Source organism: Neodiprion pinetum, chromosome 3, assembly GCF_021155775.2.
Source record: "Neodiprion pinetum isolate iyNeoPine1 chromosome 3, iyNeoPine1.2, whole genome shotgun sequence".
Classification (NCBI taxonomy): Eukaryota; Metazoa; Arthropoda; class Insecta; order Hymenoptera; family Diprionidae; genus Neodiprion; species Neodiprion pinetum.
The window spans coordinates 34543365-34652534 of record NC_060234.1 but is presented as its reverse complement, the minus strand read 5'-3'; the positions used below and the strand labels follow the sequence as shown (position 1 = coordinate 34652534).

The 109170-nt window shown below is 40.0% G+C and overlaps 2 protein-coding genes across 4 annotated transcripts; one reads left to right on the top strand and one right to left on the bottom strand.

Annotated features, from left to right (window-relative positions):
- The first annotated feature begins 27271 nt into the window (after positions 1 to 27271).
- LOC124214119 (uncharacterized) lies at positions 27272 to 73570 on the top strand. Its single transcript, XM_046616153.2, has 3 exons — positions 27272 to 27897; positions 66097 to 66268; positions 70128 to 73570. Exons 2-3 carry the CDS (start codon positions 66117 to 66119, stop codon positions 72580 to 72582), a joined length of 2607 nt encoding a protein of 868 aa, XP_046472109.1. The 5' UTR covers positions 27272 to 27897; positions 66097 to 66116; the 3' UTR covers positions 72583 to 73570.
- A 15851-nt stretch (positions 73571 to 89421) lies between these two features.
- On the bottom strand, positions 89422 to 108739 carry LOC124215051 (hexuronate transporter). 3 transcript variants are annotated; one of them, XM_046617945.2, is made up of 12 exons: positions 108652 to 108739; positions 107764 to 107946; positions 106766 to 106877; positions 96874 to 96985; positions 96527 to 96650; positions 95643 to 95795; positions 94882 to 94992; positions 93563 to 93725; positions 91537 to 91735; positions 91110 to 91388; positions 90828 to 91025; positions 89422 to 89962 (listed from the first exon to the last, which is right to left on the bottom strand). In XM_046617945.2, exons 4-12 carry the CDS (start codon positions 96977 to 96979, stop codon positions 89781 to 89783), a joined length of 1515 nt encoding a protein of 504 aa, XP_046473901.1. In that variant the 5' UTR covers positions 96980 to 96985; positions 106766 to 106877; positions 107764 to 107946; positions 108652 to 108739; the 3' UTR covers positions 89422 to 89780. The 3 variants fall into 3 exon arrangements, with proteins under 3 accessions (XP_046473901.1, XP_046473899.2, XP_046473900.1); XM_046617943.2 differs by lacking the exons at positions 106766 to 106877; positions 107764 to 107946 and having other exon boundaries at positions 108652 to 108687; XM_046617944.2 differs by lacking the exons at positions 106766 to 106877; positions 107764 to 107946; positions 108652 to 108739 and adding an exon at positions 103720 to 103960.
- Between the last annotated feature and the right edge of the window lie 431 nt (positions 108740 to 109170).

Sequence of the window (109170 nt, the reverse complement as noted above, 5' to 3'; positions counted from 1 at the left end):
CCCACCCACGGTACGTAATGATACCGAAATACCTCCGCCTACTTAGGCTTTCCTATTATGTTTTCGTGGTATTGAGAATACTAACCCACAGCACACGAACAGTTATAATCATTTCTTTGAAACGTGACAAAACACACACGCGTGCCGACGATAATAAATCGCCATAAGAACTCGTGCTTTACGGCGATTAATGCTTAAGTTTCGCCCATTAAACGATCGCCTCAGCGGTTGGACTGCGCTTCGCGTTAAAATAACGAAGTACCTGCGAAGAAGAAATTTACTCGAAGGGGTCACTGGATCGTGAATCAGCCACGCCCCCCGCAGATATTGGGGATGAAACCAATCGATACGGAGAGTTTGAACTTTAATCATTCCAGGCAAACAATAACATGCCGTATGTTTGTTCCAAAACAATCACTCGACCATTACTGCTGAATTTATGTACGTTGCAGGGTATTGCAAGACTTTGTTGGCGCCAAACGGAACGCCGATTGACGTCATTCGACGTTTCGCGCGAAGCTTATAGGTCGAAAAAACGTTCAATTGTTGACGGAAGCATCGAAATTAGCAGGTTCGATGCGAAACGAACGACGAAGCTTTTCCTCGTCTCCTCGTACGTCTTTGACAAAAAGGCCGCAATCTGTACGACAATCAGTCTTAGACACGCACATCACAATCCTAAGTGCTAAGTCCAATCTCCAATTTTTTAGCTAACTTACGTACGTTTCCGAACATAAAGCAATAATTAACACGCGATATGACTCGTTTAGTCAGTGTGGTCGTTTGTGCCAGCCACGATACTATCGATGTCTTAAAACTCATGATTATAAGTCAATTATTAATTAAATACGCGAGCCTCTGTGATCGGGTCGAATAGTCCGTACAGGTATCAAAGTTCCTTTGGACTTGACGTTTTTTTCAAACTGTGCTGTAGGAAGAATCATTGTACACATCGTCGACGTAGAAGCTGATAAAGGTCATGTTCAAAATATGTGATTGATTCTTGTCGAATCTCCTCCAGTCTCCGAGCCGATTTACAACAGTTGACTTTCGTGAACTTTTGCCAATATGTTTCGCAATGTCGCACATGGTGCGGGGAGTCGAAGCGTAGGAGTCTAGGATTTCGTGATATGTAACTAATCACCTTGAACGAACAAGCAACTCGAAGTGGAGTCCACCGCCGGATTTAACAGTAATATGCAACAGTCCCTGAGTAGGGTTTTATAAGGTATGTAAGTGCTGAAGTAAGCTACGTGCGTACGTACCCTCCGTTAGTGTACGCGTTGCTTTCGCCTTTACGAACGCGGTGTTTACAAATAATTTCAATTGTAACAATATCCAGTTATTGTTACAGCGAAATTACTATACACGAAGCAGAACGAGGCCGTGGAGTATCCAAATTCTTACTACGATAGGATTACTCTTCCACCACAGAATCAAGTTGCAAGTTACGTAACGTGCATTTTTATACAAGATCTAATGGAGCACTACCGAAATTATTGCGAAGTGTGGTGGATGCAATTTTGTGTCAAAATGGCAGCCAGCATCGTTAATATTTTCACGGTCGTTAATGGTCGAGTAATTGAGTATCTCTTACCGGTAGGCTAGAACTGCACTAGATTCAGAGAAATCGTTTTATTGCTAGGATTTTGCCTTTGCACGGATCTAAAATTTGCAAGAATCGATGGATTATACGCTGACGCGAATGAGAATGTCCGCGCAGGTATTTCCGATATTCACGCGCTAGGAATTCAAATAAATATAATTGATATACTTTCAATAGACCGGGAAATTTATGTAAGAAACGGGTTATCGGAACGCATATTTATCTCCCAGTTTGCAGGTATGTACACATTACTCCATGCCACGTACGAACTCGAGTTACTGGGATCTTGCAACGCACGAAACGCGATGACGAAGGAGTTTAGAAAAAAAAGAGGCACACGGTAAATATATATCGTATTTCATATTCGAGCCTGAAGGAACTGGATGACTTGACGAAAAGACTATTCTATATAATAAGCATGACAATTAATTCGTATCTGCATGTCAAACAACTTTTTGTCGACGCATGATATTAGGAGGATATACCGCATGGTAATAGTTTCGCGATCCGTTCTTGGGAATGGTTTTTCCCCGCGTGTTTTTTTTTTTTTTGTTCCACCGTAACTATAATTGCGAGAGATCTCCAGAGTATCGCACGAACCACATGCAAAGTGAACGTTGTCACAGGTGATCGAAAAACAATGATTCGGAAAATCGTATCGGGCATTAAAATCAGTCCGACTGTCGATACGGCATGCAAAGTCACGCTCTAATAAGTCGTAGTCGGTAAACACATCTCACAATCCTCCGGGATGTTCTAATTGGAACAATGTAACTATTGTTTTTCATCAGTTTACCGAATTCATGTAACGGTGCTTTAGAATGACTCATCGTCAACCGAAAATGCAATAAAATGTTCAATCTCGTGACGTGCTTGCGCGTCGCAATGACTAAATTCCAATTACTGCAGTGGCTCAAATCTGTCACAGAGAAAATCTCGCGACAAATTTTTTACCCCAGATTTTCCTCGAAGTCTCAATTAACCGGCTAGACGGCTGAGGATCAGTGATCTCGGTGAAAAACCAACCTCCACAAATATTACCCAGTATCGGAGCTCGAAGAATTTCTCTTCCTCTGTACCTTGGCGCGGTGTCAAACTATAAATTCACATTCTGTGGCGTATTCCCTAATTTTTTTCGCCGAGCAATCGCGTTTCTATTAGCTTTAATTTACTGATGAAACAATCTTCGGTTTTTGTGTCGAACTTCGTGTTATTAATCTCAAAATTGGTATATACATTTTTATCGTCACAAATTGCAGCGGGTATTCGAATCTTGCTTGCATGAGTATCGTTGAAATAACAAGGTTCTTCATTTCCTCAGTGAAAAAAAAAAATCAAACTCCAAAAAGAAAATAGCTTGTCGTTAGTCATTATTAGTTGTGTACCTTGAAATTTCTATTCGCGTGTCAGCGTCGTTAATGAACACTCGGTATAGCTTCTCTTGAATTTCATGAGAATTTCTATGGAAGTATTCTATGCCAGTTACGGCAGTGTTATTACACTGATGATGGAATGGGAGGTCAAAAATACAAGCCCAAAAATGAAGCGGCAGGTTATATTCAGACATCACGTTCCCTAATAAATTTGCACTCGGTCGTTGAAGGTACGCCGAAACCTATTTTGTATCCCCTGACAATCTGAGCACACCCAATAATTAACGTAACAAGCTCAGAATTCTCCAATCGACAATTATAAAACGAAAATCGTAACCCATTTTTAGCATTTTCGTCGGCGAAAAAATACTGTCTCATTATACTTCAAAATATGATCTAATTTTAACCGCTCTAAATCCGCTCTGCATTATCTGTCGTTGTTCCCAAAACTTTACGGGCCAAATCCCTGATAAATTCGCAACCCTTATAATCGACGATTTGAACCCGAGATTTCCCTTAATCCGTGTGATGAATTTGATCCAAACATGAACCCCGGTCCCTCGACTCGTTATTCGAGGTCTAATCGTAAATCGCATGTGGGTATAGTGTTCTCGATCGATCGGCTCCGATCGATTCAGCTCCGTGAAAATAACGAGCGCGAATCAACTGCCGGAGCTTTTCCTCCGCACGACGTGTCTCCTCTTCAGTCACGATACGCTGCTTTTGGACATCCGTGTGTGTCGCACAACCCATTTACTACTAGTTTACTTGTCAGAGGTTAAAACAAAAATGGCTAATATTGACGTAATATTTATGCGAGGATGGCTCCTCCGATCGCTTGATTGATACGAGCATGCAAATTCAGACCCGATCAGCGACGAGTATTGAATAGGCATCGACACGTCTGCACGGGAAACGCTTCAATATCCATGGAGTGTCAATCGATGCGATTGACGTCAGACACGCCGCTTACAATCACGACATTTTTGCAATTGAAACGACAAGGCCCTGCGCTTATGTTTCGATTTTTCTACCCACACCGGGTCACGTTTCAATTCCCTCGTGTTCACCGCTTAAAATATCAGTCAATTACCTGTTTAGATCCGCTCGTTAATTCGTAGCAGGCGTGTTTCTTCGAGAAGTTTTCGGTGCGGCATTTCGGTTGGTCCTCAGCCGGGAATTGTGGAATAGACGGTTTCGATCGGCGGATATAAGCATATAATTAGTAAATTGGTACGTAGGTATTTATATAAACGTATAACGTAGTCATCAGACAGGCGCCTTTTCATTTTGTTCCGGGTTGACTTCGAGCCCGCATCTCGTACATGCTTTGCTCGCATTACCTGTGTTTGTAGGCTTTGATTTTTACTGTGGCTTGTATTGTTGTCTCGCTATGTTTTTCTTTTCTTCTTTGTTCTATCGATGATCTGTACGGTCGGTATCGCGGTGGTTTATTTATTCTTCGGAAATAGCCGTGGGCAGCACTTGAAATGCGAGCAATCGTAGGAAAAAAAAAGAAAAACTAAAAGAATCGTATAACCGCGATTCATTAGTCCAGAGAGCCCTTTAATTTCTACTTACGTGTCAGACGGTTCACAATCAAAATACGAGAGAAACCATCCTGTCTAGAAACTTCCGTTTCAATTAATGAAACGGTAAGCGTGAGCAAAACGCATTATGTCGTAAGCGGGTTAAATAAATAATTTTATTACTTATCAAAACAAACTCCAGCAACTGTTTCCAGGAATTTACATTACTTGAGTCAATGATGTTTTAATTTTAAATTCCCAGAATATGCGGGAAATGCACGATTGTGAAAAAACGTGAAATGAATGTATCAATTTTACATATTTAATTTCACCTCAGAGCTCGCAATCGGCATGCATTGTTAAAAGCAATTCGAAACTTGTGACACGTAATAATATACGCGCATTCTTGTACAGCGTACCTATCGATATTGCGATTGCACCAATTCTCTAAAGCTAGCATGAATTACCCGATTCTAACACAGTTGTTTGAAATATGAGGACCGCAGCATCTGAGTCTATCATATTTTATCCGACTAGGGCGCTGAAAGGCGTTCGGTAAATTTGTATAAATTGTAAAAACAACAAGTTTTCATCATCCTGATGTAACACCTGTGAGTCAATTTTCTTAATCCGCCTTCCGACGGCGGAATAATAATAATTCAAGAGACGTAATCCTGAAATATCCTTTGTAGAATGAATTTACAAGCGTGTGTAAGAATCGTGATGTTATACAAGCGTTGACCGAGGTAACTTTGTTTATTTATCGTTTGATATACTTGAATCGGCTGGCGCCATCCGGTGCGTCACATCTTCAAAATCTCAATACGTACATACAAAGAACCTCGTGAAATATTCAAGACACAAACCATCAAATGGTTGAGTTGGTGTGAGAATAGACTCGGGAATCAATATCGATCGATGCCGCTTTTTTATCTCAGTCATCAATCATATTTACACAACTATCGTGTCGGTTATGGGCAAATCCCGATTGATGCTTCATGCATGTTTCAAGATTTCTGCGTACGTACGCAGAGTGACATTTAGGGGTTGGTTGTAGAAATGTGGTATTTTCCTTTTCCCCAGACGCGATTTCGCCATCTACCTGCAATTTCCGGGAGTGACAAATTGCCGGAAATTCTGGTGTGGAGCACTCACGACCCTCATGAGGGTGTTAAAAATTCATTACCACTCGAATCGAAGAATCGTGCCATTTCCCCTGATTCGTTGGCGTGTACCTAATAGGCTAATTCGTAAATATAACGACGAGCATGGATTTGCGAATTTCGATACTTTTGTAAGTACTGCTGGGAGATCTGTGAAAGAGATAACACGATTCACGTTGTAACACCTCCCGTCAGAACTTACGTTTACTCGAATGCTACAACGAACTTTAATTAAAGCCAGTTTCACCGTTCGTTACCTTTAGTCAATGAACAGAATCCACTCGCGTAAAAGTGCCTGCCACTCACAATCAGCAGAAGTGGAGTTTATACACTCGGCCAATTTCGTTGTCTTCTTTTTCTTTGCCTCGTGTGCAAACCGTGCGTACTTTTACATTCTGCATGCGGGGCATAATTTTTGGAATCGTCAAAGTCGCAGATGTATACATAAAAATGTATAGAAATTGCATTTTTTCACAATCACCAACATGTCAAAAGTTTTTTCAATATCTGATCTCTCTTTCGAGTTATATATTTATTTGAAGAGTCGAAGAATGAAATCATTCGAAAATTTATAACTCAAGAACGATGAGAGCTGAAGCTTCCGCGAAAAAATTTTGAATGGTCTCCACGATAGATGGGGAAAGAATGAGATTAGTTAAAAAAAAATGAACATTAAAATATTATCTGATTTCATAAATAATTCCTCATGCAAGTTTGAATCGGTGGGTGTCGATGACAGCTTTGTTCTCTTTCTTTTTCTTTCTTCCGAATGTTTACGCGTCGTTTTTCGCTTCGGTTTCACCTGCTTCGGCAGTCAGAATCAGTCGACCCTGGTAGCACTTTGTTCCCCGCATTATCGACCGCTTCCTTGACGAAATAATTAATTTGCGATAGATGCCTTGTATAACGGCATCATACAATATCATTTTGGCAAACCTGTGACTCATAATCAGTGTTTAGTTTCTCTGGGAGATTTTCGATACAGGCAACGTCGCTGTCTTATATTTCCGGAAACGCAATCTCAGGGGCGCTGAAATAATATGGATCGAGTGGATTAAAAACGATCGAAACTTGTGAAGTTTATTTGGCTCGATCTCTTCGAAAAGAGTTAAAAAAAAAAAAAATTCGCTAATTGCCGTCGTTTTGTCAATTTTCGAACTAGTTTAAATATTTATCTTTAATGTTTGTTCAATTGAAAGCCAATCGAGAGCGCAAATATTTGGAGCAAGTAATTAACTGAATATTTTTGCACACTCTTGTCCGTGGCAAAGAACGTCTGCGAAAAGACTTGGATACTTGTTGTGAGCTTGTAACCCGACCAAAGCAAGTTCATGGGCGTTAAAACGTTAGGCTGTATAATTTACGTCTTGTACAAGCTGAATTGTGTGAAATATTTTTTCTCCTTATTATCAATTGACAATCTTGTCCCAAATGGATGCAGTTCGAGGCTTCGGACCTCCCGTTCAAAATTCATCAATTTTCGTCGAATTCGGATCTGCGTAATACGACGTGACAGATATACCAACGACAAGTCGTAAGTATACGAATCGCAGATTTTGATAGGGCGTTGCTTAATCGCTTCGACGAAGCGGAAAAACTGATCTCCGCAATCCCTGCAGAGATACAACGGCTGTTGTTCTAGTTGATGGCCAGCATTGCTGATTGTCAGAGCTGACCCACGCGTGACCTCGGCTTAGATTCTACAGTATGCGCTAAACATCGCGGGCGATATTTGCCGTTGATTAAGGCAGGTATGGGTAATTGAATTGATTTCCTCTCGCCTGCAGGACTTCAAGGTAGCGACGTGCGTCCGTATTATCATAATATGCCCGCGTGGCGTTCGTCTGCCGATGCAGAAACGCGTGACGTTATTTATTGATCGTTAGTTACAGCCAAGATGGCAAATGCGTTGGACATCGAATATGCTAATTTCCCAGCCTCCTTTGCAGCCTCGCAAGTTACACATCCGACGGATCCTCGCCGTAAACGTGGTGACGGACGAGGATGACGTTCGACGAGGAAGAAACAAGCTCCGCGACACAGAAGAGGAACAATCGTTATTATTGCATGTCACCGTGGTATAAACGAGCCGCAGTAAAATCACTCTGCTTTTCGACACTTCAGGGTTCACTTTCCAGGAATTGAAGGTATCCGGGTAGTTTACCTTCTTTTTTCAAGGATACATACAGCAGGAACTTGTTCCTTTTGTCCAATTTTCATATTGCCACACACTTACCGCGATAGTCTCACGAAATTGAACACGGCAATGCGCATGCGCATGCGAAAAATTGTGTGCTTGCATTGGTATAGATTCGACTATAATTTGCGCTGATTTTTTCGTCTGCTTGACTCAGGTTTGCCAACTCATTCGCCGTCAGACGCTGTCTATCAAAATTCGCAGGCGTCTCGAGGTTGTGTTGCGTCGACAATTTGACGCAGCCAAAATCAACATAACCTCGAAACGAATACGCGTATCGACGGTTCACGTCGGGGCCCAACAAGACAGAGTTGGCCAGCCTGTTTAAACAAATGAAAAACTTGGCGCATGCACACTCGTGTGTTTAGTTTCTTGAGTAGTCTTCAATGTTCGAACCAAGGAATATTTACGGCTGAGCTGAAGTAGCGAGCGTGAGAGCTTTGGGCTGAAAATTGGTTGGCACTCGTGTGTGTTCGAAATCTCGGGGTCACAACCGATGTCAACGACTCGCGATTGCAACGGATGGCTGCACCAGTCAAATCTCTTCTCAGCGTATGAATTAAGAGGGCGTCAGCCTTCTTACGACAGTTGAGAGGGTGGCTCAATTAAACCGTATTCATGAGAACATTGCCGAGTTCCAAGAGCGCCGTCTACCTCCTTAGAAGCGACGCAAGCTCATTCCATTTTACAACCAGGCGGTGCAGAAGCTCAAATCGTCAGTTATATTATACCGTCGCGTCGGTGTGAAACGCTATCAAAACTGATGTCGGGAACCGACAGCCAACCAGCAGCGTCGCAAAAGCAAGAGGTATCGAAGATGTATATCGGTGGCAGCAAAAACGGAAATTGTTCTTAGCAGGCTTGCTCGTTTATGTACTTTGTGCAACAAACTTTCCACCGGAGTGTTTCAACGCTCGTTCAATTGGAATCCTCGCTCGTTTCAGGAATCCATTATTCTGCTTCGAGATTGGTTTTAGCCGAGGTCAGTAGATTGTCTGAACGTTGTGTATTATTTTCAGAAAACTATACACCATGCATTCATAGGACATGTAGTATTTATGCTGTAATATACAGTTGCGTAAATTACAGTAATTTCATCTATTTTTAAACAGTGTTTGCGAATTTTCATTCTTTGAATAGGTCCGTTCTTTGACGGTGACGCTCTTTGTGACGACATTTGAATCTTTCTGCTCACCAATTATTGAAACACGCTCCTTTTGTGCCGGAAATTGAAGCGATTTCGGGCTTTGCTACGTACAGCGATAATTGCAAGCGTATTTGAATTTTAGTTGTAACGTTGTAACGCTCTAACAACAATTTCCAACTTACGTAGGTATTCGATGAATTAGTTTGCCGATACAACAACTAACCATCTCATTTCTGCAATTAGCATAAATCGAACGAAGTTACAGACCTTTGTTTAGCCGATACAAGGAAAACAATCAGGTTTCCAATTCTCTGCGTTGTTCTTGTCGCGTGGTATCCATAATCAGAGTCAATAAGAATATTGGAAGATGTTAATTCGTTGGTAAATATGTACACGATACACCAATCACGTGCACGTTTGCCAAGTAAATATTAACCGATTTTCTTAGAATCTCGATACTCCGCGGTGCCGCATTGACGTTTGTCCGTTCTTAGCCACGATGGACATTGTTTACTGGCAGTAATAAATCTATACGTAACGATGAGGACAAATTGGCAATTTTGCGATGTACAAAGTTCACCTCTCAGCCTCGTTGAGACTAGTCGATCATTTACCGCCGCAGACAAAAAGTCCCCCAACATATTCACTTACGTCCCTTCTATTGAAGATAATTATGGTCGAATATGTAATTTACTAACTTGTAATTAAAATCATGGACCGAAAGACGCGCGGGTTCTTAATTGCGAGACGAAGGTAATTCTCGGATTAAATTAGCCGAGGGATTCTCGAGCAGCTGCAAAACTTATAATTTAATGCGCCTTTTGCTATTCGATTGAAAAACGGACAATTGTTGTAATTCACGTGCTAATTTCATTACTGTAGCTTCACCCCCCAATACGTCAGGTTTAATTAAATTCCTCTGGTGAAAATATCAGCTCTCGTCAGTCCGAGGCTGCATCCACTTTACAGGGCCATCCGTTTCTCATTGTTAGTTAGCCCAATTTAAAAATTCTAGAAACTTTTACGCTATGATAATGCCGGCTGTCGTCTCATTCTACGCGTTCTAATTTAAATTGTCAAAGTTTTTGAATAAACAATGCCCGTGGAATTGATCGATGAGCGAATTGACCTGCTTGGTCAATGTCGCGTTTTAGATGTTGCTCAATATATTGACAAGAATATTTATTCGAATTTGTCTTTAAGGAACAACGATATTTGACTCTATAAACGTTTATCGTCAAACAGTTTTAACTATGATTTTATATCGTGACCGATTATGTCTGAAGTCTATACATCTGTATATAAGTGAAAAAAATTGACCAAAATCATGGTCATAAAAACGAACGAAATTTTTTCGACAATTTTAACATCTACCATCATTATGTTGAGTGAGATAAACATTATACAACTGCAATTAAAAATGACCTCTAAAATAATTTAACCGTCGATAAGAAGAAAAGAAAGAAAAACACGATTTGGGTAATAAAATACGTGAGAATCTAGAATTACATTTTTTTATGATCAGATATTTCTGCTATTTATACGTGTATGAGTTATTGTTACTTTTTTATCCCGTGGCTGGATATTTTTAAGCGCACATCATACATGCGAAAGTAGTATTCGTCACCTCGAAATTGGCCCGTGAAGATGTCTGTTGCGCTCAATCCTCACATTGTGATACGAATTATTCAATGTAATTACGCGCTGATGCAACTGACTCGGCCTTGAGAAACACGAAGATCGAGGCGAACTGAGCTTATCAGTAAGCGAAATGTCGTCATCGTCATCATCATTATCATCGACTTTTCTTTACGGTTTCCGGCTCTTTTGTAAAATTATGGATATTCAGCAGTGATCGTAAAAGTCTTGTATACCTGAAACTCTTCCGCGTGTGTGTTCAATACTTGTTTTGTCACATTCCCACATTAAACACTCTGCATTCCTCAAATATAACCTTTCTATGTATGCAGTGTTACTAGCTGCACATGCACAAGTAACACACGCATTATAATTTCCTGATCGGGAAAACTTTTCCTGCTTTGCATGAGTTGAATTTTTCGTAATCGTTTAAAAACATTCTCAGAAGTGATATTAATACGAGGCAAACATACGCATACCAAACGCATGTTCACGCGTAAAAGGACACGAATTTCGAACGCTGTATCAATCCTGTTTTGCATTCAGTTTGTTACAACTACTGGCTTTGAAACACTCATTCCGGTTTAATGTGCATTGCGTCTGTTACGTTTAATCTCATGGCGGCAGGTTCGTAGAATCGAAGCAAGTAGGTATACCTAATGTGATATTGCGAACAGCTTGAAAAGCATTTCACGTTGTCCGAAGCGTGTTACAAAGTAATTGCGCGAAATTACGCTGCTGTTTCAGTATCGCATATCTCGGGTATATCTGTTGAAGACCTCGCTGCCCGATGATAATTTATTTCAACTCTGTTGCGATTGAGGCAGGTATAAAATAAAGCGGAGTCTTTCTCGTGACAAGGCCGTGCGCATGCCATCGCTTTGACATATTTATGATATTTTAATTGATTGATTCTATTCGCACTTGGGATAATTAATTGCTCTTGCGAAATTGCTCGATCGAGTATCACGGTTATGCAAATGCGTATCGATAACGGAAAGAGACATGGTGGGTATTACAGTAAATGTCGATATATCCGTCTCCAATAATGCTCGAGATTTTAATCGGCGGCTTGGTTGAACACAATCTCTACCACATGCCGGATCGTAACTTTGCTCTCGCTGTTTTACAGCTATTGTGTACAGTTCGGGATGACAAACAGGATCCAAGTAGAGTCAGAATCCATGCAGTTTGAATAACCCGCAAGACTCTGTGACATCAGCCTGCTCACTGACCAAAAATGATTACTGACAAACGACTATTCGTAGATATAAATTATTGGGTCTGCTCTTAGTCGCTGGACTCCGCTTAGCAGCACAGGAGTTGTAGACCTCTGTCTGTTTCAGGGTTCAGTTCATTTTATGTACTGTATATCGGCCAGAAGTAGTTCAATGAGGAGAAAAAAGTCCCGTAGGTTTACTTCAAGTAAAACGAAAAAAGAAGTATCGTAAAAATTTCGCTTACTCTATCGCCGAGTATTGTGAATTTTTACGGAGAATGGAGGCTTCATAATCTGAGTAAATTTCTCTATCAAAGTGAAAATGTTTGCAATTGCAAATCGCATCATTATTATGGCCATTGTCGTTCACCTCCGCATCGACATGATCGGTCGGCTCGAAGAATATATTCCGCAATAAGAAATAATCGTAATTCTGGAATACTTATCCTTTTATCGCTGCTGCAGCTTTGCTCGATCGTGGTTTTATCGCCAGTCATTTTACTTCATTCGAATGCTATTCTTCCCTCTACAGGGGAAAGTTTATTTATGTGACGTAACGTTTATCTGGCCACATCCAGGCAAGATGGGATCAGTAAAAAGATCGTCCCACCTTGGATATTGCCGAATCCAGGTATACAGTTTGATTGGAATTGCGACGAAAATTTATTGGAACGAATTTTTGACAAGCATGGACTATCGGTATTTATACATGGGAAATTAATGTGGAACATGATTATTACCGATTTTTAAAATCGTGTAAATCCAACATCTCAATGCTAGGCTGGAGATTTGTTGGCCAATTGTAAGACGAACGCGACAAATTCGTGTGTCGAGCCAAAAACGGACGGAATGTTTCGGATGTTTCGGAATTCTTGGAATGCGATTGTAATCGAATGGGCGATCAAAAATGCCCGAAGCTTGTCTTATGGAAACGCAACAGCTCGTCAATATCTCCACCTCTGTTTCCGTTTGCTTCACTCCATTTGAAAGATAGAAATGAAGAAAGAAAAAAACGTCAGCATTGAGCAGACACGGTTTAACAATCTCGTTTTACTGCCTTCTTGTGTGTGATTTGGCATTTACAAAATGGTGATACATTTTATTTATCAGTTACAGCGTACAGTTTATTTTGCACTCAGTGTTTCCTTGACGGTATTTTTCGAATTCCTACTGCAACAATACGTACATTCGCTAATCGGGTAAGTGGAAAGCTACACCAGGCATATAATTAACGACTGTTATATAGCTTTATATCTCACGTCGCGATTCACCCATACACAGGCCGTATTTTCCCAACACCTAGAATCTGGTGGTTTTAGATCGGCTGCCTGGGCCTCGGGGAAGCATAATTATAAGAACTGTGGAACATTTGTGGAACCAATGACCTGAAAAACATTGCTACACAGTAATTCTAGAATTTTTCGTAGTCGTGTAGGTTCGTTCTGAGCAGTGTCGGATCGTAAACCTTTCGGAAACGTATGAATTCGAATCGAGGGCAGATTGTTCGAAAAATTATTAACGCTCTGAATCTCGTCACGTATCTTGAAGCAGAGGAAATTTCTCGAACAACATCGAAAGGTTGAGTGGAATATATGTGTGGAAATGTAATTAAAGAATTGTCAGAATCACTGTAATAAAAAAGGGGCTGTCGATTTACAAATATTTATATACCCACATCTGCCTCTGAAGTATGTGTAACGTGTGATATGTCGTCGGTGTTTTTTTCCTCGTGTAATTAATTTGAACTGATACAACGAGGTCAAGTGCCACAAGATTAATTGTCAGGGCGATAAATATGTGATATTACGCTAAGAATCGATTATTCGGTACTAGGAAGCGAGTGAATGGGATGTTGGTAAGGGTTTAGAAACGGGTGTTGTTGAATTGCTTTTATCACTAGCGATCTTCCCGTGAAAACAGATTAACAACGGGTCTTGAATTACTCTCTTGTATCGAATCACGACCGCAGTATCAAAGTGGCACGTGTATATGACACCGGACCAATTGTGTGGCAATTTTATGAATAATTCTGTCTGTGTAGGCCGAAAGGTCTTGCAATTTATAAGGCGGTGCCGTCTGACGATAAGAATCCGACGGGATTGAGATATCGTTCCCCGACTCGAGTCTTTTCTGAATTAGGATCACAAGCCACGTAGTAAATGTAGTTCTCTTTTCCTGAATTATCGACGTCACCGTGCAGAAGAATGGGGGAAATGTATCTGAAGTTCAAGTGATGAATTAGTTTTTTTTCCCTCTACCCAATGAGTTGAAATAATTGATGCAAATTTTGATCGATTGGCCCTGATATCGAAGTATATTTTAGTGTTGAAGTCTATTAGAACGTGGAATGTATACTTTTTGAATTCATGCATATCGCTGAACAATAGATGAACTTATCGTTAGCAGCCAGGATTCCGTGCGTCATTGCAATGCGGAGTCCATTCAAGCTATGCTTCTCGAGTGATTTATATTCAGTTAACACATACGTGAAATGGAATTTGTTTATCGAGCTTGTTTGAAGAACGCACTTTATTGATGTTTTTAGTTAGCGACGTAATTGGGCTGCTTTGAAATTCACACGTACGGTATCGAGTTCTCCGGTTGACCGAAGCAGGTGGGTTGAATGAATGGGCCAATGTCAAACCGATCTGTATTCCTATCCATCAGAATCAAAGATATTCAAATCGACTATTTTCAATACTCAAGTTAATTAAGAATAGACGGTGACGAGTTCTACCAGTTATGCCATTTTTACCAAATTCACATGCGACGTGATTATTCGTTTCCGTAAAATCGTACTCTCGTAGAGTCAGCTTATTTACCACGATTTGTCGCTTGAAACTCACTTGAAATTCCTCGGGATGATGAGCGAGTATATTTATTCTTTGCGCTTTGCTTGTCGGTTACATACAATCGGTTGATGTCATTGACGCCGTTTACGCCCAAGAGACGTTCAGTGTTTCCTCAACAATCAATAAATTAAGTGCTTGAAGATTGATGAATCTCCGTTGAAAAAAAAATAACCCGTCCGTCTCCGTTATGATCCTCGAAATGTAATTGTGCAAATTCTTATAGGACACTTTCGCGCACAATCAGTCAATTAATGTGGACCCCGTTTCTTAGAGGATGTCGTCATCCGTAAGATTTGGGAATCGGTAGGTAGGAAAGGCTTCTTTCTCTGCTAAAACATCTCATTATTATACACTTGAATTTATCCTACGTCTGTCTTGTTTAATTTCATTTCTGCCGATGACTCTGCAGGTGAGAATCACTCTACGCACGATCGCGAAATCGCGAAAGGTGTGCGTGAGTCTGGACACACTTTAGTATTCAGGCAATACGCATAACCTAGTGGCCTAAAAATTTGGACACATATATAGATATGCATAAGCGTTACTCGCACATTCGTTTGGATTAGTTTGGTTCAAGTTCCGCAACAACGTTATGGCAGGGTTGCGAAAATTTGGTGTATTTTACCTTTGAATAAATTTTTAATAATAACGAAGCGCAACAAACGGCTGCCGCATGTAGGACAAGAAAATCTCACGATCGAATGCCAGCACGCGCTGTTTGTACGTAAAACTTTCACGCTATGCCCAAAACGCGTTAAAACCTATTCAAACTAACGCAGTTTATGCGTAATCTGGCCAAGCCGAAACGTGAAACCTGACTTTTTCTATTCATAGTCACGGTTATGTTATAAAATTATCCAAGGCTCGTAAAGTTTAATAGAATTGTAACGTTCGGGACGAGGAAATTTTCGAATGTAATTTTAATTTCAACTCCCGACTAATTATACCAAGATGCAAGGATTCTGTTTGTACTCAAGCGAGCGGTTTTATATTCCTTCTTCACTCTGAATCAAGTTCCCCTGTATAAGGAGTTGTCCGCTTCAGGATTCCGCCTCAAAGACTCGCGCGCGAGATAATCTGAAATTAAGTCGAACTGTTTAATCGAATATTACCATCGCGAGCGTTTCACTCCGGGCGATATCAGCTTCGATCAGTGAATGCATAATTCCGAAGAATCTTTATCTTCGTTTAATTTTCTTTCTCTATACAGCTCTCGACGTTGTGCTTCTGGTCGTCCCGCGTGGGCCGTAATCCGAGAGCTTCGTGTCCTTAGTTAATGAAGGCGATAAAGAAAACAAAAAATTCTCATACAGTAATATCAAGTAATTTTAACGAGTACCCGTCGAGCGATAGCTCGATTAATTCATGCCATAAAGAATAATTAGGTATAAAAGAAAAAGACGTATCGAGTCTGTAATCAACCTTCGTCCCTGCCCCGATGCAACTGATTCAAACGATCTTTAGCAGCTTCGACTTAAACTTCAACTTGATGATAAAACCCTGACCAAATTAGAGCAGTGCGTGCAACCGTGTGAGCGGTTTCGAAAAGGAAAGTGATTAGGAAAGAGAAATCGCAAATGTTCATCCGTTCGTGTTTACGGAGGATGCAGACTCCCCTCAAAGCGCCTCGAGCCTTCCACACTTTCGATCACTTCCAGTTCTCACAGTCTCGCTCCGGGACATCGACCATCCTCGAGTTCTTTGTCTCTGAGCCGGTTTTCGACCCCCAAACGTATAGGATTCTGGACCGCTGTTCAGATTTCCCTCGTCCTGTTCCGTGCATTGTCATTTTCTTTAGGGGCAGGCCAAGTTCAGTCCGCTTGGCTTGACCCTCGTGAGAACCGACACCAACCTTTTCAGTGCAATCGGACAATGATCAGAATTCTCGTGGGACGACAGGCTGCTTTTAGAGCGATCGATCGATGTTTCGACGGTCAAATACTGGGTGATTATTGCTGATTATTGCGCAGTCGCCGTACTTGTTTTCCAAAATCGAAGGACTTGATCGATTTCGTAATCACTGTGTAATGTTCAGACCCAACGTAATGTCGGTCTACGATGACATTGGTGATAAACCGAATAAGGGATCACAACCTTAAAGCTTTGTACGGAACTAGGTTAAATGCATACTGCGGTGATACGAATACACACTGCGGAACGGATCTTGAAATAAAAAAGTGTCCGTTCTACCTGCCCACTGGACTTTCGGAGGGACTGGCTAGATGGAATGTGGGCAAGTCTGCTCTATGGTTACACGCGTGCATGTTCTTTTATTTATTTCAATTTTTATCCAACGGACTGAACTTCAAAACCCAGTGGTAATTGTGAATTGAGAGCAGCGATGCGCTGCGCGAACCTCGGGAGGGATATTTATAGAGCTTGGCTGGTGTAATAAGCGTTGCCTATAGAGTGGAATGAGCTCTATATTCGGTAAAACTAGTCTGACAATACTTAGCCGTTTTATTCGTAGCGTATGGTATGATAATTTACAACGGCTAATTATTTTCTCTTCTTTTCCTCTCCTTCCTTTCCTTCTTTCAAGGCTTTTGTAGTTATACGTATAATATACAGCTTGACTAATTATTCTTTGAACGATTGAAATTTAACAGAGCACGCGATTCTCTATATTTGTACAAATTAATTCAACGCGATGATCATTACATAAATCCTATGTCGTCTTACAGACTTAAGATCGTGAGCTATTTTACATAACTTATTATCAACACCCGCAACGATAGTCGCTTTGCTAAGTAATTACCGGTGCAACTATTTTTATGCAAAATGAATCTATTAATATCTTGAATTCCGTCTGTAAAACTGTAGAAAAAAAAAAAAAAGAAACTTTCGTGTTAAAACCAAGATTATGATATTCCAATTTAAGCGATAAAACAAAACAAAGGTAATTGGTAATTGTAATCTTGTCTGAACTTGATTAATTGTCGATGAAATAATCGATCGAGCAGCGTAATCACGGCACTCCTAATCACCGGCGATTTCAGCGAGTCCGATTTTGTGAAATTACAATTTTCGCAATGGAAAGAATATCAATCAGACCCCGAACTCGTGGATTGGCTCGAGGTGTGTTCAATGGCGCGTTATTGATCGCACCTCCAAATAAGGTTTATGTTTATGGCGAGTACAAAGACGTAGGTACGTGGAACTGACTGTATGGAAGAGATACGTTTAATCGAGTGGAACGTATTTAAGTACAGATGGACATGGCACACGGCTCGAGAGGTTTGACAAGCAAGCTTACTTTACACTCACTCGCCAAGAATTTGTCGACCGTTTCGTCGGCGGCGGCTTGATTCCGTTCCTGACAACGACAATTGATGCTTAATCATCTGGACGTATGTTGCCGGAATTAGTTTGTTAAGAGTGATTAACGTCGTTTTTTTCTTCACAGCCGAGATAACGTCAGCGTGGATGTAATTCCTGGAAATCATTCCATTATCTGCCCAAACGTTGATCGCGGTGATTCCGTCATGTCATTGTTCACTCTTATCTCCCGTTTCGGCGTTCCTGGACATCAATCAGGTACTACCAAAGATTCTCAGAATTCATCTTTCACCGTTCCTCCGCACTCACATTAACAATATTTTTTCCGTCTTTGGCGGACGGTGTTTACGGTCAACGATGGTCAGCTACTGGTTCTTTCCTCTCTCCTCGAAACCTCAAGGCTGGACCGTTTGGGGTAGGGACATGGCAGCGCCAAGACGAGGAGTCAAAGTGTGACCGAATGTACACAAGACCGTAAATTTCGTCGCTTCTGGAGCACCGGCGACGTTCGAGCAAACATCGGACTCACCGGAGAAGAAAGACTAGACTGTATATTTAAGGGTCAAAGAAAGGTGACCCAAGGTCTCTCTGCACCTTACACGTCTTTCCACCCGACAGCTCGAGACTAACTAACCAACCGACTAACTAAGTAAATCTAAACTGTCTGCACAGTGTTCACCACTGTTATCTAAGGGGGTAGTTTTTCGACGAGACTGAATTTGCTACACCTGATTTATCAAGCTGAAAATCTATCGAGACGTCTACCATCTCATCCGAGGTAGAGAAAAAAAAATAAAAAATTGGGCTGCATAAAAAACACGTCGATATTTCTTGTTACTGTACTGACAATGAATTTCGTCCCGTCCGCGTCGCCGACTTGACGAAGGAATTAACACGCAAAGTCCCAGCCGGTATATCGATAAATATCAACCCGCGGTACCTAAGGGTGTTCATCCTGATGGTGAATCGCGACAAGCATTTTTCCCAATGGTACGAAAAACGAGAGGATGTACTTCATTGGCAGAGACCGTCAAATTAATTGCTGGACAACGTGGTTGGTGCCTATAAAGCAAGCCCAGGGTAACGCCAAGATTCTTCTTTCGTTATTACCAACTGGAATAGAAATTTTTATACGGCTTTGCGGTGCCGCACGTCGTGTCTACTTTATTCCTACTAGGCTTCTGAAGCGCGAGCGATGGATTTACGAACAGATCTTGATTTTTTCTCGCAAATTTGCGGGTGATCGTGATTCAGGAGAATTTTTCCTCGGGTCACAGGCGTATGTAAGAGCGCTTCACTGCAGTGCAGTCCGAACCTCGGACAGTCGAATAATTCATTCTAATCCAGTATTACCGCTTAATCTTCTTCTCGTATCATACCGGATGGGAATTACTCTCACGCGACTCGGCCTATCGGCATGAATACATTTTACTTGGTTGCGGAGAACCGTGTCGAACATCGCCAAATCCGTTTTATAAATATTCAATACGAAGTTTAATCAACGCTCCACCGTCCTGGGAAATACGGACGGAACGTGCAACGTCAATGTACGTGGAAATTGCTTCGAAAGCTCGTGGAATATGTATTAGATAGTTGTTACATGTGGTTTTCTCTGTATTCGTTTACTCAGAGAAAAAAAATAATGAAAATAGGTAAAAATAAGGAACAATAGGAAAATAGAAACGAGCTTTAAGAATAGCATCGACCTGGATTGTTATTTCCAAAAGTTTCGAAACTGTGTTTGCAAACCGGCGTGACATCGGTGGACAATTATCATAAAGGGACTATTTGTAGCCGGCCATTTATAGTGCACGGGATTGTTAACACCTGTACTCTCTAACAGATGTTAATCGTCTATTACAGTTTGAATAACGTCACTGCGAGTCGCCGCTGCAACTTTACTAGCGTAAACAAGCCAGAGGTGAATTTTCTGCGGGAAAACAAATTCGCAAGTCAATTATTTTATCCCCGGTAAAACTGAACCATTCGATAATAACAATACGTGTAATTAGTCAAACCGGAACGTTCCATTTTTCGTCATTAATCGATTAACGGGACCGAGAAGCAGAAGACTGAAAAACACGAGATCACTGTGATCAGGAACGAATTCGTCCTCGAAAAATAGACGAGAATTATGAGATCCGAACAATGGTGTTGACAATAACGAACAGAAAACAAAGAACGAAACTGGCCAAATACGTAAAACGATTAAAGAAGTGTTCGTCGACTGGTTTCACTGTGAATCCCAGGGATACCGTGTCATTTATTGTTCCCAAGATCTTGTCTTGAGGTCAAATCTGTTAGTCGACAAACAATACACGAGGTCCAGCCTGCGGAAATTAAGCCGATCCAGGGCAAATTGAGCGAGAAATAATCACGAACGTGTACGCATGTTACGTACTTACGAAAACGCCGTACGTACGGCCTGTGGATGCAGTAATAAGCTATGTTTAGATCTTCCGTAAGCATAATAGAGAAAGGCTGTTGGAAAGATGTGAGTACAAATTAACCGATCTTAGTATGCGTTATGGTATTTATATACCCATGAATATAAGTTGGGTTCATTTTTCGCGAGGGTTCGTTATCGATCGTCAGAGTAAATGGTTGCAAAAATGGTTTCTTAAGGCGAGAAGCTGACGTTGGCTAGAGAATTTTCATTTATTTATTTTTTATTAAAGCAGATACTACACGATCATGAATAGCTTACGAAAATAGTGACAAGTTTAATTTGTTTCTTTGTTTTTTGTTGATTAACGTATGTACGGGCTCTTGTGGAATAAAAAAAAATCGCAAAACGACGAATGAGACACGAAGGTCAGTTTAATGTTCAAGTTGCGCACGATATCAAGACTGCGTAAATAAATAATCAAAATGAAGAATAACAATGACAATGGGTAGAAGCGGCTTGATTTTAGTTCGCAGAAAACCTGTTACATGCGTGTTCCTTTTCGCTTCCTGCAACAAATACTTGGTCAGTCTTACCTCGTAACTTGCCGTATTCGCATTCCGGTTTATACATCTTCTCTCACTGCCAGTGCTACGACTTACCGCAATATAATCCAGATTCAAACACGTCGGAGATGCGGAAAATTTTCTATCTGCACGTTTATAGTTTCGTGACGCCAAATTGTCGATAAAAGAAAAAGAAAAAAAAGAAAAGAAAGAAAGAAAATATCCCGATCCATGGCTAAAGTTGATACATATGTTGATCAGGTATCCAACCGTATCACCGAGTCCAGAAAGTTCCTCGAAAGTTATACATATACCCACGGAAACAATACCAGTGAGAACATTGCCCCTCACCTGTGCTGATTTAACTTTAAATTAATCAATGAGAATCAGTGAGTTACACGAGCTGTGCATCAGAAATTGTACCATACGTATGTGTAGTTGCATAAGAAATCCCTATGCCGAATGAGGGCCGAAGCTGTTGAATGATTGGAAAGGTTTAATAAATGGGAGCAATGCTTGTAATACGACGCATTAAACATTGCCCAACTTTGGCGACTCGGCGTAGTAAATTTACTTGGAATTTGTATTTATTGTTAACATTGAAGAAAGTTGTCGAACTTTGCTCGCTGAAATGAAAAGCATCGCTCGATCGGGCGTTGATACTTGACAGGATTAGACGGCCACCTTGGGATCTGGCGGATCGCTTCAATTCGTTGCGTTGTTGCAAAACGAGTCAGGTCCTCATTTGTCGTTCGATTATACATATGTATTGAAATTTATCGGGAAGATTCTGACCTATATTGTACACGCGATATCGGTACAAAAAGTGTGGCAAGACATTTTACGATATCGTTGACCCCGTTGCATCAGCGAACGACTTCATGTTCCAAACATATATCTCATGAGAATGAGGGTATCGTATATGTAGTGTACGCGCATGTGTATTTTACATTGTTTACGACTATATCCGTATTTGTATGTCACACGCATACGCAGCCTACAACGTCAAACGGTCAATGTTTGCTCCTATCGTGATTAAATGGGCATTTGTCAATCTCCACTATTGATATCAGAATTTTTCATGACTTGGGTAAACTGTCGATGCGGTTATCTCTGATCTCGGACGCGTTTTTACTTTATCTATCTACCTACGTAAATTCTCCAGGAACGAGTCGCCGAAAGAGAAAGGTTTCCGTTTCACCAAGATCGTGATAACTGAACTCGCGATCGGTTTATGGGATCAGTTTTTGAACTGATGTTTTAATATTTGTCTCGATTGTTTTTCGTTTTTTTTTTTTGTGTGATTCAAGACCGCGTACAGCGATATTTACGTAAACCAGTGTCAAGTGACGTTAATCCGTTATTTTCTTTCCATAACAGAACGATTATAGACCGATACTGAAAGAAACAGTCTCCATGTAGAAACGTTTGGTACAACTTCAACAAGTAATTGATTTGAATTAAGTATATATGAAGAAAAAAAATTCGATACCACTACGAAATATTTTTAACTGGCCTACATAACTTGCAAGACTTCTCAGCATGTGCTTTCACTGATACATGTATGATTGATCTTCTCTAACAAAGATTTCGCCATTCCAATGACGTATGATGCCGATCGTGTTGGTTTGATAGAAAAAATGACGAAACATTTTAATTCACAGATGTTATTGTTAAATGGAGCAAATCTTATTTATCTGCACTTTGCGAAAACTATATCGGCCCATTCTCGGTAGACGAACATGATGTTTATTGGGTATATGGATAAGCGGTCAATTACGGACAAAATTTTAACCGCGAATTAATGATATTGATACAATGTTGCGGGACGTTGTATTTGTTCGTTATATTTCAATAATAGTATAACAAATATTGGGAGTAGAGGCAGAACCGTATGAAATTCCGGTGAGTTGACACTGCAAATATTCATTTGAAAAACTTCCTCGCTCAGGAAACACGTGATTCGCGTATGATTTTGAATACATTAAATCCTTCCTGCAGCATATTATATATATATATATATATATATATATATATATATATATATATATATATATACGAGTCGAGAGTGTCGATTTGCGGAATATTCGATGCATAGAATATTCATTGAAAATTGAAGAATTTCTTTGACTGTGGAACACGTGACGTGATTTCTTTCAGTTTCTACTTTTTCAATTTATTTGGTTACCGAGTGCGATTTGTTGATTTTTTTTTCCTCCCTCTTTTCGCACACGATGGCGTAACTGCTCTGACACGTTAGAGTTCAACGTCCCTGAACCGCGAGACCCTTCCACAGCCGATATTTTTCTTATTTGTAACTTTCGCACGATTTCACACCTAACGAGATGATGAAGAGACGGCGGCCAATTTCCCGAGACGTCTCATACCGAACGATAAATCCTGAGAGATTTTTCCAGGCTTAGTCGCGAGCCGAGGATGCTATCGATCGAACAGAGTCGATGACCTTCGCGGCAGGCTCCCGCAATCACCGAAAACCCACGTTTCGATGGGGTTCAAGGTCCCCTAGGATACCTAACGCGCGGCTTGGAGATATATGAAGTCTGGTTCCGAAACCGGAAATTGTTTTCTACTCGATTACAAGGGTAATGTGAAAAAAAAAAAAAAAAAAACTCGATTCCTCCGCAGGTTTTGGCCGCCGTGCGAATCACGGAATAGGAAGAATCATTTCGACGTGACGATGCGTGGCCAGTCGAATAACGAGATGTTGATTCCTTGATAGTCCGAATCATCTCTCACAGAAGGTGGTCAAATGTTATGTGTGCGAAATTCATCTTACAAGTCATGATTCCCTTAAACGAACAGTGTTCTGATTGACTTGACACGTGCTGTACACCGTTGTTCGAACATGAATGGATTTTTATGCTTCGTAGCCTCCAATTTTCTGAATTTAATACAACGCCGTGTGAAGATCGTTTTTTTTTTCTTATTCCATCGGTCGTTGGCGGTACAAATTGGAAGACTCGTCCATGTGTAGAAAAGTATAATAATACAATGTAAGGCGTTGCCCTAGGCGCCGTCTCTCCGCAAAATTGAATTACGCCCTTTCACCACTACGGTCCTTAACTATAGCTTTGTACGTTTTAATACCATTACTTGACGTGGTTGAAAAAGCACGAAATCAACAAGTTGACGATGTCTTGAATCAGCCTTGCTAGAGGAAAGAATAAAATCAATTTTTAGGCATCCAGTTGGGATTCTCTTCTGTGCGCTATTCGACGTCGACGGATCAGCTGTTGCGTACAATATCTAATAATAAACCAATCACGAATAAGTTTCACCGAATTGCAGGCCAGAGCGAATTGTACTTACAAACATGGCTATTGTTTGCCAAGATGTCGAAAATAGTTGGTCTTTCTTGGGTCTGTGTACCTTAACACTTACCGAAATGAATGACTGTTTTCAGGGACGTGGCTGACTGACAAAGAGATACAATTTGTGGTATTTGATGAGCTGCGTACACATTTTCTGTACATATATGTGTGCATGTGTACGTTTTCTGCAGGTATATGCTATATAAGGTAATACAGCGGCTTGCGCATGAGAATGAGATTTGCAAAAGAAGATTAAGTCGTTGTTACTTGTCAAGTGATTAGTACGACTTCTGACGCATTGTAAGTAAAGCCTCGTGTTTGTCACAAGACCGTATCGTTGTAACTAGACTCACGTGCCTCGATCTCGGCTCACATGACCAACGGTTTGCTAACATTTGTATTGAGTGGTGTTATTTTCACACAAAACACGGCATCTCGGGTTACGATCCGTTCCTTTTCTCGTACCGGCTCTCCCAGAATCGAGAAATCGATGCCTTCTTTGACACGCAAGTGGCAAATAGCCGATGAATGGAACCGCCTTTACCGAACCTCTATTAGCACCCACCTTCCAATCGGAAGAGTAATTTGCCCCCCAAGGAGCGACGAACGTTTCGTTTCTACACAAGCTTCTCGTTTCTACGCACTTACGCTCAATTTATACGAACGCAGAGCTGATTCTTGGAAATCTTGACTCTGGATAAAATCACCGAGGACTGTCGTGTGCTTTTCCCTGATCGTACCCTGCACGGATCGGAAGGTTCGTTCTGCGCTTCGTTAGCTGCGGTACGCCGACGCCAATTCGAAAAGATTTCCGATAGTTCTCTGTCGAGAGTAAGACTTGATGGTACAAGGTAATATAATCAAAGTGTAGGGAAACCCAGAGAGCTTTCTCCGAAGGAGAAGTCACTCTTGAAACTGACCTCTTGCTAATTCTGCAAATTAACCGTTTGCCTCGAGTAGGTATAATATCCGAGACGATCTCGTGGAATAAATTTAATGTTCATGATGAACTCCCATTAATTAAAACTGAAATACCGAGATCTGAAACTGTAACTGATTACTCCGGGTGTAAAACCAATCGGTAACTTTAGTCGTCCGTTAATAAATAAATATGCAACGTTCTCTATGGATATTTTTAAAGAATATTAAACGACCGAATTATGCCGCTTAATCACTGCGTGCATTATTGCACCTTGGACGGTTACGCCGCCGTCCTTAATCGATTTTACCGATAAAATCACAGCAAATATTCCGATTACAGAGCTCGAGGAAAACTACCGCATTCTGTGTGGGATGGGAAAAACCTCGCGGCATGTCAACTGGCACAAAGTCATGGGAACTATGGTCATTTTACCGATGAGTCTCTGCCCGCGGAGTAAATGTTTACTACGATATTAGTATTTAAACGAAATCAAGGTTGTCTGGGTCTAAAAGTGGGGAAGGATCGATGCTGCATAATTTCTCATAGGAACTTTCAAGTTTCTCTCTACGCATATGTAGACGCATATGCATGTTATTATACGGTTCGCAGGATAGGTCGATGACGTAATCATGTCACTAAACGTTCGCAGCCGATGATTGAATATCGAACGAGCAGAATTCATTCGCACGGAGTGAACTTGCTGAACCCAAACACTGCCGCTTTCGAATTACATATAGAAGCATCTGAGTCACGGGATTCTGACGTTTTCGTCGATCATTCTGGTGATTTTCCATCCCGTGAACAGATTTTACGGATTCATTAGCGCGAAAGTTGCAACAGCTACGAATTAGTAACTTGCCGAATCGAAAAAAAATAAAAATTATTCTCAACCGAATATGTAGATACTCTTACGTTCGTGACACAAGGGGAACTTTGAAATTTCGAATTCATAGGGTTAGACCAAATGCAAATGAACCGGGTTAGTTGAGGCATTGTTGATTTATTAGTACCCAAGTTTGAATTCAGTATCTTTTTTTACTTTTAAGACCACTTTTGATAATACTGTCAAAGTTGTTAAGCCAAGCAGATGTTTTAAAGGCATTAATTTCATAAAAATATGAATATGCCGGGTTTCATTCGACGATAAAATTAAACTCAAATTTTGTTACATTGTTTTGGCACATTGTTAGTACGAACTTGAATGTAAACATGTAATGTCAAAATGTAGTTAGGTTGTTCTAGGTATGTTATATTCCACGCCAACGCGACAAATGATTTTTCCTCGCCATTTTTGATTGTGCCCATAATTTTTTATACGATTGTCCCAACTCTAATTGAAAATAACACTCCTGAATTATACCAGATTTTTCTATTTATGAATTGTTTTTCTATAATTAGTCGAATAAATATTTAAAAAAAAGTGTTTTCAGTTTCCGATTCAGCCTAAAATAATCCTCTCTGATCGAAGAATTTTTAAGAATTTTTTTCGAAAATTTCACAAATGGCGTTCCGTTACGACTGCAAACAATTATTAAAAAATAAAAGTTTGAGATAAAACTGTGAAATAATTCAGGAGTATTATTTAGAGCTGGGACAATCGTATAAAAAATTATGATCAAAATGAAAAACGGTGAGGGGCAATAATTCGTCGAGTTGGCGTGGAATACTTCAAATGTATACATATATAGTAAAAGTGTACGTACGTACATAAGATTATCAAAAATGCCAAAATCTATATTACAGTATTCCAAAGTATACAGGATGGTCAATGTTTATCCTTTTTTTGCACGGTATTCTCCTTAACTCCGACTTCCCGTACTTTGAGATTCCATGAAACTGACATACGCGTCTTGAAAATTTCCATTCTCCGGCCTTAGTAGATTTTTTTGCGAACCTCCGTCGGCGAGGGGGGAGGGAGGACGTCGCGTGGACGAGTCCCATTGAGAATATTATCGCCTATGAAAAGACGGCGAAGAGGAGGATGCGAGATAAATGTAATAGGCACACGGCGTGCATCGAGGTCTTCTGCTCTCGGCGGCGGGTTGCGGAGAAGGGGGAATCCCGAGCCGGCTCGCCGAGTCGAGTCTCCCAAGTCGAATTCAGTTCCCAGAGAGACGCGAACCGAGTAGCTCGACGGAGCGTCGATCAGTCGCTGCAGTGTACACGCTTATAGGCAGCAGAGGGTGAGCGAGACGCGGTGACAAAAAGCGCTGGAATATATATCCGCAGGAATAAATTTTAAGCGAATATTGTCACTCGCCGGTGGTTAACGGTCGACGAGATAAGTGTCGTAGAATTTTTATCGCAAGGGCGGAACTATGGGAGAATACATCGTTGCGAGTGCGACGATTCGGACGATAATTGGAGAATATTTATATCCGGGTAATTGAATAATAATCCGTTAGTCTCGTCTTCGGAGCGAGAAACTAAGCCCACGCTTAACGCAAGAGGGAAATAGAGACAGAAAAAGAGAGTTTAGTGATTCCGTGGCTGGCAGCGCCGACGGTCCTCGAAAAGACAAGAGAGCATCGCCTTTCGTTCGTTGGTAGTTTCACAGGATACGCGGAGGCGCGCAATTATTACCATTTTAGGCGAAATGTCGGGTGTACTTGATTCGCCAGTTTCGATATAGTGGGTGCTTGATCGATCCACGCTGTGGTTCAGCGGTTCCTGGGAATACCTGTGACGGTGAGTTGAACAAACTGCATACAAACGTTTCTTTCTTTCAGCTGAGGCTTAGAGCCACCGTCGGCGATCGTATCTTGTTTCCGTGTTGCGCCTGCAAACGCGCAATCCGATCGACGACAGGGACTCGGCACAGCTGATCGCGATACACGGTAATACGGTACATTCGAACTTGCGACTGAAATTGATTTTCAAGTCACCGGAGCAACGTTGGCTCACTTTTTTTTTTTTTTTTAACGACGATCGTTAACGTTGGTACTAATGATATCCACCTCGTTCAGCTTCACGACGGTTTTTTGTTTTTTGCTGTTTACCGTTTGCCGGGTGCATCATGGGAATGAGGAAACAGGTACGCCCTGAAGTTGGGAACGGTACCAGTAAAAGAACCGCGGGCGCTAAGTGGCGCTCACTAATTGCCTTTTAGACTTGGGCGTGAACTGTGATTACATAGTACACGAGTACATATATATGCTTGGGAAATTTAGAGACCTGCGGGAGTCTGGTGCATGGGTGGCTTTATTCAACGCAAATAATACCGAGTGGTGTGTTTACTCGGAGGGAAAATATACACACTGTAATATACGAACGGTATATGCGTGTCTGCATAACAGAGCACCAATGGACGTATATTAATTGCATCTGCCGCGCGTGCCGTGGTGTAAAAACTTTTCGGAGAGAGTAGATGCAATTTATCCTGCTGCACGTGCATGTTGATGCACGAGTAATTTTTATTTGTGTGTGTGATTTTGTAACAGAGAAGGAGGAGGAGGAGGAAGAACCCGGTTACACACGTTAAATACGTTACACGAATATTTACATCTTCGGTACGTCGGTACAGTTGATAGAACACAGCGTAACCAAAGCGACGAAGCGGCGCATCGTCGTAAATATTTTATTCTCTTCCTTCTCTTTATCTCGCTTTCCCTTCCATTACCGCTGCACATGCACGAGTTATTTCGACGACGGTAATTCAGCTCCTTCACGTTGCTGCCCCTGATCTATCCGTCAACGTTAACGCGGTTCCCTCCCACAGCGAGACGGACCTGCAGCTGGGGTTCAAAACTCCGGGATGCACGCCATCCGACGATCTTTCCGCTCCGAGTTGTTTCGAACCAAAACTCGTCGCATAGCTCATTGCCAGTCGCTATGTCATTACAAGAAAGAACACCTGAAATTGAAGTTGTTAGGAAGCCCAATTTTCTTTTTCGAGTCCTTGGGAGGGGATTTTCGATTAGGTTTAGGAAAATATCGAGCGTAGTCAAAAAATTGTCACAATCAAAGTTGCAGAGTGTTAAATTTCCTACAAGTTTAGTAATTCCCGTTCTTAGTCAAATGTTGAAAATACCAGAGTTATTTGACAGAAACAAATTCTCCTATAAATTCAAGATGGCGGCCGAAGCTACTGTGGGATACTGGTTGAAATTCTAAATTTAAATTACCGATGACCCCCCTCCTGGATTACAAAAATTAAATAACTGTATCGAAAAATTGAAATTTCAAGTATACATTTCGGCTGGACTAGGATAATCGCGTCTCATATTCATTCTTGTCTTGGCAGGTCTTTGCTATTTCGTAATATGTACGTACCTACATACGTATAACTTTCCTCGTCGCTCGACGGGCTAACTATGTTATACGGGGTTTACTTTCGGTTTGGGTTCTTGGCTAGGTTGATGAAATGGAAGCCTGGTGGGTGGAAATTTTTCAATAATTTCTCGTTGCGTTTCTTCCCTTCTCTTCTCTTCGCTTCTTTTCCTCGCTTCTCTTTCTTTTCGTTCTGTTTTTCACTCCACTGGTGTTGGATGTAGGTATGTATTCTTTCCGTACATGCACGGGGATTGGGTGAAAGCAGCGGCGTTGCGTGCGTGTGCAGTAACGCTAAACCAAACGTGACACGAATAATTATCAATGATATAATATTATACCGTTGAATCGATATGGACATCCACTGTATACATGTAGCAGTTGATTGCGATTTACGAGACTTTTTTTTTAGCGCGAAATATGCTGAAACAAGCGCTGTTCTTTGTCAAATTTTAGAAAACCTAATCCAGTACATCCCGAAAAACTGATGAGATTTATCGCCTTGGCACAATTTTTTTTTGGGGGAATAAAAGATTCTTTGAAGGAATTTGAAATTGTTATTCATGATAACAATTATCGGTTTGAGGGGGGAAAAAACCCGTTACAGCAACTTGAGGAATTAGAAAATTCATTGTTAGTATAGTATCGTATATAGGTATAAAAGTATAGTATAAAAATATACCTTGACGGTGAGCAAAACAAAGGTGAAATAATCGCTCGATAAATGCATTGTTCTTTACGGTCGAGCGTGCTAAAAAATTCGCAGACATATTTATTATTAGCACTCGTAATCCGCGGCGACTAGGAGTTTGAGTTTGACTGTTAACTTCGTGTCATCTAGACGATAAGACCGGAAAGCGAAGAAGCTGATTTTTATTACTCACGGTGGGTGCGTGTATCGTAAAAACGTGAAAATAGCGGCTATAATAATATCTTGCACTTTTTTATTTTTATTTTTTTAATCCTGTTTATAAGGTAAAATAATAACAATAATAACACACAATCTCGGGTAGATCCACGTAGATATTATCTGATACATAAATGTCTATTTTGTTCGTATCTAATAACTCCACTAGAAATATATCTCAGTTTTATATACTCGAATCTGCCTATTTGAATAACAAATATGTAGATAAGTGGTTGTAAAAAAAACTTTTGGATTCGGCAAGAAGAGAAGCAGCAGCAGCGGTACCAGACATGAAGTAGACGAATGAATGAATGAATGAATGATGAATGAGTGATCCACGCGGGCGCGAAGCGTTCGAATAAGCGCGCAATTCACTGTGAAAAAGATTGTTCGACGTCGTCTGCATGCCGCGCGAAATTGTGTCCAGACCGCTCGAAAATATTTACTTACGAACATTATTTACCTACCAAAACGTGCTTTATTTTTTTTTTTTCTCTCATTTATAATTATTCTCTTTTTCGTCTCGTACACGTTATTTCGGCTCAATAGATTTTTTATTTTTTTTTTTTTGCAATCAAACGAACATGAATTATGCGGTAACGGTCGTTAACTCATTACAGATTACGCACACATCGTAGGGATAATATCAACATCTGTTCTCTTCTTCTCTACATGTATAAAAATCAATGTCCTTCTGCCCGTCTAGACGCGTCTGTCCGTAAGTTCGCTTATAAATCCAAAACTACCGAACCGATTTTTTTTTTTTTTTCTGTGAATACTCCAAGGTCTGGCCAGATCTTAGGTTATATTTCGTTACAACCAGATTAATGGATTTGGCGTCATACCGCACTTCTCCGAACAGATAGAGGAAAGTTACGTCGAAGACTTTTCAAGCTCTCGACGAGTTCTACGAAAAAAGTTCTTTAATGCATACGGCTATGTCTAATACTCTTGCCAGAATCATATCATGCATATTGAGAAACGTGAAACAAATTCCCTTCAGCTGGATGAAAATGAAAAAGCACATGTCTAATTAATTAACGGCCTGGTTTGGCTTTGCGTAATTCAATTCCCGCGACTCATTAACTTAAATATTCTACAGACTACCCTGTGTAATATTACAATTTACAACAGCGAATGCCTTCTGCATACGCGACGAACCGTTTATTCCACTGATGTGAATTACGTAGAGAGAGCTACGCGGTTCGTAGCTATAACAATATAATATATACGGGTTAAGCGGAAAGTCAACTAACCCAGATTATACACCACCATGGCGGTGATGCTGATGCTGCAGCATTACGTCCGTATAATAATAGGAGAGGGGCGTCTCTGGTCGTCGTTCCTGGCACATGCCCTGCGGTGACAGGAAAATTTCGTTTCCTCTATTCGAACGGTGCTCTTTATATCTATACCGGGAAAAGAGATCTCTCCGGTTATCTCATCTTATCGCAAATATTGTTTTGAAGAGTTAATGATGTGTTGCGTACGTACGTTTTTAGTAATAAATATGGTTCTCGGCCGCGACTGTCACGAGCGCGTCAATTTCGTTGGATCATGTATCGCGCCACTCGTGCAGTCAATTTGTTTACTTTTTTAAACATACGTTATCATATGTTTTCGACAAAAGTGTTTTCATCGAATTATACCTGTACGCATGTATGTACGCGTGCCATGTACAAATGAAGTTATTTTATTCAAGATTTTTGCATTGTATTTTTTTTTGTCCGGGATATTTCGTGGATGTTAATAAGTGAGTGTATGTAAGTTTGAAATGATTTGTCTTAGCCCATTTTACCGCGTGGAAAAAATCACTCCTGTATAGTTTTGTACAGGCTACCGTCCGTTAAATTATTTATTGCCGCCACGACGCTCGAGTCGTGACATCGCGGTACAAGCGATGCTTTCTACACCTATGCAGACCAAGAGTGTGAAAAGATAGCTTCTATATTAGGCTCAGACAGGTCAAGTTTTCGCTCAAGAAGCTGATCCTCAGTCGCGTGGGTGGATATCGCGGGTAAAAAAAAACCGAAAAAAGTACGGAGGGAACAGAAACGAAGAGCAAGAAAACAAAAATAACCGGTTTAGAGATCTTGAGCTTGATAGTTTACGTAATTTCTTGGATGAAAATCAGGGTCAATGATTCGTGCGTATATTTATCATACCTGCAAAGCTTAATATCGACCTGTGCACCTCATCGTCAATTACTTTATATATTTTACTCTACAGAGGTTTTTTTTCTCCTCTTGGATCGAAAGGGTTTCTTCACTTTCCAATACACAAAATGCTTTTGTTCGGAATTCATTTTTAAGGGTGAAAGAATTTGGCGATAGTACCGCGTTATTATTACACTCAAGTATACGGATAATACGCGACATTAGTGCGAGACAAAGAATCAACGATGGCTCCCTTTTGCATCCTACTATCAATGTAATAAGAATATACGGTAACGTCTGCCAGGAATGGCGTATAGTCACATCCGGAATACCGAAAAGGGGTCATTTTCTTGACCCCTTGAACGTCGCGGCGCTCTCTGACAATGAACGCAGACACAGTTTTGAAATTCCACGCTCTAAATGTACAGTGTAAGTGCCTGCTCGAAGCGCCGCCGGCAGGAAACGAGATACCCATTCCTTTTAACGTGCGATGCGATAACGGTAAAGGGTATTTTACTCTGGATTTCAGTCTAACCTATCTGAAATATTTTTCTATTTTATCGGAATTGTGTTATGCCCACATGTACAACCTAGTGTTTTACAGGGGAAAGTAGTCGGAGTTGCAAAAAGCGTACAACATACGTTTGCTTGTAATCGAACGGTAAAATCGTGCAACTTGTATCTAGCAAGCAATTTTCAGTTATTCAATCAGGTACCTACGGTAGATTGTAAAAGTGCCGAAGTCGTCTATAATGAATGAGCTACATATAATCGAAACTCGACTTAATTTTCAACGAGTTATATTCTCCGAGAAATGAAACGAGTTTGAAGATGTTTTTCCACTTGACTTCCGCTTTGAAGAAACTCAGTTCCTAGATCGGAGAAACAAAGTGTGATCGACGCCAGAAAAAATATACACCAATTTGTAAAAATAATACGTTTACACACGGTAGAGATTTTGACGGTTCATTTATTCGTACCGGGATATAATTTCATTGCAAGTAGTTTTTAACCGTATTGCAAGTCATTTTCTTCCCGCTTCTTGTGGTTCGCATATCCTCGATTTCATCGGCATATTTTATCTCTACGACGTATACCTACGTACCGCTGTAGTTGAAAGTGAAAGGAGTCGACTTATGAAATGTTTAGAAGTTATACCCGGTACGTATATTGTGGCGGCGTGTAATCGAGGTGGGGTAAATTAAATTGTCGTGTTTGTTTCAGTAAACAATTTTCCAGTAGTGACTACTTCTCGTTCATTTTCTCCGTGTAACTAATTACGAGTCAATTATGTCACATGTGTGAGTAGTTGAAAACAATCGTGAATCAGAAAGTATATCGTGTTGTTCGGAAATGTCCACGAACACCTCCGCGGATCGATTGTATCTGAAAATCTTTGTTACGCTTTGTGGATTTTCTTCCGAGTCATTCATAAACGGAACGGTCAAACAACGAGATAGGAAAATGATCGAGGAACGTTGTTTATCGATGACGAGTTCTCGATTATACTTACCGTGTTTATTTATGCTTTAGAAGGCAAAGGTCGCGATGAATTTTCAACTCGAGTAAATTCCGTAGTCTCGATATCACGTGTGTTGCAGCTGTAGGTATCTAGTGATTTATAACCCCGAGATCGTGTCGATGATTCGAGTTTAGAGTTGAAATAATGATGATTTATTGCGTGGAATATTATCGACGCGTTATATTTGATATCACGCTTGCCTTACTTCCATGATACCGTGTACTTTTTCGTTCTATTAGAGTCGACGAAGTGTATATACGATATACATGTGTATAAAGAAGCTACGAAAAATTTGAATTATAATCGAGAAACTGCAGCGCCTACGAATTGTATTTATAAGTCGCTAACGTGTGCAGCATGCTCGATGCAAGTTGAGCTGAATCACGACACAACTTACTATTTATTGATATAATTATACACACGCAGGTAGAAACAGTATGCAAATATTACGCCACGCGCAGATAAGAATCTCGCACGAATTTGTCGCAAATTAAATGGGTAAACGTGCCGGTTTGAACGCGAATTGAAAATTTGTTGTTGTGATGTTTTATTTGTAATGTAAATGTTGCGGTGTTTGATGATCGCCCGTGGGTTAATAATTCGTACAACAGATTTTTTATGCCTATTTTAAGCCGAGCTTGTGTAATCCCGTACGTCTGGGGAAATTGTTACTCCTTGGTAAATTCCGTTATGTTAACAAGAGAATCGGAAATACAATATAAATATATCTATACACGTATCTTCCACATATGTTCGAGCTTGATGTACGGTTAAGATGACACGAGTAAGTACGAGTGTGTGTCAGATATATCAGTTTTTTTTTCTTGTTTTTTTTTTATAACACAGTTAAGATAACGACGAGAATAGAAAATGGATTGCACATTCAAGGGGGGTCTTGATACGAGTTCAAATAAACAAAAAATTACGGCGATAAGTGGCACAGAGAGCTGGAGGAAGGGGAAGAAGAAGATGAAATAAAAAACATTTTCTCTCGCGCAACATTCGCTCGAATGCCATAATATTATTAACCTCTGACCCGCGGCTGACGGTCATATTATATTTCTGCAATAATTTCTGCCAATTCTCTCTTATCCGTTGTTGTTTTTCCCACTATTTATTTATTCATTTAAATGCATTTATTTGTTGATTCGTTTCGAAGCAACGAGATGATATTTGTCTTTTTCGCAGTCATAATTTTGTATAATAACATTTATTTACTTCTGCGTTTACCTTACAATACTTTTTTAAATATACTCGGCGTGTCACGCCTCTCACTTTATTACATGCTTATTAATTTATACAAAAGGCATGGTACGGTAAAACGCGGTCTGCATATAATGCAAATAACACATGAACGTATGTAAAATAAGTGAAATGTTATCAGAGAAGTGAACTTTTAAACTGGCGCCAGTGTATATTAGTGACTGGCGCGACTTGACATTAGATCTCGCATTATATCTGTCCATACAATACAACATCTGAGTACACAATTATATGATGATACTGTATTGTATTAAAAAAGAAATAAATTGGCCAGGTTAAATAATACAATTCTCGTTTTCGCACCGCTGCGGCGATTAAAGTATGTGTATTTGGCACAAATTCGTGCAGTATTTAAAACGTGACGACGATAAATTTTTATAACCCTAAGGAGGCCGCGACCGTGATGATGATGATGATGATGATCTTGCGTTTATTCTCAGTGTCATCGTTCCTCGATATTATACGAAATGTATCGATTCGCTCGAAAGCATGGCACAGCCGATTAATCACCCTTCACCCACCTTGCTATGATCGATCGCAAATTACAGGCATCAATTTATTATTACATTTAATTATCAACTGTCGATATATGCTGCTATAATCATCATCGCGGTAAACGAACGGTGTTGTAACTGCAGTTATCAATATTTATCGCGAATTATCCTTTACAATTGAACGGGCAGATCGAACGAGGTGAGTAAAAATCGTACCCCGAGAATCACGTATCTTTGTAAATTTTTACAAACCGTTGTTATTACGTAGATAAAAAAAATTGAATCCGATTTTGTCTTAATTCTTCGGTCCAGCAGAAAGTAAATCACCGTGAATAAACTGAATTCTCAATCACTTCCTTCTAAATCCTAATTTTAAATTACTGCTGACGAAGTAGAGGAATTGTTGCAAAAAACAATATGCAACAATCGTTGGGTAGCGATTAAAAAACCTTGTTCTACCGCACCCTGTTATCCAGTGGACATTGACGTTGCTCATTACACATGCGGTATTCTTCCGTCAAAGTTGCTAAATTTGCCAAGTTGACTTGTTTTCCACGTCGATCATCCGCAGGTCGTGTTCCGTGACGTGAATGTAAGTTGGCGCATTAAAAAACGCTGGAAAGTGCATTATAATACATAGTTGACGCATGTGTGTATAAATAAAGCGTATTATATAAACATTCATTCATGCGCATCGGGTTGAAAAACTTCCTGCACAAATTTTCGGCTGTAATATAAACCTTGAAAACTGTTCGGTCGGAAAGTAGAGAGAGATTTATACTCGGACGAAATTTTACAACCTCATTTCATATTACGGTAACAATTTATCACTGAATGAAACTCGGGAAAAATTCATGTAACACGACGTTTATGCCCTCTGTGCATATTTATTTAAACATCAACGTTTGGCGCGCAGCGCGTGCATTTATTTGTAACACATTGCCCAATTTTAGAAGGAACGTAACGTCGTCTATTGGCTCACGTGAACTGAAAATATTTTGTCGTTTAAATCACGTTATTTTCTTTTTTCAATCTACGGAGGAGGAACGGGAGTCTAAATCCTGCAGTAGCTTCGGCCGGAATCCTGAATCTAAGTTGGAATTTATTTCGTCAAATAACTCGGCGACTTTCAAATTTTTACCAAAAATGGTCATACAAATAAACTCCTAGGAAATTCAATTCTCTACGACTTTGGTCACGACAATTTTGGCACGCAACGACTGAGCCGAGCCGCATTGTCCGGATATCCCGCTTTGCAGCAGCTCGAAAAGCTGCAAGGATTAGGCGTGCTTCTCCGGCACCATAGCGCGTTTTCACTCGCTCGTCGTTCGGCCCATCAACCGTCTATTTTTAACGACACCAGTTCTCCGCCCCTCCACCCCACACCGATAACCCCATCAACCAAGTTTACGCGCTTGTGGGGCCCATGGTTACAATTGTCCCCGCTTTTAATACGCTCGTGTTCGTTTCCCGAGGGCGAAATCGAGTCGACTTCACCGCGACGTCGTAAAGCCGCTGATTGCGAGTGTCTTGATCTCTGCACGCCTCGGGACTCGATTGATTCGGGCTGTCTACGGTAGCAGGCAGACCTCGGTTTTCCTCTGCACGTGCGTAATGATCTGAGGTCGCGCCCACTGAGAATAAGGTAAAAATAATCGATGCGTCCGAAAAAACTATCGAACACGACTCGATTGAATCGGTAAAAATTAATCGGTTCTTCGATTATTTCGTATCTATTTTTTATTTTAAAATTTCGTAAATTTCAGTATCTACTTTTAACGGTGGACATTTTTTTTGATCATAGACAGTTTCAGTCAAGATATTTTTCAATTTCAGGTGAAAATATTCATTTATCTTTCGCTTATTATATGAAATAGGTACTTAGCGAGTAAGATACTTTAATCACATAAATTGTTATTGCATTGCGTTGTTCATGGGATTAAAAACAAATAACGATTACGGAGGAAAAATAATCGATTCAATCGAAAATCAATTTTTTCTTGGTCATTCTTAAACGTTAACGTAACATAATTAAAAAAAATAATTATTGCGCAATTTTCGAATGGACTTGAAGGAGTTGGCTTTTCCAAATAAGAGTATGTCTTGTTTAAATCATTGTTTACCAAACTTCAGACATCGCTAAAGGTGCGAAGTAACGACTTTTCCAAATCATGCATCGTTACAGTAACGAATTACCAACTTCATCCTCGTGCGCGATGTGTGTCGTCATATGCCGAGGAAAGTTTTCATCGACTTTATATTTTTACGCTTGTCGCTGAAAATACTGATGTAGCTGTACATGGTTGTACATGTTCGTATCGTAACCCCCCGCTGCTTATCTACATTCTCAACGGGCAATAAACCTGCGCGATCGTATTATCTTTTTTCAATTCCAGTCAAAAGTCCGAGAGATATGACGGTGATGGTATATGTTACATATATTCAAGCTGTCGCGGAAAACATGTATAATGCCATCCACTTCAGTTTACGTTTTACGATATATCTGCAGATTGGAAATTGACACTTCGATCCAGATAACGCGTTATTTTTTTTTACAAATTCTGTCTCGGTTCTTTCATATTTTTTACTTTTCTTCGTTTTCCCTGTTTTTTTTTTTTTTTTTTTTCCAATTGGCGTTTTTACAGCCCGTTCGTCAGCGCAGGTTTTGTGCTGTTTTTTTCTTCTATCCTCCATGTCCATTTTTGGTACTATCATACGGAGCGTGAATTTATTACACCGGTTATTTTATAGTTTAAAGGTCGGAGAAGAAGAGACGTAAATACTGCCGCTACATCTAAGTATATTACCTAACAATCGAAATGTGGATTCTATTACACAACGATCGTACTGTTCTTGGAATTTATCGGTCTATAAAGAATCCCACCAAAACCGACTTTGTTTTGTGCCTTTCGATTAGTGAAAAAACACTGCGCATGTATTGTTTAAAAGTTTACTTTGCTCTGCGGGGGCCTTTTTTTATACACGTACGTTCGACGGCCGTCAGAAGTTTCCGTATTGCGTATCATACGTATAGGCTAACTATATACGTACACAAGTATATTATATATGTATAAATGGAAAAATAGCTCACCAGAATAAGATATTTAAACGGTCATTAACAGACTAGGTGTAGTTTACTGAAAGAGTAATGCCTCGAGGTGGTGTTCACATTAAATTGAATGATCCCAAGTAATGGATGAACAATGGTTCTTTTCACCGTTATTTTTCCTTCAATTCCTTAAATTTCAAAATTTCAAAATCAGTCAAAAAAAAAGCACTCATTCTCGTTTTTATTACAGAGTAAAATCGTTCGCATTCCCGGAAATTTGTAGTCTACGAATGATGGTCGAAAAGGATGTTAAAAACTGGATTTGATCCTTGCGGTTAATTAATTAACATCTTGGAGTTTGCATCCGGAATTATTTTCTTGCTCTTGAACGGCTCGATCAACTATTTCTATTATTTATGCAACATCAAGTTCCTCGTAAGAGACAAGGACGTTGCATAATAATGTATTCCAAATTCCAGATCGAGGATTTAATGGACTCAATCAAGACCGTGAGCTGCTCATTGATTTGTAACAAGAAATTTTCCAAATCACAAGTTCGTAATGATCTTAGTTATCTGTGTTACTAATGTGCGTAATATAGGTGAAAAGGATTTTTCCGATGTATTATTGTCTTTCTTTTTTATCATCGGTTCCGGGTATTCCTCGAACATCGATATTTTGTTACATGATCGAAGAATTACGCGTTTCTGCATTAGAGGAAAATCCGGTTCGGTCAAATTCTTGAAAACCATTTTCCTCGGCTCTCTTAGTTAATATAAAAAAATTGATCCAAACGCATCACTCGATCATCGCGTGTCCGTTAAGCTAGTGATAAATTTTTAATTAATTACCCAACAGTGCGGTATTCAATCCTCGGTATGAATACTTGCTGGTCTAATTACAAGGAAATTACTGCATCAAATGGAGGGCACATCGACGAGTTGTACATACTATACCGTATACAGCTGTATATATCGGCCCCAAAACGTTTTCAGATAAAATTTATAGCCGCGATCGCGTCGTTCGTATAAATTAAACCCAAATGTTTACAGTATTCATGAAACATCGGCGATGTACGAATATTATATAATATACGATATACGAATACCGGCGAACCAGTCTCGACGAATTTTATGCACAAGTCGTACGTGGATTACGAAATTATACGTCTGTTGACGGTACTAAAAATTATGTAATTAGAAATCTGCTGGACTTCCTCGTCTGACGTCTGTCCGCAGAATCGCGTGCTGGTAATCCAGATTCTCACTGTATCTCGAACCAGAAACCGGGATGTCTTCGACTCTGGATAGCGATCGGATAAGATAAGGCAAAGATTAGCCAGGACCCGGGATCAAGATAAAATCTCAATCCACCTTTCGAAGGTATCGCTTGATCCTGGAGCAAGCAAGCAACCCCGGCAAACGGTCGTTGGTTTTTTCTCTCTCACGATCAGTGGAACGAAATCGCCGTTTCCCCGACGATTTTCCAGGCCTGAAAGGCAGTGTGACTAGTCAGTCAAGGCCACGTGGTCCTGCAAGGGACACTGTATCGATTTTCCCGCTGCACCAGCCCGGATTCCCACAGGACGCAGGGTGCATTCAATAACGCTTGCGTACAGTATGGTTAAAAATCTGCGAAACGGGCTCTGAAAATTAAGTTCGTCTCCGCACCGTCGCACCGTTAACGGCTCTGCAGTGAGTTCTGTCTTCTAAATTTCCAACCATCTTGGATTATACCTGAGCCGTAACGCGTCTACCTGAGATCTTGGGGCTCGAAGATCTTTTCACGAGTCGAGATGCAGTTGCGATCAGGACGAGGTTGAGATCTTACAAGTTATTGTAACTATCCGGTTTTGAAAAGAAAAAAAAAAAAAAAAAAAAAAACTTCGCATTTCGCAACTTGAAAATTGTACCAAACTTACGAACTGATAAAATTATCTTGTAGAAATTGAGCTCGGTAATAATTACATCGAAGCTTAACGATGCACCGTGTGTGATCAACTTTATAAAATATACCGTGGATCTGTTGATCCGACTTTTAAATCTTCTAAATTAACTCGATTCGCGAATAAAATTCGACGCTGAGCGAGTATCGCAGGCTGGCAGTTTTCTGTGCTTGTTACGCACTTTATCGCTCGAAAAGTAGTCTTCGCACAGGTCAAAGCACCTTTGCACTTACCACTTGTGGCCTTAACCTCAGATTACTCGGAACGAATACGATCCGCACAACTCGTATGTACATTTACACGTGTGCTAAGGTGATCAGAACCGATAAATCTGTCCCACAGTGCAATTTTTGTATCAACTCTTCGACACGACTGAACGCCGCAACTTCGCTTCAATGCGCCGACGGTGATCTTTCAGCTTGAATTCGTGCAACGGGTATCGGGAGTTCCCGTATATTGCATCAGGTATACGTAGAGAGCATGCGCCTTTCGGAGCGTGTTCCCAAAGTCCGAGGACATCGCGGAGTGATCCGAATTTGAGAATTGATATCGATCGAGTCGGCGGGTGGCAGGCGAAAATGTACGACGATACAGGCGGTGGATATTTCTGGGCTTCTCTCTGTTCAGGTCGTTGCCTCTCCGTATACTTAATCCCGGCGCTGCTGCAACGGAGAGCCAGACTCAGACTGCATTCCTAACCCGGCACAACAACCTGCTGCACGATCATCATTCGCGCACGCCGACGATCTTTGGAAATCTCTCCGCGGTTATTCGGGGATATTTTGCGACTTTCGGCGGGCGATGTCTGGATGGATGGAAGGAAGGATCAAACGGACTATCCCCGATTTATCGGATACACATCTCGACGTTCCCTCGGGATTTACGAGCGATGAGAATGGGACTCGTTTTCGAACCCTTGAGGTCTCGTCTCGCCTTCCTGCAATCGATAACGCTATCTGACCTCCCCGCCCCGAGTATCCATTGTCCGGTTATGATTCGAGGGGGTCAAAGACACAGTCGATAATGCAGGGAATTACGTTTCAATATATCTTCTTTTTTCACGCGTACAAGCCGGATCTTCCTCCCACGTTGTTCAACGGTGAGTCACTCGAGGTGCATCGCTGTTTCTACCTATGTGCATGAGTCGTGTTGTTTCTTTGTATTCAAAATATCACACAGTGGCGGTCTGCACATCCTGTTGATGGAAAAATATTTGACGATAGTCCCAGATCAGATACCCGTGACTCACTCTATCTTCGTGGCCTAGGTCTCCGATTTTTTTTTTTTCTTTTTCATCGTCATTTTATATCTCAAGTCGAAAAGCGTGCAATCCTCATTTTTATATGATTACTGCGGTATGTTTTCCGTTATATTATTCCTTACGCGGCAATCAATCTTCAGAAAACGATGTATTGGGTATGCTTGTTCGATCTTGTGCGCTTATTTACACTCTACGGTATATACCGTATAGGTTTGTTCAGTGCTTTTATTTTTACACCGTACTGTACGCGATTGTAACGGTGATATTCACTCGGGAGATTTAGCGAAATACTTTCACGACGATAGAAATTTCGACGAATTATTATTTCAAACTATAACTTGAAGCTGCGCAGTTGTAATTTCAGTAATTTTGCGGCATTGAATACTCTGTAAAATCGATATGTATAACTGTGTGTTATACGTATTCTTTCGCATGTTTTCAAACCACATTTCAGTGGCCAGAAATCCCTCGTGTGTATCTTACCATTGAAATTGATTTGTTTTTACCATTTCAAATAACTTCCAAGATTTTGACGAACTATTTTCTTTCCTCTTCATTTCTTATTTTCAAATCATCACGTTACAAATCGTCGTTGTCTTCTGGAATCAAGGTTTTGAGATGTTTTGTAACAGCCCGAACGAAGCGGCGACGGATGAAGGGTGCGATGCGAAATGAAAAGATAACCAAGACCGATTTCTATATTCAGAACATCCGAGACGAACATACGTATGAATTCTAATATCGATGTATTCCCTGAATAGCAAGGCGCTGACAGAAGCCCGTTACTTTGTACGCCGCAACATACGTAATATAGCAACTTCGGAAGACTTGAGAAGGTTATGATCTCTGGAATCTAGAGAAATAAACTGTGAGAATCGGAATATCAAATTATCGAAGAGAATAGCACGAAGGTTGTTTGGCAAAATCTGTAACAGGGTCGAATGGGGCGAGAGGTCGCGATGAGTCACGATACGAATTTCGGCGAGGCTTCGTTAGAATCGTATGAATCGTAAGACGTAGTACCAACAACTACGAGTAAATGGATCTAATAAATGACGATGATTTTTTTCATCTCTCGAAACATTCGCAAGTGTCTCGTATAATAATGTAATCTGGTCTATGGACCGTTCGCAGCTGCACAAAAGTGTGATCGAGAAGTGCTCGAGTACCGAAGTATTATTTTACGCCACTCGTTCTTCGATGTAACGCGAGACGGAGTTCGAGCACGTGGTCAGGATCTTCGAAGACTTTGGTACCTGCCTATACCGGAAGTAGAAATCTCTGCCTCGAACGGTTGTGTAGTGTTACAGGCTCTTGTAATGCGGCCGTTAGAAGGCGCTGCGGTATATCTTTGACCGTAAACACTTTACGTGTCGACTTCTCCGGTTTCACGATAAGCGTCATGCACCTGCCTTTTGGCTCTGGCTGTTCAAGAGAACGATACAAAAAATAATAATATTAGATTAAAAACAACGGAGAATAAATGGAGAATGACCGATTGATAGAAGGACCCAAATATCGAAATCTCGAAGATGATAAAATCTAATTCGTATAATTATTAAAATGTACAAAGTTCAAGTATAGAAAGTCGAAATACTGAACATAGAACGTCAAAATTCGAGGCAAAATCTAAAATCTGTACACGACTTCGTGTTATCGAAACGAATTCTGACGATTTCAAATTTTGAAATGCTGTATTCTGAACTTTCTGTTTTTCTAATTCTCCATACTTCGACTTTTCCCATTTTTAAATTCAATAAGTTAAGTTTTAAAAATTCTTTAAAAATTCGATATTGTGGCCCTTCTGTTTTTTGATTTCTCTACACTTTGATCCTCATTCGAATAAATCAAGTTCATCGGAATGTGTAAAGGAAACTTTGTCAACTGATTTTTATCGTTGATTACAACGTAGGATAGTATTTTAGGTCGAGCTTTGTCATCAAAACAACTAGAAAAAACCGTAAAGAACAATAAGAAAGGAATTGGGTATAATACGCGATACATCGTCACGACAACAATCTATTACTGGTCAATATTTACCCAAGAGTTACGATGATATCCCCATGGAAATAACCAGCCTGGAAAGCAACTTGTACGGGTTTCGATTTTGTTTATTTTATCGTCGTTCATTCTTTCGTTTCTCTCTTTTTCGGAGTGTTTCCAGTACGAAGCATAAAGAGACGTTTGAGTCGAAGAGCCGCTCTCGATACCTAATCTGGTCGGGAATGAGATATCGTTTCAATAAGTTACGAGTACAACGCGTTGGGATACAAACAAAGGTGTTGAATGAAACCAGAAATAGACATCTTGACCGATTAATTTCATGCGATAAAAAAAACCTGTTAATCAGCCGAACTTCAGGCGCACATGAGTATATATCTTTAAAGATAAAGATATTAAAGATACGGAAAACAATGCGAGCGTGAAATGCCGCCCACTCTGTATAACATCAGCGGGAATATTGCACCGCACGGCTGCGTGTTAAAAAGGCGTAGGCTTGAATTTTGAAACTTAGCTGCCTACGGGAGTCCTTGAGTTTAAATTCGGTATCCCGCTATAAATAAACGTGGTTTTACAGGCAGGCTCATTAGTATACCGTGATGAAAAATAAATCAAACTCGCGATAAATTTACCATCATTATCAGTCTTCGGACCATACTTATTACCGATAATATAATCCATTTTATAATGCTCCGTATACGTGCCGAATAGATATAGACTGCAAACCGGAAATCGAACAGGGTATGGAATCGGCTTGATCGCGTGTCGAAGTAACGTAACTCGGAGAGTACCTGCCTAATTAAAATTTAAAAACACTGTACGGGTTGGAATGTTAAACAAGAAATGGACGCTACCGCGACTCTCGAGATTGTCGATCTAATCAATTCTCTGCGTTCCACTCTCACGATAAAAAAAATTTTAATTCAATTAAATTATTGCGGAGAATATCTTTGATTAAATCTGTTCCTCGGTACTGGTATTGTTTTATCCTTATATTGGTAAAACTAGGTGAAACTTTATCAGCAACGGTGACCAACAATAAGAGTTCGTTTGATTTCCTTTTCTTTTTTCTTTCTTCTCTCTCTCTCTCTCTGTTACTTTCGTCTTCGTTTGCATTATACATAAAGCAAATTATCGCGAGGGCGTTCCGAGCCACCAAGGCTAATCTCATGGCTGAGGTCTATTCCATTCGTACTCTGTATACAGGTATACCTGTGTCAAAATGCGATCTAAGTATGTAGTATTGTACGTACAGCGGCTTTGCCTCGCGCTGAAAATTTATAATCGTATTCCGTATAAAATTTGCGCCGCGCTGAACGACGATAGATCCGAAAATGTGATTAGATTTTCTAAACTCGACCGAGCGGTCGCTTCAAGCAGCGACGCATAGGCTAAGTATCTATCTAGTTTTATATTGTCATTATTTTGGCTCGCACGTCTCGCGAATTCGTTTCGTTTGCCAAAAATAATTTCATAGTTTCTTTTCTGTTATTTTATTTTATTATTATTTTTTTTTCATCCTTTTTTCAAGTGAGCTGCTCGGATTTTCGTAGACGGTTGTGGATATCGTTACGTATTTGCACGCGCTATGAATGGAAACTAGAATAAAGCCTTAGCGAAGGTTTAAATATATGATAAACATACAGATATTCGGTTTGAAACAGGTATATTAGTTGTTCGGTATTTAACCGCATGAAAATTGACACAGGTGTCAAGTGTGAATTTTTCTTCATTTTCGATAATTTACATATACACGTTTTTTGCGAGCGAAAGATCGGGCGTAACATGCCTGTGTGTGCGTGTGTGTGTAAACACCAAAACACCTTGTGGAAGAGAGGCTAACAATAAGCTGCTAAGTTTGGAAAGCCTGAATTTCTAATTCTCACGAAAAGGTGATCCCGCAACGATTGTCTAAAGAACCAAATTAATGAAAAAAAATGAATAAATAAAAAACAGAGAAGAGCGAATTCGCGTTCTTCGCTGACGCGTCTTTCACTCCTCTTCGTTCTGTTCATTCTTATCCGGGATGAGGATTTTTTTTGCACTTGGTACGTATAACTGTGATGAAGAAGAGGAGTGTTTTATGCTCCGATTGATCGATCTTAGATTCGACGCGTAGAATAGAAGGTATAATATCGTTTCTGCTGCAGGCTTTACGACCGGCAGGAATATATACATACATTAAGCAAACATTATAGGTGGACGAATGGCTCTCACTTGAAGGGTATAATGATTGGTATAGATATGTATTGTAAAGTAAAATTTTCCAAGGTGTTCCCCGCGATCAACGAATGGAAAATTTATAACCCCAAGTTCGCGCAGTCAGATCGCAATCAGTTGAAACGATAAATTTACCTCGCGTTTTTATATTCTTCTTACACGAAAGATTATTTTTATTTTTAACAACACTACTTGTCTACGGTTCGAATTGTGTGTGTAGCGCAGAGCAATTCCAAATATAACTATGAGATATCTGGCGGTGATTTTGGTATCAAGGAAAACAAAGTGGCGGTAAAATTGAACAGGAATAAGCAAATAAGCATTATTTGGGGCTGATTGTTTATGCATTATATATTGTGCGGAATATTTTTAGACAAAGTTGGGAATCTAACGCCAGATGAAACTTCTCACGTGATGTTCAGAGAGAATAAACGAAGAAATAAATTCTATAAAACGTAACATTTTCATAATCATTTTATTTTTACCGTAAATGTAACCTTTTTTTTGAAGTTACGACATTAATTACTTATATTATATTTTTGTACAATTCATACGGTATAAATTATGAATGTATGAGCTGATTTATCTGCGTTACGATTGTGAAAAAAATTTATCAAACAAATTGTTAATTACTTATCGATCGCATAAGGAGGAAAAATTTTTTACTTTCGGCCGGGTTCGAATGTAAGTAGGTTTGAAATAAATACTGAAAGACTCGAGATTTCTTGGTAAATAATACACGTGCATTGAACGTGTTCGATGCGATGCGCAAAACCATTAGAGAAACCACACCATATATAGTATAAATGTATAATCAAGGCGACTTCGTACTTTTGCGTCGTTTTTCAAGCCCTTTTCGTGTGCCAAGCTTTAATCGCGCAGTTCTTGTTTACACGAATTACCTAATTCGTCCAAAAAAAAAAAAAAAAAACCGGGAAAAGTTCCCTAGTGTTATTCCGTCTCATTCGGTTTAGTGTTTTGAACGGCTGCAATTATGGAGGAACTTTATTATACCTATTGCAGTAGGGTTTTCAGACATTTAGATCACAGGCGGCAGATTGTTTTCGTCAAATGTCCATATGCTACACGATATTTTTAACGACATGTTTTCAAGCAATCCGGATTTTCCTTTTCCTACTTAAATATGTATAATTATACGTATAATATTATCATAGTTATAGCTATGTATGTATGTATGGGTGTATATATATATATATAAATATACCTATATATATATACCTACGACTTTGACTCGTAGCTTCTCATATATATGCCAAGCGTGGCGGTAACCTTATTGTGTCAGTCTTTCTGTTTCTTCCTCTTTCTCTTTTTAAGATTGTTTTTCGTATGCCTTATACATGGATTATACGTGTGTCTGTTTTTATCGAATATTTTTATCATTCTTTTACGGTATAATATTGCTTTCGCTACAGTCGGTTGATCCTCGATATGCCCGCTTGTAAAAGGTTTCATACGGAGAAAGACGTTCCGAGCACATTTTATCGTAACGCAATTGTCTGATTGATGACTAATTCGTGTTTTTATTCGCATACCTTGCAGTCAACCTTCATCCAGGTATGAAATATGCGGCTTGAATTATACAGTCTGATGAAAAATTTATTCATTCATTTTTTTCTATCTTTTTATTGAAATTTTGTATTGAAATTTGTTATAATTACAACAATGGCTAGACTTCCCTCGTTGCAGAGGTGAAATAGTTCGACGAACGAAACACTTGTTTCAACGACAATTTAATATTCATACACACACCATCTATTCGACTTTTTTTTCTTTCTCATAATTAATTTTATCAATTTGTTAGTGAGAACTTCGATACCTAGTATACGTACATACTCGAGCAAATTTCATTGAGACAGTATTGTGTTGCAATTCGTAACGCGTGATATTGTTCGTTTAAAAAAATCATTTCTGAACAGAGATTGAGCAACTTGAACCCTATCGGAATGTGACAGTGTTCAAGTTTAAGAGACAAAATTCAAGTACAATATATCGTGTATCATACAGAGATTTATTCAGATTTATTGGCACAAGGAAACGTTACACTTTAAACCGAAAAATACACGAATATTGCTGTCGCATTTTTTTTTTTTTGTTTTTTTTTTTTTATTCTCCATTTTCGTCTAAACGAATTTCGAGGCCCACCGAGGAAGGAGGAGGTCTTGGGATATGTGGTCGTGGCATTTTGCCACCAATGCCACCTATTAGAGGTAAATTACGCCACTGTACCGTCAGCGTCGTCCCGACGATATGGCAAAAGCATATTCATTTTTGTTATTTCGAAGCGAACGTTGCGCGGAATATAACCTACGAGTGCTTCTTTGCCCTGATGTAATTAACCGACCATACCTACCCGTTGGAGTTTCGATCTCTTATACTTTTTGTTTTCTCCCTGTCTTTTGTTTCATCTTTTCGCAATAAAAATACGACATCGAAGCCAAAATTGCTTCGGAATTACGTGATCACGTATTCTGAATATACATTATTTTTATTTTTTTTCTGTTCTGTTTTGTATTTACATTTCCATGTTCTGAGAATTAACAACGCGGTTTTGCGCGTGTTGCTTTTGAGCGTTGAATCAATCTCGATGGTGAAAGGGAGAAAATCAAAAAAAAAAAAGGATAAAAAACTGTCCCCCAATTATTATCGTCCAGCGAAGTGTGTTGGCTTCGTCAATGCTTTTGTATAACATGTCGGCACATTGTACACGTGTGTGCGGGGGAGAGAAAATTGTTCAATCAAGTGTATATTGTTATACCTGTATAACGTATACCGGAAAGGGTTGTAAAGCCGTTGCTTTTCTCATGCATTGTAAACAATACAGCATAAACGTGATAATCGAAGGTCAAATATTTCGTTCATCTTTTTGATAAACCATGCGTTAAAAAAGAAAGAAAAAAAAAAAAATTGTCATAAAATTCCTTTTGAGCAGTCACTCTTTTTTCATGGGTGGGGGGGGGAGTTTGTTTGCCAATTTTTTTTTTTAGAGAAATCCGGTTCGTATTATAATACTTTTCGTAACGTAGATTTTGTTGTTTATTTTTCGTTTTTTTTTTTCCACCCACTGGATGACACGCCGAGTTTCCCCGCGGCAAATATTATAACCGGTTGTTTCACAATCAATGTTTCGGGGCGTTGGGTATAATCGATGAGCTATAAAAAACGCGATAAATTTGAAAGATAACTAAATACAGCTGAACGTTATGTCGTGTGTCATTTGTTTCGAATTATTTATAATATACGTACGTAGTAGCGTAATTTTACCGTATATAAGTTTTAAATATACAAACCTGTGAAGAAATTTCTGTGAAAGTACAAAAAAAAAGTTGCAGAGTTCAATTACGAACTTTCGTTAATGCTTTTGAAATACAATTAACACCGATGAGAAGTTTACCGATTTCATTAAGGTCGAGCGAAGAATAATCCATTTTGTACAACAAACGGGGCTCGATCATGATCCATTAACTCGGTATAAGATCTACTTTATTTATACGCTTAGGTTAAAATTCGCCTCGCCAAAGTCATGGTTAAGCCGTGAAAGTTCAGCTTATATCTTCCGACGTGTGCGTGTAATATAGGCGAGTGGAAAATTTTCTAGTCTACCTATACGATCAGACGGTAATGACCATTTTTACGCCCTATCGATCAGGAAAATTGGACCATTTCTCCACGGCAATTAGCCGTGTAGTTATAAGCTCGCATGCCTTGGAGTGAATCATTGTATTATGTATACCGTATACACTTACCTTGCGTGTGTGTAATATCAAGGTGCGTAGTGTGCCAGGAATCCAACTGCGTGCAGGCATATTGCATACTTGCCAATGGACAGAAACAACTGTTAGAATATCTCCCATTTTCTTCACTTACAATCTCAGACAAAGCTTTTTCTTATATATGTATACTTATTGGGTATGCTTTTACAAAAATCATCCATCTTATGCAATTATTATGATATCAGATTTATGCAACGAACAGAAAATAGGCGTGCGTATAATTAATCGGTTCATTTTTCGATTTGTATAAAAACTGTTTATGGCTGTATAATAACAGCGATGAAATTGAAGGTTTTATCATTGTATATTTTGTCATGTTGATTTGTTTAGTAATTGCTTCAATTTGGGGTTTTGTTCGATCCTTCGCCACGAAAAATTACTTGACTGTTTTTAGAAAATTTCAATGTAGAAGATTAAAAAGTTGACGCTACGGGACGGAATATATCGTTTACTGTGTCGGAGTCGTTTCGCGGTTCCGCATCATTCGATATCTGGCTCGTTTACAACCCGACTAGTCGGTCATTATATATATACTTCTAGCTGTAACTACCGGGTCTGCGATAAAATTTATATACGACCTTTACAAAAAAAATTGACGCAAAATATTTCACCGTGAAATGTGGATAATCAGGCGAGGTGCCGGTGTACAATCAAGGATTTATCCGGAATGAAAAACTGATTATACATAACGTGTTAAACGAACTAAGACATGTAATTATATAACGAATCGAGGAATTCCCGCATCTTAATTATGCGTAATTTTTTGATTGAGCAGCTATTCGCTCGGAATATCGTCGTGTTTACGAAATTATTGTAGGTACTACGTACGATACGTGGGTAATTTTGTTATTTAGTTTTTAAGCTTAATTAACTCGATGTAGGATTTTACTTGCTGTACTTCCTACATTTATAAATTATTCGATATCAACGAATTTCAAATTTCAAACAAAAATCATCCCTAAATTTGAGTGGTCGATTGGAACAAGCGAAATATTACGCATTTGCCAGACCCTCTTAATCGATACCCGGAAGTTGACTCTGCGGAGTGAGTGCCTTTCGTTTAGGGTTCTGTGTACTTACCTAAGCTTCGAGGCCACCGAGATAACTATTATTGGAATAATATATGGATTTTACGATAATCCGTAATTCGAACGGATCGGGCTCGTTGCGAAAGATTTTTTTGCTCCTAAATTTACGGATTTCTTTTTTTATCGATTCAGGAGAGAGGAAAAATGTAATTGAACGATCGGACATTAAATTTCTATGGACACATGGAAATAAAAAATGATAAAGTGTCGAACGAAGTTGTCACCGAAAATTATTCTAACCGTACAAATGTGTAAGCAGGTGCGCGGATTCTTTAATCAATATTTTGTTAATAATTAATTCGTTTCATCGTTGATTCGTAGCCACGATCACCGTCGCGCATCTGCAGCGATTTTTTCGCTTCGACTTGGCGATTCCTCGCCGATCGTTATATGCATGTGTTGTATTATACGTAGAGTCAAAATTGTGAAAACATGTCGAATAACGAGCACAGAAAAAATAACAAACAGTTCAAAGTGTGATTTTCAAATACACGTCAATCGACCGTTTCTCAAATAAATTCTGCAGGCTGTTTAAAGAACTGAGACAACGAAACGCCTGTTGGCATACCTAATATATATATATATCTGTATATATTTATGTGACTGAATCTTAAAATCGCGTGGTTGTTACAGTAAAACTAGAAACCTGCACAGATGTATTCGATTTGAGAAAGAGGGTTAAGTGAACTATTTTGAAATTCGAAAAGTGATTGACTCCTGACAACGAAATTGAGAAGCTCTAAATTTTGAAATTTATCAAGTCATTTTTTTTCTCTCATTCTACGCACGTTGTATGTACCAATATATCGAGTTCGTTTCATAATTTCAATCGCGATTTTTCTTCTGTACGATTGTTTTGACTTTCGAACGCACTTGGGTTTTTTTTTTTTTTTTTATTTATTTGTTTTTATAAAATAGAGCGAAAAATACAAGAAAGAAACGTCGATCCACCCAGGCTCAAATTTTGAAAATTTTTATACGTGACGTAGGATTTTTCAGAATTATTTCAGTCTTTTCAGTTGCGTCGATCAATATGTTCGTTTTCAGAAATTTTACGTAATTCACATCGATTCAAAAAATTTCGTTAGAAAAAAGTCCGAGTGCCTTAGAGAGTGAGAACAATCATATGAAAAATCGCGTGCCAAATCGAAGAGGTCAAGGGTCGGACCCAGGTTGAGTTGGCACGTAATGCCCCATATAAATATGTAAATTATGCACGATAAATTGGCGGCACGCGTGGGTGCAATCCGCACGTGTCGCTAGGTATAAGTATCAATTTGAATGAATTTCGCTCCTATCTCGCATTGCGAGATATTCACGGATTTGCGAGTATTACTCTAATAATTTGCTCCTCGCTCCCTGGGAGTGAACAAATTCCACCTTTCTTTTCTCACAATTAGCCACCATTACATTGTATTACATGTTGTGTGTAAGACGTTTATTTTACGTATCTACGGGGCGGGCTTGAAGTTTCGAATTTAAAGTGTTCAGAATTTTTTGGTGGCGTAACTTAAAGAAATCAAACTTTGACGAAACATTAAAGTCTCGAAAGTGCGAAAATGGGAAACTTTAAAAATCTGAAATATCGAAATTCCGAATGATCGAAGATCTCGAGTTCCGTGAATTTCTGGCTTGGTGAAATTTCACCACCATGATCTTTCTTTGTTTCGGATTTTCAATGTTCTTACGTTCGGCATTCTGGTCATTCTGATTTTCGGTTTTTTCCTGATTTTTCACGCTCGCTCGTTGAGTAAACTACGCTGTGTGAGTATATTTTAATTTTCGGAATTTTACTCTATCGAAAATTGACTTTTCGGAACTTTGCTCTATCGCAACTTGAATTTTCCTAATCTTGGATTTCGGCACTTCGAGTCGTCGGGCTTTCGACCGTTCGAAACTTTATCGTTTCGTAAGAGTTTGATTTCTTTGCCTCAATTTCTTCGCCGACAATAGTTCGTAATTTGGCGTTTTCGAACTTGTCAAGTTCGGAACTTCAACCCCGCCTCGTACTTACGTACCTACGCCACCTTCGAACGACTCGGTTTACAACGGCGTACCTAATCCTTCTCGACGTTATTGTGCAGCGCTCGCCGCAGCCGATCGTAACGTTATCGTACCGACCGGAAATTCTTGGTGATTAAGGTACCAACGAATGGAGATCAGCCACCCCGCGATCTCTGCAGTTAAGTTATAAACGATTTTGACCTCGTTCAGTGTGCCAATTTCATAATTTTTATTTCTATTTCTATCCATTTTTATAGCGCGGTTCTCGATATGCGCCGTGCTTTTTTCACACGACTGCAGGGAGTGCAATCGTCACTGTAAACTTTTTTTTTCTATTATTTTCACCGAAAGGTTTTTCCTAAACCACTAAACGATGTTGAAATCATAACGATCTTGTGCATAATATCATTCAAATTGGGTTGTACTTATGAATTCCTCAAGTACAAAGTCCGTAAAGACTTTTCTTAACATAATTCATCCTATCATTCGCAATTCGAAATTGAATAATTTATTTTATTGTTTTGCGATGCCCATTGTGCGAATCGACGGAAAATAAACGTAGCGATTATCTTAAATTTCATTTTGTTATAACATACCTACACACTTCCTTCTTTCACGCGTGACTTATAAGTGGAAACTTTCCTTCGACATTTGGAACATACATCTTGGAGCGACTCTGTAAAACGAAATTTAGTAGCATGTGTAACGAACAGGTTTCTATACACAGCAATGTAAATTATGCACGTGATGTGGATCAGCTGTTGCTTATTAAATGTAAACAATTTACTTACACAAGTTGCGGACAATGATCAGTGAGACGTGATTAACACCGTATCTGTAGAAAATCTGCAGGTGTTATTTATTCGACAATTGTATGATACGTAGAATATATGAATAATCAATGAGAGCCGAGAATACGGAACAGAAAAGGAAATACGAAAAAGGAAAAAAAAAAAAAACAATCGGAGACGAATACAGAACAAATCGTCGCAGTCTGCAGATTCAGATCAAAGTGTTTTCTTTTACATGTTTCCGCGAAAACTTGTATTATATACATGTACGTACGTAGTTTGAGCTGAAAAAATAAAAGACTTCGGAATCGCGAAGAGACTTATTATGTAAATGTCTGCGAGGGTCTTACAAAAGAAGAAGTAAAAGAAAAAACCGAAGAAAGAAACAAAACAAAGCATCAAGCATCAGAAATGAAAGGAAAATTATTTTTGCGCACAAGGAGCGAGTGTTATTTTCTGATTACGTATTGCAAGCACATGCTTCGTGAGTTGGAAATATTTAACTTTCTATAATCAGTCCCTGGCACAAATTCTTCGGTTGTGAATGGCCATTGAAGGATCTCGTATCTTCATCGATTTTAACCATCGCTATGCGTTGTATACGAATTTAAATTTGGCGCCCATCTGCTCGTCAATGGAATACAGAGGTAGGCTGTTTACACTTGAAGAAATCAAAGCCAATGCCTTTTTACAGTTTCATCTCTCATGCATAGAGCAGTATTTAATCGAAGCGTTTTATTATAGCAATACTTGTATAAAAGTGTTCAGTCTTTTATTTCTGTTTTTCGTTTTATAGACATTATACTATTTGTTTGATCATTTTTGCACAAAGTATATCTTGCATTATACGATCTCTATGCAAACATGTATCGGGTGGTCCGCTATTTTTGTTAAACAAATTGAGAAACCAATATTAATTGAACTAAACTCGGAACAGTTTCACTTATTGAATGTATAATATTATGCGTAACGTAATTTTCACCCACTTCCACTCTCGCCGCATTGCGTCGAAGCTTTTCAGGTCATGTTGTTAAAAATTGTGACGTAGGTATATATATATATATATATATATATATATATATATATATATATATATATATATATATATATATATATTTTATATATATATATATATTTTATATATATATATATATTTTATATATATATATATATTTTATATATATATATATATATATTTTTAATGTGCGAATATTCAAAATTTGCGAAAGTGTGACAAGACACGTAGAAGATTTTTATACTGATTTTTGGATAATGTAATCATTTTTCGGCTACAGTCGGGGATTCTACAGATAAGAAAAGCGATTTCAGTGATTCGACTTTTTTTCCCCCCTCATTATATAGCTGACAGATGAACGAGGTTTCTGGCATTCTGCCAATCGCAGGATCGTCCTTTCCGTCTTAAAGAATTTTCTTCAATGCTTACTGACGAGCATTATGCATACGAAGCATATTTAGACGGACGCATTATCTGGACGATACGCGTAACGGGAAACTCAATGTGAATTTTTTATTTTTTTTTTTCGAGAAAACATTAGAACGCGGTAGCAAACAAAGCGGTACGTTAGGCGAGGAATGTGAATTAACGATCGTTAGTATAAGCCAGATTGCCACTAATAATTCAAGGTTTTGAACACTGATTATTCAGATTCGAAGAAGGTTCGATATGGAAACAAAACTACGACATATGCCTGTTAAGGATCTTATTCGCGAACCACGCGTCTTAACGAACCGAACCTTGAGTTTTTACTACAGTTAGCACGTTAATTCTAGAATCAGGTTGATTTGTTACAAAACTGGATTCGGTTTCGGAACGGTTACAGTAGATTCTAACCGCGGAGCCCGAAACTTCAGAGTTGAATCGGAGAGATTGGAGGTGTATCATCACACCTATTACGTTTAGTTTGCGTTTCTTTCTAAGTCGTTGCCTTTTTCTTTTTCTCATTCTTGTCCTTCTCGTGTTTCCGCATTTTTCCGATTTCTCGCACTGTTAATGCAAGTACGAGATTCATTTTTGAAAGAATTGTTTCCGTTTTTTTAAGAAACTACTCGTTTATTTTTTCACAAATACCAAATCGTGTCGATTACCGATTCTTCCTTACTTTTCATATTTATTTCCTGTATAATTTTTGAAACCCTTTGGCAATATTCCAGCACTAGAATATATATATAGCCTGCGTTGAAGAATTGTCTAGTGCATATGTTAAGGACGGAGAAAGGCTTTTCAAACGGCGTTTATACTTCAATCGATTTTACGATCTAACCTTCTCTCGCTTCACTTCCAGCCTATGCCTTATACTGTATAATATCACGTATAATATATTAGGTCTCGCATGCAAGATTGTCCATTCCGCAAGTGTAATAGACCCGGTAGTAAAATTTTGCCTCTGCAATAAAACGCTGAGTTTAGCAATTTTTTTTCTCCCCTCCACATACACGTGTCTCTATGCGGATCGGATTATTCTACACACATTTACAGGTGTGGCAAAGGTATATTGAAATGTAACGGATAGATTTTATCGGGATTGCGGAAGACGTTACGTTGACGAAGAAAACAGCAACTACTAAGAGTCAGCTTATCGCTAACGTAACTTGGATTAAATTTTGATAATACAGAGCCCGGTACAAATAGGTAAGAAAATTTCGTTTCATTGTTACCTTACATTTTTCCTGGGATAAATCTTCACCCATTTCACCAAACAATATAATTTCTTCATTCTGCAAAAATCCGATCATACCGTGCAGCGTTTTGTGGGGAAGAAACGTCATAAACTCGTGACGTGTTACGATGGGAAAATGGGAAAATGCGAAGACGAATAAGAAGAAGAAGAAGAAGAAGAAGAAGAAGAAGCTGCAGTTGCATAAATCTAACGCGATTAGCACGTGAGAAAGGAAGGAGTGAAGGGGGAGAGGAAGTAAATGGGTCGAGAAGATTTAGGCCAGTGGGATAATTTTCGCGGTCATGCGACTCTCAATCCCGTATTTTCCACTAAATTTAGCTGCAATTACTTCCTTTGGTCTTCTCGCCTTCGCGTATGTATGTATGTACCTATAAATATAATTTCTTAGATATACATGCGCGGAGATAAAGAGACGACGATGATGATGATTCTGCCCACCTTTTATGCGCCGCTGGATATTTTCCACGCGATCCATCGAGACACGTGGACGTCTCTAAATCATGCCTAGCTATATATCCGTACATAAAGTATATATATATATATAGATAATATATATCTATTATACATGTATTCACATACTTATGCCACGTGGAAGAATTTCAACGCAGTTTCAATGGATATGCAGGCGTAATTCTTGTTGTCATCGTCTCAGTTGAATTCATTTTGAGACTAACTTGCTGTATATACCTATATGTATAATATACTACGTGTATATTTATACAGATACGTCTGTTGCACTTATGGACCGAACAACTTCTGAAAAAAAGATGATATTATAAATGATAGTTTTCATAGATTTTTTTTAACCGAGATCACTATCTGTTAATAACGTAGCTGTAACATTCGGGTTTTTTAATCTCGTTTCTTTTTTTATTTTTTTTTTGTTTTTTATTTTCATTACGAATGAGTTTGGCATTGCCAAAACGAGGCCTTGGTGTTAATTTTTGTCGTAAAAACTAGATCTAGGGAACGAATTGTCAATTGAAATCATAACGGAGTTCAAATAATGCAGCTTATAGAATTTAGGCAACATTTAGAGTTTTATTCGAAATTTTTTAGCATATTCCGTCATTAAACACGATAGTTATGATTTAGTGCCTTGGAAAATCCAGAAACTCGTCTTTCTTCCTGATTAAAAAAGCGAACGAAAAAACGCCTGCCATGATCAAATTGAATTAAATGAGATTGTGCTAAGGACAATTTTTTTTCTACACGTACACTTTTAGAGCGCGATTTTAGTGATTTTATTCCAACTTTGATATTCACGATGGTCTGTCATTTGGCTATTGGTACCTGGGCGTAACACGTACCGGAATAATTTTTGTTGAAAATAACTTGTTTAAATTCTTCAATTGCCATACTGCACACCGTGCATATAATCAGATTATGCCTACATTGTAATACCGGTGCAGAAATTTAACCTCGGGGCTTAAACCAGAAGCGTGTTAAAAATACTGAGTCACGAAATTTGACACACAATGCGGCATTTATACACAGACACCTGAGCTATTGTCGATTTATAATATTCTTGTGCCCAATAGAATGCACGGTAATACTTGATCAACAATATCCATTGATTTCCGCTAATTGCACGGAATATTTTTGTGCCTACGTCGTTTCCCAGTTTTATTAATCGTGCCTTTAGATCTTATTTTTCCACTTATTTTCTTTCATTCTCATATTCCGCTATGATTATATGTATATTCGAGCCCAAAAAAATTGGACAAAACCCAGCGAAAGAAATCTCGCATTTGATTTTTCGATCTTGAGACGCGGTTTGCGGTCGCAATGGATAATAAACAAATTGGTTTCTTTCGCATTAAAAATGAACGTTGCGTCAGTTGATTTACAGTGAGTAGGATAATAAAATTGTAAAACTGAGAAGAAGAAGAAGAAGAAGGAGAGAAAGAAAAAAGAAACCTACAGAAAGTTTAAAAGTATTTTATAATTATTGCCAAAGTTGTTGTTTGCAAGAAAGTGTGAATCGCGCGACTGCGGCAGGCTGACACCCGTTTTGCGCGGTATAAAAATCGTTTAAAAGGTTTTTGACAGACTCATTTTGAATAGAAAAATTTATTTTCAAAAACATGTTTTCCATGCCGAGCGTTCCTGCGTATCGAATATATCATTGTCGAGCTATTTCGTCACATCGTTTGACGGGTGATGCAGATCTGCGCAATAATTTCGAACACGTGATGCATCTGCCCAACATCTTGCGCATAGCGTGAGAATCATCGAAGCGTTTCGAATCAATGCCGGTCACTGACACATCGCGACCTTTATATGATCGTAATAGAACGCAATGCATACGTCGATGTGTATTATTGCATGTTAAACTCAGCAAATAGTTGGGTATTGTCGATTGACAAAGGAAATAATAATAATAATAATAATAATGATAATGATAATAATAATAACAATAGTTTATTGTTGCGTGCATAATGGTTTTATATTTTAATCCAAAAATCTTGCAATTGCCGTAAAAAATATGTTTTTCACAAAATTTCGTATTGCTACGAAAGTTAAAGTTCATTCGCGTTCGTTACAACGCTCCTCTTCTTTACGCTCTCTCTACAGCAATAATAATGGACGTCTACTATAATTGTACATATATCTTTACATATATTCCATGTCCCTTGTTCGACTCGAGTGGCTTCTTATTCTTATTCTTAACCAATTTTGAACGCTATGACGTAAATCATTCGGCTGTTTTTTGCGATACTCGTTCGTTATGGTTGTTGCAGGTACTCGGATTTTGTATTCAGCTGATATTATAACGAACGAACGTTAAACTTCTTGGCTTTGTTGTGTTAGCGGTTAGCTATCCAAGCGACCCAATTTTTCACCTGTGACCGGATTTACGTGCGCGAAGTGTAGGTATCATAACACGACCTTCTTGTCGAACGAGTGAAGTTGTTACAGTAATTTCAACGTCTCTTAAACTCCCGCGAATAATCGAGCCGCGATTTTCATGATTAACCGGCATGGAAAACAGCCGCGGAAATTTTTCTTGCCTGCCATCGTAGGGAAAAAATTCTTCTTACTTTCGAGTAAGCATTGTAGGTACCTAATTATATCGCAGACGCAGCTTATGCACATAAGTATTTAGTACCGTGCAGATAATAATTCGATATACTCCGACTTACATAAGACACTAATTATAATCGATCCTTGGCTCTCTATTTCTTTGTGCAACTAAAGCGAAGCCGCTGCACAATTTAAAGACACGGTTGCGGTGTAATAAACTTTATAGTCGTCGTTCCAGTGTGTAATTTTCCCGGAACTATCGATCGGTTTTTCTCACAGTATCCTCTCTGTTTTCTAATTCTCTCTAATTATTGTTTCCTTCGCGATTTATTCACCGCTGGCATGCAGTGATCCGAATAAGGTCGAAGCTCGGTGTTACGTGACAGAAACGGAATTGGCTCGAGTTGTTATACCTTGACAAAATAGAGAAGAGAAAAAAAAAAAAAATCCTAACGTACGGCAATTTTCACCGTGCCGGTCTGTTGGCCAGCCGATGAAAGAATCAACGAACAGGTAACAAGAAATCAAATAAACTGTTGAAGCTCACGCTTTGCAGTATAATCGTTTACGTATCTCGTTATACTATATTTAAATTTTACAACTGTCCGTCAATTTTCCCGTGTTTTTATCACCTTGAATCGTACACACAGGTTCGATATGTGACTCTTATAAAAAATGTTCGCCGTTTCATTCCGATGAGACATTTTAGTCTCACAGTTCGCAAAAAAATCATCCATACATTTCGAATTATTGCGCACCAATGTCGGTCAGATGTAACAAAAGGTTTTTCCTTAATGCGGTGAACAAAAACAGTGCAGCCGACTGTTTTCAGGCAGAACAGTCAAGGCTTGTCCCCGCGTGACGACATCCGACTATAGATATTTGTTCTGACCTTCCGGTTGGTTGTACGGTGTGACGGAAGTGAATAGCTCTTGAAATGACTCCGTAGTACCAAAAATACCACGAAAACCTACGATAACAATAACGGTGACTAATAGATCGACTATTTTTCAACGATGAATCGAAACTCTGGTCTTCGCGTGCAGCATTGATAGTATGGTTTTACAGACTTTGGTAGATACGGTGTTTATGGCGCAACTTCACAATCAGCCTAGGTTCGAACGGTTTGGGAAATCATTCGATTTTTGATGCCAAACAAGGAAATCGACGTAAATTGAAATAATAATCGGTATGTTCGTCGATTAGGATACCAATATAACTTCGTCGTTCTTATTTTTCTCCACTCTTATAGACTGTATTTGGAATTATATACTTTTACTTCATTGCGGTTGCTGATACTTAAAATACACCGATTACTGTCTAAAAATATTTGTTGTCTCAGAAATTTCAAAATATATTATAATGGAATGAGGCGATGATTCGTAGGTGGAAAAATACCGCCAACCGGTTCATAAATCGTCACGACGAATTGCCTCTTTAAACCGACATATTCAATATGACAGTATAAAGTTTCCATCTAGTTCTGTTTTTTGCTTCAACTTGTTATTTCTTCGTGGCAAACGAAAAAAAAAAAGAAAAAATCGTCGCTGAATTCTCGAATCCCAAGTTATCGTGCGATATATTTTGGGTGCATGGTATAGGAGATGATTTAAGTTAATTTTTTCAGCAAATTCTATGCGTATAATAGTATCGCTTTAAATTCGTTAGAACACAGAGTACGTGGAATATTTCCGCTGCTGTCTCAGCCTTTCGTCTAAATATTCCATAACGCGGCATCGAGTTAGTTGAATTTAAAAGAAAAAAAAAAACTGTTGAACTTCGATCAGTGCGGAATGACGGAGCGGTTACGATATTCTACAATTTCTCCCATTATGCGGCGGAGTTTGAAGTAATAATTAAAATATCGTATGATCGATTAATCTTATCAATCATTATTCCACCGAGTTCGTTATTTATCGTTTTAAAGGAGTAGATTAACCGGCGCGTTATTGCAAAATGGATTCCTACCCGTGCGTGGTGAATAAAAGTTTAACGTACAACTTTCGCGGCGAGTATTACACATGTTATATAATATTACAGCTTTGAATACCCGTGTAAACAATAAAAATTTCACCCGTGGAAATTTACCTATTAAGTAATATTATTTGGCCAGTGACCTGCGGCCGCGTTTCACAATTCGTCATATTTGTTGCTATACAAATGTCGTATTCCGCAACAACATTTATACATCTATTATACTTATATTCACGTGAACCATACGTATACTCATATATCCCACCACGCATCATCGTACAGCCAACAGCCGCCAACCCGCAGCAGTTGTTTTTATAACCTTGTTCTCCGCTCTTCCGTTGGGTTAAAAATTACCTTTACCACCACGTACTTACGTTGTACGTAAAGTCGTGCATGTGAAATATTACACACATCCCAACTATAACTGATGCCGAACACGTAAAGAGCACGTGAAATGCGAGTGGCTCTTTACAATGGCCCCAAAATATCGGAAGCATAAACCCGTTCACTTTTTGAACGTTGAGAAAAAAAGTGCTCTTTGCGATTGCGCGACGATGCAGCGGTAAGATGCGAATGATTGCCGTACACCGCATTAGGTACGCGTCGGTCATTCGTAACGCGACGATTGTGTAAGGAGAAGAAAAAAAAAATTCTCACACCTACGAGTGAAATATTGGCTGAGGTCGGGTGAACGGCACCGTTGATTTGCTGAGGCGAGTGGGACGACGAGACCATTGGAAGACACTTGAAGTCGTTGGAGGTATTGATGAGAGAGAGATTGCAGACAATCTGGAGCCGCCGGCCGCCGTCGCCGGGATTTAATGAACAACCGGCACACGTACAAGTCGCGACGTCGATCATGGAAAAGGCTTCACCGGATGCGTAGGCGCGCTTTGAATGGTACCCTACCTTCGTGCCTCGGACCATCGTTTGCATCATCGTTTCCACTCGAATCGATTTCAACTTGTTTTGAATAACGGATATATGCCTGTATTTCTCTAAATGTCGGAGCTTCCGCAGTGATTTTTTCTCAACCGCATACTCAAGTTGGAAGTTATCCTGCGCGGACGAGAGGCTGATTTATTATACAGCTGCATTAACCATTCGGTTCAATTATTGTTGCAACGGCGGTGATGAGGAGAATCGGGTTCATTGAATAAGAAATTCCATTAGGTCCGTGGGATAAAACGTCGAAAAATAAATGATGCGTATCTTTTCTTTTTTCCAATTTAACGTTTTGTTAACAAAGATGTATAGCGGTTTGAAATTGACGAGTGACGTCACAATCCGCGTAGATATAGTTATACTACGATACGAACGTTATGAAGTCACGCAAATTCAACTCGCTATATCTTTGTTAACAAACATTGAATTGAGAAGGTAAAAAATACGGGTCAATTAATTTTCTTCATACTATCTGACTGATCTAATGAAATTTTTCAGAACATTTCACTCTACGATCTAACGGCCGTCATTGTCAGTACATCGGTTATATTTATTAACTTGCGCGTACCTAGTTTTGTGTAAAACCGTGAATTTGCGAATTTTGCGAAGATTTTCATGTTAATTCTTGTGAACAGTCAAGTTCATTCGAGGAATTTCATCTTTCTGAAACTTGAATAGAAACGCAGGATTCTGACCCACCGGAGCGATTTGTTTAATTAACCGAAATTCTAAGTACTAAAATCCGCTTGCAAAATTTGCCGCAGTGTCGTCTTGGAAATGGTTGAAATCTAGTTTGTCTTCTCGTTCAACTCCACTCTTACGAAACGAGCCGGCGATTTAATGAATGAGGCAGAATTCGATCAGGGCAGCGGTTTGTTATTACAAATAGGCGAAGAGCGAACCGCTCGAGACATTTCCACTCGTCATCCGGTTCGAAGGAGCGATCGTGATGTGTTACAACACGGAAACCGGACTGACTTGGGTACGGCTCATTCGTAAAAATAAATTGGATGGGAAAATAAGTATTCCGCTAGATGGTCCAGGACTCGTTACGCCTCCAACGGATCAGCGAATAACGAGACGGCGTAGCGACGCCGGGTAAAGACGCCTATACCTACATCGTTATTATATTTGGCTCATTGACAGACGTTTGTTCAACCCGGTGTTCTTCGAACAACCGAAACTGATCAGAAGGCTTCCGCGTGGGCCAGACTTTCGAGCTTTTTCGCGCGTGTAACAACGCCGAGAGTCCTACGGCGCTCCTAGGAGCAGATTTATTTATTGTTAGATCAACTCCTTGCTGTGACAACGTTTAAAAATACGATCCACTGGTCTCTCTGGTATCGCGGTTATTCGGATTTATTAAACTCCCACTGATCCAAAGGACGACTTTACTCCGTAGCGAGGCCTTCTTTGGTGGATTTAAATCGTTTATTTATTTATATTTATTTCTTGGTATAATGTCCGCTGCTGCCCACTGTGGTGTACAATTCGCGTCCCCAGATTTCCTGAACGTAACGGAACCGATATTTGAATATAAAATATCCACTTAGGCGGCAGTTGTAACGCTGGCATGTTTCTTATTTGTTGATGGGATTGAAAATTTGAAGAAAAATTGTTATTTTATTCAAACGAGGACGCACCTTTTTCTCTCTTACTTACAGGCTGTATTCTAAATATAATAATTAGGTAACGTACTCTCGGTTTAACTCAAATCTCAGTCTTCTTTCATACTTCCACTCTAACAGCCGCGAAAAAAAATCGTCGCGAATGACTTTATTTTCAGGATCCCGCCAAACAAAATTTCCCTTCTGTCCCACTGTAGCCCAATCGATGTCTCGACCTTTGAAATCGTCCGAGTCGAAACTTCCGCCTTGCAGCATGTCAGAGGTTCGATAATGCGACAAGTATAAATCGTGACGAGCTAACAGATTTGATTTATTTGCGATTTCAAATAAGGTCGTTTGTATTTTTCAGCTGAAATTCGAGTGTATTCCAACAAGAGTTACTCCAAACTTTATAATTTTTCATTTTTTTTTCTGCACTCACGGGTGTAAGCATGTCATTGATATTTTAATCAATTAGAAACTAACGCGATTAGTGTATTCATCTATCGAGTGAATTCGTCTAGTCATAGACAAAAAAAAAAAAAGTGCGTTTTTTTTCAACCTGGCTTCATGTGTGCAACACTTATCATCTCTCGTGAAGAATCTAGTTTACGCAAACTAGTAAAATTAGTCTCCCAGGTCTAATAACTGCGACCAGCGACCGGTAATAATTTTTAGAACCGAAATGTGACATCGTGCGGAAATATGAATTATAATGAAAAATATCATTGGACAGGTGTCAGAAGCGATAAATCGAATCCACCATGGCTGCGAGTTCGTAAAATTAAAATCTCATTCGCTCGATACATTTTCATTTCTGGAATCGAAGACTACATCCAATATCGAGTTTATGTTTCGCAGCGACGGTTTGCCAACGCGAACTGTGGTTTTTTGTTTTTCATCACGTGATAGTCACGAAAATGGAAAGTCATTTTTCGTTTGGTTTATCTCACAGAATAGAAAAAAAAGAAAATTTAGAAGTTGGACATTTGCCAGACTTTTGCGTAGGTGCAGAAGTCGCATAAGTAGTATAAGAAATTTTCTTCGTCGATTAGTCGTAGAGGATTAATCGCTCGGTTCATAAATCAATGATCGACTATCCCATATTTAATTGTTTGATTCTTTGTCCCGGTTGCTATTAGATGCTTTACATTTTTCATAACTTTGTCTTACCACATATTTCACTTTTCCTTGGATGTTTTAATTGATGGAAAAACACCGTCATCGATTTCGTCTTATAAAGATTGTTGAAAAACGAAGTCTCGCGTTGTTTCGATTCCAATTGTAACCGTTGAATCTTGACCCGCGTTGCGTTTAATTGTCAAATTCATTCAAGAATTACTAATTCAGATTTACATTTATCAAATTCGAGGACACGTCAAACTGACGCGTACGCGTAATCATGCATGAGTTTCCATATATGCGAAGCCGTGCCAATCGGCACCGGAAATTCGCTGGAATTTGTGCAAAATATTGACGATTGCCACGGCTATATACCGGATGCACTGGAAATTGGTCGGTTATATATATTCGACCTACCGATTCCATCCCGCGATGTTGAAAATGAGTCCGGATTCCGAAACCATATCCCTATAAATTTTGCACCGCCGTTGTAGCACTCGTGCAAATCGAAATTAACCGGGTTCCAACGTAAATTGCGACATGGTTTCCGGTGACGCATAAACGAATCACATTCCAGCCTTTTCTTTTTTCTACTAAAATAAATGCTTTGAAAGAAAAAGCACACGAAATACACTTTTTTATTTTTGCTCCCAGATTGACGTGTTCCTTCCATTTGTCGTAATATCCTTATACATAGTTTCTCTGGCACATCGACTGTAACTACAATCAATGTTATCTTTTTCCAATTTCAGGCTTGGACAATTATTTATGAATGGATGGAGGTGCGCCGGAGAGTTCCGAAGGTGGAGGATGGTGGATCACGATGGTGCTTTGGACGATAGTCCTCTTCGGGTCTTTCCTCCTCAACGGGACCCTCCTCTTCGCCTTCCTCAAGCGACCCGGCCTACGCACGATATCGAACAGGTGAGACCCACTGGTCGTCTACTTAATCATACGAAGAAGCACTTTATCTTTTTCAATTTTTATGCTTTTGTATTATTATTATTATTATTTCCGTCGAGAGGATAAAATGCGCTGGATCGTAAAATCGAAGGTCACGTAATCCCCTCTCCCCCTCCTGCCCCCCTCTCGCATATTATATGTCGTAATAAATTCAAGCGATACTATACCTGCTGCACGTTGAAAGGAAACGTATATGCGTGCAAATATTTGCTTATATTCTAATTTTACGAATTACTTCTAGACTCATTTTTTTTCTATCCATAGCTTATTCACATCTTTCTGTTTTTCCGTTTCTCGAGACAACAAATCTTGTGAAGCGGTTTCATCCACCCGTGTGGCAATTCATATCTCGTAAGTAAATTGAGGTGCACTCTGAACATTGTGTCAAAATTTGTTCAACTCCCACGTTGCTTTTCCTTTAATTTTTTTTTTTTTTTCTCCGTATCATTATTTTTCGTCAGGATTTATTTTCTTTCCATTCAATTCATTCGTTTCTGTCGTAAATTTTCGTTGTTGTATCTCATCTGTCGTTGGAGAATAATATCGTATAGTAAGCTGGACAGTGCGTTGTGCACGGGAAAATTTGTGATATTTTCGGATAGGAGAGAAGTTTTGCTTTCGCAGCCAACCACTTCCGGAAAGTTTGTAAGATTGGCGAAGTGTTGCAATTCTTGGCGCGCGGCTGAGGCGGTAAAATTTGTGCTCTCACATTGTCACGCCTATATAATGCACTTTTCTCAGTAAGCTCGCCGTTCAGCGGTTTAAAATTATTACAAACCAAGTGGCCGGCCTCTTTGCTACTTACGATTCGTCGGATAATCAAACGATTTAATAGCCAATTAGGAGAACAGATACTTACGATTTAATAGCCAATCAGGAGCAGATTATGAAAAGCTTCTATTGCTACTTGGGAAATTAAAAATTTCCAAAATTAAATTTTCGCCAAATTAAATTGCAGTTACTCTTGCCGTTATTTTACTTGGCGTGAAATACTGCTTGGTACCTATATACAGAGTGACGCAAATGACTCAAGGCAAAAGAAAATGACAAGTGTCTCAAATCTAGCCATGTTGATTTTGCGCCAGGTTTTAAATTCGTGTACGTCAAATATCTAATTTTTCCTCACTTTCATCTCTAGTCGGAAATTTCCCAGCAATATTTAAGGTTAAATGTTTTTAAATATCAGGGTTAATTCTTATAATAAAAATTCTAAATATATCCAATAATCATTGATTGAAAATTGAGGAGGAAATTTCTATGCGATTAAAATTATTAAAATGTATGAAATAAAATTTCAGGAATCTTGTATTTGTTTTCACGCGGGAATTTAAAAAAAACATTAGGCACATGCAGCTCGGTCATCTTGACACTTGCAAACTTTTTCTTCCGTCTTTCCTCTCCGAAATTTTACCGAATGACGAACGTTATAAGTTTTTCTAACTTTCGTACCGTTTATTTTCACCACCTGTTTTTTTTTTTTTTTTTTTCTACCAATACTGCTTTTCAAACGACGCGGTTACAGGCGTGTATTTTCGAAAATCGATATTTCTCTTCGACTCTCTCGTTATATCATCTAGATAAATGGCCGTTTAAAAATACCGCGAACATTGATCTGGGTAGGTAAATTCTCTCAATATTTCCATTCCAATTCCAATGAAAACTACGCAGAAGCGAACGAATTAAATGGAAAGAAAGTAAAAATATTTGAGATTGGAATCCATAATTTAAACAAATAATTATGCACAACATTGTTAAAAACGCAAATATATACACATGCAGGTCACGTTATAATAAAGTGCACCGAAGAATTTATCAGAGGTTCTCTGCCGTTGGAAAAATATATGTCAATGTATCACGTTTTCGTTAAGATTATAGTTGTTGATACTCGTCAGGAAGAATAAAGACAGCATGGCGTTGAAAAATGTGAATGACGTCAGAGACAAGAATAATTTATTCGATTTCTATGTATCGCCCACGTTAACGAAAAACTAAGAATATGCCTACGTACGTTCGTCAAGTGGTCAAATTCAAGACTGCATGTTTAACTCGGCGACTCGGTCGATTATACGCCTGCCACTCCTCCAAAGACCGACACAATATAAAAGCATGTTTTTCACCCGTCATCGCGTCTTAGGCTCAACAATCGATAAACGTGTCTCGTTGAAATGTTTCACAAAGTTAAAAACTTCCATTCGCTGCTATTATTCACTGTCGGAACAACGTATAACTTGGGTATCCACGTGTAATGTAATATTTTTCTTTCTCATTTCCCCGCGTACTTTCAGTAGATGGTAATAGCGAAACAAATTGTAGATTTCAACTAGTCAAAATCATTAATTTCTACCACGGGGGTCGTTACAGTTTGTTATTGATGTTACCATTAGTCGACACGTGAATATAAACTTGTATCGTGCGGTAACGAGCTGTGGGAATGCACGACAGGTACAAGTAGTTGCATTAATATTCTAGTCCGAAATAAGCAATATGTTACATACTCATGCCGCCTCATCGATTCATTCGTGACAAAATGTCAAAAAACCTCGGTGTTCATTAACGCACATGAAACAACTCGATAATCATTCGACCTACAAACCTTACCGCATCATCATAGTACAAACTGGTTAATGGACTGCGGAGAATGAATTGAAATTCGCACATAGTGCAAATCCAAGAGTACAATTAGAAATTTCTTTTGTACATGAAATTGTGGATTCTTACCGATGAATCCATCTAACCAATCGATCGTCCGCAAGATTTTTCAGTAATCCCATCACATTTTGGGTCAGACTAAGCATTAGGAATTAAGGTTGAGGTCGTTCGCTTTTACGCAGATTTTGTAGTATACGAAAAAGCAGAAGTTGAGGTGACGAAAATATGGACACATGTTTATTGTAGGGAACGAGTTCGCACCCCTGGCTTACTAAACTCGTTAGCACAGCTGGAATCGGTCAAGAGACTGCCGGCCGGATATTGCGTCGATCCACCATAAATACGCTAGTCGTCCTCGACTGCAAGTAGATGCAGGTACGCTCAGCGTTCGATGTGAGCTTTCGGTTACTCGTCCTCGTACAATATTGCATTATATCGAGTTATACTCGCGTCTCTGGAGTCAGGGTGTACGTAAAATAATAAACTCGACCACCGACTATCTTACGTTATTATTGGGAGAATTAAGCGCAAGCTCATCTGCCGCGCATTGCCAAGCTCAACATTCAACCCTGTCAGAGAGATGCAGGTCACGTGTTACATTCGCTGACATCTCTCGGTACTTTATAACCGATCGTTTTGATCCCTTGGTTAAATACAATTAGATCAGTGTTTATACACAAACTAAGATCGGTATGCCGTTTCAAACATATCGGCCATAACTCTTTCTCCTGGGCAGTTTTATCCCGGGGTTTAATTTTGCAACCGTCGTAAACGCGGCCGTGCAGGTTATACATCTACCATTGCTGTTGTTCCTGCAATGCATTTAAACGGATCTGCAGAGAGGTTGCTATTTATATCTTCATGGAAGAATGGCAGTGTTTATTTGAGTACCGGATTGGGCTAGGTCAGATGAAACCATAAAAAGATTTCGGCTCATAAAACTTGCGGTAGTGATGATCATAATCTATAAACTCACATAAAAATCGAGGAACGAGGCCAAACACACCGTAACAAATCTTCTTTCATCCGTTCTGTTCGAATACAATTATACGACGAAAAACGAAAAGGAAAACTCGCCTCACCTTAATAACGTTGAAAATATCGCTCACACTGAAATAGCAGTGGCAGCCAGACACCATTTTTTTGACCGTATTCTTTTCTTTTTCCCCAGATTCGTGATGAACTTGATCGCGTCGAATCTGTTGACGTGCGTGATCCTGACTCCTCTTCTGATGTTGGACACCCCGCCGACAGACTCGTTTGGATCCAGCCTCTGCTCCGTCTCGGAAGGTGCCGGGGCTTTTGTGACGGCATCGTCGATACTTTCGGTTCTTCTGATCGCGATTGATCAGTACTTTGCGGTCGTCGATCCCCTTCGATATCGTACGCGAATCGACAAGCTGAAGTGCGGCGTGCTCATCGTTTCTGTATGGCTGGTTTCCGTGCTCCTGGCCCTTCTCGCAGCTTTCAATCCCCATCCTCACAGCCTCTGGTTGGCCTGTTTAAGCGATCATCGACTCGTCGTGGAACCCAGACTGGACATGAGCCTTGCTTCGACAATTTCCATCGGCAATGGGACGGAGAAATATGACTTCAAGAGTGAGGTGAAGGTCACGGAAAGTAACGGCAGCTCCGTCATTGAGGAGAACGTGCGGCTCACTGAGAACTCTACAATGTTTCTTGATGAAACGTTTCGAGAGAGTTTCGAGGACACTAATAACACGATGCTGGGAAACGAAACGCTCGATTATGTTACCTACGGCTTGGCTTACGCCACTTTTTACACCCTCTTCGTTTACCTAATGCCGTTCGTTGGTGTTTGTTGGATGTACGTAAGCATTTATTCGGCAGCTCATAAAAATTCGGAACGTGCCAGACGCACCGGATCCGGACCGATGTTGTCCTCGCCAAGTTTCTGCGAGGAATATGGGAACGTCAGGCATGACTTTTCCACCGATGATTTTCGTAGGATCCCAAAGATATCGAGTCTGTCGTCGATCGACGAAAGCATCGAAACGAGCCCTAGTCACATACTGCGGGGAAGATCCGAGATGATGCTTTGCTCGTCGGCAATTGCAGAAGAACCATCGAGTGGCGTTGTCTTCACCGTTGGTTTGCAGAAAGTTGACGTGTCGCCGAAAAAGCCGGCCAAGACAATGGACGCTACCAAAGAAATCTCCAAAGTTCCTATATCCGCGCTAAGGGCGGAATTCCTTACTAAAAAAGAAGACAATCGTCTTGCGGACGACAACATTGTACGGAGCAAGTTCCGCGATCGTCCCGATAACAGACGTAAATCTTCTCACGATATCCTCTGTCAGGAAATTCTGAGAAAGAACCTCGATCGGTTGAAAATACCGGAGGACTCGAGCGGCGAAAGCAGCGCCAATGAGGAGGAGGACCAGGACGAAGAGGAGATGCTGAAGTTTTCGAAAAACCGACGACTCGAGGACATAGAAGTTGCCGAGTGCCACAACACGTTTGAGGATCGATCGGAATCCAATCGAATACCTCTCATCTTGGACACAGAACTCTCAACGGCCAGCAATCGACCAAACAAATTCAAAGAATTTGGCGATTCCGATCGTGTTGAGCCGGACATTTCGGTGTCAACGAGTCAGCAGCAACAGCAGCTGCAGCTATCCGAGGTCCTGGCCAGTCCGGATATTCACTCCAACGTAAATGCTGCATCATCAAAAATGATGGACACAGTACAAAGTAGTAGTAGTAGTGATAGTAAAATGACATGTAGTGGTATCTTGTCGCGTGCAGCCCTCGAAATTCACAACGCCAAGTCAAGATTGCAGAATAGTCTTCACACCAACGGCAAATCGGCAATAAACGCTCGCTACTTAAACGGCGGGTATCATCGGCCGGACGGCGCAATGGACCAGCCGGAAGATATTCTCCACAAAAGCTTGTCTGGTCACAATTTCCTCGAAGCTGAGTCTTCTCTATTGGGCAGTTCAGCTAATGGGGGCGCAGCGCCAACGGTGACGATTACGCCGCCTCATAAAATACCTCTTCATCGTGTTTCCAGCGTGAAAAGTACCTCGAGTTACATAAACTCGTTGAAGTACAGAATCAGCAATGCTTCGGTGTTTAGATATCGCGAAGAAACGCGGGCGGCTAGAATTAGTGCGCTCGTTATAGTGATGGGTCTGATATGCTGGACGCCGTACGTAGTTCTATTAATTGTCAGGAACATCGAGCCGCTGCGTCTTACCGGGGCTGACCAACTTCCGCACAATTACGACGTGATGGCGCTCAGCTTTTTGATACTGGCGGCATACGTTAGCCCTCTGCTTTTCGGGTACAGATCACGCCGCGTCAAGAGGGAGCTGAGAAAAGTTTTCTGCCCCAAACGGGAACTCTCGTACAAGAACAACAGAAGTTTGATGGCAAAAAAGGTACTGAAACGAAGGCCCAGCAGCAATCTTAGCCATGTGGAAATGGACACGAAATATAATATTTTTAGCTGCGTTTACGGAAGGAATCGCTGGCCGAAAGACAAAGTGCAGTTCATGCAAGTGCCAGAAACCGCGTTTGCCGTTGAAACTTGCAGAAGCAGCTTTTCCAGTGGTGCTAGTACTCAAATCTCAACAACATCCACCGAAGAATCCTGAGTGTGCTGTTCTTCTCGGTTCAAAGATGAGAAAGGACAATTTTCACGACCAGTACTTGATCTTTATTGGAGATAAATAGTTGGGAGGAGGTATACGATAGTCTGAATTCTCGAAATGAAAGCGCCGATATTCCTGGGGCAACTAAATTACCAGACCTTACAGCTGTAAGGAATTGTAAGATGAACCGTGAGTTCAGTTTATCGGTGTAAGATAACTAATAGAGCGTATGTCCAAGTACTACATTTTTATTGATTAAGCGATTACTTCGTGTATAATTGAACAAAAAAGAAAGAAAAAATAAACTACCCGAGTCATTGAATGTATAGGAGTAAGTAAACCTTGGTACTGATTATTGACGTGATATACGAACACGTTTCTATTTCACGAGTAGCTGAATGTGAGTTGAAATGTAAAATTACTGCTGTGTGTGTTTATATATATATAATATATATGTAATTTGTGCGAGTATGAATGTGCTGTCTGTATAAAGTGAAAGAAAAGTAGTATAAATATGAAAATAAAAGTCATTTCCTACTCTGTCTGAGCATATCTACTTCCTAGCAGAGTAATTACAATACAATTAATTAATATCAAATAGGTATACGTACATTACATTGTATATATTGTACAGCATTTCATGACACGTTGTGACCTAAGTAAAAAAAAAAAATACCTTGTATAATTTTCTGATTATTTTGTACATTACAAATGGTTCCGTTTATTTATATTAAATAATTTGTACATAAACTTGACAACTAATACTTATTAAGTAGATCTTCACAGATTTAGGGTATTTAGTATCATAAAACATTGAATATTATATTTTGTACTCATAGCCTTTATGTATGTGCAGCGCGAGGAAGAGTCTAACTTGTGATAACTGAAAATCAACCAACTATCAGTCCTAATCTTAATAAATATTTAACTTATGAAAATTCAATAATAAAAATCACTTTGAACACCAGATAATTGTGTCCTTCCTTTCTGGAACTTTTCAATCCTTTTTTGTTCACATATGTAGACACAAACTGATGCTGTGATCAGAACGTGCAATATACGCAAGATTCGTTTGCCGTTTTTTTTTTTCTTGGGGCTTCGATAACTATATCGTAGATTCGCATTCACACCAGTCACTTCATTCATCGTAAACATGAGCTTTTTGTAATTTGAAATAAACACTCACTTTCGGCGATGATAAGTTTATTCCAACACTGATAAAATTTGTTTTTTAAATAGGTGAACTTATGTAAGTGACAGGAGCAGTACCTTTCTGGTTCCTGGCGACTACAATTTTCCTTCGAAGTGGTTCTACATTTTACTGAACATTTCATTCATTACTGAATGAAAATTATAATTCCAATATTTCTGTTGTGTACCGTATACATCCACCTCAAGGGTGGGCGTATCTTCCAGTTCTACAACTTGAGCCTCACCGTATCACAGGGCGTAGCAAATCAATCATCTTGATTTGATTCACACGAAGACATTGGAATTGAACAGCGTAATATGACGGAATGCTTTCATTTTTCTACGAAGGCTTGAAAATACTCTAATATTTAGAAATTGCGTAGTCATGGACCTGAGAATCATGAGTAGTATACGTATGGGCATTGTCAGGTTGGTAGAAAAGTTTCTCGTCTTCTGCGTACTTGAGCGTGGTAACCTCTGATGCAACCGTAAAAATTATCATTAGATAAGTAGGTAAAATAGCAGTAAACCATGCAACTTATCGTACTACTGAAAAACGGAGAATAGTAATTGTAAGTAACTCTTTGATTTTACTGGAATATTGATCGAACCTTAACGTCTTACGATCTCAATCAGCACAACGATCAGTTGGCCGGAAATTGTACATGAAATTATCGAACGCGATTTCATGAAGCGTCCGATCGTTTTCATGCAGTCGTACGATTTTAATCGATGTACTGAGATAATGCATTATATCTACGTAATTTTGAGAAAGTAATCAATGAGGGGAAGTCGAAATACGCTGCGAGAGAAGGAACAAGACTTGGAGACAAAAAACGGACGACTTCCCATCGTCATTTTTCTGCTGCCGGTGTTTCCTTCGTAATTGCTCTACTGTCGGTCTCACGCTCTTTTTGGTGCGTTTTCTCAGTTTCTTGGGGTTCAATCAGTCTGGAAATGGTTATACAAATCGAATCTGAGACAAAAAGTTTTTTGCCCAAACTAAAAGTAAGGCTAATCCCTTTGAGGTTATTGGTGAAAGTTTTCGCTTTTTGACAAGTGCTGGAATGAATTCTTTGTGGTACTATATCGTTGACGGAAGAATATAAAGACAGTTCCGTAATGGACTTTGGTGTTACAACCGAACATCGTCGTGCGCTTGCGCCCCCTGAGATGTTACAACGGTAGAGTTGAGAACTTATTGCAGAACATCAGAGAGTTGCAGATTTCGACATAATGCTGGCTGCATTCGCCTTCCGAGTAACATAGTCTTGGCAATGGTAATTCCAAGTCAGTACTCAGCCTGTGTGTACTTACGGACTTGTCGGCGATACAAGAAATTATTAATGAGAATAAATTTCTTCCAATATCGTACCAGAACAGTAATTTAATTAAAGTATAGGTACCCGAGAGAAGAATGTATGCATAGATCATGAAAAATAACAGATCAGATGAGATAATGATGCAGAGACCAAAAAGTATACATGCATATGCGGTCCATGTACGATATCGATATATATATTCCATTTGCGATTAATATGTGATGCATGCTATAAATTTTATAACTTTCTAGGAGACGAGCTAGATCATCTACAAAAATCGGCTATAATATGAAAATAGAAGAATTATTCATTTCGAAATGGGATTTTATTCGACGCGCGCTCGATGTATTCCATAACATTAGTATTCATAATTATTCCAACAACTTTTCATTTGCTCTCTCGATCTTGAATTTTCATAGGCATAGAATCGAAACGTTGTTTTAGCTGGTCGCAAGTGAAGTATCTGCGTTGGGTGGAGGAGCAGAATTGTTTTTCGAAAAGTATTCGGATGGAAAAAAATTCAGAGTAACTGTAACACATCACGGATGCGCTAATTTTGATCGAGATGAAACGGATGCTTCGTATATGAGACGGTATTTAACGCTGCGTAGTGATTTAAAGACCTAGAAAGGTGATAGGGAGAGAAAGAACGACGCTTCTTAACACTTCGAGTGCATTTTAACACACATTTGAAAGATACGAGCGAAATTTTTCATCATCCAACTGTCGCAGAACGGCAGCGTTATTAGCCGACCCGTTCACTGAAGAATATATCTTCAGTCAACGGCTGACCATCGAAGGGCCTGGCCGCTTGAGTCTGGAATCGGCAGGAGAGATAAAGTGTGTATTTCTTGTATGAAATGTGAAACCTAAAATCATTGTACATCATATCATATCATCATACATCATACATCGTACATCATACATCGTACATCATACATCATCATACATAGTATTAAAGGTCGAAACCAAAGTTTGGATGTCGGATGTTCAGAAAGTGACGTCACCAATTCAAAATCAGCTAGCCGAATTCCTCAGTCTGGAAACAACCGCGCAGTAGAGCGGACGCATGAGAGTCGCGCTCCGCAAATTTCGAGTACCGGGTTCTCAACCTCCCGGATCCCGCGTTTCGGGTCCGCTACGTATTTCGAGTACCGGGTTCTCAACCTCCCGGATCCCGCGCTTCGGGTCCGCTACGCGGTGAAACTCGACTTCCAGGATAAGCGCTCCGTGGTTCCTGGTTCATGTTTACAATAAATTATTTCAATTCGTTTTTCGCGCAACCCCAAATTCGGTAGCTGTCGGTCCGCTAATAAAATTTCTCGACTTCCAGGATAAGCGCTCCGTGGTTTCTGGTTCATGTTTACAATAAATTATTTCAATTCGTTTTTCGCGCAACCCCAAATTCGGTAGCTGTCGGTCCGCTGATAAAATTTCTCAACTTCCAGGATAAGCGCTCCGTGGTTTCTGGTTCATGTTTACAATAAATTATTTCAATTCGTTTTTCGCGCAACCCCAAATTCGGTAGCTGTCGGTCCGCTGATAAAATTTCTCGACTTCCAGGATAAGCGCTCCGTGGTTTCTGGTTCATGTTTACAATAAATTATTTCAATTCGTTTTTCGCGCAACCCCAAATTCGGTAGCTGTCGGTCCGCTGATAAAATTTCTCGACTTCCAGGATAAGCGCTCCGTGGTTTCTGGTTCATGTTTACAATAAATTATTTCAATTCGTTTTTCGCGCAACCCCAAATTCGGTAGCTGTCGGTCCGCTGATAAAATTTCTCGACTTCCAGGATAAGCGCTCCGTGGTTTCTGGTTCATGTTTACAATAAATTATTTCAATTCGTTTTTCGCGCAACCCCAAATTCGGTAGCTGTCGGTCCGCTGATAAAATTTCTCGACTTCCAGGATAAGCGCTCCGTGGTTTCTGGTTCATGTTTACAATAAATTATTTCAATTCGTTTTTCGCGCAACCCCAAATTCGGTAGCTGTCGGTCCGCTGATAAAATTTCTCGACTTCCAGGATAAGCGCTCCGTGGTTTCTGGTTCATGTTTACAATAAATTATTTCAATTCGTTTTTCGCGCAAGCACAAATTCAGTAGCTATGAATAAGCTTATACAATTTATTATATTATTAATTAATTAATTACTCAATTACTCAATTATATTGATCGTTACACAATATTTTCGATGTGTTCTTATACTGAAAATATTTATTACTATTCAAGGTATAACCTGAGGTGGTTGAAGGTGGTCGGAGGTGGACGAGGAGGAGGACGAGGAGGACGAGGATTTGTGCTGGGTGAGTAAAACACTTTTATAATATTTGATGGCAATTGTAATTATATTTCATCTGAAATATTACAAACTTGTCACGTTTACAATAAATTATTTCAATTCATTTTTCGTGCAAGCACATATTCAGTAGCTATGAATAATCTTATACAATTTATTATATTATTAATTAATTAATTAATATTCTTGTAATATTTGATGGCAATTGTAATTATATTTCATTTGAAATATTACAAACTTATCACGTTTACAATAAATTATTTCAATTCATTTTTCGTGCAAGCACATATTCAGTAGCTATGAATAATCTTATACAATTTATTACATTATTAATTAATTGATTAATTTAATTAATCCTTACACAATATTTTTGATGTGTTCCTATACTAAAAATATTCATTACTATTCCAGGTATTACCCGAGGTGGTCGGAGGTGGACGAGGAGGAGGACCAGGTGGACGAGGAGGAGGACGAGGTGGACGAGGAGCAGGCGGGGTGGGTCGTGGGAGAGGACCTCTCCTCTCCTCAGAGGAGGGGAGGGGGAGGGGCAGGGAAGGGGGACGGGCGGGCGGGGAGCGGGAAGGGAAGGGAAGGGAAGGGGAGGGGCGGGGAGGGGAGGGGTGGGTGGTGGGGAGGGGAAGGGCGGGAGGGCGGGAGGGCGGGAGGGCGGGAGGGAGGGAGGGCGGGAGGGAGGGCGCGGCGGGGGGGAGAGAGTGGAGGACGGATGTCGATGCGAGCCCGTTAGAGTTAATAGAGCAGAACACCCCCCCCCCCCCCCCCCCCCCCGCCGCGCCCGCCCGCCCTCCCACCCTCCCTCCCGCCCTCCCTCCCTCTCTCCCTCCCACCCTCCCGCCCTCCCTCCCACCCTTCCCCTCCCCGCCACCCACCCCTCCCCGCCCCACCCCTTCCCTTCCCTTCCCTTCCCTTCCCTGCCCTTCCCGCTCCCCGCCCGCCCCTCCCCCTTCCCTGCCCCTCCCCCTCCTCTCCTCTGAGGAGAGGAGAGGTCCTCTCCCACGACCCACCCCGCCTGCTCCTCGTCCACCTCGTCCTCCTCCTCGTCCACCTGGTCCTCCTCCTCGTCCACCTCCGACCACCTCGGGTAATACCTGGAATAGTAATGAATATTTTTAGTATAGGAACACATCAAAAATATTGTGTAAGGATTAATTAAATTAATCAATTAATTAATAATGTAATAAATTGTATAAGATTATTCATAGCTACTGAATATGTGCTTGCACGAAAAATGAATTGAAATAATTTATTGTAAACGTGATAAGTTTGTAATATTTCAAATGAAATATAATTACAATTGCCATCAAATATTACAAGAATATTAATTAATTAATTAATAATATAATAAATTGTATAAGATTATTCATAGCTACTGAATATGTGCTTGCACGAAAAATGAATTGAAATAATTTATTGTAAACGTGACAAGTTTGTAATATTTCAGATGAAATATAATTACAATTGCCATCAAATATTATAAAAGTGTTTTACTCACCCAGCACAAATCCTCGTCCTCCTCGTCCTCCTCCTCGTCCACCTCCGACCACCTTCAACCACCTCAGGTTATACCTTGAATAGTAATAAATATTTTCAGTATAAGAACACATCGAAAATATTGTGTAACGATCAATATAATTGAGTAATTGAGTAATTAATTAATTAATAATATAATAAATTGTATAAGCTTATTCATAGCTACTGAATTTGTGCTTGCGCGAAAAACGAATTGAAATAATTTATTGTAAACATGAACCAGAAACCACGGAGCGCTTATCCTGGAAGTCGAGAAATTTTATCAGCGGACCGACAGCTACCGAATTTGGGGTTGCGCGAAAAACGAATTGAAATAATTTATTGTAAACATGAACCAGAAACCACGGAGCGCTTATCCTGGAAGTCGAGAAATTTTATCAGCGGACCGACAGCTACCGAATTTGGGGTTGCGCGAAAAACGAATTGAAATAATTTATTGTAAACATGAACCAGAAACCACGGAGCGCTTATCCTGGAAGTCGAGAAATTTTATCAGCGGACCGACAGCTACCGAATTTGGGGTTGCGCGAAAAACGAATTGAAATAATTTATTGTAAACATGAACCAGGAACCACGGAGCGCTTATCCTGGAAGTCGAGAAATTTTATTAGCGGACCGACAGCTACCGAATTTGGGGTTGCGCGAAAAACGAATTGAAATAATTTATTGTAAACATGAACCAGGAACCACGGAGCGCTTATCCTGGAAGTCGAGAAATTTTATCAGCGGACCGACAGCTACCGAATTTGGGGTTGCGCGAAAAACGAATTGAAATAATTTATTGTAAACATGAACCAGAAACCACGGAGCGCTTATCCTGGAAGTCGAGAAATTTTATCAGCGGACCGACAGCTACCGAATTTGGGGTTGCGCGAAAAACGAATTGAAATAATTTATTGTAAACATGAACCAGGAACCACGGAGCGCTTATCCTGGAAGTCGAGTTTCACCGCGTAGCGGACCCGAAGCGCGGGATCCGGGAGGTTGAGAACCCGGTACTCGAAATACGTAGCGGACCCGAAACGCGGGATCCGGGAGGTTGAGAACCCGGTACTCGAAATTTGCGGAGCGCGACTCTCATGCGTCCGCTCTACTGCGCGGTTGTTTCCAGACTGAGGAATTCGGCTAGCTGATTTTGAATTGGTGACGTCACTTTCTGAACATCCGACATCCAAACTTTGGTTTCGACCTTTAATACTATGTATGATGATGTATGATGTACGATGTATGATGTACGATGTATGATGCATGATGATATGATATGATGTACAATGATTTTAGGTTTCACATTTCATACAAGAAATACACACTTTATCTCTCCTGCCGATTCCAGACTCAAGCGGCCAGGCCCTTCGATGGTCAGCCGTTGACTGAAGATATATTCTTCAGTGAACGGGTCGGCTAATAACGCTGCCGTTCTGCGACAGTTGGATGATGAAAAATTTCGCTCGTATCTTTCAAATGTGTGTTAAAATGCACTCGAAGTGTTAAGAAGCGTCGTTCTTTCTCTCCCTATCACCTTTCTAGGTCTTTAAATCACTACGCAGCGTTAAATACCGTCTCATATACGAAGCATCCGTTTCATCTCGATCAAAATTAGCGCATCCGTGATGTGTTACAGTTACTCTGAATTTTTTTCCATCCGAATACTTTTCGAAAAACAATTCTGCTCCTCCACCCAACGCAGATACTTCACTTGCGACCAGCTAAAACAACGTTTCGATTCTATGCCTATGAAAATTTAAGATCGAGAGAGCAAATGAAAAGTTGTTGGAATAATTATGAATACTAATGTTATGGAATACATCGAGCGCGCGTCGAATAAAATCCCATTTCGAAATGAATAATTCTTCTCTTTTCATATCATAGCTAATCTAGTAATATAGGTAAATAGGATGGTTGGAGGTGTTCGGAAATGGTAGGACATTTCAAAAGTTAAAGTCGACGATGATCCGGTGCATCAATTTTACCGTTACAGATTTTCTTTTCCCATGAGGCATAGAGTATTCAACAACGATAATGCAGTCCTTAAAATTCATCATTCATCTCTGTCTGGAAAGCTAATTCGCAAGGCGTGGTATTCTATTCTATTTGCATTATTAGAAAAATACCCGTACTCTACATACACTGTTTCTAATCTTTTGCTACATTTGGTTTAATCCCCATGCTTCCCCAGCACGAATAGTCGGAAATGTTTTTGATTATCCATAATAAAATAAAAGATGTAACAAAGCTTAAATTTATTGTTAAAGCTCTAATGAATACATCAAACTGCGGTCGAATCAATTCATTTATTATTTGCACATGACCTCTGTATATTTGATAAATTATTCCTAAATACATTGAAACATACGTATTTATAATGAAATATCATGCAATGGGCTGTGTAAACTATAAAATATAATTTCTATCGAATAGCTGCTTTTATGTCAACAGGGCTTTGAGACTCAGTTCCGTTCGTCCTCCTCCTCGTCCACCTCCGACCACCTCCAACAATCGCCAACCACCTCGAACAACCACCGATAACCACCTCGGGTTGTACCTGGAACAGCAATAAATATTTTCAGTATAAGAACACATCAAAAACATTACGTAAGGATTCATATAATCACAGGTTTTGTTTTTTGGCTGTAACTTTCGATGCGTTGATCGCAGCGTATTGGAACTGCGCTCATTCGATTTCTCTCGCAAAATTACGTCGGAATAGTGCCACAATTAATTTATTCCGGCACTTTTGAAAATCGCCAAAATTTCCGCCAAAAATGCGAAGGAGTTAGCCTTACCTTTTCTTCATTTTTCGACCGAAAATTTCAGGTCTCAGATTCGATTTGTACGACCCTTACCTAACTAATTGGACCCCCAGGAACTCAAAAAACGCAGCAAACGGAGCGTGGGATCAACAGGAGAGAAGATACGAGGGAAAAAGCACCTGCTGAAAAATGTCGAAAACACAGGATCTGGTTTTTTGGCTGTCACTTTTGATGCGTTGATCGCAGCGTATTGGGACTGCGCCCAATCGACTTCTGTCGCAAAATTACGTCGGAATAGTGCATAAAAGAATTTATTCCTGCACTTTTCAAAATCGCGAAAATTTTCGCCAAAAATGCAATGTGGTTAGCCTTACCATTGGACAAATAATATAAAGACAGTTGCCCTTATGAGCTCAGATGTGACAACCGAAAACTGCTTCGTGAGATTTTCCAACGGTAGAGTTGAGAACTTACCGTAGAATATCAGAGAGTCGCAGATTTCGACATGATACTGGCTGCATTCACCTTCTGAGCAACACAGTCTTCGCAATGGTCAGCCCAAATCAGTACTTGGCCTGAGTGTACTTACCGACTTGTCGGCGATACAAGAAATTAATAATTAGAATAAATATCTCTCAAAGTTCGTAGCAAAACAGTGATCCAATTAAAGTACAGGTACCCGAGAGAAGAATGTATACATAGATCATGAATAAGAATAGATCATGTGTAATGATCATGCAGAGACCAAAAAGTATAAATGTTTATGCGGTGCATGTACGACATTGATATATATGATTCATTTATGATTAATACGTGATGCAAACTATAAAATTTATAATTTTCTAGGAAACATAGTAGTTTATCTACCATAATCGGCTATAACATGACGATAAAAGAATTGTTCGTTGCGAAATGGGATTCAATTCGACACGTAGTCTATATATCCCATAACATTAATATTCAGAATTAGGAGTAGGAATAGGAGTGGGATCAGGAGTAGGAGCAGGAATAGAAGTAGGGTCAAGAGTAGGTTCAAGAGTGAGAGTAGGAATAGGAGTAGGGTCAGGAGTAGGAGTAGGAGTATAGGAGGAGGGTAGGGTAGGGTAGCGTAGGGTAGGGGTTAGGGTAAGCCAGGGTAGGGTACTGCATAGGCTAGGGTAGGGTAGGATAGGGTCCTCCTAGTCCTACTCCTTCTCCTACTCCTACTTCTACTCCTACTCGCAGAAACCTTCAACGCAGAAACTACAGAGCGCTTTTCCTGGAAGTCGAGTTTCACTAGGTAGCGTACATGCTCCGCAGAAACTACGGAGCGCTTGTCCAGGACGTCGAGTTTCTGCGGTTAGTCGACCTTCAGCGCAGAAACTACAGAGCGCTTTTTCCGTATGTCAAAATCTACCAGGTGGAGGACCTGGACAGCCAGAACTAAGGAAAATTACACCTGAAGGTCAAAAGTCACCAGGTCAAGGACCTAGAGCGCAGGAACCACGGAGCGCTTGTCGTGGAACTCGAGTTCTTGCAGGTAGTGGATCTTGAGCGCAGAAACTACAAAGCGCTTTTTCCGGATGTCAAAATCCACCAGATGGAGGACCTGGACAGCTAGAACTACAGAAAATTAGTCTGAAGGTCAAAAGTTACTAGGCGGCGTACCTGCTCTGTAGGAATCACGGAGCGCTTGTCCTGGAAGTCGAATTGCACCAGGAAGCGAAACCGGAGCGCAGAATCCAGGAGGTAAAGAACCCGGTACTCGAAATCTGCGGAGCGGGATTCTCATACGTCTTCTCAGCTGCGCGGTTGTTTCCGGACTGAGGAATTCGACTCACTGATTTTCGTCTACATAGATCGGTGACGTGAAGAGAAAAAAAATTTTGGGTGACGTCACTTTCTGAACATTCGAACATCCAACCTTTGGTTTCAAACTTCAGTACTATGTGTGATGTATGGTGTGCGATGTATTCTGTGTGATGTATGATGATATGATATGACGTATAATGATCTTAGTTTTTACATTTCATACAATAAATACGCACCTTATCTCTCCTCCCGAATCCAGACTCAAGCGGCTAGGCCCTTCGGTGGTCAGCCTTCGACCAAAGATATATTCTTCAGTCAACGGGTCAGCTTATATCGCTACCGTTCTGCGACAGTTGGATGATAAAAATTTTTGCTCGTACTTTTCAAACGTGTGTTAAAATACACTCGAAGTTTCAAGAAGCTTCGTTCTTTCTCTCCCTATAAAAAAATAAATCGCCGACAATCACCTTTTTAGGCTTTAAATCAGGACACTGCGTAAATACTGTCTCATATACGGAGCATCCATTCAATCTCGATCAAAATTAGCGCATCCGTGACGTATTACCGTTTCTCTGATACAATATTAAAATTATATAATATATAATACGTCAATTTGCCAAAAACATGTTCGAATTCACATCTCTATAATTATAACAAGAACGGTAACAAATAATCTTCATGTCCGTCACAATCATGCTTGCAATACCGGAAGGTAGAGTAGAGTACAGCGGGGGGTTTGCAGTGGTAGTACATAACGTAAGAAATCCGATTACTATAAGAAGAAAAACCAGTGCAATATGCGCTATCTTACGCAGAATATGAGAAACGTTAAATTAGGTATTCAGTGTCGTAGTTTTTAAGTGTAGATTTAGTTTTGGTCTGCATAAAGGTGCCACACACTTTTGCATGATCTATATGTTATGTACGATATCGTAATGTTATTATTTCATGTATCTTGGATGAAAATAAATAAGTATCTAAGTAAATAAGTTTCAATGAATATCCTTATATTTTCTTCGTATTTTCTCAGCTGTTTGTCGTACGATGTTCTCAATTTTCTTTGCAATTCTCTAGGTCCAATCAGTCTAGAAAGGGTCACTTCAATCGAATCTGAAACCATGAGTTCTTGACTCTCAAAGTCAGAATGAAAAGGAAGGATAACGCCGATGGAATTGTCCGATCAAAATTTGCCAGACTTTGAATAACGCTGGAACTTGTTTCTTGATGCACTTTAATTTCGTCAATTTGGGAGAGAAATCGATTGCGTGGAGTCTGCAGTTACTGCGAGCAAGAAATCAGGCCTGACTGTCGAAAAACGTAAAAATCTCACCGTGTATTTTCAACCGCTAGTCTTACGCTACTTTAAATACCTTGTCCATATTTTTGAGAGTCCAGCTAGTCTAGGAATAGTCGTACAAATGGAATCTGAGACGAAAAGTTTTCGAGTTCTAAATATTCCATAAAAGAAGTAAGAAGAGCTTTTTGCAATTTTCTTTTAGATTAATTTTGGCTGATTTTAAAAACCACTAGAATTAATCAGTTGGGAAACTATTCCGGCGTATTTATTGCAGAGAAATCGATAGCGCATGATCCAAAGACGGTAGGAGGAATTGATTAAAAGTGACAGCCGAAAAATTACGATGTTGAATTGATCATTTATGGATTCTTGAGGTTCCAATTAGTTCAGGGATAAAGGCCCCACCACTTGAATTCTAAACCAAAAGTCTTGGGCTCCAAAAATCGCTAGAAAAGAAGGCTTTTCTTTCGAAGTTCTTACCCCGAATTGAGGAAGTTTTAAAAAAGTGCTATATTTCGTTCTTTCGAACCCTGCATGAAGATAATTTTGTGAAATCACACGATCGTGCGTGGTCCACAGTTGCTATGATCAGTGGATCAAAAGATACTGTCGAAAGACGATAAAAATTCATGTCCTCTTATCTGTGAAACCTATCGTGTTTTTGTTGTATTTTTGATTTGCTTAGCGTCGCGTGAATTAGAACAGAGCTACATTTTCGAAGGTGAATAGTCAAATTTTATAAAAATGCAACGTCTGAGGGTTAGCTGGGTTGTACAAACACATCATTCCAATTCTTTTATATTTGTTCAAGACATTAACAGGTCTTATGAAAATTATATAAATCAAGTAATATAATTGCAGAAGTTTTCGCACGTCATAATATAACGATTCCTTAGCTCGTTGGAGCTCGACGGCGGAGGTTATTGAACGTCTTTCTTGTCCAACGTAGGTACAACAATGTTCGGGTATTAGGCATCTTATTTAAAACGTTTTTCAACTGACTTGCCGACTGATTTTTCTCTGCTGCAGTAGCGATACTACAAGCAGTTTGCAGTTCGAGAAGGATGGTAATTTTTTGCTTGAGAGACAGTTGATGACTTGAGTGATTCGTACTGCGTATTTGGTACATTCCTATTACACATATACGCAATATTATGAATAAAAATAATAAACAGAATATTCAGAATACTCGATAAACCAGAGGCCCAGACCCAGTCTAGAAGCCCGATATCGAGTTGGCGCCTTACCAAAAACCCTCCCTGAGAAAAAGAAAAAACAAAACAACTATCCAACGATATACACATACGAACACGTGGCGGTTGACTCGAGTTCTTCTGGCATCGTGCCACATCGGAGAACTTTGCTGCAGTGACTTAAGCGGGCAAAGACTCGAGCGTTCCACATTTTAACGTACGCAGCTAGGGGAGGCCATCAGGCAAAACAACGAAGGAGGGAAATTACCTTTAGGAATAGGTTGATGCTATTTCTAGATGGAATCGGGCCGCTCTTCGTTCGCTGTTGGGTTCTCTTTCTTCCGAATTGTTCGTAATGTAAATTCTTGAAGTAATCCTCTAAGTACGCGTCTTCCTAATCCTCTTCTTTTTAACCAATTTTTTTCATCAACACAGGCACTCATGGTACTGGAATAAAGCCTGGAATTATCTCGACGAAAAACGAAATGCTACAGGCTATTCTTGGCGACGTTTCGACCTGCACTTGTCTTCGATGACCTCGGAAGTGTTGTGAACAATTGCAGGCACGCCGGTTGTGTGGCAATGACAGTGAGAATAAGAGGTGGAGATGTTTGGAGTGCCGGGCGATTTCACCAAGAAGCAGCCCTCGAAGTCTTTCCGCGAGTTGAAAGTAAGAACTCGCTACGAGAAATAGAGAATCATTGATCAGAAGAGTTGAAATATGTAAACGGAATAACGACTCGCCGTCATTGAGTAACGGTAGTCGTAAAAAACGGAAAGTACCCAATCTTTCGCGTCTGGATTACACCACTTTCGGTTGGCTGCATATGGCTGCATTTGAGCACGCGTTTCTTCCAACTACTTTTTTTGTCTTAGACAGTCAAAACGGGTCGACTTTTTATATTAGCATGAGTTGCACGGGGTTGAACACCTAGAGAAGGAAGTGTTTCTGGACTATCGTCTTATGGTAGTACCGTAAATAGAGGAACAACTTGAAATACCCCTGCTCTACTTAATTAGGCCAGTATTCACATCATCAGTCTTAAGAAAGACTGTACACCAATCAAGACAAGTCTAAGCAGAGCTATCTCGACACAGTCTTGAAAACGAGAACTGATTCTAAATACTCGCCTGAGACTTGACGTTACAGTAAAATAAATATAATTTATTGGATATTTTCGAGAGCTATTAAAGCTTCTGTGAATGACAGAAAAATATGCGATAACACGCAGAAAAGAAATGATATTCGCTGGTTGAGGTTTGCGTAACAGCAATCGATGAAAACGGTGCAGCGGTGATGAGTGCTCTGTTTTCTTTTAAATCCCGAGATCGCGAAATTACGCAACGTCCCTCCTTGTCGAGTTTCAAAAAATATCGAGAGGGGCGTTGACGCAGTTTTCTTAGCTGCGGCTAAGCTTTGCTCAAACCTTAGCTTCGCTTTATTTTTCTTCGCTTCGTTTATGGTCACCCTACGCGATCGGGGAAACGTGTGAAAAATAAGCTTTTGATCGCAGCTGTCTCTAGACTTCGGTGGTGTAAAAATACAACGAGTACATTGTATATTATTACGTAACTGGGGGGGGGGGGGGGGGGCTGTCAGCGTTTTGTTATGAATATTAACTTTGGCACAATTTCAGGAACCACGAACTTTTCATTGTCGCGATAAGATGTCAACATATAGCCAAGAATGCTATCTGAAAAGTTGCAAAAAAAGATGCGGAAAAACTGTGAGAACCGCCAAAACATTCAGAACCACGGCGACCTTCGCGTATTCAGAAACTTGAGTCTCACATCATCTTTTTTTTAAGCACCTTGATCATGTAACGATCCAGGAAAATTGTCTTTCCGGCAGTTTACTTTTAGCCCCCTCTTGTCTCCGTCCTCTAAAAATTGTGATACATTCATCAGAATACGCAGGTTCTTACCAAAAGTCTGAAATCAATTCCCTACCGCGATTACCATTATAATATGATCCATGAATCAAAATCCAGCAAAGGTATAACTGTGTAACTCTTCAGAAACGTTGGAATGTCGTAGAAGATAACAGCGTGATTTTAGCTTGATTTCCAAAGGACAAAAGGTCGTAATATGTTGAAAATAAAAAATAAAAATAAAAAATAGGCAATCTCACATTACGTTATTTTCGTATCACAAATTCGAATAAGAGAGAACACGAGATGGTTACGGGATTGAGTTAAATTATGGTGTAGTCATACTTGTTGTAAATAATCTTCAGTAAAGGTAACGTGATCTGTTCCTTTATCCGAAATTAAACAGTAATGGTGAATCTTGCACACGAGCTGTTCTATTTGGTTTGGGTTCATCGTATTTTTAACGTAGGCAGGTAAGATAGAGAGTCTGGCAAATCTCTTTATTATTTGATTAGTATTTTCATCCGCATAAAATAGTCAGTTGATCGAAAGTTCAAACTGCTTCGAGGATTCGAGGCCCAAACCGAGCTGAGGTTCTGGACATTCAAAAGCATTTCGCTCGTGAGATGAATACTAAGAAGCTAACAGAGCAGGTTGAAATGGGTGTGAGAATATTTTCAGTGTTACCGTAAAGCTGCAGCATAACTTCCGTGCAATATACACTATTTTACATTCATTCAGTAACGGTCAAAAGGATAATATTTGCTTTGGCGCATTTAAGTACCACTATCTTAATTCACTCTGATTTTGATGATCGCTTTCGACGCCGAATATCGCTATCCTTTCAACCGAAGTATCCGCCGTAGTGCAAATAACGTCTCTTTGCCATCTGATACTGCCGAATATGCTTACGCAAAGACCCGAACTTCATTCCGTATGAAAGCAACACGGTGAACTGATCAGTTTACTTTGCCGGGAAAAATGGGTCTGCTTGAGAACCGGACAAGTGTAACTCTGCGAACGGTTTCGTACTGTGGCTACTATGCTCGCTGGTCGTGAACTTTTAAATGGTTTACGTCAAGGATTATTGACACCTGCAAGTGCACGTAATGTGCCCCGAGCATTAGGTAAACAAAAGATTTGCCCAACTTCAAGAATCGGACTATACGCAGTGAAGATACGTATAATTTACAATTTATTGTCATACAGAAACCTAACTTAACGTATAATCTAAGCTTTCAATAATATATAGTATAATAAATTTGAAATAACACGTATTATATGTACAGGTCAGTCACAGTGGGCTTCAATTATCACAAAAACTAATAGGCTCTGCGAGTCTAACATTTTAAAGTGTAACATGTAGAAAGACTATAGAAAGAACTAATACCTCTATCCCGTGCGTCGCGTTACTATACTATAGAAACGTGATTGATCCGCTATGCGCGGATCTGCCGATGCGATAACGGAATTCAACAATACGAGGACAATATCACGAGATTGTAACAACCTGGTGGTAGCGTCCATGTCAAAGGATGTGTTCTACCTGCGAGAAAACCTTGATATCTAGTGCCATTTGCGTCGGTTTGACGAATGCTCGTCTAGACTGTCAGTAACAGAGCCTTGGCCTGTGCTGGATAAATACAATTCATGTTTTTTTTTTTAACGAACTTGCCGCGATCGACGATCGCCGATCTTGATTTTACCCTGCTTCTATTGAAAATATTCAATTCTGTCGTTGGGAAGAACTAGGCTAAAAATAAAACTCAAATATCCCGTTATACTGACGATTTCAAGAAGCAGAAGCAGCTTCAGATACTAAATCTCACCGGCTTGCGCAGCTCATCGCATGCTCAACCGCGCATTTGGGGTACACTAGATATCCACTACAATTATTTCTTAAAGTTTGTACATTAATTCGGTAGCTCGTTATCGCACCGATTTATAATCTAGAGTTCTCGTGGCTATGAGGCCTGGCCGGAAGTCTCGGAAGTTCCAAAGTCGAGAGGCGTCCATCGTCGTTGGTGAAGGTGGTGTTGTCGACGCCGTTTTCGCTTATATCTTTTTCTCCCTTAGCAGTGGGTCCACCCATCACAAGCGTTGTCAAGAGGAACATAATGGAGCCTGTAATTGAAACACATTGCTTCAGGTTCTAGACAGTTTCATTTGGATGTATGCATCTCATATGAAATATGGGTCTGTGATAGCAGCACAGGCAGCCCTGTGGTTGACACTCGAACGTGGTGAACTGATTCTAGAATCACACTCGACGCGACGAATGCTACGGTTTATTTGAATTCCTGCAGAGCAGCTCGGTGTTAGATGAACTCGAAGAATTTAGGTCATTCGTGTTGCCAAGGGATTTTACTTGCGAGATAAGAAATACTGTCATAGATGGAATGTTAATTGTCTAGCACTCGTTTCTGCTCTCTTTCTCAAGTGAATGACACGTCACCTTTCGCTTGTCAGAATGCTGGATAATACTTGGCTCAAACTTTGGCGCTTTTCAAATTACAGTTCCCAGCTCTCCGTGACCAAGTGAAAGGATCGCTATAAGTACACGCAGAGGTGTAATTCGTTTTGACAGTAACTTTGATATACGTCTATTTTATAATCAAACGATTCTGACTCACTCGAGGATTATTCATTATTGTGAACATAATATTTCTGCTGCACGAAATTCCCCGTTGCGCTTTAGTTACTCATACTCGAGCAGTCAATTCTATTCCGGTCTCATTCAAATAAACGAACTCTCAACGTGGTGAAAAAATTCGAGAAATGTGGTTCAAGGTGCATACAAAGCGAGGCGTGAAGCTGAACACGTTGCGTTGGTTTTATCCCAATGAATTCTACTCGGTCATGTACCGTGTCTTGCTTTCAGAGCGTAAACTTAACAAGCTACCCGTCTCGTACCCTCTCGACAACTTGACGCAACAAGAACTGTAATGTATGTAATTATCAAAGGCTCGTCGAGGCAGCTGCCACTTACTTATCCCGTAAAATCCAGCGTACAAAATGTACAGCGATTCTCGGAAGCCGATCATTTTTCGCAGCGGTTCGACCAGTATGGGCAAATTTCCGCCAATGTTGTTCATCACGAAGAGGAATATTCCAACGGTGGTGGACCTCAAGCTCAAGGGTACGATCTCGACGAGGATGGCGAACACGATGCCGAACCACATCTCGGCTGGAAAAATGATGATAGTTTTATGCCACACATCGCGTAACAGCCGAGGTAATAAAGCGAGTCATAACTGTCACGCGGGCTTACCGAAGAAGTAAGATATTCCAAGGGTTATTATAGCCCACAGTGGGTCGAAGTACACCGATCCAAAGGCGAACGGCGTTGCCACGAGTTGACTGATCGCCAGGACGGCCACACGAGATCTGATTCCCATCTTAGCGACGAACTTGTCGCTGACGACACCTCCGACAACGACACCGATACTACCGACAACGATCGTCACGGCGAACAACCACCAGCCAAGATCGTAGTCCGGGAAGTAGTCCCTGTAGTACAGGTCGCAATTGTAGGCGAAGCACATGCCACCTGAAATTCGAACACGTCGTTTGGTTTTGGGAAATCACGTTCTACAGTGCAGAAATTGGTTGGTGTGACGGCGGGAGTAAACATCGAATGAATAACTTGACTGGCAATAGTCTCAGGGTCGTTGGTTTTGAAATGCGATATTATTTACCGCAGTGCCGTATACTCGCGGCTAGACACAGGAGAACGATTCTGGGCTGCAGGATGACCTTCCATAAAGACACTTTCTTCCCTGACGCTGCGCTCTCCTCTCCGATCGCCGTTCGCTCCGGCTCCTTGAGGGTGAATCCCGTCAGAATGGCTATTATCACTCCGACGATACCGGCCCCGTAGTAGCACACTCGCCAACCCTAAACAAATTGTGAAGAATTGGGTCGTAGTTGCATGATTATCAAGACGGTTCGCTTGCGTTAGCGGGAAGAAAGAACACCGTCTCAACTGATAATCCGTCTGGTTAACGTGTAACCACAGAATCGGACTCCGAGGACATTCCGTTGTACGTGTCGCGTAACGACGCCAGCAATTCACAAATTTCGAGTGTACGAGACAACGCCGCGAATGTAACGTACGTAAGTATGACGCGGGTGGCTATTCGTACGAAAATAGTACGCTTACTATATTCAGCGACAGAAGTTTTCTTTGTTTATCATTTCGGCTGTGAAAAATTTTCCCCTCTCTGACTATAACTGCAGTTGGATCCTGTTCTAGTGATTATTTTCACAGTAAAAATACCGCCGATATTCGCCTTGTAAATCATTTTGGTATAGAAGAATTCGATGAGTACATTTTTCGCCCCTTTATCCACGTTTTCACTCGTTTTATTACCACCGCAATCTTAACGGCAAAGTAACTTGCGGCGATTTTTCAACTTTGTTGAAATGACCAACGCTGATCAGTGCAAAATGTGACTGTATTAAATAAAAAACTGAAGGAGAAATAAGGAGCAAAAATCTGCTCAAATAAATTGGAGAATCTGTAAGATGACATTGAAAAAGTCGTAAAATTAATCCAGCTGTTTGCTTACCTCCCAAATAAAATTTTTACTCGACATATTTTTTTCGCCCATTTCAAAACAAGGTGTAGGTATTAGAAACGGCGTTTAGTACCCAGCGTTCTGGTTTCAGCTCGCGCCAGGCTATTTTGTGGTGTGAATTTGAGTGATTTGAGGTGGCAATATTCGAGGGAATATTAAGTCGTAAATTGAAATAGATTACGTGCAATAGATCGACGAAATGAGCTCAGATCTGTTGATTTTCAGCCAGCGTATCGCACATGTTGTGATATTATTTTATTTGAATCGAAGTTTGGCTGAGCGTCAATTTTCTCGTGCCTGAGCCAGACTGAATATCCGTAATTTTTTCGTCCTCTAGACACATACGGGTGTATGATGATAAATGGTGAATCAGCGCAGACAACGGTCGACGTATTACGCTCGATTAAAATATCTACAGAGTATTGTTGAAAGAAATTGATTCAGTCCGAAAACAACGGTGTCCGGCTTAGTTTGAAACCGACATAATTTGGGAAGCAAAGTTTGTTTGCTTGTAAAAACAACTTCGATCGAGAGCGAAAAAAAGAAAAAAGCTAATGTTCTAAATTTATAGCCGAAGTAAATGGACATTACGTGGAAAAAGAAGAGCACCGCAGCTTTAAAGTAAACACAATTTGGGATAAAGTGATTTTAAAGCAAAGCCGTTCAATTCCTGACATCTTTGGTCTGCAAAAAATTGAACACAAATTCAAACAAAGACGACTCTCCAAAAGCCAAGCCTCAGAGTGACGGATACAAGCCCTTTGACAGATCTTCTGAAATACACTCACATCCCGCCGCAACAAATAAACGTCAGCTGGTTTTTCCTTGCTGAGGAATCCTTCACCTGTGATTTAAGTCGCGTATAGCTATATCGTCCTCGCCCAGTTATAAGTATTAAGCTGTGCTTGTCAGACCTTGGGCGGTATTTGGTCAGGGATGTTTTCACCCTACGCGTATTAGCCCAGCGTACAAATTACTTGTCTTGTAATCCAGGAAATCCCCGGACGAGCTTCGTTTCCGGGAGACAAGTGTCAGGGACAAGGGCTGGTAGGGAATCAGGGAGGACAAGGTCGCGGTATCATGGAGAAAAAACATAATAAAAGCGGTGCTCTGCTGGCGAAAGGAAAGGGGGAGAAAGGCTCACCAAGTCCCAGGCATTCATTTCAGGCACATATCGACCAATGGGAAAGGCAATTCCGTAACCTCCGTAGATTCCCCAATTGAAGACCGACATAACCAGACCACGCTGGTCTTCGTCGAACCAATCCGATAGTAATCCCGTTGCCATTGGGTTGCATGCGGCCTCTCTGCAAAATTTAAGCGAATTAAGATCTGTACGATAACCACAACAACGATAATCAGGTTTAAAAATTTATACAATCCTGTCGGTTCGTTCTATTTCTTATTTTACGACGGTGTATTCGTTCGTTTTTCACAAATTAGCTGCACTTGTCTGTACTGGAAGTTTATATACTATGATGGATACGGATTAACGAAGAACGACTTTGAAGGAATTGCACGTAGAATATCTTAAACGAATTTTTTAATAACGGCACTTTCTTACGTAAGTTTACCCTCTTTTAAATCTGCTATAATCGGTGTAATTACGCGTCTTCAAGACGTTGGATCCCAAGCTTAGCTGCAATCTCTGAGCTAATTATTTACTGCGAAATACTGATAAGCTATTGTACAAAGAATTTGCGATAAAAAAAGATTCTCTAAGCCCTCAGAAATTTCGTCATCTTTCAAGTTCTTCTGCTCAAGGTGTACAGAGCTCTCGAGCAAACTCACAATCAGTAGTAATCAGCGGGTACTTTTTTCATATTAATAATTTTCACGTGTATTCCGTTTGGTGAACGTTTAATATTCTTTTCTCGAGCTATCTAATGTTATCTGTTTGAGTGCATATTGATGCCGAGCACTGGTTTTATTTTTATCCATAATTTTCTGCAATTTTCCACTGGCATTCAATAAGGGACGATGTTTTGCGTTCGCACTGTAATAGTACTTCGAATTATTGGAGAATCCAAATCTCGATAAATTCTAGTTATACTCTGACGGTGACTCATAGTCAATTTCAGACGTTGTACGTACAACTGGATCCGACTTATCTTCGTAAAGAAAAAAATAATTCAATTATTTGTGCAGTGAATTGAGAGTGACAGAACTCAACTTCAATGGGTATAAATTCCGTCCAAATATATTACGTTTCATTAATTCCGTTCATTGTAATGCTCATACTGACTTCACACCTTTCATTTGCTCGCTTTTTTTTAAACTGGCTTTCGATTGTCAACTTCTCGTCAATGATATCGCGGCTGATAATAAGAAGCAATCTCTTTCGCCAGAACAGAAATATTTCATTGTGTGGGACATTCGATCCGACCAAGGTCGTCGGTCAGACTATCTTTGTAACAAGATAAACACCTTTAAGTTGTTATAAGTATCAAGGGTCATGCTTACCCTGCGGCGAGAACCATTCGCAGAAGCACTAGCTGCCAGTACTCTTTGACTGCTCCCATCAAGATGATCGCTACGCTGAATATCAACGTACATATGGCTAACATCTTGATTCTGAAAAATGAATGTTCCTTAGATTATGAATGTTTCAAACAAGTTCGTAAGTAGCATGTAGTCCTTTGAAAAGTTCTCGTATAAAATAATATAAACTACAGAAGTTTCCTCTTAGATCTTAATAAATCAAAATATCCCATCGCATTCAACAAATGTTCATTATCACACTTCCTAGCACACTTCTTAAGCGTGCAGAATTATTTTTACTTTGTATAAAACAGAAATTAATCAAAGCGCCTGATACACTGCAACCGACTGTCCGAAACGCGCTTTGGTTGCCGAGTTTCAGGCGCGCAGTGATAAAAGTTCGTTACGCTAAGACAGACGACAAACACACATTCGGACAATGAATTTGACTACTGCGGATTTCTTTTAATAATACTCGTAGAAAAACATTATGTGAACTAAGTCGAGTTTTAATGAAAAAGATTGTTCGTATTGCGAAGCACTTTCGAATCGTTGCTATACTTATCGTGCAATCACTTAACGTATCTTAAGTGGACTCGTTTCCAAATGCTATCGGAAAGTAAATATTTTAATATCAACTCTACACACCTTCAATTTAAATTATTATTGTCGATAAGAATTGATCAGATTTCCTGTGGGGAAGGATTCTTTTGTAAGAATAATTCTATTGTCCTCGTAATTACCTGTTGAATCTGTCGGCCGCTACCCCCAGAATTACACCGACAACGGTGAATACAGCGATGAAGCTTGGTCCAGCCAATATTTGGTAATCCAAACCCAATCCATTGTAATTCCACTCGCAGTAATTGGTGCCATTCAGATCGAGTGACAGGCAGCTGTGTAAAGCAAATGATCATCGTTTCGGATTAATTGTACCACCGACATAACGTGTAGGGTTGGAGGAGACGGGTTTTTGATTGTTATTGCTTTGAAATCGCTTCGGTTGAAGTTCGTGTTATTCTATAATTTATGGAAATTTGCTGCTAGGTAATTGAACACGACGCTACATTGTGAGCTTGAATAAATAATGATATAATAATTAACGGTAATTGAAGAACACGTGAACTGCTTGGTTGAATACTTCTTGAGTTGATACGCACACCGTTCTCACAATCCTTGAACCGGCTAATTCTTCAATTCTATCATGTAATTAGTGAGCCGTGCCGAGCAAGTGAAAAAACGCCGTATAATAGTCATTGATAGTGACGAGAAAACTGAGTACTAGTAGCTTGCATAACACTTAGTTGATAGTTGTTCTCCGCCTGTTGCGACTCTCGCTACCTTAGAATTGTCACACTCCACCGGCTCAAGAAAGAAGTCCAATTACGATCCACTGTCCGCTTCGAGTATTCAACTACGCATACGTTTATACGTTTCACTATACGTGAACTACTTCGGAGCCCACCTTTAAATTAGTGCCTCCCGGCGGCAAGTAAAGTCATCCGCTTTCTGGATTTTAATTTTATAAATAGAAATGATACGTATACATTTTTTGGTGGGAATGGAGCACTTGGAAAAATAATACAAACATAATGCGTATACATATATATGCATGTACAGCACTTACTATTCAGTATTGTTCGCGGATTCACATTGAACGGGTAAATCGGTCAATGAATATTCAGTGGAGTTTAATTGACACGAGATGTCACCATAGTGTAGATCTATCGCAGTCGCTTTGCTAGTCACACCTGAAATGAATTTAAAAAATCCGAGGTCAGTAGCTTTCAGTGCTGGTATATGTATATTATAACGTAATAAGGCATATCATGCATGCGCACTCGTTATATTATCCTGCAAATAACAGTAGTGGGCATGATATGAAAACTGTTGAAAGAAAAAGCCTCCGTAGACATCCAGCGACTCCTTACCTCTGAATAAATCAGCCAGTATAACAAGTTCATCAACTTTTACCTATCATATAATGTCCCAGCTCCCCAAGAACGTAGCCAAGTGAGACTATCGCAAGAGCGTACGGTTTGTAGAGAAATTTGAATTTCTGGAGAACGGTGCTGAACATCGTGGCCTGAAACAGAGAACGGACATACAAATTAATTATCCGTGAATCCGAAACATTGGAACTCATCTTCGCGGCTTATTTCAGCGTCTTCAAATCTATGAGGGTTAACGCGATCAGCGTACACCAAATTAATGCTCGAATGTATTCACGTTTAACCTATCCTTGCCAAGGTCTCGGCACACCTTGGCAGGATCGAGAGAAGGACCTTGAATATATATATACACTGGTTCTTTCTTCCTGCTTTGCAACGGCTCGTTTAAACGATCGCGAATTCTTGGTTCGTATAGAACCGGTTATTCGATCGGATCAATCGTGTCGTCATCGCGGTGTACATTTTGTGGCCCGAGGAATGATGTATGGATCCGGAAATTGGAGGAGCCCTTGCGATAAGAGGCAGCCTAACAGCAGACTCATGGTACTTGAGAAACGACCTTTTATCGCTTGTGTTTATCCGTGTGTCATCAGTTTGAGAGAGTAGAGAAATAAACCGGGCAAGGGTGGCTCTGCAGCTATTCACGGATGATTGACCAGATTCCTTCCGTATTTCTGTTTACTTTACAACCAACAGCAGCTCCGAAGCAACGCTGCAGTCGGAGAGGCGTAAAATTAGTAAATTGTATACCGATTTGACTCACAAACGAGGAAGGTAATTTATTGTACATAATTATACACTGCAGCAGTCGTTTAAAACATCCAGTAGTAAGGAACACGGGAATGCCGGATCGTGTGCCGTGCCTCCCTCGATCCGCGCAACGAGTTGACATCAGGATTCGTCTATCTGATTACATGAATTACACATCGATCCCTCAAGGACTTACCAATTTGCATAATGTTGAATGCATTGGATAATCTGCGCATTTCCGTTGATTTGATCATTAGCGAACAAACGTGACGCTACCGTATTTCTGGTACATATATAACATTTCGAGTCAAGTATGACGTGATAATACCGTATTGAGAATTGAGACGGAACTGCAGGCAACATTCGCAAGTCAAACAGCGGGAATCTAGTGGTTGGTCTGATTTCAGTTACGGCGAAAACCATGCGAATTTTTTATCCATAAAACGTTACGTTTACTTTCTCCTTGTATGGCTTAAGCCAACTACTTTTCGGGCAAAACACACAATTAACATGGCTCTTTGCAGCTTTACGTGGCTGGTTGTTAAGAGTTCTTTGCACCACGCAAACGTGTAATAATAACACCTGCAAAATGAGATCCGGGGAATGGCGGAAATCAAAGGGCAGCCCAGTCGACGGGGAAGGAAAGATTTGATCAATCTTTTTAGAACGGTATAATAAATCACTGCGAATTTCCAACTGGATTATATGGCAAAACAGGATCTGATTACGAGACCAACTTCATTACCCGCATTACCAGCTGTATATCAACAACACGAATCGCAATCCCAGCTCCAGAGTTGGCGTTCAGATTGACGACTAGGGTCGCCCACCTTGAGCCCAAAGCGCTCAGGCGGAACTGAACGTGTGTGTGTATGTGTGTGATATCAACGATTATAATAACAGCATATGGTAATGACAATTATAATTAATAGCACCAGCCGCGTATCATCGACAATTACCTCACCTTATGCCTCCGAGAAAGCGTTGAGGCAAGTGCCTAAAATCAATACATAGTCTTGCGTATTGTCTGCTTGGAGAAAGAGATTGCGAAATACACACAGGCGTAGATCGTCTAGCAGCAGTTGCGTGATCAACCTACGTTTGCAGAAGACGCCACGCAGTGATGGAAACGAAAGGGACAGTGTGGTCCGCATCACTGCAGAAGAGGGACGGACTTGACCTATTTGCAGACTGGTTTGCCGAGCCATAACCAGGTGCGTGTCGTCTTCTTGACGTTAGATCACACGTTCCTCTTCTTCTTCTTCAAAATATATGTATTTTTTTTTTTTATCGCCCGTACAACCTTGTCGGTTGTTGTAATCACGGGTCCTAAGATTGCATCGAATAATCACAAATGTGTGTGTAAATATTACGCGTGCGACGGTCAGTTTCAGTGTTAATTTCTCGAATCTCATTCATTTTTAACGCCTACCTCGAGTTACCGGCACAGAAAAGATTCTGTCCAACTTTTACTGTAATAAATTTTCACACAGATATGATCGCTTCGACGCCGCGTGACCTCCGAAATAATTAACGAATTATACCTTCTGACGCATCTAGAACTCCAAACTCGATTATACCGCACGTTCAACACCTTGGCTAAACGTACATTCTTCCGGTGATGCTCATCAAATTTTACGCAACAAATGTTGATAATATTATCAACGATTCGGAGGAATACTGAAAACTGCGGCTGCAAACTTCCCACCAATTAATTGATACGATACCGATTTTTTTCGAAATATAATTTGTCCCGTAAGATGTTTATACGTCTGCGAAAAAATGAAACAAAATTGAGCTTTACATGGCTGAGCTGGCCACTGCATGGAACCGTGACTGTAAAATATTGTACTGTTGTATCCGTGCGTGCACGATTTCATGGTTGATTCGTTCCTTCAACAACGGGCGTCGATCCCGGACGAGGCCAAGTCGGCAAAAAAAAGACAAAGATACAAATCGGCAACTCACTGCAACAGCAGCAGCAGCAGACGTGAACTTGACAGTGAAAAAATTGATGTAAAAAGCGACAATGCGAGTAGCAGGTGTAGGTACCCGTAACCAATACACAAACACGAGTTGCCGTATCACTTGAGAAATATAAAGCAAGTAACTATAATTTAATAGCCGAAACGGTTGCCCGCTAACACTTAGCGGGAATCTGTTCAAACAAAGACTTCGCCTGGTTTTATTTATCGGTACGATAGACAGTTCTCTTTGCGTTGCTATTTCCTCCTGACATGTATCCTCGTTGATTTTCACCCTTCGTCATTCCCGTTCTATGCATATGCGTGCATGTAAAATCTTTATTTAAATCGGCCTAAGGACATGTTTCACAACTGTGAGAGGTACGCGTGTTGCGTGTATTATGCACACAATTTTTAAAAAATTGGAAACACGAACCACTTCCCGGAATCTGCACAAGATATCGCTCGCTGCAAGGCCGAGATAAGGAGCTTTTTTAGCTTCACCGCGGGTGTCGTTGGCCTCGTTCAAAATGGGACGAAAAACACGCTTTTCCGTTGACGCAGATTGTGCATACCGGAAATTGTTAAATCGCCCCCAAGAAGTTCATATAAGATCTAATTGTGTGTCGGAAGTTGTTAACAGGTGTTTATCCGATACCTTGAAGACCCTGCCGCTATAGCGATACAAGATATACGACGCATTCCTTCGCAAATATAGAGCGTGTATAATAAACCGCGTTGATTAGAATTGTATAATTTTCTCTCGATATGCAGGCGGCACCTTTCCGCCACCCGAGACCGATCGGCTTTATCACCTTGGCAGCCTTCGATTTTTTACACGCACATGTTGGTATCCCGCAGTTATTGTGCCTTTCGCATGCATCGTCTATACCACGGATTGAATCACAACCGCATTGCTTCTCGAAATAACGTGCACTAATGAGACCAATTTATAACGTCACTACACCTTGTACATACGTAGAACCTGGAATATAAGTCCCGAAGCGACGTGATTCCTGATAAAGGAAGCGGCTGCAGTTACTCGGTAAAATAAAAGGCACCAAGGTGATCTTCCTTTATACCTTATACTCAGAAATACGTGAGCTGACAAATTGAGTCGGCAAAAAAATTAAAATTAAAATTAAATAAAAAATGAAGAAGAAAGCAAATAAGCAAAGTAGAAAGAGGCGCGTGCCGTTAACAATTACCCGAGTATTTTTATGTCATCGGAGAAATTGCAGTGGCGTGTTATATCGTATACTATTTATTATTTAAAAATGTCTATGAATAAATTGCTGGTCATTAAGATCTGTTAAATAATGTAGTAACACCGATCTGTATGCCTAGCAGATATCCTTGAGTTTGCTGAAGTACCGGCCGGACATATTTATCCGACCAGAACAGCAGTAGAAGTTTTCACGTTATACGATTGCTGGTGGATTCAATAATCTTCTACGCGTGCAGTGCAAAATCCTTTGCTATTTATGTAAAGTCTCGTTCTTGCCACATCTGAGATTCGAACGCTTCAGTGAGAGTGAATAAGCGTAATTGACTTCTCGAATGTTTGGGTACAATATTGTTTTGACGTTCTAATTTCATTTTAGTGGACATGCCCAAGTGGGTGGTCCGTACTTAATAAAGATTAATTAGTCCGCCAGCCTACTTGTCAGCAGGTTTCTTTTGACCTGTGAAAAAAAGAAGTGGTAAAAAACGCCGCTGTTTCAACCGAATCACATTTGGAGGCCACTACTGTATATTTGAATTTCCAAAGAAATCGACAAGATTTGCATACTTTCGCGCACATTCGATTATAAGACATCGAATGACAACGAATCCCGTAATTTCGGGCTAATTCACCTGGAAAAATTCATATCCAAGGAATTGTTAAGTTCGATCCTTGAGAATCGTTCTCAAATTTTTCAAATGTTGATTCGTAGACGGTACGTACAGACTAGACGGTATCTTTTATCGGATTCCACGAAGTCTCATCCGTTTCAACACCGAAGAATGATTAGTCTTCCCTTGCGCGCGTTACGACAAAATTTATCCATCCGTAACTAAAATAAATCTCGAGTTATTCACACATTCGCGGTGTGCATATTTTTGTCCCGAGGCATTACGTACTCTCATATATCATTTGACGGTGCCGGCAAGCTCTGAAAATGACCTAGACATAATTTTACAGGGTTTTTCATCTACGTATCGAGAAAGAGTTTTGTTCTTAGTAAAAAAGAAAGAGGAAAAAAAGAAAAAAAAACAACACACGCAATATCTTGAGCAAATTTTTCTCACATAGTATGGGAGGTGATAAAAGAAATCGTCTTTTCAAAAAATATCACGACCTTGTAAACAATCGTATACCTACGTGAAACAACTCGACTATAAAGAAATATGTGGTTAGATAAGATTTCACATCGGAATAACTCGGCAAATGTGGTACCAGTTTTTTGGGAAAACTTTACTGCAACAGAACAGCACAACATACGTGTCGTGATATATTCTTTTCTGAGATGAATTTAATTTAACTTTTATTTTATTTTCGAAAGCACTCGAAGATGACCGGCCTTATTTCTATACGTTGGACAAGCCTCGCGAGTATACTCACCCTCTCGAGTGATTTTTCTCGTTATTTGGATAGGCCGTTTCTTGCGCTGAGAAGAAGCAAAACCGAGCTTTTTGACGTACTCGTACCATAAAACCTACATAAGAGAATGCGGTTATCGAAGATCAAAGATCTGATTTATGCACTTGCGGGATAACATCGGTGGACAATCATAAATAACAATAACAATAATTCTGGTGTATATACAATCTGCCCGAATGATCGATCGAACTCTCAAGTGTGCCAGAGTCATATACCCGAGACAGTTTTCCCATTGTACCATTGTTATTATGGGATTTAACGATGACCATATCAGGGCGTTTTGCGGATGAGTTATAAGAGAAGGAGAGGCCGGGATTTGGGCATATTTGGGAAGGTGCGTGAACCGAGAAAAAGTCCACATAGCCAGCAACGTGACATTGGTCGTGTATCAGCCGAACATTCATTTATAACACGCATAGGCGTAACGAAGTGGACGCGACGAGCAAAAAATAATCGGTCGGATTGGAAAAAAATGGATGAAGAAAAAAAATTGACATCCTGGTTTTCTGCGTGCAGCATTTACATTGCTTCTGACACAGCCACTGCACAAATAGGCCATACCAGCTATAGCACACGGATCGAGTAAAAGCCAGACCACACCCACGCTGGCCTAGCCTATATACTCCGATATATCAAATGCCATTTGCGTTTATTCTCATTCCATCTTATTATTATATCCTTTATATCCTTTGTTTCTTTGGTACAGATGGCTTCCGTACCGATTTCTTTGCTCCAGTCAAGTTTTGTCTCAAGATGGACTTTCGAACGTCGGTCAAATATGTATAATATATGTAAAACAAAATTCGCAGAGTAATAAAGTAATTTTCGAAGCTTTACTATGTGAAATCATTGTTACCAAAGCAAGAATTTTTTTATGACGAATTTGGATCAGAATTGGACGCAAGTATACAAGTATAAAATATTGTGTAAATATATATATATATATATATATCTGAAATAAAGGTGCACCGATCCGAGCTTTTGGCACTCATGAATATTCATTCGCGATTATTTATTAACTACCAAAAGTGAAAATATATGTACGAAACAAGTCCTGACCGCGAATCTTGAATGAATCTATTATTAACCTGCAAGTCTCGTCGGCATGTGTCGATTCCCACCGACATACCGGTGTTATTCACCTTTACGATATACATGCTACGGTAATATCTTCACGTCCGAACGTTTTATGCGAATTTGTTTTTGTTACGATGGAAGAGGGGGACAAAAAAATGTTGGACAACTTCGCTAGAAGTGTCGCTATTTATACCTTTGATCGTTTTGTTAGGAATCGATCCGATGATCATGAGGTTTACCGCAGAAAATCGCGTGAGAATTCACGTGATAAAAAACAACCGTTTATCCGACTATGTAATCACGCGTATGGTGTGTAGAACTGTAACGACCGTACGTATATAAATAAACACGTTCACCAGTTCCATTGAAATATCGAACTACTTTTTCAATCTTATATCAACGCATGCGAACAATACAGCTGAATTGTACTTACAGATATATGTTGCACGATCCGTGCGAACCGCAACTGTGTCGAAATTGTCGATAACCGATAAACAACTTATTCTTAACCTGGCAAAGGAGTGAGAATAAAAAAAAAAAAAAACAACAATCAACCCAAAATCGTTACAAGCCACATTTCCCGAGCACACAATCACTTCTGAATCCGATACTGCAGAGGCGCGGTTGCAGATGGACAATGTTGAAAAGGCCCCGCCGAGATCGGGGGTGCGAAATTAAATGGGATCTACCGAGTGGCAGCCTCTACTTATAACAAATTTCGAAGCAAGTCCTTCACTGGGAAAAAGAAGGGGGCTCGCCGTATGGTGCTCGAGCCTTAATTAAAGTCCCGGGAACGTGTCTTGTCTCGTGTTTGATCGTGGTGGGGACGATGGACCCAGAGCTGACACCACCTACTCTCGATCTCCGCATTGCCGGCTCTCTTACGGTCCTCCGTTCTCAAGGTCACGTCCTATCCGCCCCCACGCTGGACCACCGAGTCACGACCCCCAAGGTTTTCTCGGCTAATTGACCGACGATCGTTCCTGGACTGAGAGCCAAGTCCCATACACGATTACGAACCCGCTGTACAAGCGGGTAATAAACGGCCGTAAGATTACACTTTACAACCATCGCGCATTCCTTTCTCGCGTCTTCAATTACCGCTTTCAAATTATTGAACAACGTAACGAAACTGTAGAGATGGTACAACATCGAGTGAGCTGGTGATTCAAGTTATCATGGCGAAGGTGATCAGCAATTGTCAAACGATAAGAGTAAGGTCAAGGGCTACAAAAAGTAGGCTTAACGTTGACGTGAAATATTTTTACTCACGCATTTCTGTGCTAAGGTCACCAATTACCGATTACCAATAATCGCAAATGAGTTTCGTAACGCTACAATCTGCATTCGCGTGGCTAAAACTCGTTTTATCAGTTGACAAAATCACGCTCATCTTGAAATAATTTCGTGTTTTCGGTACAAGTCTAGTTTAACCGATAAACCGGTCCCCGTAATCTTTCTGTGCCATCGTTGGTAAGCTTGTAAAAAAGGCATACATCGTCTTTTTCATTGATCGTTGCTGATATTGGCCGTGTATACAGACCTGAAACGCATTGCCGTCGGTTGCAGAAGAGGAGCCGTTAAACCATTTCGTTTCATACTTCACGGTCGAACGAACCTCTCTCACGGCGGCTGTGAGGGCTTGCGTATGATTCGATGCGTGCGGCGAAACGCCAAGTCTGTTAATTCGAGGTCGTCCGTATGTTGAACCCGGGGTCGAAAAGTCTTTTTCTGCGGCGTCGTGAACTCCGATCCCGCGGCAGGGAATAGCTGTCTTTTTCTCAAGAGAGTCCGCCGGTTCCAGATTATTTTCCACGCTTTCAAACCTCGCCGGTACCGACGTTTCTATATTCTGGATCAGAGATTTGAATCCCTTGGCGTGCTGATACCCAACGCTTTTTCTACTCAATCAGCAAAGAGTACTACAAAAATCTCGCAAAGAATAACAATGTTTGTTCGGTAATATAAGGTCTAAGGTTCTTTTTTTTTCACCCAGATGAAGATGCTTCTTTTCACTCGTCATTAAAACCGCTCCTCTTAACTTTCCAGACATTCGTACTATGTACTAAGATTTTGTAAAGTTTACACCAGACACGCTACTGACACTCATTAAATTCCAACTCGAATTGAACGTTAAAATGATAGTCATTGTTATTAGCCAATCAATTTACTCGTCGGAATAGAAATTCACTGCGTTTGGCTAAATAAAAAATCTTGAAATATCGTTAGTGCTCCGTAAGTATGCTTTCTCCTCAAATTTTATGGTTGCACAGAAATCACTTTTACAATGAGAAATTGAAAAAAAAAAACGGAGAAAAATAAACTCTGTTATTATTATATAATTACCAGCTGCCACTCGGAATCACGTGTATCTAATTTCGGCTGTTAAATTGTTCTCTTCATTAATTATATAAACGTAATAACTGATGTATGCCACTAACTTTCGCACTTCTCCAACTCTGGTTCTGTACCTCTCTCTACAGAAACAAGTTATAATTCATTACGATAAAATATGCATTACAACCCTGAAGTAAGCGAAGGATTCAAATTTCTTAGGTATGTTCTTGGAAATTCAAGTTTCAGCCAGTCCGTATATTAATTGTTGGTTGGATGCTCATTCAAAATAACGTTGCTCCAATTTTTGCACGGCTCGATAACGAAGCTTAACATTAAGAACGCTCATCGAACAAATAGTGATTTTATGGACAAGAAATGCCGTGTAACCGCAAGATTTCTTCATCGCGACGAAAGAAAAATGACCTTCCTCTATATTTTTACATAATTTACCTACGTAAGGTAGTAAAAAAAAATAACAATTTCTTAGATGCAAACCTTCCATAGTGATTCTATGAAAAGTGTTGATGAGAAATAAATTTAGCATAAGCTTTTTTCCGTTGAAACAATTTCGAATTATACATATTGTACTTTCACTGAAGATGAAAGAAAAGAAAGAAAATACACAGGATACAAATGAATACTCTCACATTATTTAAATCGTTCAAATTTTTTGTCATTCTATTGATTCAAAAGTAGTCGGTAGTATTACGTAAATTTCATTATCCAAGTAACTGATTCACGGTAAAAAATTTCATAACTATTGCGTCAGCTTTGGCAAACCTAATGGCCCACATCAATCGGTGTTGGAGTATTTAAAGATTTGTGTAAATCCTCATCTCCATAAGCCGTGCAATTCATACGCATGAACAAGTTAGTGGCAGATCAGGTTTAAATTGGGTCATCCGAAGGTATTACACGTGATATGTACGCATACGCTCAAGTGGCGATATCGATGAAATACTTTTGTGCAAAGAAGCCAGACTCTTAGGTATTCGTAGGTATAATATGCTGTTACGCAGTTCCTAGACTGCGTGGAATGCTTGCCAGATGATGGCATTGATTTCACATCATCATCGTTGTGAATGATAACCCCGATGAGTGCTTCGGCTTGAAAATATAATTTAAATATTGTTCCACTTTACCTAACTATTCGGCGATGGCTTCGATAAAAATGTCACTAAGCTTGAATCCATGAACGAAGCACATCGATGAAAGGTAAATTCTCGTCTTCAGGATTTTACAGCATCAAATTTTCTAAAATAATCAAAAAATAACATAAGTAATTCTAAAACACAGGTGCAGGACTTCGCCTCATCCAGATCGGTATATATGACTATATCCTTACTAAAGGATGTCAAAAGCACTGTGCCAGTTTTATTATGCTTGTAAATCTTGCGACTACTGCGTATCAAGTCTATATCGATTCACTCGCTGTAGGATTCCGCATTTCAAATTTTGATGACATTGTTATGGGAAATTTGTGAACAGCGATTCGCAGTATAACAAGTGTGCAAATTCTTCTGGGGCATATGACACTAATGGGCTGTGAAGGAATGAATTAACGTGTGTAGATATTCAGCAAGCTGTTGACTCTGGTCAGTGACGTAAATTTGGTACGAAATATATCTCTTCACGGTCCAGCGAACTAACCCCTTTGCTAAGAGACAGCGTGTTACGTAGTGCAAGCTGCCGAGGCGAGCTTTAATGCGCATGAGTAGGAATGCTTAATCCGCCACAGCAGCCTGTAGTCTGCCTGGCCTCGATTGTATTCTCGCTTAGGAGCGATAGTCGATGGAAATCTGATCGGTATAACGGAGTTTCAGACGAAGGTTAAATCGATTTGGTAAATAATTTGAAATTGACATTCATGCTGCCACCTACATCCTATATTCCACCTCTAATTATGTCACGTGCGTATACAAAATACGTAGTAAAGATGTCAAACGCGAAGGACTCCAAAGTGATAGTAGGCAAACGGTCCTAGAGTAAACAATATGTATATCTACATATACATATGTATAGGTGTTGAGAAATTTCTACTCAAGACACACGACTTGCGGAAGACGCGCAACTTGCTGCAATAATTTCGATGTGGGAAGATGACTCGGATAACATATTCAAAGGACTATATTTTCTTTACCGATTATACTGTCAGCGAAACTATAGCTGCACGTCATCTGAACCCCAATTATTGTCAGAGTCCCAATCTGCGTTACAGGTAATCACCAGTCAAGGATCTCGTGTAATACTCGTTCCATTATCCTCCAGAAATTTTCATCAACTGCAATGCAAACTTCATGGCAAAAATCTTCAAGCTGCGTTCCTATTGTAGATATAATGTGGTCAATTTATTGTCGGGGCTGAACAATTTCCGCAATCAAACGACCGCACCATCGGACCATGGAAAAGTATGAGACGTATTCACGTTATATAAATTCAAAGGTAAGGATCAATTATTTACGAAAGATTCTTTGCCAAAGTCCTGCAGAGCGAAGGCATGCGATTCCGAATCACGCTGACGGCCGGGAATGAGTTTCCTTTGATATTAAAAATGCCTTTTCAACGACACGCGCGAATGCGCATCGAGGCACGCAAATCAGATATATGATGAATTCGAAACGGGTTCGGATAAACGTTCTTAGGTTAGGTTTAATCGCAGTGCTAAGCTCCGGGGGTGAGATTGGATTACGTGATTTAATCTCCACCGTGCTCGTTTGACTTTGACGGTAATTCAATTGTTGGGAAATGCTCTAGCCAACTCCGTACCGAGACACCGAAACAACATTAATCCTACAACTCTTGGTTAACATTTTTTCAATAAACTCCCGCGACAATATGCTTACCGAAATAACTCAGCGCTCGTATAAAGTCCATTATTATCGTCATGCGGGCGCAGTTTCTCATACAATACGAGTAATAATCCGTTGATATTTCATTATAAGCTTGAAAAAGTCTTTCACGTCTGCAGAGCTGGCGATAAATTTATAAATAGTACCCTTGGATTAAACCACGATAGAATCTTTCTTACCTTTGGTTCCGAAATGATCATTCGTCCTGGTAACTTAACGCATCTCATACGAGGTCAGGTTTGGCGAAAACTGCGACGGAATCAACATGGCTGCCAGTCACCACCTGCAATTTTATTTCGACTGTAAAACAATTTCCATCACTCATCATTTGGCAAATGATATTTGAGGCCAAGCACATCGATGGCAAGAATAGATTGTTCATCACTTTACCCTCGATAAAATGTTAAAAGCTGAGAATTCACTCCGTGAAATTAATTACGCTCATTGCCTCTTTAATGCTATCGTTTATCTTTCTCCCTCCAGAGACTCTTTTTTACGATTTCGCAACAGACTTTTGAGAAACTCACATCACCGACGCTGTCACGCATACGACGCGATCACGCGTCGCAAGAAGTCAAACCATTTTTTCGGAAAGACTGTTTATTGTATAATATACATATCTATTCCGTACTGTTTCCATGGCAACGTGAAAACGGAAGTCAAGGATCATCGAAAAGTTGGTGCAACGAATACAGGAT

What these genes read in the sequence shown, in the direction of transcription:
- LOC124214119 (XM_046616153.2), top strand. Translation starts at nt 66,117, where the DNA reads ATGGATGGAGGTGCGCCGGAGAGTTCCGAAGGTGGAGGATGGTGGATC. An exon ending in CTACGCACGATATCGAACAG is followed by an intron (nt 66,269 to 70,127) that starts GTGAGACCCACT and finishes CTTTTTCCCCAG; the next exon opens with ATTCGTGATGAACTTGATCG.
- LOC124215051 (XM_046617943.2), bottom strand. Translation starts at nt 108,672, where the DNA reads ATGATCATTTCGGAACCAAAG. An exon ending in TGATCATTTCGGAACCAAAG is followed by an intron (nt 96,986 to 108,651) that starts GTAAGAAAGATT and finishes TCTCTGTTTCAG; the next exon opens with GCCACGATGTTCAGCACCGT. An exon ending in CGAATGGTTCTCGCCGCAGG is followed by an intron (nt 93,726 to 94,881) that starts GTAAGCATGACC and finishes TAAATTTTGCAG; the next exon opens with AGAGGCCGCATGCAACCCAA.